Raw genomic sequence first — 144179 nt, 5'->3', positions numbered from 1 at the left:
AATATAAAAGGCCATAATCACAGGTACCATTTATGTATTTGATTATTCGCTTAGCACCCAACAAGTGACTGGCTTTTGGATTTGCTTGATATCTAGTACACACTCACGCAAAAGATATATCAGGTCTACTTATTGTGAGATATAACAAACTTCTTATGATGCTTTGATATATACTTCCATCCATAGAAGTGCCATCAAAATCTTTGTTCAATTTAGCATGAGTGAGGGTAAGAGTACTCTTTACCTTGGAATTTTCAAGATTGAACTTCTTGACAAGAGACTTTGTGAAAAAAAAAATACCATTATTCAACTGTTAATCTAGAACCCCAAGAAATTAGTCAATTCACCAACCATACTTGTCTCAAATTTTGTCTGCATTTGTTTTATCAAGGGATTAACAAATTTCTGTGACATTTCTCTAAACACAATATAACTCACATAGACTTGCGCAATAATAAGGTTTCCTTCATCTTTCTTAACAAACAAGGTTTTGTCTACTCCACCTTGACAAGAGACTTTGCATATTTGCTTTCCGAAAAAAAGATACCATTATTCAGCTATTTCATATGGAACCCCAAGAAGTAAGTCAGTTCATCAACCATACTCGTCTCAAATTCTGTTTGTTGTTTTACCAAGAGATTAACCAATTTCTGTGACATTCCTCTAAACACAATATCATCCACATACACTTGAGCAATAATAAGGTTTCCTTCCTCTTTCTTGACAAACAAGGGTTTGTCTACTCCACCTCTCATATATCCATGCTTGAGAAGAAATTCAGTTAAGCGTTCATACCATATACGAGGAGTTTATTTCAACCCATACAAGGCCTTTTGAAGTTTATAAACATTGGCTGGACATATAGGGTCAACAAACCCCTTAGGTTGTTCAACATAAACCTCTTCATTTAAGTACACATTGAGAAAAGCACTTTTCACATTCATTTGGTAGAGTTTGAATTTCAAAAGACATGCAATACTTAGAAGGAGTCTTATAGCTTTTATGCAAGCAACTAGAGAAAACGTTTCATCAAAGTCTACACCTTCTATTTAGGAGTACCCTTGAGCAACCAATCTAGCTTCATTCCTTATAATAACACCAACTGCATCTGGTTTTCTCATAAAGATCCATTTGCTTCCAATAACATTTGCATATTCAGGCCGAGGAAGGAGAGCCCAAACCTTGTTTCAATTCTTCTTGCATTACATTCACCCAACATTCATCTTCCAAAGCTTTATTGACATCCTTTGGTTCTAATGGAGAGGTATAACAGATATTTACAATCATATAGAGATAGTCCACTTTGTTCTTCTTTCTAGTGGAAACACCTAGATCACCAATGATGTTACTGGACGGGTGATTCTTGAGGATTTTTCTCGAAGCTTGATAACTAATATTTAGTTCATCTTCATATTCTGAGAGAATATTGTGTTCAAAATTAGTACCAATGTCATGAGAATTGTCATTGTCATTGTCATTTGAAACAACTTTCTGACTTGCCTTGCCACCCCCTAAAGACCTCAACTCAAGTTCATCTTCTTTGAGTTGGTAACCGATTCCCCACCATTAGTATCGTCCTTGACAACATTGGACTCTATGACACACTTTATGCACTTGTTGTAAACTCTATAAGCACGACTATTTCTAGAATACCGCAAAAAGATTCCTTCATCACTATTTGGGTCCCATTTTTTCTTAGGATACTGACGTGCCAATATGTAGCGTGGACTACCAAAAACATGAAATTATTTGACATTGGGCCTTTTCCTCCTCCAAATTTCATAGTTGGTGTGGTCAATGCCAGGACCAAGAGAAATACGATTCTGAATATGACAAGCAGTACTTAGAGCTTCAACCCAAAACTGGTAAGGAACATTATGAGCATCAAGAATGGCACGAGCTATTTCCTGGAGTGTGTGATTCTTCCGTTCAACAACATTGTTTTGTTAAGGAGTAATAGAAGGAGATAACTCATGATGAATACCTTAAGTATAGCAAAAATCAGCAAGTTAACTATTTTCAAATTCCTTTCTGTGATAGCTTTGAAGACGAACAATGTTAAGTCTTTTTTCTCTTTACAACTGAAGACAAAGAGTTTTGAGTACCTGAGCTGTCTCAGACTTCTCTCTTATAAACCTGGGTTGTCATCAACACAAACCATGACATATTTCTTCCCACCGAGACTTTCAACTTGCATAGGTCCCATAAAAAAGCTTCCTTGACCATCAACATTTGGAATATCGATCACAACCTTTTTTATAGCAGCCTTGTGAATAGTCTTAATGTTAACATGACCCAACCGTTTATGCCATAAAGTAGATTCATCATGCTTTGAAACAAAACATTAATGTTGAGAATCAGTTGGAGACCATAAATAACAATTTTTAGAAGATCTCTTACCTTTCATAACAAGAGATTTAATATTATCCGTGACAACACAACCTTCTTTCATAAAGTTCACATTCAGCTCCTGATCATACAACTGGCTAATACTAATCAAATTTGCAGTCAGGCTTTCTACCAGCATTACATCATCAAGCACAAGTAAGCCTAGATAGTTGAGTTTTCCTTTTCCAATTATTTTCCCTATTGCTCCATCATCAAAAGTAACCTATCTTGACCCAACTTTCTTGATATCCGATACATAGCTCATTTTTCCTGTCATATGTCGAAAGCAACCACTATCAAATAACCAATCCCCTTTGGTTGAAGATCGTAGAGATGTAAGCACTGCTACAACGATTTGGATTGTTCCTTTACTCTTCAAACTTGTTTCTTTATAGGAGAACCAAATCCTCTGCCATTTGAATAATTTGGCGACCATGAGCTGTACTCGAGTCTCTGGTAGACATACAACTTGTAGCAATAGGGTCTAATGTGACCCATTTTTCCACAAAAGTGACAGATCCATTACTTTCTTTTTGATTGATTCTTGCTTTGAAATTGACTGGAAATTGTATATTCTAGTCAATCATTAATAAAGTGTTATTAATATTTATTGCAACAAATAATTATTGTTTATCTTGTATTTGTATTGCCTAAATAACCCTAACTCAATAAACTAACATCCTAGACTGTTGTATGAATCTTGAACTGTATGTGGAGACATATGGGGTTCAGTGTTCAAGATACAGCCTAAAGGATCTATAGTATATGGATAAAGTTGGGTACCTTATCCTGATGACACTATAGATACGACCTACTTTGTATTTGATACAAATGCAATGATCCAACACATTTTTGTAGGGGACATGTGAGTAGGGGTATCCTATGCAATGAGTTTGTATAAGACCGGGCCACGAAATAGTAACCACTGGATGTAACTCCGTTGACTAGTTAGATTTCTATTTCACTAGGATGACCTAGGCAACTTAGTCTTAATCCTAATTGAGTGACAGAATCCTATTCATTAGGTATTTCCCTTTGATTTGTATGAGTGAGAGTGACCAGTTCGTCGGCTTAATAAGCCTACCATTTTGGGGACAAGATCGAGTGGGGAGCTGGGAACATAATTTCACGAGATGGAATTCACTTCTTCTCGACTTTAGGGTAAGTAGATGAGTGTTCTCTTAAGTAGTATCTCCGAGACTTGAACAAAGGGCCCTACCCTCTCACTGACTCGAGAAGGATATGTATTTAGTGGTTGGACTATAAATAGGTTGTTCACTAGAGGAGCACTAGTACTTAAGTATACAGAGGTAGCCTAGGGGTAAAACGGTAGTTTGATTCAGCTGGTGCTACGAACACTTGTGAAGGATTAACTTGTTATCATTGGTCTATATCCGTGGACACAGAAATATAACTGTAGTGAAAAAAGTGCAACTACGGGTTTTTAGTGGATTGTACCCACAATTAACGAATATTGTTTAATTTGTTAATGAGTTTAGCCAATTAATATCATATCGTTGAAGCTTCTAATCTGTCGTTCCATGTTTCTCTCCATTTCTAGCTTGTTGATAAAAAAAATGGTTTTGATCACAGATGAAAAAAGAGAAAAATATTGCACATAACAGTTCTGGCCTTTTTACTTCTCTCAAAGAAAAATCCTCCTTTTTCCATTCTTTTTCCCAATTCAATTGACTTCCCAAACCAAAAATTACCAAAGGTTTCTCAAAGCACAGGAAGTTGCTCTTTTGGTGGTATTCTAAAATCCCAATTGGAAAATTGGATTCTCACTTGGTTCTACAAAGATAAAGGTTTTCTAATTTTTGTTTTTCTTTGGTCTTTGTATTATTTCTGAATTGCCCAACGTATGGGTAATTCAGAAATCTCAAATTAGTAATGAGTGTTGGTTTTGTGCTTTCCGCTGTGATAAGGCTTTCATCCCTATAATTGGTATTAGAGTCTTCTCATATATTAATTAGGATTCTGAAATTTGCACTGGTTTTTTGTGGGATTAATTACATTATGAGCGTTATTGCATATTTTAATATATTATAAACATTATAATGTATGGTATTAATGTATGATATATATTTAATTTCATAAGTAACTTAATGTAATTTTTATCTTAAATTAATGAAATTAATAAAGCATGAAGCATGACATTACTTAGTTTAAATATAAAAGTTATATTTAATTGAATGTCTTGAGCATGCTTGTTTGTTTTTCATGGTTGGCTTTAATATAAAGTGTTATGTTAATAAAATTATGAAAACCAAAGATGCATTGAGCATGAAATATCCATAGTATAAATATAAATATTATATTTTTCATGCAATGCATATAGTATGGATTATTTAATTAATTAGAATATGATTGTTAATTATACTAAACCATATAGAGCATGATTATAAGGCTAATCATTAAAATTTGATTTTTTTAAAAAAATTTAATTATTAGAAAATGTCAATTTATAACCTAGAATTGCATGCAAACATAGGATCATAGGATAATTAATTAATTTTAAATTGTTTAAAATTAATTAGACCTAAGATTATTTTAATTCTAATAGGATTAGAATTATTTCTTACTTAGTTTTAAAATAGTTTTAATGAACTAAGTAGGAAAAACATTACTATGATTATAAGGGAACTCTACCGGTTAGGCTTTGTCTAGATTGGAGGTATTTAAGTTGACAGTTTACGAAACATCTTCTATATGGGAACTGACTTGGATCTGAGTTGAATTAATCATTGTTTAATGTTAGTATGCAATGTCACTAGGTTAATTTAAAGGGTTTAATTCACCTAGAAAATAGTGTGAAGACCATTTTATAAGAGTTATAATAGACATAAACTTAGATAGATTGAATTAGTCGGATTTATCTAAGTTAAATAACCCTAAAATACGATAGGACACTTAAGTGGAGGAAAAGTACAAAACGAGATATTTATATTAAATTTTTCTCCTATGTCCTTGTATGTTCAGAACGTGAGATCCATGCTCGACTTCGTGTCTCCTTGGGCGTGGCCTCCCTTTAAAAACTTTTTACATGGGCCAATAACAAGGTGAATGGGGAAAGTGTCTATAGTAAGTGGGAGCATGATACATGTCAATGTATCCTTCAGTCTCCACCCCTAAGTTACCCCGTAAGATTCCCATGATCCACCTACGTGTTGTCCTGGAGCAACCATCCCTTCGGAGAAAAATTATTCCAGTATTAGAATTAGCTGAGAGCTGTCTCATTTCAGAGGAGGAGTGGTTGATCACCCTTCCATGGTTGTTGCTCTAAACCCCTAAAGCATCGTTGTGAAAACTAAAACAATAGTTTATTAAGGTTCTATGATTGATTGTTTTTGCTAAATTGATTATATAGTTTGCAATTGTTTGCTTGTGTTCGGATTGATATCCTAAATCTCTCCTATATTCTCAAAGTTTGTAAACTCTGTATAAACAAATTTTTATTAATAAAGTAATTGTTATTTTATAAGCAAAGACTCAATCCAATAAACTAAAATCCTAGGTTATTTTATGTAATTTAAACATGTATATAGAGACATACTGGTGGATCATGTTTAAATGGCAACCTAAACGGTCTGTAATAGATGGATAAGGTTGGGTACCTTATCCTGGTGACACTACGGATACGACCCTCTCTGTAGATTACAATTTTGTAAAGTGCTACAAATGAACTGATCCTGATCATTCATATGGAGACATGTGAACGGGGTATCCTATACAAAGAGTTTAAGACTAGACCACCAAATGGTTAGTCTCTTTATATAACACCGTTAATAGTAGAGACTTACATTTCACCAGGATGACCATAGGTATGACCTAAATCCTGAGTGATTATAAACTCCTGTCTACTAAGGCGGTCTTTTGATTTGCATGGATGAGAGTGGCCAAATCGCCGACTCAATATGCCTACCATTTTGGGGATTCGTTTGACTAGAGAGCTGAGAACAAAACTACACAAGACAGAATTCACTCATTCCCTAATATCAGGGTAAGTAGATAAATTGCTCTCTTAAGGGCTAATTTCGGGGCTTGAACAATGTGGCCACATCCTCCCTTGACCCGAGAGGGATTTGGTCATAGTTGGACTATGACTTATTGTTCATTATAGGGATTAATGGTGCTTAAGCAGTTAGAGGTAACTACATGGGAAAAACGATAGTTGTACTTATGAGCAATTTATGAAGAGTCATCGCATTGTTGACCCGTTATATCCAATAGATACAGAAATATATTTGTAGTACGAAGAGTGCAATTGTTGGTCTTTAGTAGAGTGACCAACAGTTAATGGATGTTGGGTAATTTATTAAAGAGTTTAATTAATTATCCAAGTACCATTGAAGCTTCAACCTACAGATCCATAAGGTCTCTTTTGTAGCTCAATAGAGATTATTGAGAATCAATTTTGGATTAATTTGAATTGTTTAAATTAATTGAGGGAATTAGTATATTGTATTTGATACATTATAATATAAGTTTATTGGAGAGGAATTAAATATTTGAATATGATTTAAATATTAATTATATGGATGAGATTCATATAATTGAATTTAGTATAAATGTGATTTATATTAAATACCATGCATTGTTGAGAGAAATTAAAACTATAGGTTATATGTTATATTTGATATAACACATAGTATATATATATATATACTAAATTAAATTAATTTTAATTTTAATTTAATTAAAGGTGGGAGTTACAACTCCCTCCCCTTCTTTCTTTCTCAACCAAACGTGCAACAGGGGTGTTAAGTTTTAACGATTCATCTTCTTCCTTTTCTCTCTGAGGGTCAGAAAGATCTCTCTAAAAAATCCCAAGAATTCATAAAGAAGAAAGAAAAAAGTTTTTCTTCTTCTCCCTCTCAAGTTCTCTCCCTCTTTCCAAAATATTTAAAACCCACAACTCTTGAATTTTCAATCCCTAAGGTAAATATAGAAGGTTCATTTGTGGTGGTGGCCATTTGGGATTTTGGAGATTGAGATCTAGATCGAGGAGTTCGTGATTCGGATTGAGGGAATTCGTGAAGACCTTTTGGCTTCAAGGGTAAGATATTCTTTTCCCTAATTCCTCATCAATCAACATGCTGTAATTTTTTCTTTATAATGCATAAATATTTGTTATTCTGTAAAATTTTGATTTTGTGAAAAATAAAATTGGGAACGATCCTGCTTTTACTCGGAACTTCACCGTTCCTTCAGCTTGTGTGATGGGTCAAGGCAAAGATAAATAATACAGTCAATGTTTGTTTTTTTTTTCTTTTTAATTTTCAGCAACGTCTTCCTTAATAATTGCACTTCTTAAAAATGAAAAACTTACTAGTGAAAATTACTCTACGTGGAAGTCCAACTTGAATATGATTATTGTTGTTGATGATCTGCGGTTTATCTTATCAGAGGATTGTCCTCCGAACCCTACTCGTAATGCATCACAGGCTAAGAATGATGCTTATGACTGGTGGATAAAGACCAACGAAAATTTCCACGCCTACATCTTGGCGAGCTTATCTGAAGTTTTGTCCAAGAAACATGAGGTCATGGTAACTATCAGATAGTCAGGAGATGTTTGGACAATCGTCCTATTAGCTCCACCATGATGTACTCAAATACATTTACAACTGCTGCATGAAAGAGGGCACATCTGTTCAAGAACATGTCCTATACATAATGGTCCAATTTAACGTGGCAGAGGAAAATGGAGCGGTCATAGACGAGAGCAGTCAGGTTACATTCATAATGAAATCTCTTCCGAAGAGTTTCCTACAATTTTGCAGCAATGCGTTGATGAACAAAATTCAATATCACCTGACCAGTCTCTTTAATGAGCTACAGACTTACCAATTTCTTATGAAAAATAAGGGACCGGTTGAAAGAGAGGGAAATTTTTCCCATTCTAAATGGAAGTTCCAAAAGGATTCATCCTCTGGAACTAAGTCTGTTCTTTAATCTTCTTCTTCGAAGAAAATTAAAAAAGAAGAAAGGAGATAAGGGAAGGCCTCCCGCCGCTGTTGTAAAAGGTAAGGGAAAGACCAAGATGGCCCACAAGGACAGGTGTTTCCACTGCAATGTGGACGGAGACTGGAAGAGGAACTGTCCTAAGTACCTCGCTGAGAAAAATAAGGAAAATTAAGGTAAATATGATTTACTTCTTTTAGAAACGTATCTTGTGGAACATGATGTTTTAGCAACTAATCATGTTGTTCTTCTTTATAGAAAAATAGATCTTTTCAGCAGCTGAAGGAGGGTGAAATGACATTCATGGTCAGAATGGGAGACGTGGTTTCAGCTAGTGTAGTGGGATCTGCAAAGTTATTTTTTAGAGATAGATTTGTTTTCCTTAAGAATTTGTACATTGTACCAAGAATTAAGAGAAATTTAGTTTCTATCTCTTATCTATTTGAACAATCTTACACTCTAAATTTTCTAAGTAATGAAGTGTTCATTCTTATATGTTTAGCTAGATTAGAAAATAACTTGTATGTATTAAGATCAACCGATGCAAAAGCAATTTTAAATCATGAGATGTTCAAAACTTCTCAAACTCAAAATAAAAGGCAATGATATGTTCAAAACTATAGTTCTTTTTCTCCTTTATAGCATTTAATAATGATTCTTCCAATTAATGTATCTAATGCATTGAGTCAAGTACATTTCATATAATTGATGCAATCTAATTATATATTATATAATCAAATTTCTTCTTGTTAATTTGAATATTTCAAACTAACCCAAAAACTAATTCTCAACATGAATCCATTGAGCTACCAAGGGGATCTTATGGACCTGTAGCTTGAAGCTCCAACAGTACGTGAATAACTGACTAAACTCTTTAATCACGATATCCACCATCCGTTAACTACCAGACATTCTACTAAAGACTGACAGTTGCACTCTTCGCACTACAGATATATTTATGTGTCCATTGGATATAACCAATCAACAGTACGATGACCCTTCACAAAGCGCTCATAAGTACAGTCGGGCCAATTCATCGTTTTGCCCCTGTAATTACATCTAACTCCTTCAGTACTATTGATTCCTCTAATGAGCAATACATCATAGTCCTACTATAATTAAATCATTCTCGGGCCAAGAGAAGGTGTGGCGCCATATTGTTCAAGTCCTGGAATTAGCCCTTAAGGGGAAAATTTATCTACTTACCCATGAATCGGGGAAGAAGTGAATTCCGTCTTGTGTAGTTGAGTTCCCAGCTCCCCAATCAGACGAATCCCTAAAGTGGTAGGTTTGAGTCAGCGATCTGGCCACTCGCACCCATATAAATCAAAGGACCGCCCTCATAGGCAGGAGTTCCCAACTCACTCAGGATTAAGGTCATGTTACCTATGGTCATCCTAGTGAAATGAAAGTCTTTGTCATGAACAGCGTTATATAACGAGACTAAAAATTTCGTGGTTTGGTCTTATACAAACTCTTTTGTATAGAGCATTCTCACTCGCATGTCTAATACTTGAATGGTCAGGATCATACCATTTTTAGCACTTTACAATACTTGTAACATCTACAAAACGGGCCACACTCGTAGTGTCAACAGGACAAGGTTTCCCTCCATTATCCATCTACTACATACCATTTAGATTATCACTTAAAGCACGATCCACTTGTATGTCATCACATACATGCTTAAGTTACAACGATAACCAGGGATCTTAGTTTATTGGTTTGTGATTAATGCAACTAAAATATCTCATATTTCAAAGATTGTAGTGAAGAAAATATCTCATATTATTACATCACAAATGTTTATTCATATACATGTTTACAAACTACTGGACCCTATGAGATTTAGGGCATCAACTCTAACAACCACCCACTTGTTTTAAAACTAGTGGGGTGTACAAGAAAAATACAAGTACAAATCAATAAACTAGGGCACAAAAGCCCAGTATAACAAATTCTCCCACTTGCCCAAGTCCAGTCGTGAATGGTCCCATAGACCTATGCTTTGAAGGTGACCTTCAAAGACTGTAGCCATGAGAGCCTTCATAAACAGATCAATAATAGTGTGCTTCGAAGCTATCTTCGTGGCAATCACGTCTCCTCGATGCACAATCTCTCTGATAAGATGGTATTTCCGCTCGATATGTTTGTCGCGCTTGTGACTCCTAGGCTCTCTGGAATTCACCACAACATCACTATTATCACAATAAAGAGTGATGGGCCTAGACATGTTTGGAACAACTTCCAGATCAGTCAGGAACTTCCTGAGCCAAGTGGCCTCCTTAGCAGCTTCACAAGCTGCTACATATTCGACCTCCATAGTGGAGTCAGCGATGCACCCCTGCTTAGTGCTTTACCATATTACAGCTCCTCCGTTAAGAGTGAACACTGATCTTGAAGTGGATTTTTTAGAATCCTTATAAGTCTGAAAATTAGAGTCTGAGTATCCAGTAAGGACCAAAACCTTAGATCTATACACAAGCATGTAGTCCCTCGTTCTCTGAAGATACTTGAGAATATTCTTGACGGCAATCCAGCGACCCTGTCCTAGATTAGACTGATATCTACTAACTATCCCCACAGCGTAGCATATGTCAGGTCTAGTACATAACATCACGTACATCAAACTTCCAACGGCAGATGCATAGAAGACCCATCTCATTTCCTCAACCCCTTGAGGTGTCTTAGGACATTGCTCCTTAGACAATGTAACTACATTACGAAAAGGCAAAAGGCCCCTCTTAGAGTTCTGCATCGAGTACTTGATCAACATCTTGTCAATGTATGATGCCTGAGACAGCATTAGCAATTTGTTCTTTCGATCCTAAAAGATCTGAATCCCAAAAACAAACTGAGCCTCTCCTAAATCTTTCATTTGGAATTGGGTCGCTAGCCAGTTCTTAATTGAATTCAGTAAACCTACATCATTCTCAATGAGTAGGATATCATCTATATATAACACTAGGAATACTACTGAACTTTTGATGATTTTCTTGTAGACACAAGGCTCATTAACGTTTTGGTCAAAGACATAAGATTTGATCACAGTATCAAACCTTATGTTCTAAGATCGAGATGCCTATTTCAGTCCATAAAGGGACCGATTTAGTTTACAAACCCTTTGCTTCTGACCTTGGGCTATGAATCCCTTGAGTTATGCCATATAAATGGTCTCCTTAAGATTACCATTCAGAAAGGTAGTCTTGACACCTATTTGCCATATAAATAGTCATAATATGAGGCAATGGACAAGAGGATGTTAATAGACTTAAGCATGGAAACCGGTGAGAAAGTCTCCTCATAGTCAATCCCTCCACCTAGGTATAACCCTTTGCCACAAGTCTAGCCTTGAAGATTTGCACCTTCCCATCAGCACCCTGTTTCCTCTTGTAGACCCATTTACAACCTATAGGTTTAACCCCATCAGGTTGATCTACAAGATCCCACACTAAGTTGAAGAACATAGACTCCATCTCGAGATCCATGGCTTTGACCCATTCATCTCTATTAACATCCTCCATTGCCTTCTTATAAGACAATGGATCCTCAACCTTGCCATCAGCTACCATAGCCAGGATTTCAGTTAAACCCATATAGAGAACAGGTGGGTTCCCAACCCTCCCACTACGTCGAGGTTCCCTCAACTCTTGGGGTAGATTTGACCTACTAGATGAACTTCCATCAACAACTCTTGTTGAAGTGGCAAGCCCTTCAACAAATCTTGTTGAAGTTTCAGTAGTGTCTTTGGAAAGTTCACTCAATACTATTTTACTTCACGGACTATGCTCCCTTATATGATCCTCCTCAAGGAAGGTAGCGTTTGTCAACACAAACACCCTGTTTTCCTTAGGATCATAAAAGTAACCTCTTTGTGTCCCTTTAGAGTAGCCTAAAAAATAGGCACATCCTCGATCATGGTTCGAATTTCTTAGGATTAGCCTCAAGTATATGTGCTGGGCAACCCCAGATGTAGAAGTGATGCAAACTAGCTTTACACCCGTTCCACAACTCCAAAGGTGTTCTGACAACGCTTTTGGGAGGAACACAGTTGAGGATATAGGTTGTAGTCTCTACTACAAAACCCCAAAACGAGTATAGTAAAGAAGCATAACTCATCATTGACCAAACCATGTCCAACAGGGTTCTGTTTCTCCTCTCCGATACACCATGCTGCTGATGTACCAGATGCTGAGAGTTGGGAAACGATTCCATTTCTATCAAATAGTTCTAGAACTCAGAATCCAAAAACTCTCCACCCCGATCTGATCGAAGTGTCTTAATCCGTTTATCTAATGCGTTTTCAACCTCAGCCTTGAACTCTTTAAACTTCTCAAAGGATTCTGACTTATGTTGCATCAAATAAACATTGCCATACCTCGAGTTATCATCAGTAAAAGTGATGAAATACTCGTAACCTCCCTTGGCTCGCTCATTCATCGGACCACAAAGGACTGAATGTACTAACTCTAAAGGCACTTTGGCTCGATAACCTTTTCTAGTAAAAAAAATCTTTTAGTCATCTTGCCTTCAAGGCATGTCTCATACACAGGTAAAGAATTTTCCTCTAACTTGTTTAGAAGTCCATTCTTCACCTATCTCTCAATCGAAGATGGAGGGAATTTGTTGAGCATTTTCTTTAGGAGAAAGTTTAAGTCGTTTATTTTGAGTTATGACAGATTTAAACATCTCTATGTTATGGAGGGAATTTGTTGCTAATGGTCTTAGCACATACAAATTATTTTCCAGTAATGTTGAACATATCTCAACACCATCTTTTAAAATGAATACTTTATTCATCGAAAAATTGAGGGAATATTTGCATTCAAGCAGACACTTTACAGAAATTAAGTTCCTATTTAACTCGGGAACAACATTTACATTATATAAAATGATAAGCTTATTCTGTAAAGTTAACTGGAGGCCTCTCACTACCACAATTGAGACGACGTGCCCGATGCCTACTCGCATCGTCATCTCACTAGCCTCAAGCTACTGCCAGGATCTAATCCTCTGAAAAGAAGAACAAACATGATTAGTGGGCCCAGAGTCTATGATCCAGGCAGAATCATCATTCTCCATTAAATAAGTTTCCTAAACTAGTAAATCACATTTACCTTGTCTGCTCTTGGCCTTAGCGGTTTTCCTCTTCTTGAGCCAACGTGGGCAGTTCCACTTCCAGTGCTCGTCCTGGTTGCAATGGAAACATTTTTCTTTTTCAATCGGCACTGGTTGCCTACCCTGCTGTGCGACAGGTTGTGGGTTAGTCGGTGTCTTCCCCTTCCCCTTACTACCCTTCTTCTTTTTCCACTTGTTAGTGTTAGAAGAAGAAGGTGCAGACTTAGTTTCTGAGGTTGAACCTTTGTAGAACTTTTTAGATGATGAAGCAATATTTTCCCCACCAACTATCTTCTCCTTGCTTTTTAGCAAGGATTGGAACGTCTGCAACTCGTTGAGGAGAGTTGTAAGGGTGTAATCAACCCTGTTCAGAACAGCGTTGCTTACGAAGTGCAGTAAGCTTTCTGGCAACATTTGTAGAATAATGCTAACCTGGCTGCCATCATCGATGCGGGCCCCATTCATCTCCGCCACATTAAAGTGGACTATCATGTTTAGAACATGTTCTGGGACAGATGTACCCTTCTTCATTTTGGAGTTGAAGATGCTTTTGAGAGCTTCATGGTTGAGCTGCTTGGACGGTTGTCCGAACATTCTCTTTAGGGACTCCATGATATCACATGCAGTGACCATGGGCTCATGCTTCTTGGCCAAGACATCGCTTATGCTGGCCAAGATGTTCGCTCGAGCCTTCTCGTTAGCTCGTGTCCATCGTTCATGCGTGTCTCGAAAGTTTCGAGCAACTGTAGAAGCTGAAATAGAAGGACACTTCTCCGTAAGGACGAACCGAAGATCATCAATGATTAAAATAGTAAGTATTAAAATGGTAATTATCACCAGTTAATTTTTCGGTGGCTAATAACGCTAATGTCGCGGTTGCCATAATTAAAGCTAATGTCACGACTGCCATAATTAAAGCTAATGTCGTGGTTTCCATAATTAAAAGTTTCTGAAACAAACATGAACAAACTTAATAAGTTTTTGCATTACCACTTTTAACACCACTTTTAGGTTTTAGCAAAATAGTTTTATTGTACCCTAAGTGAAAGACATCTATTTTGCAATGATGTCCCAGCGAGGCAGGACAAAAGTGTTGGGGTGATCAAGTGCCCCTTCACTTAGATGAGACATTTTTAACCATCAGACAGAAACAACTCTTGTAACTGACTCTAACAGTCACCATTTTTTTTGGTCTAGAATACGTTAACCTTTAACAATTTCAGTAAGTGTAACCCCTCATTTTAGGCCTTAGAGTTTGGCCCTAATGTACCGCCCTCATAGGCAAGAGATCCCAACTCACTCAGAATTAGGGTCATGTTACCTATGGTCATCCTAGTGAAATGAAAGTCTCTATCATGAATGGCGTTATATAACGAGACTAAACATTTCGTGGTCCAGTCTTATACAAACTCTTTTGTATAGAGCATCCCTGCTCACATGTATAATACATGAATGGTCAGGATCAGACCATTTGTAGTACTTTAAAACACTTGTAACATCTATAAAGCGGGCCACACTCGTAGTGTCAACAGGATAAAGTTTTCCTCCTTTATCAACTACTACAGATCATTTAGGTTATCACTTAAAGCACGATCCACTTGTATGTCATCACATACATGCTTAAATTACAGCGATAACCAGATATCTTAGTTTATTGGTTTGTGGTTAATGCAACTAAAATATCTCATATTTCAAAGACTGTAGTGAAGAAAATATCTCATATTATTACATCACAAATGTTTCTTTATATGCATGTTTATAAACTACTGAACCCTACGAGAGTTAGGGCATCAACCCTAACTAGTACATGGAATCCAGTCCCAACTCTCAGCTCCTAGTACACCTTAGACAACGATGTATAAAAAAGGAGAAATAGAACCTTGTTAAACATGGTTCGTTCAATGATGAGCTAGGCTCAGTTGCCCAGCTCGTTTTGGGGGTATAAAGTAGGGACTGCAGTTCACATCCTGAACAACGTTCCCTTCAAGAGTGTTTCTGAAACACCTTTCGAGTTATGGATGGGGCGTAAACCTAGTTTGCACTACTTCAAGTTCTGAGTTTTCCAGTAAACGTGCTTCTGACAGATCTTAAGAAACTGGAACCTTGTTCAAGGTTGTGCCAATTTCTTGGCTACCCAAATGAAACGAGAGGTGGTCTTTTCTACGACCCACAAGAAAATAAGGTGTTTGTATCGAAAAATTCTACTTTCTTGGAGGAAAACCACATGAGGGATCACAAACCACATAGTAAGATAGTGTTAGGAGAAGCAACTAAAGAGCCAACAAGAGTTGTTGATAAAATTGGTCCTTCAACAAGAGTTGATGAAGAACCTAGTTCTTCAAGCCCGTCTCGTCCTTTTCAATCGTTGAGAATGCCTCAATGTAATGGGAGGGGTGTATCATGACCTGACTACTACTTGGGTTTAACTAAAACTCAGGTCGTCATACCTGATGATGGCGTTAAGGATCCATTGTCTTATTGATAGGCAATGATATAAATAAGGACCAATGGGTCAAAGCCATGGACCTTGAAATGAAGTCAATGTACTTCAATTTAGTACAGGAGCTTGTAGATCTACTTGAAGGGGTAAAACCCATAGGGTGCAAATGGATCTATAAGAGAAAAAGAGATGCAGTTGGGAAGGTACAAACCTTCAAAGCTAGACTTGTAGCAAAGGATTATACCCAGAGAGAAGGAATTGACTATGATGAAACCTTTTGTCTTGTTGCTATGTTAAAGTTTGTAAGAATTCTCTTGTCCATAGCCACATATTATGACTATGAAATATGGCAAATGGACGTCAAGACTGCCTTTTTGAATGGTAATCTTGAAGAGAATATCTTTATGTCTCAGCCTGAAGGGTTCATAGTCCAAGGTCGGGAGTAAAAGGTTTGTAAGCTGAATTGATCCATTGATGGGTTGAAACAAGCATCCAGATCTTGGTGAAGGAAATTGAACACAGGATTTCCATGAGCAGCGGAAGGATCTTTCCAAATTTCAATCATATATGAACTTTACAATTACAATCACAAACGGAAACATACGGTTATGCATAAAATAGAAATTACAAATGTTTTACTACAGATCAAGGGAAGAATCAACACACCTTTGCAGACTCATCTACAAGTTCCTTGATCACGAACGCTCGATCATAGCAACATAGCAACACATAAACGTTCGTCCAACACGATCGCTACACAGCACGATCACCGCGCACTCGAACTAAGCGATCGCCAAGGTCACGAACACCCCGAACACTATGAACAGACTCCACAGAACCTCGACTGTGTCGAGTTGAGTATGACACCACCAAAAAGGTTACCTGGTATTCTCGATGTGAGAATCAAGAGGGTGGGCTCTGTGTGGACTTGGTTTGAGGCAGACAACTAGAGAAACCACAATCGTGTAAACGATTAAGCAAGTAGGAGATGGAACAACCTATCGTATAAGTCGATGCCCAATCGTTTAGAAAAAGCTATGCAATCATCTAGCAAAAGCTATGCGATCGTTTAGCTCATCGTCTAGCTGAGTGTCTATCGTGTAAGAACATTCCACGATCGCTTAGCTAAGTCCAAGCTGTCGCTTAATAAATCTAATTTACTTGACAACTTCTCCGTGAATATTTTCCAAGATTGGAAATCTCAAATCAATCTTACTAAAATTAGGAAAACATTTTTCCTTTTATCTCACGGTTACCATGAAACTACCAATAACCTCCCACTCAATTGGTTATTAGAGAAAACGAGATAATTATCCAATAATTTAATATTATTATAAATATAAATGATAACTAGCTTACCATAATATATTTATAACCTATAGTTTTAATATTTCGTCTCATGAAACATATAAACCATAGCTCTTTTTCTTTTCCATGGTACTTAATGTAAATCTTATTTACATTAACCCTCCACTTGATGTATCTCATACACCATACCGATCATATCATATATAATTGAATTATCTCTTGTCAATTTGAACATTTCAAATCAACACCAAGAACTGATCCTCGACTTGAATCCATTGAGCTACCAAGTAGGGGTGATCATTCAAACTGCAAAAACTGAATCGTTTCTAAAAACCGAATCGAACCAAACCAAAAACTCAGTGAAACCAAAAAATTTGGTTCAATCCGGCTTGAATAAATTTTGAAACTGAATTACTTCAGTTCGATTCGGTTTCACTTTTGAAAACTGAATTTGAAACCAAATCGAACCGTTTTTAACTAATATATATATATATTTATTTATTTATATATTAAAAAAAAAGTAAAACCGAACCGAACCGCTTTTTAATTAAAAAAGAATATAACATGAATTTTTTTAAAATTCCAAAATCAAATTTGAAACCGAACTAAACCGCATATATACGGTTCGGTTCGATTTCACATTTTAAAAAATTCGGTTCGGTTCGGTTTGACCACCGAACCGAACCGTTTCCACCCCTACTACCAAGGGGACCTTATGGACCTGTAGCTCAAAGTTTCAATGGTACGCGAATAACTGACTAAAATCTTTAGTCACGGGATCCACCATCCGTTAACTGCCAGGCACTTCACTAAAGACCAACAGCTGAACTCTCCTTTCTTCAGATATATTATGTGTCCAGCTTAACCAATCAACAGTGCGACAACCCTTCATAAATCACTCGTAAGTACAGCTCAGCCAATAACGGTTATGCCCCTATAGTTACATCTAACTCCTTAAGTATCACTGAATCCCCTAATGAATATAAGTCATAGTCCTACTATGACTGAGTCCTCTCTTCCAAAGAGAAGTTGTGGCCAATATGTTCAAGCCCCGAAATCAGCTCTTTAGGGAGCAATCTATCTACTTACCCTTAGTTCGGGAAAAGAATGGATTCCATCTTGTGTAAGTGAGTTCCCAGCTCCCAGATCAAACAAGTCTCCAAGAAGGTAGACATGTTGAGTTGGCAATTTGTCCACTCCCATCCATACTAATGAAAGGATCGCCCTCCAAGGCAGGAGTTCTCAAAACACTCAGGATTGAGGTCGTGTCACCTATGGTCGTTTAGGTGAGATGTAAGTCTCCAATATCAACAACGTTATATACAGAGTCTAGCCATCTCGTGGTCCGATTTTATACAAACTCTTTGTATAAGACACCCCTGCTCGCATGTCTTCACATGAATGGTCAGGATCTACCATCTGTAGTAGTTTACAATACTTGCAAACCTCTACAAAGCGGTTCATATCCGTAGTGTCACCAGGATCAGGTATCCCACTTTAATCCTTATACGACAGACCTATATAGGTTATCACTCAAGGCATGATCCACTTGTATATCTCATATACATGCTTAAGTTTACACAAGATAATAATGAAGCTTTGTTTATCGGATATGAGTAAACGCCAGAATGAAATAACAATTATTTTATTCATAAAATAATGTGTATAATTACAAACAATGAGATACTGAGAGAATTAGGACACCAATGCCAACACTCTGAACATTAAACTTAATACTGCAATCAAATTTTTTGGTTTTGACCAAAATGTTGATGAGTCTTGTTGATGCATTTTAAATATGCAATGGAGTGAGTGCTATATGATGTCTTATTAACACATTGTTTTACCAAGTTAAACCCAAGTATAAATCCAACTAGAGTCTTGGTGAGCCTATGGTCGAACTCAGGGATTGCGTTCTATATATGTGTTGGCAAATATTATTGCGATATTGGTGTGATTTGTGTACTATATATATGATGATTTTGATTTTGTTCTATTGCTAGAATAAAGAGTGATGAATGTGATGGAAATCACAATAAAAAAATGAAACAATCCATGTGAGAAGTAAAAGATTCGAATGAATAAAGGTAGGGTTAAAAAAAATATTCACTATCATTTCTAAGTAAATGCATAAATCATGCGTTCAAGCAAACTACTCAGAAACTACAACCTACACTTCTTAGTGTATTTAACCACCATATCCTATCTCTAAGATGCATGCGATGAGTATTTGATGCAAAAGATGTTTCTTTATTTCTAAAAATGCTCCTTTCATGTTTTATGAGGTCTAAATCTTTGGCCTTTTCGAACGTATATTTAATCTACTCAGAATAATTTTTTGACTTATTCAAATAGTTTATAAAGCATACATAAAACAACTTGAATGCATGATTAAGCCTTACTTAGTTCATGTTAGCTGCAATGTTTCTCAATCCATAAAGAAATTAGTTGCTCGTGGTAAAAGTTGAGGAGATGGATAAAAGGTAAATTGTAGATGCATTCTTATTGATAAACAGGAGTCTTTCAACATTTTACACAATATAAATAACAACTGTGGAAGAAAAGAGAGAGATAGAGAATCAAGTCGTGGTATTAAATTCCTTGCTCTCTTCGGCTTTGTAGATACCTGCTTCACAAAGAGTGTGTTGAAGGTGAGGTTGTCTTCTTGCTTCCAGAGAGAAATAGTAAGCTTTCATTTAAGATTACACCAGGGCTCGAAGGAGAAGTGTTTTTAAAGTAGAATTTGGGCAGAGTTCTTCTCCAATGTCTTACAATTTGGCTATTAGCTATCCTTTATTATTTTATTTTTTTTGCATGGAAATATTTTTAGGTATTTATAGGCAACAATAAGCAACTTTTTCTTCTCTCACTAATGATTATGCTGATAAGGTGCATTAATTTTCATACCCTGATGCATCGCCTGCTCCACGTCAGAAGTTCATTGGCTTTTCCGTGAAGCTTTCTTGTCAACTACCAACTTGGTCTCTGATTTGATTTCCACCGCCCATACGTCATGTCATCCTCTATCGCATAAGGCTACCAACTTGTTCAACTATGTGATTCTAATGTTGGAGTTAAGAATTCCTTGCGATCGCATAAGTAGATTTCCTACACCCAAAAAGCACGATTTTTATATATTTCATAGATAGTGAGACTTGGTGTATGTGTGATCGCATGATATGATTATTTTTATGAATTCCTTATCAACCTGTCGCATTTTCAAAGCTTTTTCCTAATTTTTTTTAGATAAAAGAGGTAAATAACTTGTATTTCTACAAGTTATCACACCCCCAAACTTAGAACAATGCTTGTCCTCAAGCATATATTTAGAGTCTTAATATATCTTGAACATTTTGATGCATCGCCTAGACCTCTCAAAGTGCCTCTAACTCTAGATTTGCTAGACTAGTGGTTTCTTTTGTTTTATTCTTCTACCTATGGAATTATTTTTAGCCTTTAGATGCGGCAAGCTTATTCTTCAAAATTCCCTTGCTTATTTCTAAATCGGTTTTATATTCCGTTTTCAGGAATGGGCTTTTGGTTTAAAATTAAAAATCTTCTCCTTGGTGCACTTATTTAGGTTTGATCATGCGCTAATCCGAGCATCTTACTTTCATTTTAGGTTGCCCCCATGGGTTTCATGTAGACATCCAACTACGAGCAAGGTGCTCTTTTCAGACTTAACTCATGCCTTCGAAGTTTTAAACATGGCAGCAGAGTTGCGATCAATTAATTCATGCGTTGATCAAAATTCCCACCTTCGTTTTGGCTTATCCCCATGGGTGTCATGTAGACATCCAACTACGAGTAGGTTTCGATCTCAACGCCATTTTTTTAATGATAAGAATATTTCAAGAGATTTTAGGAGATTTTTTCTAAGAAAAAAAACTTGATTTTTAACGCATTTAGCTCAAACCTCCCACCCCCAAATTTAGAGGGCAACAAGGTTCTCATTGTTGAAAATCGGATTACGCGATGGCTTCAAAAGGATATCGCAAAAGAGGTTTGAGATAAAGCTTGAACGCATACTAATTTCAAGAAATATTTTCTAAGGCAAAGTCTTAAAGCTTAGTACTAACACTAGTCATACTAATCATTGTGTTGGTAACACAGTGTCATCATTGAGGTGATTTGTGCAATGTAACAAAACACAAAATATTATTAAGCGATCAAGAAAGATATGCAGAAGACAAGCTAAAAGAAAAGGCAAAGAAAAGTTGGCACTTAAAATGGAATTCATAGTCATTAATTATAAAAGTATGAGATGATAAATATAAAGATAAAAAAAATAAAAAGAAAACACCCCCAAATTTAATTTTCACCCGTATCATTGTTATTTTGCTCCTGCGGTGGGGCGTTTTCTTCTGGGAATCGTAAAGAAGCTTAGAGATGCAAGGGAATAGCTGGTTCAACCACGAGGCGAGCCACGACATCTTGGAAAACTGAATCATGAAGTGAAATTGCTCGTGTTGCCTTTTGTTTGTTGCCGATTGAAGCTTCTAGTAATGGTATGTTGGTGTTGAACTTCTTGTACTTGCCGTTGGGAAAATTCTCTTAACTCATTGTGTTGCGTAACAAATTCTTGTTTTTGTCGCATCAAGTCATTCATTTAAGTTGCGATCATGTTCTGTTGTCGCAAAAATTCATCAAGACCTCCTAAGATAGGCTCACAAAAGTCATTATGAAGGAATTTGTACCATTCATCAACTTTTGGGTCAACTTATTCAGACGCGTTAGAGTTCTGGTGTTGGCTTCTTTCTTCAGCTTGGTGTCCGCTGTCCTTACTAACGCATGATCCTCCGCCTACTTCTTGTGTTGAGTAGGTTTTGGAGGGGCTTGGACTTGTTGGGTTCACTGCTTTACTGGCTGCTTCGGCTGACTCTCGGCCTGCGCCGTGGGTAATCTCATAAGGTGGTGGAGAGACTGGCTTGGGAGTATGCCTCTCACTTCCACTTGCGCACAGTCTTGTAATCAGCGGCGGGAAGAACAATTGCCCCCTTGGTTTTGAGAACAAGGTCCATATATGCCCTACGATAATGAAGCCAACGTTGATCGGAATCATCCACATTATGTGGTAAATTGCCATTACGCGTTCTCTTGAAACGGAGTGGTCATGCATCGTGGGGAACAACTTCATGTTTATGAAGTATAGCCACATATTTGCCTCAGGCGTCAAGCTGTGTGGCTATAGAGTCTTCATTCCCTTAGCTGACGTGGTTCATTTAATCCCTAGTTGGGCGACCATTTTTAGCGCATCTTTCTATTCTTCAGCAATTGGCTCAGTCTTCCAATTTATATATATCATTGATTTTCCTAACGTCGAATCCTATTAACGCATCCCCAACATGTGCACTGTATCTATCCAAATGCAGCGTCCCATTATAGAATACACAAACCATTGTTGGTTTGATCGTTCTAGCCTTTTCACAGAAATCTCTCCACTTCATCGTATCAACAATTTCTGTGATGAAGGTGACAATGGTGCGTTCTCTAGGAAAAATCTCATTTCCATCAAGATCTGCAGCCTCTTCTTTGGTGTTCTCTCTTCCTCGATTATAGGGCATTTTGCCCTTTTCTTCCCTTTTCGACATCACTTTTCTCGACGCCGCTTCCTTCTTCGTGGTCGTTGCCTCCATCTTCTCTAACTGCTTCTTCTTGGTCGCTAACTTTTTCTTCTATTCTTCCTCCTTCAAGATCCTCTTTTTTTCTTGAATCTTCTTCAAATTACGTTTGATGCATTGGGACTTCTCCCTACAGGCTCTTTTTCCTTATCATTTTCTTCCTCCTATTCTTTTTTAAACTCTAGTGTGACACATTTTGCACTATCCATCGACTCATCCGACCTTGCTTGCAATGAGGCCTCAACTCTCATGATATAGTTCTGTCGCGATGATGAGGATTTTGGCTTCGTTTCTCAGCTCTTGAAAGCCATCGTTAACCTCCGTGGCCTTAGTGGCCAATTTTTCAGCCAAACAAGGAGGCGATCATAATGATTACTTCTTCTTTACTTCTCCTTTTTCCTTCCTTCGCATTCTTCCACTAAAGGTACCCTTCATTTTCATCTACAAGATCGATGCATTGAACCTCCATCTTATTGCCTTGTTTCTTCGCCTTTTTCTTTTCAAATGCGGCGAACATCTTTTCAAGGGGCTCTTCCTTGACGCTTATAAGGCTTGGTGCATTAGATGCTAGCGCCTCAAGGCTACTTACCACATGGTCAAATCTAGCTCCCACCTTTCTTGGCTAGTCGACAAAGCCTTCATCTTCGAAGGAATCGAACGACTTTAAATTTTAAAGAATATCTCCTTATACCTCTCGCTCATCCCTTCGCCTTACTTTTGTTAAATTAGAAGTCCATGGTTGAATGTATTCTTGTGGGGATGACGAGCATGACAACGCGGATTCAAGTTGGATCATAAAGGCAGTCTTGATGAGGTTAAAGCTGAATGGTGGAAGAGCCACCATATTTGGTGGCGAAGCATATACCGGTACGAGGGCGATCAGGAAATTTATAAGTTAGAGGTTGGCCGATGGTGCTATCACCTCATAGAAAGAGGAAGAGGTGGCAGTGTGGGTGGAAGAGGTGACATTTTGGTGAGCCATTGGTGTAGAAAGGAAATGTCGATGATTGGAAGGCTTGGTGAAGAGAAAAGAAGGTGATGATCGTTCGGACAAGCTACTCGCAAAATTATAATAGTTTAGGGTTCTTCGAAAAGCGTAGGAAGGAAACGGGAAAGAAATGGGGTTGAAATAAACGCACGAGGGGAGAATAAACGATTGGTCGCTTGTCTCGAGGATTGATGTCGTCATGATGCACGTGCAATGAATGAGTGATGTGAAAGAATGTCAGGTGGTGCTTCTGATAACATCTTTTCATTATCTTAATGGTCAGGTTTTATCGTTCGAGGTTCCCTCACCTACGATGAGTTTGACTGAGATGCGTTGAGTTACGATTCAAACGCATTCCAAAACTGATCGCAACACTGACGCTTCTAAACCCTATTCTTAGCCCACACCGATCCGATCTTATGAAGCAATCATTGTTCACAAAAAGTTCAAGAAAGCAATTAATTTAGGAAATAAGCAAAATAAAAGAAAAACATAAAAGGATAAAATATATATATATATATATATATATATATATATATATATATATATATATGATGCGTCCCTGAAAAAAATGACAGCTTTTTCAATGTTGGGACTTTAAAATAATCATTATTCGGGCTTTCCCAAATCGATGAAGGTTTTTTCATGATCAAAATCACCTCCAAAATATGGCTTGATCCTTTGGCCATTAACTTTAGATGCGTTTGACCCATCTCCTTAATAATAAAGGGTGTCGACCAGTGCAACTTCAATTTTCCTAGAAACAAACATAGACGTGAGTTGAATAACATGACTTTTTGGCCAACTTTAAAAGTTTTCTTTCTAAGGCGTTGGTCATGGCAACGCTTGATGTGGTCTTTGAAGATCCTGGCGTTTTGTATGCTTCATCTAGCTCTGGTAACTGCAACTTCGTTGCTTCTTCCGATGTGAGTTGAGCTTCTTGGTGGCCCAGAATACCTTATGTTCAAGTTCCAAAGGCAAATGGCATGCTTTACCAAAAACAAGCGCATATGGGGACATTCCGATAGGCATTTTATACGATGTGCGATAGGCCCATAGTGTCTCATCCAGCTTTTGTGCCCAATCTCTTTGCGTTAAATTAACAAAATTTTAAGTATTGATTTGATTTCCCAATTGGACACCTCAACTTGATCATTTGTTTAAGGATGGTAAGTTGTTATGATTTTGTGATGAACGTTATATTTAACCAGAAACTTGCTTACAGTGCGATTGATGAAATGAGTTCTTTCGTCGCTTATGATGGTACATGGGGTGCCAAAGCGAGTGAAAATATTTTTCTGTAGAAATTTCGAGACTGTTGTCGCGTCATTTGTAGCACATGAAATTGTTTCACCCCATTTTGAAACATAATCAACGACTACCAGAATGTAGTTGTGGCCATTGGAGACGGGAATGGGCCCATGAAGTCAATTCCCCATCCATCAAACAATTCAATTTCTAGGACAACGTTCAACGACATCTCATTTCTTCCAAAAACGTTCCCAGTCCGTTGACAGTTGTCACACTTTATAACATAGTCTTTGGCATCTTTAAACAATGTGGCCCAATAGTACCCAGCCTGAAGTACTTTTGCTGGTGTGCGCTGACTTCCAAAATGGCCATCGAATGGTGACTCATGACATTGATATAAGATGTGATTAAAGGAAGTTTCTACAATGCATTGCCTTAGGATATGATTTGGGTCTCTTTTATAAAGATGTGGCTCGTCCCAGTAGTAAAACTTACATTCATGCATAGGTTTACTCTTTGGTTGCGAAGTATATTCCTTTGGGAATTACTTGAAGACCGTACAATTAACAGTGTTTTCATACCAAGGCAAGAATTCATCAATTTTTAATATTGCTTCATTAGGAAAACAAGCGTTCACTTCTAGCTGGTGGTGATCACATCCAACATTCTCAAGTCGCCACAGAATCTACAATTTTATTTTATGATCCTTTGTGGCCAATGATTTCAGTATCAAATTCTTACAAGAGTAATACCCATCTAATTGATCGCAGCTTCGGGTCCTTCTTGGTCATAAGATATTTGATGGTCGAATGATCCGTATGAATGATTCTCCTATGCACAGTCTGAATTTTTGCACAGTGAAAACTACTACAAGCAATTCCTTCTCGGTTGTTGTATAATTCTCCTGTGCACTGTTGATGATTTTTTTTCTCATACGCGATTGTATGGAGAACTTCATCCTTGCGTTGGGCTAAGGATGCACCCATCGCATAATCGTTCGCATCGCTCAATTTGAATGGTTTTGACCAGTCTGGTGTGATCGAAGTAGGTGTTGTGATTAATGCTTCTTTTAATGTTTCAAATGCTCTTGCGTAGTTTGGATCAAATTCGAAAGGTCTATTTACTTCCAACAATAAATTCAATGGTCTTGCGATTTTAGAGAAATCCTTCATAAATTTGTGGTAGAATCCAGCATATCCGAGGAAGCTTCGAAGTTTTTTCACGTTGGTAGGCGGTGAAAATTTTTCTATGGCATCAATTTTGGCTTTGTCAACTTCCAGTTCGGATTTAGACACCTTGTGCCCAACCACAATTCTTTCGATCACCATGAAATGACATTTCTCCCAATTTAGAACCAGGTTGGTGTCTTAGCATCTCTTCAAAATCTTCTCAAGATTCGCTAGGCATATTTCATATGTCTTGCCATATACTTAAAAATCATCCATAAAAATTCCAACCGACTCTTCAAGGATATAAACTGCAGTCTCCACTACAAACCCCAAAACGAGTCCGGTAAGGAAGCGTAACTCATCATCTATTGAACCATGTCCGACAAGGTCCTGTTTCTCCTCTCCGCTACACCATTCTATTGAGGTGTACCTGGCGTTGAGAGTTGGGAAACGATTCCATGTTCTATCATATAGTTCTGGAACTCAGAATCCAAAAACTCTCCACCCCGATCCGATCGAAGTGTTTTAATCCGTCTATCCAATGCGTTTTCAACTTCAGCCTTGAACTCTCTAAACTTTTCAAAGGATTCAGACTTCTGTTGTATCAAATAAGCATACCTATACCTAGAGTAATCAGCAGTAAAGTGATGAAATACCCATAGCCTTCTTTGGCTAGCACATTCATCAGACCACAAAAGTCAGAATGCACTAACTCTAAAGGCTTTTTGGCTCAATAACCTTTTCCAGTAAAAGGTCTTTTAGTCATCTTGCCTTCGAGGCAAGATTCGCACACTGGTAAAGAATTTTCTTCTAACTCGTTTAGAAGTCCATTCTTCACCAACCTCTCAATCCTATTGAGATTGATGTGCCCTAATCGAAGGTGCCAAAGTTGGGCATTTTCTTTCGGAGAAACCTTTAGTCGTTTATTTTGAGTTATGATAGTTTTAAACATCCCTATGTTATAGAGGTAACTTGTTGCTAACAGCCTTAACACATACAAGTTGTTTTCCAGTTTTGCTGAACAAATCTCAACATCATCTTTATGAATAAACACTTTATTCAAATCAAAATGAAGAGTATATTTACATTGTATCAGACACTTTACAAAAATTAAATTCCGCTTTAACTCGGGAACTACATAAACATCATTCAAATTGATTAACTTCTTATGTAAAGTCAACTGGAGTCCTCTCATTGCCACAACTGAGACAACGTGCCCGGCGCCTACTCGCATCGTCATCTCTCTAGCCTCAAGCTGCCGCCAGGATCTAATTCCCTGAAAAGAAGAACAAACATGATTAGTGCCCCAGAGTCAATAATCCAGGTAAAATCATCCACTAAACAGGTTTCCAAAAATAGTCAATCGTATTTACCTTGTTTTGCCTTGGCCTTAGCCTTCTTCTCCTTCTTTATCCAGCGAGGACAATTCCGCTTCCAGTGTCCATCATGGTTGAAATGGAAACACTTTCCCTTGTCAACCGGCATTGGATGCCTACCCCGCTGGACAACGGGTTGTGGGTTAGCAGGTACCTTCCCCTTCCCCTTACAACCCTTCTTCTTCTTCTACTTGGAAGTGTTAGAAGTAGAAGGTGCAGACTTAGTTCCTGAGGTCAAACCTTTATGGAACTTCTTTGATGACGAAGCAACATTTTCCTCACCAACCTTCTTCTTCTTACTTTTCAGCAAGGATTGGAATATCTGCAACTCGTTGAGGAGAGTTGTAAGGGTATAGTCGACTTTGTTCAGTATCGCAATACTAACAAAGTGCAGGAAGCTATCTGGCAACGACTGCAGAATTATGCTAACCTAGTTGCCCTCATCGACGCGTGACCCATTCATCTCCGCCACATCGAAGTGGACCATCATGTTCAGCACATGTTAACGAACAAAGGTGCCTTCCTCCATTTTGGAGTTAAAGATGTATTTGAGAGCTTCATGTTTGTGTTGTCCAGACGGTTGTCCGAACATTCCCTGCAGGGACTCATGATCTCACGTGTTGAGACCATAGGCTCATGCTTCTTGGCCAAAACATCATTCAGACTGGCCAAGATGTAAGCTTGGGCCTTCTCGCTCGCCCATGTCCAACACTCATAAGCCTTCCGAACATTTCAAGTGGCGTTCTGAGGTGGAATAGGAGGACACTCCTCCATAAGGACGAACCTCAGATCATCGATGATTAAAATAGTAGTGATCGTATGTTTCCAACTAGCATAGTTCTCGCCAGTCAATTTGTCGACGCTTAATAAAGCTAATGTGGCTGTAGCCATTCTAATGTTGCTGAAAATAGAACAAACTTAATGAGTCTATGCAATACCACTTTTAACACCAATTTTAGTTTCAGCAAAATAGATTTCATGTATCCTAAGTGAAAAGACATCTATTTCGGTCCAGATTTATTAACCTTTAACAATTTCGCGTAAGTGTAACCCCTCATTTTCGACCCTAGAGTCCCACCCTAATGCGCCCACCGTAGGAAAAAAGTAGATTAGGACAAGAGACTAAAACGACCTTATCCTATACAGGAGATCAGATAAAGAGTCGTACAAAACTGCCATCCTATAGGGGGATACTCCCAGGGTGCCTCGAGGCGATGCACAGAAACATTATCCAACCTAATGAAAGAGACCGTGAGATATGTTGTCACACGTCCCGCTCCCACTTACTATAAACATTCTCTCCATTCACCTTGGTATTGACCTACTCAAACACCATCATTTAGGGGGACACTCCCAGGGTGCCACGAGGCCGAGGATAGATCTCACGGTGTTAACATAAAGGGAGAAACGTGAAGAGGTTTAAGTGAAGTATCATATACCCCAAGTACCTCCCACTGAATGTTCTACCTACAGGTTCATTAACTTAGGCCATCCGGCTACTATTTTATTTAAGTCAGTTTAATTTGCTAAAAAATAACCCTTGTCTTTGAAATTAAACAAGTTCAAGTCAAGTCTCATTAAACTTTTTAACGAACTATCCTCAAATTTTCATGCATGCATCAAATCTATCAAATTCACCTTTCCAAGTAGGTTCCCATGTAGGGGTGTTCTGTTTCCGTCAGCTTAAGTACCTCAGCCTAGACAGAACCCGCCTTAGACAAAAGATCCGTTATAGATAGATTTTCTATATATTTAATCTTTTATTAGTCAATTTAATCCTATTAAATCGATTAAAATATTAAACCGTAGGTTGCTAATGTCATTAGAACCATGATCTTATGTCTATCTCCACCAAGTTTTAAAACTCTTTTAAAACCATGATTCAAGCCTAAGCTCGCGTGCATGTCTTTCTTATTGATTTTAGTTCTAATTTTCCTTATAACACTTATTAAAGAAACAACCAAAACCATTCCCATTTCCATGCATAACTAGGTATTTATAACTCTTATAAATTTAACTTATGTGTCATGCTTCATGCAATGTCCATTCATTACTATATATAACTCTTATATATTTGGTAATGAACTAAGCAAATATGCTTCCATACACCCTTATACTATAACACTTATAATATAAAGATGATGCATGTCAATGTTTAATGCATGCATAAATATAACTCTTATATTATTTGATGCATGAGCACACTCTTATGTAATTTAAGTCATACAAACTACTATATCATAACACTGACAATATAGAGATGATGCATGACCAATGCATAACCTAAGATGAGATTTCAACTATATGACATACCATATGACATATAATAAAATAGACATCTCATGTACATTCACCAAAAACTAATGGACCAGGATGATGAGCCTCAAAAATCGAAAATTAAATTCTATCTATTACATAAATCCATTGAGCAAACCGGTTCACAAGCGAACCGGGTTTTGAACCGCCGAGGTGAAGCCTCCCTGATCGTTTAGTAAACTGGCCGAGTAACCACGATCCCTTATCTATGATCGAGTACCAATTACAATGTGATGATACATGAGGCACTCAATCGTTTAGCGCACTAACATTAAACGTGCAACTCTAAACGATCGCTTAGACAACGACGTTGTTGTGAAGCACGATCGTCTAGAAGATCATAGGGCAAGCGCTTAAGTGACTTTTACTACGAGATCGTGTAGTCGGTGACTAAACAATAAAGCTTGCTGAGCTACACGATCGTTTAGTGCACACACATCATCTTTGCTACCGAGTATCCCATACTCAACGATCGGTTACCCCCATCGTTTACACGATCTAACCAACGATTGGTCTTCTTCTTCCTCGAAGTAATATGCAACTTCTTGCCTTGAAACTTCATCACGAAAGACTCATACTAACTCAAATACTTTGAATTACATACTTGATAGCAAGTTAATATGCCCAAAAACAAAGGGGCCCATACAATTAACTTTTAATGTCAAAGAATTAAATAACCAGAGGCAATCATCCCAGAAAACTCCATTAATCCACATCCACAAACTTATTTAACACTTCTTCACCCACCAAGAATGTAAATGTTATTCTATACATCAATGTATTTGGAATATCAGAACCTGACTCGGATACCAATTGAAGGAACTCTTATCAAAGAGAATCTGTGAGCGGAAGCAAGATCATTTCAAATTCATTATGACAGAATTACAAGTATTCACATTCAAACAAACTAGTTATGCATTTTCTAATAAATTATAGCATGCTTTCATAAATTAAATACTAAGGAACGAGAGACTTTCCTTTGAAGAACTTTTCTTCTGTTTTTCTCTCGCTCTCGTGAATAATTGGGACCAGCAACCTCTTGCTGTTACTGCAATCGTCTACCCAAATCTCTGACTGTCGCTTAGCACACGAACAATCTTCTCCACGAACAAGTAGCCTCTCGGAGTGAGAATCTAGGAGGTGTGGGCTCTGTTGGATTTGGTAGAAGGAAGGAGGAAACAACGATCACACTCAACGACCAAATAAGTGGGAAAGTGTAGTGTCTATCGTATAGACTTGTGCTTGATCGTTTAGTAAAGGTACACTATCATTTAGTAAAACTGGCGATGGTCTCCACGATCGTTTAGTGAAGCTCGCTTAGGCATGTGATCTCTTAGTAAAAGATTACATGATCGTTTAGACAAATGTGCGTATACACGATCATTTAGACAAACACTTAAAGCTTTCGTGTAGGCTCTTGTGAGCTAAACGATAGGCAGTGTACTCTAATGAAGCAATACAACCATTCTTTTCCAAAATAAAAATATTTTTTATTTTATCCTTCAGTTATGAAAACTGAATAAAACCTCCCACTTTCACGCACGGTTAAGGAGAAACCACCAACAATTATCTCATAATTGTTTTAATTATAAATAAATATAATAACTAACTTATCATATTATATTTACAACCTATAGTTTTAACATCACATCATATGCAACATTTAAACCATATTTTTTTCTCCTTTACTTGATATAAATCATATTTACATCATTTTCCTTCGATTAGTGTATCTCATACATCATGTCAACTATATCATATATAATTGAACCAGTTTAATCATATCATATATAATCAAACTCCCTCTTTTAAATTTGAACACTTCAAACTGACCCAAAAACTGGTTCTCAACTTGAATTCATTGAGCTACCAAGGGCACCTTATGGACCTGTAGCTTGAAGCTCCAACGGTACGTGAATATCTTACTAAACTTTTTAGTCACGAGATCCATCATCCGTTAACTGTCGGGCACTCCACTAAAGATCGATAGTTGCACTCTTCTCACCACAAATATATTTCTGTATCCATTGGATATAATCAGTGAACAGTACGATAACCCTTCACAGATGCTCGTAAGTACAGCTGGGCCAATTTACCGTTTTGCCCCTGTAGTTACATCTAACTCCTTAAGTACCACTGATCCCTCTAATGAACAATACATCATAGTCCTACTATGAGTAGACACCTCTCGAGCCATGAGAAGATGTGTGGCGCCACATCGTTCAAGCCCCAAAATCAGCCCTTAAGGAAGCAATCTATCTACTTACCCCTACTTCGGGGAAGAAGTGAATTTCATTTTGTGTAGCTGAGTTCCTAACTACTTAGGCTTAAGGTCATGTTACTTATGGTCATTTTAGTGAAGTGAAGTCTCTATCATGAACAACGTTATATAACGAGACTATACACTTCATGGTCCGGTCTTAAACAAACTCTTTTGTATAGGACACCCTCACTCGCATGTCTCCACATGAATGATTAAGATCAGACCATCTGTAGTACGTCACAACACTTATAACTATCTACAAAGCGGGCCGCATCCGTAATGTCATCAAGATCAGGTTTCCCTCCTATATCCATATACTACAGACCATTTTGGTTATCACTTAAGGCATGATCCACCTATATGTCTCCACATACATGCTTAAGTTACAACGAAAACCAGGGATCTTAGTTTATTGGTTTGTGGTAAAGTAAATAAAACATCTCATGTTTCATAGACGATAGTGAAAAAAATATCTCATATTATTATATCACAAGCGTTTATTCAATACAAATGTTTACAAACTACAGGACCACTAGAAAAAATTCGGGCTTTAATGTCGGTTGACAACCGACATTAAAGATAGTGTTATTAAAGCCCTTTAATGTCGGTTGCCTTTAATGTCGGTTTTAAATCGACATTAAAGGGCTTCAATAACACAGCCTTCAATGTCGGTTGCAACCGACATTAAAGAACTTCAGTGAAATTTCCAACCGACATTAAAGCCTCTGGTTTTTTTTAATTATTAATCGACATTGAAGCCAGAATCTGTCCCTTGTTTTTAAATTCTGTTGCCGAATCCATTTTTTTGGTCAAAAAGTATAACATGACACATCATCATTGAACGTTGTGGCTATGACATATTATTCATGTATGGATTGTAAATCTATTACATTTAATCCACAAATTCTGCTATAAAATTATAATTTAAAAGGCTGTACAATAATTTAGGCCTTGAAAACACAAATTATAAGTAATACAAAAATTATGATTTTACAAACATTATGAGATTACTGTCTCTCTCCACTTGGTAAGTATGGATCCCTTCATAATTCTTCTTGAACCAACCCCCTAGCTTCAGCAGTGTCTGGTTATAGGCATCTTTGTCTGACCACTGTTGTTCAAAGGATTACAAACAAAAAAGGTTTAAGACAAAGGATTGAAAGTGAAAATGTGATAAGAATTCATATTCAACTAACCGCGTATATTGGGAATGGGCATAAATGGTACATTAGAGGCAAAATTCTTGTAGTGAATGTGTTGGATCTAAAGTTCCCTAAGAAAAAGCATAAAGAGATTGCGATACCAAATCTTTACTCCTTTGTTGCAACTGCAAAACAAGAAAACACAATAGTTGAATAAATGAGAGAATCTTCTTTTTCAAGATCTTGAAGAAGAGAAGCTTGGTTACAAGATATGAGATACGAAGACGATGGAAAATTTTTGGCAGCATAACGATGCTACCACAACAAAACCAAAAATTTACCTTGACCCCGTTCAAAGAAACACACTCCCAAAAATATTTCACAACCACTTGTTCTCAACAGAACTATCAGAATTCTCAAAAAATAAATATTCAAGAACACATACATCAATAAGCAAATTTAGCTCACAATGTACTTCAAATCTCAAAAGTTGTCACAAAAACTACCATAGAGCATGAATAACCCACAAACTACCATAGTGTAACCCACAAACTCAAGCACCTTAAATCAAATCTAAACTACAAATAAATAGTATCCATGAGTCATAAACGGGTGTTACATTCTAATCCAATATGGTCCAAAGAACAAAATCTTCCTTGAGTTGAAGTTAGAGAAAGTTGATTTACACAATATGTCCAATGCCAAAGAGTAAAGTCACCTTTTTCTGAAATGCGTTCCCTTCACCCTGCATTCCATCCAAAGATGAGGAGATTAACCACATGATATAAACATTTTCTTTCATTTCCATTTGTAGGGAGAAAAGTTTTTTTTCACATATGACAACTCAAATAAATCCTTCCATTGACATCATTTTATGAATTCTCTGCACATGCCAAATTTTCATTTTGCACCTAAAAGATAAAGGGTGTATTAGATGCTTCTACTCTTTGAAATTTATTTGTTCTGACCGGAGATTGCCTAATTTTTCTTCTCTATCTCTCCATTTTTCGCCCCCTTTTATATAATTCATATATCAATGTATTCTTTTAAATATGAAGTATCTTAATGTGCTCATTTCCGGTGATTATAAGGCCTCTAGCTTTCACATAACCATGTATGGAGTGTGTAATTACATGTGAATGGAAGTGATCATTTTATCAAAATTTCATGGCCAACACTAAAGTATTCAAACTACTATTTTTTCTGAAAAACTTACATGAGCATAAAATTTATTAAAGTTTGTAAGATTTATAGGATTAGGCAATAAAAGAGTAATCATGGTTTGAGCACATACAATAAAAAAGTAATCATACACCTTTGGAACGTACTTGGGGCATTGCAGAGGCCGAACGGCATGCGGCGAAAAGCAATGGTCCCATATGGGCAGGTGAATGTGGTCTTGTCTTGGTCTTCTGGAGCTATCATAATCTGGTTGTACCCGGCATTTCCATCCAGAAAGCAATAAAAGTCATTTCCAGCTAGATGGTCTAGCATTTGATCAATGAACGGCAGAAGGAAATGATCTTTCTTTGTGGCCGCATTCAGCTTGCGGTAGTCCATGCAAATGCGCCACCCAATGACGGTCCTTTGCGGTATTAATTTATTGTTTTCATTCGGGACTACCGTCATGCCGTTCTTTTTCGGCACACACTGCACGGGGCTGACCGACGTGCTATCTGCTATAGGATAGATGATGCCCGCATCTAACCATTTAATGATCTCCTTTTTAACGACCTCTTTCATCGCAGGGTTGAGTCTGCGTTGATGATCGATCGTTGCTTTGTGGTCCTCTTTAAGACGAATGCGGTGCATACAGTACGCTGGGCTAATTCCTCTTATGTCGACGAGCGTCCAGCTAATTGCTCGCATATGTTTCCTTAGAATGCTCATCAATGCATTCTCCTAGTCTTCGTTCAACTCAGAGGAAATAATAACAGGCAGCTTCTCATTCTGCCCCAAGAATGCGTACTTTAAATGATTCCGCAGGGTCTTTAATTCTAGTGTTGGTGGTTCTACTAGGGATGGTTGCGTTGTTTTTCTTTCTTCTTTTTTTGTTGGCTCTTCTTCTTGATTTGCGATCACCTCCTCTTCCTTGCTTGTTTTTGTCATGATCGCATTACAGGCTGCAACTGATGCACTAGCATCCTTCTCTTCATTCTCTTCATCAAACTATTCTTCTTCAATCGAATTTTGCTCATTATCTGAGTCATGCAGGTCTTCTTCATCCAGAAACTTCATGGCACGAATTATGTTAAACTTGAGCTTCTGTCTGTTGATGCTCAAAGTGATTTCCCCTATATGCACATCAATATGAGCACAACCTATTGATAAAAATGGTCGCCTCAAAATGATGGGCACATCTTTGTCGGCCTCGTAGTCCAAAATGATAAAGTCGGCTGGTAGGATAAATTTGTCAATGGTTATTAGCACGTCCTTCACCTTTCCCTCTGGATGCACCAGAGATCTATTGGCTAGTTAGAGAGTCACCGTTATGGGCACCAGTTGCCCCACATTCAGCTGCCTAAAGATTGACAGAGGCATCAAATTTATGCTGGCTCCCAGGTCACACAAGGCTTGCCCGATGTACAATCCTCCTATGGAGCAAGGAATAGTAAAGCTCCCAGGATCGCTCATCTTTGGTGGAATGATTGATTTTGAACTCTGAGTTAGAGCCACTGTGGCAAAATTACCAGCTTCCCTCTTTTTAGTTATCATATCCTTCAGAAACTTTGCGTAGGCAAGCATTTCATCAATCGCTTCACTGAATGGAATATTAATATGTAATCGTTTAAACATAGACAGAAAGCATTGGTACTGTACCTCTTCATTATTTTTCTTCCTTAGTCTCTGCGGGAAAGTGGGTAACTACACTTTCACGGTCCCTGTCTCAGTTGGCTTTGAAGTCGACGCAACCTCTGGTTCTACTGATTTTTTTTCTTTTTCTTCTTCTTCGGCCACCGCAACTTCAGATTCTTCTGCAATGGGAGCTGCCCGACTAAGCTCCTTCTTTTCTCCCTCCACAGTCTTCCCACTTCGCAATGTCACAACCTAACATTTCTCATCACCTGATCCCCCCCAGGTTGCGTGGGAGTTTTATTGAACTCGGCAGAACCCCTTGCGGTCTACTCTTCAGCTCACTCGCAATCTGGTCCATCTGTAATTCTAGATTGCGAATGGAAGTAGCCTGACTTTGAAGCACAGTTTCGTTTTCTCTATGTATTGCTTCAATAGGCTTTCCAAGGACGAGGATTGCGGTGGTTGTGAGCGACTTTCTTGATTGCTCGTTTGACTATTGTTGCATGGGAAGAATCCTAGTGGCCCTTCTTTCTGTGCCACGAGTTGGAAATTATGTTGTTGATTCTTCCAAGCAAAATTGGGGTGGTTTCTTCACCCAGGGTTGTAGGTATTCGAAAAGGGATTATTTTTTACAAAGTAAACGGATTGTGGATTTTGCGGGCAAGCTTCCATCGTCGTGCCCATCACCGCAAGTCACTCACCTTGCGGTGTTTTGACTGATTGCGTTGATTTGCCCATTTTGCGGTGTTGGGCTGCTAATCGCAATTCCCTGGATTAAGTTCATCATTGCGGTCATCTGATATTGTAGTGAAACAATAGCACCATTACTTGCATCATTGTCTTTGATTCTTAATCTTTTGCCACTCTCTCTCTAATCTTCGTGGTTCTTAGAAATGCGATCCAAGATATTCTTCGCCTCATCATGCGTTTTATCAAGCAGACCACCAGCAGCTACCGCATTGGCAGCGGTCTGCGAAGCGAGATTCATACCATGAAAAAAATTTCCATCTGAAGGCAGTCTGGAAAACCATTGTGTGGACAATCCTTGACCAACCTTTTAAACCTCACCCAGGCATCGCTGAGCGATTCGTCCATGTCTTGTTCAAAATTTGTAATTAGTTTCCTTCGTCTGGCATTCTCAGTAGGTGGAAAGTATTTCTTCATAAACTTCTCCACGACCTATTCCCATAAAGTGATCTCTCCCGGTTCGAGAGAATATGCCCATTTCCTAGCCTGATCAAAAAAAGAAAACGGGAACAAAGTTATTCGAACTTCTTCAGCAGAGATGTTCGGGAACACAAAAGTATTGCAGATTTCAATAAAGCTTAGGAGGTGGGCGTGCGGGTACTCGCCATGCCTTCCTCTGAATTGTCCTACAGTCTGGATCATCTGCAACATCACCGGCTTCATTTCGAATCGGCTTGCGTCGAGGGCAGGTCTCATAAATCCTGGAGAGAAATCATAGAGGTTTGGCGATGCATAGTCCCTAATGAGTCTATTGCAATCGTTTCCCAGCAGGATTGGATTCGCCATGACATTGTCATCATTTGGTGTTCCATTTCCAGGCTGCTCTTCTTTATCTGATTGTGGTTGTTGTTGGCGATTTCTTAGTCTCCGTCTAAACGTTCTCTCAATCTCTAGGTCGTACTTCGCCAGAGATTGAGAGTCTGCAAAGAAATCAGAAAAATTACCGTTAACACACTATTTTACCGAAGTCCCCGGCAACGGCGCCAAAAACTTGGTGCTTGATTTTATGAAGTAAAATTATGGATGATATGCGATGGTGAAATTGCGTTGAGCACTCAAGTTTTCTCAGCGGAATCCAAGTGTCAACTCTACTGAGTTTCCTGGTAAGTCCAAGGTCGGACTCAAGGACTTGGGAAAATAGATTGCGATGGTAATTTTTATGAAAACTTTGCGGTAACCAGTAACTCAATTAATTGTGGGTTTGTTGTTGATTACGTTAATGAAAAATAAACAAATGCGGCAGATTTGATAAAAGTCAGTTGTGTGATAGATGCACTGAGTATGCAGATGAACGGGTTGAGAAGGTCTTTAGCTAGCGTTACGTGGAAATGCATCAGACTATGCGATCATGCTACAACCACGCACAGCAAGTCATTTTCCAATGCAAATGTTGTGCTTCTAAATCTAGGATGCATGTGTTGAATGCAAAAGTGTCCATAGAGCTTATTCCTAAGTCTTTACTCTTTTCCTATGCGATAATACAAAATGCATAAAGGCAAGGTGACCGCATACAATCATATCCTATCTCTAGGATGCATGCGATACGTTAATAGCAAATAGTGCTTATTCCTAAGCTTCTATCTCTTGATTATGCGTTCTAATCTGACTCTCCCGAGCCTAGATTCTAACCTAAACTTCCTAAGCCTAGATCCTGTCCTTAGACTACCCTCTCGAGTATCTCTAATGGACGAATGAAGCATACATAATACAAGATAATCGCATAGAATGAAGATTCCCTAGTTGTGCTAGCTAAATGCTTCTCAACCCATTCAACTGATTTAGCTACTCATGCGTAAATAAGAGAGAGTGAAAAGATATAGAGAAGTAGATTCCATTTCAATAAATGAGCGGAGTACAAAATAACAATGGAAGTTAAAGGTAGAGAGTCTGGTAGCAATTCCTTGTTGATCGAGGCTTTTACACTGTAAATCTCTATTTGGTTCCAAAGATGTTCCTGCTTCCGCAAGCGTCGGCCCTCTCTCTGTCCTTGAAGCTTTCGGCGTTCTCTCAAGCATACCAGAATGATCTGTCAGCACAACCTCCTCTCTCGCGTCCGCCTTAAAATAAAGAGAAACTATGAATAAGGACGTACGAACCGAACATATGAAATTTCAAAGTCGTGAACCCTTTTATGAAGGATGTCTTTGGTATTTATAGAACATCTAGGGTGAACGGCGGCTTCTCTCTCATGATTGCACAGATGGGACGACTTTAATTCCCCTAACTGATGGGCCGAATATTTGTCACCGAAAAGCTGAATTTACTTGTATCGTTAGCGGCTGTCAACTTAATTCGGATTCGATTATCATCAGCGTTCTGTCCCATCGCGAATAATATTTGCGGCAATCCTTCTCGGACGAATATTTGCGAACACGATCATCGCAAAGCCTTGCGGTAATGCTGTGCTCGACCAATGATTTCCTATGATCGCAATTTCCGCCTTGTGTCATCACATATTCTGCGCAAAAATACAAAAATCAACTGTTCTAATGCGATGAACGCATGCAACCGCAATATTATGAATCTGATGCTTTTTGGACGTAATTTAATATGTTTTATCAACGCAATCCATCATTGTTTAAGAACTTAGCACTATGATAACATGCATTTCTGCCTGTTATCACACCCCCAAATTTAAACAATGCTTGTCCTCAAGCATAAGCTAAAGATTTCTTTTAGCAAATCGATCGAAATGTTCTTTTCCTAGATTTCTCAAGGATATTTCGTTCAAATCCTATATACCAAAATTTCCTTAAGTCTTATTCAAATCTCTTCTTAAAATATTTCTAAGATCTAGGGACTACAAGCTTAACCTTCAAAAGGACTTTACTAATTTTCGGAACATCGCATGATTTATTTCAAAAAGAAAACTTTCGACCAGGGTGTCAAATGATTTTTTCCTTGCATATTTCTTAACATTATTATTTTTCTCTAACCTTGCGTTGATCCAAGTGTCTTGCCTTCGTTTTGGCTTGCCCCCACGTGTGTCATGCGGACATCCAACTATGAGCAATGCGCTCTTTCTTAGACTAAACTCATACCTTTTTGGCAGCGGAGTTGCGGTCATTTATTTATGCGTTAATCCCGGTGACTTACTTTCATTTTGGCTTGCCCCCACGTGTGTCATGCGGACATCCAACTACGGGTAAGTTCCTTTCACAACTTAACTCTTATCAACATAGGTTTTCCCATTGCGTTGACAGTGGAGTTGTTATTCTCAAAACTTTCCATTTTTTTGTTTTTTTTTTAAAATAGCACGGTCGAAAATAAATACCTCACCCCTAAATTTAAAATGCGGCAATATCCTCATTGTCAAAAGATTGAAATAAGTCATGCGATGTTCTTAGAAAGTTTCGTAAAGAGAGTTGGAAAGAAAGCTAGCAAACCCCTAACTTCTAGAAATATCTCATGAGATGACTATCTTAAAGTTAAGATGACTCTAGTATATACGAAAGAAATAGAAGTATGTTTTTCATCATTAAAATCATAATTGGCAAAGAGACAGCATGCGGTAACTTTACTAAATTTATCCATGTCAAATGATTGTGGTAATCAAAGAGGATGCGGTGATAAGACTTTTAAAACTAAAATGTGATGCGATAGCGCGAAATTTGAAAAAAGAATAACAAAGAATACACCCCCAAATTTGCATTGTCACCCGCATTGTGTATTAACGCATCCATCTTTACGGCGATCTCTCTTCTTTGGATTGCGGTGATGGAGTGAGATAAGTTGCTTCTACGAAAAAAAAAATAGAAGTATGTTCTGGTGAACAGAGGCTGAGAAATTGAAAAAAAAAAAAAAAGGGAAACCACGCTGACGTCATCAGAAAGGTTGACATCGACAGAGACATGGTTTAAGATGTTGGGTCCGACTCTATGTTGTTTTGGCTTGGTTCGCATTTTTGGTGTCTAGTTTGAGGCGATTCGAGTTAGTCTAGTCCAGTTTTAGAGCAACAGAAGCTTATTTTAGGATAAGTTAGCATGATTATTGTAATTTAATTTCTTTATTTATCCTAGGGGCCAAAATTACCAGTTCATTTGCTATTTAATTGTTTTATGGATGTCATTTAGATAAATCCCACTATAAGTTAAGCATGTTCATGCATTTTAATATACTATAAGCGTTATAATGTATGGTATTAATTTATGATATATATTTAATTTCATGAGTAATTTAATGTAATTGTTATCTTAAATTAATGAAATTAATAAAGCATGAAGCATGTGATTACTCAGTTTAAATATAAAAGTTATATTTAATTGAATATCTTGAGCATGCTTGTTTGATCTTCATGATTGGCTATAATATAAAGTATTATGTTAATAAATTATGAAAGTCAAAGATGCATTGAGCATGAAACATCCATAGTATAAATATAAATATTATATTTTTCATGCAATGCATATAGTATGAATTATTTAATTAATTAGAATATGAATGTTAATTAAATTAAACCATAGAGAACATGATTATAGGGCTACTCATTAAAATTTGAAAAGGCTTTTAAATTTAGTGATTATAAATTGTCAATCTATAATCAAGAACTGCATGCAAACATAGAATCATAGGATAATTGATTCATTTTAAATTGTTTAAAATTAATTAAACCTAAGATCATTTTAATTCTAATAGGATTAGAATTATTTCTTACTTAGTTTTAATGAACTAAGTAGGAAAAACATTACTATGATTATAAGGAAACTCTACCGATTAGGTTCTGTCTAGGCTAGAGATATTTATGTTGACAGTTTACGGAACACCTTCTACCTAGGAACTGACTGGAACTTGAGTTGAATTAATCATAGTTTATTGTTAGCATACAATGTCACTAGGTTAATTAAAAGGGTTTATTCACCTAGAAAATAGTGTAAAGATCTTTTTTTAAGAGTTATAATAGACAGACTTAGATAGATTGACTTAGCCGAATTTATCTAAGTTAAATAACCCTAAAATACGATAAGACACTTTAATGGGAGGAAAAGTACAAAATAAGATAAATATCAAGTTTTTCTCCTATGTTTCTGTGTGTTCACAACGTGAGATCCATGCTCAATTTCGTGTCTCCTTGGGTATGACATCCCTTCAGAAAGTGTTTGCATGGATCAATAACAAGGTGAATGGGGAAAGTATCTATAGTAAGTGAGAGCGGGACGCGTGTCAACGTACCCTTCGGTCGCCACCTCTAGGTCACACTGTGAGATTTCCATGATCTGCCTGCATGTTGTTATGGAGCAACCATCCCTTCGGAGGGCCTCATCATAGGATTTGGCACACGGTGAACTCCTGAAAAGGATAGGGTCACCTAGGTTAATTACCAACAGTGGTATTTCATAATGGTATCCTGTTGATGCGTACCTCTAGGATCTGATGGTGAGAATATTACATTTACGGGGATAGTTAAGAGTTAACAAATCCTTTACCGAACAACGGTGGCTAGTGTCTATAGGAATATGAGTTATTATATTATTATCATTAACTGAGAGCTGCCTCATTTTAGAGGAGAAGTGCCTGATCATCCTTTGGTGGCTGCTGCACTAAACCCCTAAAGCATCGTTGCAAAAACTAAACCAATAGTTTATTAGGGTTCTATGGTTGTTTGTTTTTGCTAAATTGATTGGATGGTTTGCAATTGTTTGCTTGTATGATGGGTTAAGACAAATATAACTAATACAGTCAATGTTTGTTTTTTATTTTCAGCAATGTCTTCCTCAATAATTGTACTTCTTAAAAATGAAAAACTTACTGGTGAAAATTACTCTACGTGGAATCCCATATGAATATGATTTGTTGTTTGTCTTATCAGAGGATTGTCCTCTGACCCCTGCTCGTAGTGCATCCCAGGCTACGAAGGATGCTTATGACCAAGGGATAAAAGCCAACAAAAAGGTCCGCGCCTACATCTTGGCGAGCTTATCTGAAGTTCTGTCCAAGAAGCATGAGGTTATGGTAACTGCCAGAGAGATTATGGAATCTCTCCAGGAGATGTTTAGACAATAGTCCTATTAGCTCCACCATGATACATTCAAATACATTTACAACTGCCGCATGAAAGAGGGCACATCTGTTCAGGAAAATTTCCTAGACATGATGGTCCAATTTAATGTGGCAGAGGCAAATGAAGTAGTCATAGACGAGAGCATTCAGGTTGCGTTCATAATGGAATTTCTTCTAAAGAGTTTTCTACAATTTCACAACAATCCGTTGATAACCTGACTAGTCTCCTTAATGAGCTACAGACTTATCAATCTCTTATGAAAAATAAGGGACTGGTTGAAGGAGAGGCAAATGTTTTTCATTCCAAACGGAAGTTCTAGAAAGGTTGATCTTCTGGAACTAGGAACTAAAGAGAAGGCTTCTACCGCTGTTGTAAAAGAAAAGGGAAAGACCAAGATGGCCGATAAGGATTGGTGTTTCCACTACAATGTGGATGGACATAGGAAGAAGAACTGCCCTAAGTACCTCATTGAGAAAAAGAATGAAAAACAAGGTAAATACGATTTACTTGTTTTAGAAACGTGTCTTGTGGAACATGATGAGTGTGCTTGGATATTGATTCGAGAGCAACTAATCATGTTTTTTCTTACTTTACAGGGAAATAGTTCCTTTTAGCAACTGGAAGAAGGTGAAATGACACTCAGGGTCGGAACGGGAGACATCATTTTAGCCAATGCAATGGGAGCTGCAAAATTATTTTTTAGAGATAGATTTATTTTTCTTAAGGATTTATACATTGTACCAAGAATTAAGAGAAATTTAGTTTCTATCTCTTGTCTGCTTGAACAATCTTACATTGTAAATTTTCAAAGTAATGAAGCGTTGATTCTTAAGAATGGTGTACTTATATGTTTAGCTAGATTAGAAAAAAAACTTGTATGTATTAAGACCAAGCAAAGCAAAACAAATTTTAAATCATGAGATGTTTAAAACTGTCAAAACTCAAAGTAAAAGGCAACGTATTTCTCCTAAAAGTAACAACACCTATCTTTGGCACTTAAGACTAGGTCACATAAACCTCGATAGAATTGGGTGTTTGGTAAAGAATGGACTTCTAAATGAGTTAGAAGATGGTCCATTACCACCATGTGAATTGTGTCTTAAGGGAAAAATGACCAAAAGATCGTTTAGTGGAAAAGGTTATAGGGCCAAAGAATGCTTAGAATTAATACATTCAGATTTTTGTGGTCCAATTAATGTAAAATCTCGAGAAGGATACAAATATTTCATCAATTTTATAGATGATTATTCGAGGTATGGTTACTTATATCCAGTAAGGTATGAGTCTAAAGCTCTTGAAAAGTTCAAGAAGTTTAAGGCTGAGGTTGAAAACTTATTAGGTAAAACAATTAAAACACTTTGATTTGATCGAGGTGGAGAGTATATGGATAAAAAAATTATAGGGCTATATGATAGAATATGGAATCCTATCCCAACTTTCAGCTCCTAGAACATCTCAGCAAAATGGTATATCAAAAAGGAGAAATAGAATCTTGTTAGACATGGTTCATTCGATGATGAGCTATGCTCAGTTGCCTAGCTCTTTTTGGGGTATACAGTAAAGACTGCAGCTCACATCCTGAACAATGTTCCCTCGAAAAGTGTTTCTAAAACACCTTTCGAGTTATATAAAGGGTGTAAACCTAGTTTGTGCTACTTTAGAATCTGGGGTTGTTCGTACTTGTGACAAATACTAAGAAACTGGAACCCCGTTTAAGGTTGTGCCAATTTGTTGGTTACCCAAAAGAAACAAGGTGGTCTTTTCTATGACCCATAATAAAATAAGGTGTTTGTATTGACAAACGCTACTTCCTTGGAGGAAGACCACATGAAGGATCACAAACCACGTAGTAAGTTAGTATTAGAAGCTATTGAAGAATCAACAAGAGTTGTTGATGAAGTTGGTCCTTTAACAAGAGTTGATGAAGGAGTTAGTTCTTCAAGTCTATCTCATATTTCTCAATTGTTGAGAGTGCCTCGACGTAGTGGGAAAGTTGTATCACAACCTAAACGCTACTTGGGTTTAACTAAAACTCAGGTCATCAAACCCGATGATGGCGTTGAGGATCCATTGTCATATAGACAGGCAATGAATGACGTAAACAAGAACCAATTGGTCAAAGCCATAGACCTTGAAATGAAGTCAATGTACTTCAACTCAGTATGGGAGCTTGTAGATTACCTGAAAAGAAAAAAACCATAGGGTGCAAATGGATCTATAAGAGAAAGAAAGATGCAGTTTAAAAGGTATAGACCTTCAAAGCTAGACTCATAGCAAAGGGTTATACCCAAAGAGAAGGGGTTAACTATGAGGAAACCTTTTCTCCTGTTGTTATGTTAAAATCTATAAAAATTCTCTTGTCCATAGCCATATATTATGTCTATGAAATATGGAAAATGGACGTCAAAACTGCCTTTTTTAATGGTAATCTTGAAGAGAATATCTTTATGTCTCAACCCAAAGGATTCATAGTCCAAGGTCAAAAGCATAAGGTTTGCAAGCTGAATAAATCCATATATAGGTTGAAACAAGTGTCCAGATCTTGGAACATTAGATTTGATACTGCGATCAAATCTTTTGGTTTTGACCAAAATATTGATGAGCATTGTGTATACCAGAAGATCAATAAGAATAAAGTAGTTTTTCTAGTACTTTATGTAGACGATATTCTACTCATTTTGAATGATGTAGGATACCTTACTGAAGTGAAAAACTAGCTAGCGACCCAATTCCAAATGAAAGATTTGAGAAAGGGACAGTATGTTCTTGGGATCAAAATCATTAGGAATCGTAAGAACAAAACATCAGCATTGTCTCAAGCAACGTATATCAACAAAATGTTGGCTCGATAATTTATGGAAAACTCCAAGAAGGGTTTATTGCCTTTCAAGCATGGAGTTCACTTGTAGCAGTAGGGTCTAATGGGACCCTTTTTTCCACAGAAGTGACAGATTCACTACTTTCTTCTTGACTAATTCTTGCTTTGAAATTGACTGGAACATAATTTCATTTTGGGAGCAAGACCGAGTGGGGAGCTGGGAACATAATTTCACGATATGGAATTCACTACTTCCCGACTTTAGGGTAAGTAGATGAGTGTTCCCTTAAGTAGTGTCTCTAGAACTTGGACAAAGGGACTTGCCCTCTAACTGGCCCGAGAGGGGTTTCTGTTTAATGGTTGGATCTTAAACAGGTTGTTCATTAGAGGACAAATGGTACTTAAGGATACAGAGTTAGTTCAGGGGTAAATCGGTAATTTGACCTAACTGATATTACGAACACTCGTGAAGGACTAACTTGCTGTCATTGGTTTATACCCATGGATACAGAAATATATATGCAATGAGAATAGTACAATTATAGGTCTTTAGTGGAGTGTACCTACAGTTAACGAATATTAATTAATTGGTTAATGAGTTTAGGTAATTAATCTCATATCGTTGGAGCTTCTGATTTGTAGGTCCATGAGTTTCCCTTCCTAGCTCATAAAGGGAATTGAGGTAACTATGCTTTGAATAGAATTTGAAATGTTCAAATTCACTTAGGAAAATAATATAATGTATAATGATACATTGTAATATAAAATTTATATTTTGATTAAACTTTAAAATATAAATTTATTTTTGGATATAATTCAAAATTAATTTATGTGATAAATAAATATTTGAAGGAGTTCAATATTAATGAATTAGATTCATAATGAAACTATAGGTTAAAATTAATGTGTATTTAATGCACAATAAAACTATAGGTTATGAGAGAAATACAATTGAATATGATTCAAATGTAAGCCAAATTAAATATTTGATATTTAATTTGGAGATAATTTAATTAGAGAATTAAATACCTATTTAATTTATTTTAATTTAGTTTAATTTAATTATTGAATGAAAACTACAGATTATGTGAGAGATGTTCCATTTAATATGATTTAAATGAAATTATTAATTAATTAATTAATTTAATTAACTAATTAAATAAGATAAATCCCACGTAGGGTAGTTATATAAAAACATGAGTGGTTCCACATTTCTCTCCATCTCTATCTCGGTTGATTAAAAAAATTGGTTTTGATCACAGAGGAAAAACAATGGCCTTTTTACTTCTCTCAAAGAAAAATTCTCCTTCTTCCTTTCTTTTTCCCAATTCAATTGGTTCCCACAAATAAGAAATTACCAAAGGTTTCTCAGAGGATAGGAAGATTGCTCTTTTGGTGGTATTCTAAAATTCCAATTGAAGAAACTGATTCTCACTTGGCTCTACAAAGGTAAAGGTTTTCTATCCTTTTCTGTGATTTTTAAGCATGCTTAACCTATGTTCTAATTTTATAGTAGGCCAATTTTTGTTTTTCTTTGGTTTTTGTATTATTTCTGAATTTTTCAGTGTATGGGTATTTCAGAAATCCCAAATTAATAATGAGTTTTGAATATGTGCTTTCTACTGTGAAGTGATAGTGCTTTCATCCCTACACAGACAAGGTGAACATAACTCTTATTTTTCCTCTTCAGAAACGTTAGGCATTCCGATTGATAGTTATCAAGTCCTTCACACTCATGGCATTGAAACTGTTTATCTTTGTTCATGTCGTTGCTGTTCAGTTTGTCAGATTCCCTTTTTGTTTGTTGAGTTTGTTGGGCATTTAATCTAGAACTTCTAGGTTTGGCCATTCTTAGGAGTATGAACCAAATTTTCTTTTAAACTTCTTTAGCACTCGAGAGAATTGTTTTGACAACAAAAAGATAGCATCAGCAAGATTTTTTCGAACTCCTCTTTTGGTTCAGATGAGTGCGTCTCAACCGAGGATTGTAAAGTTGTTCCCTTGTTTCTCTTATCGAGCTTATCATCGAGGGACATTTCAAAAGTAAGTAAAGATCCAAACAAATCATCGACCTTCATTTGTGAAACCCGGATTTCAATTTTTCCTACTTAAGCAGGTGGTTAAGGAAATTAACTAGGAGAAAGTCAAATCCTAGGTTGAAGTTAAGGAAATTTCTAAGTGTTGAATAGATTTTCCTTGAGTTAAGCTTTAGTAGATGAAAATTGACTAAGTGTTGGACTAGGCATTGCTATGCATTGGTCATAAGATCTTGGAGAGATTACTTGGGCAAAGGGATAATTGGAAGTAAGAGTAACACATGCCTTGGAGGTTAGACCAACACATTAGACTCAATAGATGCGTTGGAAGAGTTGTGATGGATGTGTTAGTGGAGGTATGTGTTGGTGAAGGAAGGAAAATGGAAGTGATGTGTTGGAAGGTTGGATGGCACAAGGGTAGGCGAGAACACGGGCAAGGCATGCGGCATGCGTCGAGCGCCCATGTACAGCGCACAACCCATGCATCGAGCAGGCCAAGCGTTGCCAAATGCCCAGCCATGCGTCGAGCAGCCTCGGCCAAACGCACAACCATGCATCGAAGCGCCTCGGCCAAACTGCCAAGCGATGCGTCGATGCTAAACGGCCATGCCCATGCGCTGAGCAGCCATGCCAAGCGCATAGCCCATGCGTCGAAGCGCCCTGCTGAGTGGCCGTGCATCGAACACCCCTGCCATACGGCCAAGCATGCCCATGCGTCGAGTGGCCAGCGCCTATGCAGCACACCCATACTTTGAGCAACCAGCGCCTATGCAGCACGTCCATGCATCGAGCGGTTAGCGCCTATGCTAAGCACCATGCGCCCGTGCCAAGCGCACCTACCTAGTGAGCCATGCATCGAGGATGAGCGGCCACCCTATGCATTGGTGATGGTTGGCTCTTGCGATGGCTAAGTTGGATTGCGAGGGTAGTGAGTTGGCTCGCTATGCATGGATTATAGACTATGCGTTGATGGCCTAATATGTGTTGAACATCCAAAGGGTTTGTGGACACATAAGAAGGATGAACTCATGGACGATATCATCCGGACATATGGCTTGTTAGGAAGAATTATTAAGCCTTAAGTAAAAGAGGTGGAAGCATAAGAAGACATACAAAGTTAAGGGCTATGCATTGGTGAAAGGAGAAGAAGACACCTTGGGTTGTGCTGACGCAAGATTGCGTTAATGGTGTAAGGAAGAGACACTTGGTCATGCGGCCAAGTAGGAGGTGTCGGTCGTGGAACAATCTTGGACGCCTATAAATAGGGCCAAGGACTTCAGATGAGAACTCAAATTCTCTTAAAAGAACATAAATAAGAGTGTGTGAGGACTAAGTGGGAGAAGACCATGCGTTGGTAGCAAGGCCATGCGTTGGTCAAGAAGTTCCAAGAGGGGAGATACTGTCGGGCAGAAAAGACGGCAAGTAACATTAATTTGGAACGAGGAGTTCTCCCAGAATACTCTTGAGTTTGGAGTGATTTCAAAGCTATCTGAAAGCTAAAAGAGTCTAGTTTCCATGGTGGGGCTTCCAGAGAAGAAGCTCCAAGGAATCAAGCTGAAAGCTTAGAAAAAGACAGAAGGGTCAGGTTGTCGGGTAAGCTGGGCCAATATTGATGTTTTGAAGATTCCGACTAAACCACGAGGAGTTATGAGCTAAGATTCCTGAGACATTTTAGAGCATATTTTTATAAGGAAGTATCTCTAGATAAAGCCTACAACTATGAGTAATCTGAGCTTTAAATTGAATCTGGATTTTAGGGTTCAAAAGGGAGCCCGAGGTGACAAAGGAACTTCTAGAAAGAAAGGTTCCTAAACGATTAAGGTGAGTGACTAAAATATTTAAAATGTCTTAAGAAACCGTGTGCTAAAGAAATATCTTTCAGATAAAGACAAGTTTTCTAAGTTTTATTAAAGAAAGTCATTGAAGACTAGTTTTACTTAAAATGCGATACCGAAGGACATTTGAGAAGGTATCCTAGTAGCTCGATACTGAAAGACATTTGAGAAGGTATCTGAGCAGAAGTACCCAAGTATAGGGTACTGCTATTTCATAAGAATCAATTTTCTGGTCACTCACTAGGCTTTATAGCTCATGCTTTCCAAATGTTTTTCTTTTTCTTCCCAGGTAGCGGAAGGTGAGGAGTTCCAGGGTGCTTCTAAGGTCAAGGTCTGCCACATGCCACAGTTACACTTCCGGAGGGTTTTACGGTTGTTGTTGTAAACTTTGTTGTTAAGTCTTTAAGTTGTATAAATGTTACATCGTTGTAATAAAATGGGCCTACTTAGATCGTTGTAGTTTGCCTCCTTGACTTAATCAGTTGGTTGTTGAATTTGTTCATTGGTATCAAAGTTGTTTTCGCAAGAGTTATTAGGCAGTAAGTGTCAACCAAAGGGTTGATAACTGCTGCAGTCACGCCATTTCCTAGGCTAAGAGGGTGGTCTGGGGCGGGGTGTGACAACTTGGTATCTGAGCATAAGTTTCTGAGACAATTGAGGAATTAGTTTATACCAGCTTAGTATCAAAGTATAAGTTTTTGGGAAAGTTAAAGGGTGAGTTGATACTAGTTTGGTATCAAAGTATATGTTCTTGAAAACCTGAGGGTTGAGTTTAGTAAAACCAGCGGGAAGTGTGATAGAGTAAAGGTTTAAAGAGAAACCTAAGAGTTAGCCAAAGTGAGATTAAGAGGAATGGTAGAAGTGGCATGACCTAGCAAGCAACCGGATCTGGAACTCACAATGCTAACTGAAGACTTACCAAGGAAGGTAAGTGTGAATTTAAGTTATTCTCAATTAGTATTTGAGATAGAAATGTTTATGTTATAGATAGTTTGGTTCAACATTTAGCTTAGAGATGGCTAGGTAAGGTATCGTTAGACAAACTAAGAAAGTTGATATCAGAGTAGTGCAGTGGAAGCGTGGTAATAGACGAGGTTATAAAAGGTTACGACAGTGGTTGTTGTGAAACCTCAAATCAGAGTTAGTTCGAGTAAATTTCGAGGACGAAATTTTCTTAAGGGGGAAGTAAATGTGAAACCCAGATTTTCATTTTCCCTACTTAAGCAAGTGGTTAAGGAAATTAACTAGGAGAAAGTCAAATCCTATGTTGAAGTGAAGGAAATTTCTAAGTGTTGAATAGATTTTCCTTGAGTTAAGCTTTAGTTGATGAAAATTGACTAAGTGTTGGACTAGGCATTGCTATGCATTAGTCATAAGATCTTGGAGAGATTACTTGGGCAAAGGGAGAATTGGAAGTAAGAGTAACATATGCCTTGGAGGTTAGACTAACACATTAGACTTAATAGATGCGTTGGAAGAGTTGTGATGGATGTGTTGGTGGTGGTATGTGTTGGTGAAGGAAGGAAAATGGAAGTGATGCATTGGAAGGTTGGATGGCACAAGGGTAGGCAAGGACACGAGCAAGGCATGCGGCATGCGTCGAGCGCCCATGCGTCGAGCAGGCCAAGCATTGCCAAATGCCCAGCCATGCATCGAGAAGCCTCGGCCAGATGCCCAGCCATGCGTCGAAGCGCCTTGGCCAAACTGCCAAGCGATGTGTCGATGCCAAGTGGCCATGCCCATGCATCGAGTGGCCATGCCAAGCGCACAGCCCATGCGTCGAAGCGCCCCGCCGAGTGGTCGTACATCAAACACCTATGCCATGTGACCGAGCATGCCCATGTCTCAAGTGGCCAGCGCCTATGCAGCACGCCCATGCGTCGAGTGGCTAGCGCCTATGCAGCACGCCCATGCGTCAAGCGGCTAGCGCCTATGCCAAGCACCATGTGCCCGTGCCAAGCGCGCCTACCTAGTGAGCCATGCGTCGAGGATAAGCGGCCACCCTATGCGTTGGTGATGGTTGGCTCTTTCGTTGGCTAAGTTGGATTGCGATGGTAGTGAGTTGGCTTGTTATGCGTGGATTATAGACTATGCGTTGATGGCCTAATATGCGTGAACATCCAAAGGGTTTGTGGATGCATAAGAATGATGAACTCATGGAGGATGTCATCTGGACATGTGGCTTATTAGGAAGACATACAAAGTTAAGGGTTATGCGTTAGTGAAAGGAGAAGAAGACACCTTGGGTTGTGCTAATGCAAGATTGCGTTGATGGTGTAAGGAAGAGACACTTGGTCATGCGGCCAAGTAGGAGGTGTCAGTCGTGGAGCAATTTTGGACGCCTATAAATAGGACCAAGGACTTCAGATGAGAACTCAAATTCTCTTCAAAGGACATAAAGAAGAGTGTGTGAGGACTAAGTGGGAGAAAACCATGCATTGGTAGCAAGGCCATGAGTTGGTCAAGAAGTTCCAAGAGGGGAGATGTTGTCGGGCAGAAAAGATTAAAAGTAACATCAACTAGGAACGAGGAGTTATCCTAGAATACTCGTGAGTTTGGAGTGATTTTAAAGCCATCTGAAAGTTAAAAGAGTCTAGTTTTCATGGTGGGGCTTTCGAAGAATAAGCTCCAAGGAATCGGGCTGGAAGCTGAGAAAAAGACAGAAGGGTCAGGCTGTCGGGTAAGCTGGGCCAGTATTGATGTTTTGAATATTTCAGCTAAACCACGAGGAGTTATGAGCTAATATTTTGATGTAAGATTCCTGAGATATAAAAACATGTTTACAGAAGGAAGTATCTTAAAATAAGGTCTAGAACTATGAGTAATCTAAGCTGATATTTGAATCTGAAATTTAGGATTCAAAAGGGAAACCAAGGAAACCTAAGGAACTTCGGAAAGGAAAGTTCCTAACCAACCAAGGTGAGTGGTTATTGTGTTGTTGTATTGTTGATGTAATTTCTATCTATAGGTAAAGATATATAGGGGATAGTGTTAAATTTCCATGATCAGAGATATATGTTTGTCTTGTTATTATACTTGTTAAGATATTGTTTGTATATTTGTTTTGGAAACTGAAATTGTACCTGAGATATATAGTTAGCATGCTTGAAAAGATACTTGGCGGAAAGTATAGTCGGCTTCGATCGGCGGGAAATGATAGTCGGTGACGACCGGCGGGAAATATAGTCAAGTTACCTAAGCATAGCTAGCGAGAAAATAGTCGATGTGCACATTGGCGGGATAATAGGGTACAGGGAAAGTTTCCACATGAATTATTGATACATTGCTTGAGTATACGTGTGAAAATACTAGGGAAAATATAGGATCATGCCAGGGATAACAAATGGTAAAGCTGGGGATATTTTATTATGTGATAACCAGCGGTCAAGCTGGGGTTGTTTGTTTTAACCAGCAGTTGAGCTGGGGATAATCCAGCGGTCTGGCTGGAAGAATAATATTGAACTTGAGGTAATGTACTCATTGATTATGTATTGATTTCCCAAAAGTATATTTATGTAATCAAAGTTATTGTTTATTTAAAGATACCACTCACTGGGCTTTATAGCTCACGTTTTCCATGTTTATGTTTTACTCCCCCCCCCCCCCACCGCGGAAAGTGAAGAGTTCCAGGGTACTGCTAAGGTCAAAGTCTGCCACATGCCATAGTTACACTTCTGGAGGGTTTTACGGTTGTTGTTGTAAACTTTGTTGTTAAGTCTTTGAGTTGTATAAACGTTATATTGTTGTAATATAAGATGGGCCTACTTAATCAGTTGGTTGTTGAATTTGTACATTGGTATCAGAGTTATTTCCGCAAGAGTTATTAGGTAGTAAATATCAACAAAAGGGTTGATAACTGCTGCAGTCACACTGTAGTTTGCCTCCTTGACTTAATCAATTGGTTGTTGAATTTGTACATTGGTATCAGAGTTGTTTCCGCAAGAGTTATTAGGCAGTAAGTGTCAACAAAAGGGTTGATAACTGCTGCAGTCACGCCCTTTCCTAGGCTAAGAGGGTGGTCTGGGTTGGGGTGTGATATCATTGTAGCAATATCTTGGGCTTCTACTAATGTAGTGACTTACATATCAAGCCTTCTAGATAATGATCTGAGAACTTTCTTGACCAGTTTCTCTTTAGAGATCTTTTCTCCCAAGGAAAAATACTTTTTTTGCAATATCTAGTAATCTGACATTGAATTCTGAGATAGTTTCCTCTTCTTGAATTTTCAGGGTTTCAAATTTTGAAGCCAACATCTGCAATCTTGACATTTTAACTTTTGATGTTCCTTCGTGAGCAATAACAAAAATATTCTAGGCTTCTTTGGCAGACACATATGTATTGATCAACCGAAAGATATTTTTTCAACACCATTGAATATGGCACTCTGGGCTCATGAATTTTCAAGGGAGGCTTCATGCTCCTCTTCAATCCATTCGACTACAGGCTTGAGTTTCAATTCACCATTCTCATTTGCCACATAAGGATGTGACCAGCCAACAATGATGGACTTCCAGGACTTGTTGTCTAAGGATTTTAGAAAGGTTAGACATCTTCGCTTTCTAGTAAGCATAATTAGCATCATCCAATATAGGGGTATGTGTAGTAGATCCTTGATACATGCCATCAAATGCATGTTTTTTGACTTTTTTTTTCACATTTTTACTTAGAAAAATGGACTTTTGCATGTGTTTTCCCCTAAATTTGGTCTTAATTAGTTAAAATAAATTTATGAGCATTTGATTGAGCTTAAAAGATATTATTTATTGATTTAGAAGTGATTTGGTGGGTGTTGACAGGTGATTTTGGCCATATTATAGATTTTTGTCTAATGCAGCCGCATCAAAAAGCCCAAAATTTTTAGATTCACGCCCAGTCAATTCGGGTTGCTATTTTCTCAGTTAAAGTTGTTATTCAATGCCTAAAATGATGGATAAACGTCCAGAGCATGATTTTAGGTCATTCCTCAACCACCTTAGCCTATATAAAAGAAGAAAAGCCTCTCATTTCAAGCAACAACTCTTCATCACTTAAATCATCACCATTCTTCACCATTTCTATCATTCAATTAGCCCTTGGGCATTTTCTTAGCTTCTTAAGTCAGTAGCCTTAAGAGTAGAAGTTCTTCTGAAACGTAGCGGCTCTAGGTCATCTCATCCCGTGAAAGTGTGTGGTGAGGAACAATTTTTCCTTGAAAAGGGGGAATCAACCCAAGGAAAGACTAAAGAATTGTGAACTTGTCCCAAGATCTTTATTTTCTTGTAATTTTCTCTTCTTTTTTCACCCGTTGAACATCATCTTGTAGCTATGATTTATGATTTAATGAAGGTCATTTTTTATCATTAGTCATGAGTTGGTTCAGTTATGTGGATACCCTGGAGTTTTATGGCTTGAGCAATGCCTATGGCATACCTCTTTGACTTATGCATTTCCTTTGTTGAGTTTATGGAAAAGTATTGTTATGTTAAACTGATCACTTAATTTAGCAATCAAGTGGAGAATTAATGTTGAGAAAGTTAGGCTAATAAAATGATGTCACGAAGGAATACAGGACTAGAAGCCTAGAAATAGGAGGGTTAATAGCCTTAGAAATAAGGAACACCGTAGGATAAATAATCTAAGCTTGAACTAATCTAAGATCTAGCTAACCATGGAAACATTAGGCATTAGTTGCTTAGATCTCCTAAAGGAACTTGACACAGGACCACATAGGTGTAGTTTTATGTTCATGTATATTTCATTGTCTTGGTATGACGCAACCACATCACTTACAACATAAAACCCGAAAGGTTAGAACATAATTGTATCCTTGTTCAACACTTTTGATTACCGCTTTTATCATCATTCAACCTCGAAGTCACTTATTTACTAGTTACCTCTTGGTTGCATAGAAAAACTCTTTCTTAGCAAAATTGAATTGCATAAATAGTCTTGTAGGATTCGACTCTTGGAATACTTCAAGATTTAGTACTTCATCGGCAGTGTATGCTTGCACTTAGACCATATCTATTCTCATTCTTATCTCTCATACACGTTTGGTCAATCAGTCCTCCTTCCTTTACTCCTTCCATTAAGGAGTGACGGGATTACAACACCAAAGATAATGATGACCCGCTCTGATACCAAATGAAAATAAGAAGAAGTTGTCTACTGCATGATAACTATGTTGCCTACAATGTTACAACGTTCCACACAATAGTTATTAGAAATTATAAAGCGATAAATGACCACAGAAGATGGGTAACCCAGATCGGTGTAAATTACCTACGTCTAAGGGACAGTGTGTCCAGGAAAGATAACTTCACTAATATTAATAAAAGCAATTACAACGTAACACTTTCTGTAAAGATAACACAATTATAGTGACTCCCGAATAACTCTATCACTCAACTAATCACCTAGGCTCCCACTATGTGTGAGACTCCCTCTCACGATAACTTAGACTCTCCATAAATTGTAGTACTAGTGAATAATGTCTTAGGCCCCCCTTAAGACAGACGTTCAATCTTTGTAAGGCTCGAGCTCTCATAGAGTCGTTAGACTTCTTCTCACTTGAATCATATCTTTCCTCCTAAGAATAAAGTCTCCTTTGCTCGATCAGCTTAGGCTCCCTCTAAGCTTGAGAAATCCTTCTCGAATAATGATGTCTTAGGTTCCCCAAGGATAGAGAATCCTTTCTCAAGTAATGATGTCTTAGGCTCTCCCTAAAATCGAGACAATTTTCTTTTGAAGAAAGTTCAAAAATGATTTAAAGCAATAACTTCAAGATCAATGATAATTCAGAATCGAAGTTGCAACGTTCAGCCACCACAAAAAACAAAAGGCTTCAATAAAGATTATTCAAAAGTGACCAACCCAAACTGGAGGACTAAGTGTCCTTTGAAAATGCACAGTGGAAATACTACGAGCAACCCTAACTTCCATAGTAGTCCCACATTGAATAAAGAAAAAATATTGACAAAATAAGACAACAAAGGAAACCATCGATAAAGAAAGTATTTTGCAGGATTAACATTTCTATAGACATTCCTTTGTTAGAAACCACCAAAGCAATGACATTTCTGATAACATCTAAAGATGGAGAAAAACAAATATTGTCAATCTCATAATTTCTAGTAGTTAGGTATCTTTTAGTATTTTGATTTTTATGGTGCATATATATTTATTGTTTAGAAAAAAAATACAAATTAATATGGAGTGTATATGTTTTTTTATTATTATTATTTAGAAAGTGTAAAGAAAAAAGTCCAATTTCGGTCTATAAAAAAAATGGACCCAATTTAAATTTAAAATTAACAAAAATGACCAATTCAAAACAAATTTGGAAATAAAAATTAAAAAGTGAAAAAAATGTAAAAAAATTGACAACCAAACCGATAATAAAACCAAACCAAATAGAAACCATTCCACTGGTTTTGTTCTTTTGGACATCGATTTGGATCTCTTCTTTATAGAACTGATTGGTTTGGTTTAATTTTTGGTTGACCTCAAAACCGATAAAAATGAACCGACTATCTCCTCTAATATAAATAAGGAGTTTTTTTATAACTCATTTGAAAGTGTAAGAAGATATATTAATGAAATTATTATAGTAATTATTGAATGAGAAATTTTAGCCAATCTTCTACGTCATTTCCAAAATTAATGAGAAAATAAAAAATTATTAAATTTAGGACTAATTAAGAGTTGACATGTATCTCAAATTAAAATTGAAGACAATAAAGTTTGTGGGAAATGATAATGCAATGTATCTTCGTCGTGGTCATCGAATTGAATAAACGCTAATTAGGTCCACTGAGTAATACTAAATAGATTGTTGGGCTAACAACAGAAATAGCATTTTTCAAACTTTATTTTGAAAAATAGCCAGATGTATTTAGGTAAGAAAAAATAGCAAAACGAATTTGAATTTAATTGATCAGATTACAAAAATACACCAAATAGTATCTACAATTAATTTATTCCAAAAATACATATTTTTTAAAATCATAACAACATAGATTTTATTGTTATTTAAAATGTATTTTATTTAAAGAACACAAGATTTGATTCAACCTTCTAAAAACTAAGATACGATCCAACCTCCTTAAAAACTAAAATATGATCTAAATATTTAAAATAAATAGTTGACCTATTCTTCAAGATTAAAACACAAAAACCTCATTCGAACTCCAAAACTGAAGAAACTCTCCATTCAAATTAAGCTTGATTGGTAAAAAAAATTGATTACAATGTAAACCTTGGGGATCTTGTTTTTCCCGCCATGCCTGAGATTGAGCTATGTAACACAAGAAATTGAAATTCTTTTTATCAATTCACATTACATTGTAATTGATATGATTGTTTGAAAATTGTGTGATGTTCATTCATTAATTACATTGTAATTTTAATATGTTGTTGAATAAAAGTTGGTCAACAACAAAACAAAGAAGCATATAATGACTACTTATTAGATAATTAATAATTTGGTAAATTAAGGTACTAAAATTGCTGAGAATAAAAAAATAATTATTCGTTAATTATTTCTCTTCTTCTCATTTTTCGATTTCGAATTTATAATCTCTATTTCAAATTCATTTTGAATTTTGAAAAATCACATATTTTTTATTGGTAACAAAATTAGATTTGATTTTTTTAACACATAGATTTTATCCATTTTTAAAAGAAAAATTTTCACAAATAGAAAAAATGTCAGATTATTTACAAAAATAGCAAAAAGAAAATACTGATAGATAAGGATAGATTTTTATAGCATCTATCGCGGATAGGCTTCTATCAATTTCTATCACTGATAGACACTAATAGACTTCTATCCGCCTCTGTCAAAGAAAATGAAAATTTTATTACTTTGTGTAAATAATTTTCCTTATTTTTCTAGTTTTAAAAATATCCCTTTCTAAAATACATCTTAACTAACAAAATTTTTAATGTCAAAAAACATATATTAAGTGAAAACATTGTTTATAATATTAAATTTTAATTACACAAATATCAGTGAGGGTATTCTAGAATATTAAAAAATCAGGAGTACGTACATCCTAGTAGTTTTGCTATAATTCAAAATTCAACTTGATTTTGCCAAAATCCCAAATGAAACTTCAATGGAAGCTATATATCACAATTTCCCTAGATTTTTTGGCATCGATTTAGTCATTTTTACATAAGTTTTTTTTTTACCCTTCACATTTAATGATTTTTTTTTTTTTTTTATATATAAAGCAGGTGGAAGATTCGAACTACAAACCTCTTGATTATCAATTGTAAACCGGTTGAACTACGCTATTTAGGACAATAATGTACATCTTTATAGTATATAGATGATATACTACTTTTATTATTTATTGTATACCATGATGGACTAGTAGATATAAGTAAGTAATAGTTGTAAAAATATTAAATAGCTAGCAAACCATCTTGATAGAAATTGAAAATTAAATACCATCTACTTACCATTTTCATAAACCCTTGAGATAGACTTATATGATAAATGAATGAAAGGTTTAATATATCAATGATAAATGAATGAAAGGTTTAATATATCAATGATAAATGTCATCAACCTTCCAGACGTAAAATATTAATAAGCGATTATTAGAAAATGTTTTAAAATAAAAAAACATTTCCCAATTTATTAAATGATCTAAAATCTTATAATTTATATTATATTCAAACTAGTAAAATGTTATTGACATTTTTATATATGTTGTATATATAAGTTATAAGGTAGAAATCTTAACTTTTGATGCTTGAGAAGTTGAAAGTGATGTTATAACTATTTTTGTAATGAATCTGAGATGAGAAATCTTTCATCTTAAGGAGAAAGACCATATAAATTATCATTGACCAATTTAACTTGATTTACTTTATATCAATATTTCATTATTTTTTATGATATAACAAAATCAGTTTAGCTTTTAGGTGAATAACAATTTTATTATTATTTTTTTAAATAAATTATTATTATTATATTGAGTTTTAGGTTGAGATATTCAAATCTCTAATTTTTTTATTTTTTTTTTTTTTATCGACTCCAACTCAGATATATCAAAATGTAAAAAAAAAAACCCATCAAATTGAATTTGTTGGACCAATTAAACATCCGAAGTCCAATGGCAAAAAAGCCCTCGATTTAAAGAGACGATCCGAACAAAAATTGCCGCGAATTTTAAAGCTTCAACTCTCACAAGAATGCGCCTGCAATGTTTCGCGCGGCCGACCGATCGCTCTCGATCAAAATCGCCCCGAAAATCGTTTCCATTACGCCATCGATCTCGTTTCTCTTCACCAGAACCGCCAATTTCCTTCGGTATCAGCCGGAAAAGGGATCGGACGGCCGAGAATGGGCACCAGAGGAGAGTGTCGCCGACGTCTCTTACTGGACGAAGAAGATTCACGGCCTCTGTACCAAAGATCGAAATGTCGATGAAGCGCTTAGGCTACTCGATGCTCTTCGCCTTCACGGCTACCAATTGCACCCTCTTAATCTCGGTAGCATAATCCATGGTCTCTGTGATGCCCGCCGGTTCCATGAAGCGCACTGCCGTTTTATGCTCTCTGTTGCTTCTCGGTGTGTGCCCGATGAACGGACTTGTAATGTTCTTCTTGCTCGTTTGCTTGATTCTCGATCTCCCTATTGCACCTTGCGTTTGCTTGTTTGTTTGTTTGATGCTAAGCCTGAGTTTGTTCCTTCTATAGTGAATTATAATCGCTTGATTGATCAGTTCTGTTCGTTTTCACTACCGAATGTAGCTCATAGGGTTTTATTTGATATGAAGAGTAGAGGGCATCGCCCAAATGTTGTTTCCTATACTGCCTTGATTGATGGATACTGCCGTGTTGGTAATGTATCTGCTGCCGAGAAACTGTTTGAGGAAATGCCTGAGAATGATGTGGAACCTAATTCGCTTGCATACAGTGTTCTAATTCATGGGATTCTTTACAAGCGGGATTTTGAGACTGGGAAGGCGTTGATGTGCAAGCTTTGGGAGAGGATGAAGGGAGAAATGGACTCCTCTGTAAACAGTGCAGCTTTTGCCCATCTTGTTGATTCTTTGTGTCTAGTGGGTTCTTTCCACGAGGTGTTTTTAATTGCAGAAGATATGCCTCAGGGGCAGAGTGTGCCCGAGGAATTTGCCTATGGGCAGATGATAGATTCACTTTGTAAAGCTAAAAGACATCATGGGGCCTCAAGAATTGTGTATATAATGAGGAAGAAAGGAATTAATCCTGGTTTGCTATCGTATAATTCTATTATTCATGGGCTTAGCAAGGAGGGAAGTTGTATGCGGGCTTATCAGTTGTTAGTAGAAGGAGTTGAATTTGGGTACTCGCCATCTGAATATACATATAAGGTTCTTTTAGAAGGTCTTTGCAATGTGCTAGACGTTCAAAAGGCTAAGGAAGTTCTTCAAATAATGATAGACAAGGAAGGCGTGGATAGAACTAGAATTTACAACATATACCTGAGAGCTGTCTGCCTTACGAATAACTCAACTGAGCTTTTAAACACGCTTGTTGAAATGCTTCGAACTAATTGTCACCCTGATGTCATTACCCTCAATACAGTCATCAAGGGATTCTGCAAGGTTGGAAGCATTGAAGAAGCTCTAAAGGTATTAAACGATATGATGATTGGTAAATTCTGTACCCCTGATTCAGTAACCTTCACAACTATGATATGTGGCTTACTGATTGTTGGGAGGATCCGGGAATCTCTTGATATATTGTATAAAGTAATGCCAGAAAAAGGCATTGTGCCAGGTGTTATTACGTATAATGCCACTATTCGAGGTTTGTTTAAACTTCAACAGGCAAACCAAGCAATGGATGTCTTTGACAGAATGGTTAGAAATGGCATCCAAGCTGACAGTACTACTTACGCTGCGATAATTGATGGGTTATGTGATTCCAATCAAATTGAGGAAGTTAAAAGATTCTGGAAAGATATAGTCTGGCCATCAAAGATTCATGATAGTTTTGTTTATTCTGCTATTCTTAAAGGACTTTGCCACTCCAGCAAATTTAACGAAGCTTGTCATTTCCTATATGAACTAGCAGATTCTGGGGTTTCTCCAAGTATCTTTTGCTACAATATTGTGATCAATACTGCGTGTAAGTTGGGGTTAAAAGGAGAAGCATATCGTCTGGTCACAGAGATGAGAAAGAATGGGTTAGCACCTGATGCCGTTACCTGGAGGATTCTTCACAAATTACATAGAAATGAGATGACACAATCTCTTCCCAAGGATTTAACCAACCAACCTCAAGATGGCTTGGACCAGACATACTTGGACAGATATTTGCAAGTATAATTAAATTGATGTTTAGATTGGTGTAAAAGCTCAGTCTTTCTGCACAGAGATCGGCTGATGTCCAACACATCCAATCCTGTGACTCTACTCTAGAGCCATCATGCTTTTCCTCTTGGTAAAAGAATCATGTGTCTAGAACTTGGTTTCAAAACCATGAAATCTGACAGGAATAGACCTTCCAAAACATGGTTGAATGCATTTCCATCTCTGTTGAGGTTTGTTGCATTCTATATAAACTTATCTAATTCCTGCCATAACATTCATGTTCCAGTTGTAAGGCTTAATTAACTGTCAGATTGGACTTATAAAATATCCAGAAGCACTTCTGAGGAACATTGTTCACTGTTCTAATTTTTCACATTTCTGATTTATATTACTAACGTTCTCTGTGGTTTTAGGAGAAAGAGAGGACACAGGATCTGGTAAAAGCTAGTTTATACGAAATCTTGTGGAGGATATTTTTCTAATGGAGAACGTTAACCTGCAAATTCATTCCTGGCATTTGTTCATTATTTCTTTTTACTTTTCTGATTTGTAGGTAACTATTTGTCATAAAGGTGGTGAAACGCAATGAAAGCTCAGAGACATCTTACTTTGGCCTAGTGGTTACAAGTGATCAGGTAAAGCTTTCTATCACTTTGTACTATCATTTCCACACTGAGGATCTACACCATATCTTGGGTTTGTTAAATTATACACATTCTTGCTAAAAGGAAAAAGATAGAAAAGTTGCAATCACAGTCACATCGACCTCTTTTTCCATATAATCTGACGAGGTAGTGATTGTTTATTATCAATTCCTTAGCTTTTTTGTTCTTTGGCCTGAATTTTATGTTTACTTTTGATAATTTTTGCCTAGCATTTTCTTTGGTGATGCTAAAACTAGAAGAAATATCCTTTTCCCTTTATATTTTCATTTTCATATATGAATTATAATGTTGATATTTAGGGGATGTTACTTCTTTATCGAGTCTATGTGTAATGGTAGAATAAAGATCAAATTATAAAATTAGTCTCTAAACTTTTAGTGTAGTGTTTAGCATGTTCCTAAATTGTAAAAATCTTTATCTTTGGTATCTAATAAATTTTTTACTACAATTTTTTTTATTAAAAAAAAAAATCTATTAGAAATGAAAGTCAACTATGTCTAGTAGGACCACGAGCTTTCAATTTTGTATTAAATAGGTTTGTTAAGTATGCTATAAGTCGGAAAACTTGTTAGACACAAATTGAAAGTTTAGAAACTTATAAGACATTTTTAAGTTCATGAACATATTAGACATAATTGAAAGTTTATGGACGAATTATCTACTTTTTACCATTTAGAGATGTGTGATGTTATGGTATGGTACTTTTTCTTTTCTTTTTCTTTTTTTAACAATATGTGGGGTGGAACATTTGGAAAGGTTGAATCTCTAATTTTGAGATTAATTGTACAAGTTTTATGTTAGTTAAACTATGTTGAGTCACGATATACTTAAAAATTAGAAATTAGAAATAATTGTTCTTTATAATTTATTTCAAGAGGGGAAAATGCAAAAGTTATCCTTGGCAACCATTTTCTTTCATTATTGTCGTTTTCTCTCTTAAAACAAGGTAGTTTCTTTTGTTTCCACTTTTAGAAAATATTTTGACAAAAACAAGAAAAAAAATTTAAAAGTTTCTTATTTGTTTGATAATGTTTTTTCTTTGTTTAATTTTATTTCAGATATGGTCTTGATGTGATATGATATCATAATCATAGCCGAAATTTGAAAACTAAGTAGAATGAGTTTTTGAGAGGGAAAAAAAACAATGTTTCTTACTTTTGACCAAGTATTTAAAATTATTTTGTAGAAGTGAAAAACTAAAACTAAGATAAATAAATAAATAACAAACAGATGTAAATACTTTTTATTAATATGGTTTTTTTTAAAAAAAGGAAATTCATGATATGAAGATTTTTTCCGAAAAAAATACACACTAAAAACATTTGTATAGTAAGGGAAATGGTTGGTCAGAATTAACGTTAAATGTAATAAAGGTTTAATGGTAAATTAAAAATATGGTTTAGGAAAGTTTTAGGAACAAAAATATCCGTAACTTACCGACAAGAATGAAAAGTGTGACGGCTGAGAAATCTCACACGCTTTGCACACGTGGTAAGAAAAGAATAAATAACAAAACATTTTTGGTTCAGTTATCAGTCTAGTCAATATTTGTGTCTATTTATTTTTTATCTTTTAAACGTCTAATAAATTTTGTGAAAATTATTAATTTTCTGAGTTATACCTACGAATCCGACAAGGATACTTCACTGAAAATTATTCGAAGCGTTTTGTTTTTTTTTTTGAATGTTTTTAAAAATAGAGGAATATCCCTGTTAACTTGGGTATCGTTGCCAATTTGCGACTAGAATGCTTGTGGGAATAATTTTCTTTTTAAAAAAGAATGCCACTTGTTTAAAATCAAGAGATTGGTTTCTTTTTTCTTTCTTCTTTTGAAAGGTCTTCTCCTCTCTTGATCCCTGTTACAAAGTCACGAAAAAAAAAATCTCAACATGAATATTTGGTAAAAATATCTCTAGTTAAAAAGTGTATATACATATAAATGCAAAATAATGGTATAAGTACATCTCTTTAGAAGACTACCAATAAATAATAAATGTTTTGCCCCATTTTGTAACTATTTTGTTTTGAAAATCAAGCGTATGGATATTATTTTCACTTCCAAATTTTTCTATCAACTCTCTATGTTAGTATTCGTATTGATATAATTGTAAAATTAAATTTAATCAAATGTTATTTCATTGAATATATATATAACTCACGGACAATAGCAAATACAAAAACTTAACAAATTACAAAGGCTTGATTACAATAATTAACTAACAATGGAGGGGTTAATTGATCAAATTAATAGTTTAGGGTATAATTGTAACAAATCAATTAAATTAAAAAAAATTATGGTGTAATTGTATTAAATTTATAGTTCAGGAGTAGTTTGTGCAATTTTTTTATTTTAATTTTATTGAAAGTACATGAGTCCTAAACTAAATGACCATCAAAATAAAAAAAAATTAAAAAAAAAAAAAACTAAAATGAATATTTTAGGCTCGATTTCGGTAATCATTTAATTATTTACTTTTTGTTTTTGAAAACTAAGCTTATAAGCATTCTTTTCCACCTCAAAATTTCTTAATTTACTATCTACTTTTTATCAATGTTTTACAAAACTAAACCAAAATTTTTAAATAAAAAAAAAAGTTTTTAAAAACTTATTTTGTTCTTGAAATTTAACTTAGAATTCAACTTTAAATTTAAGAAAAAATACAAATCGTGGTAAGAAATTGAAAGAAAATGAATTAATTTTTATAAACCTAAAAATAAAAAATGAAATAGTTCTCGAACGGAGCAAAATCGGGAGTGAGAATAAGTCTCCACAAAGTCCCAAACGCATTTGGTTTATAGTAAGTGAGATTGGAGTACAAATACTTCATGTGAGTCAAAGAATCTGTATCAGACATGTATTGGATACTGATACTTTCATATACTTCCCAGATACGTATGACACGCGATTTGACGTATCTATTTCTACGAGTATTTTTTTTTAAAGAAAAAAGACAAATAACTCATCAATCTTTCTCAATCTAAAACTATGGAACCTATTTAAAAAGCTTATTACTCGAGTCCAAAATTAAAAAGAAAATAAAATAATAGACCAAACCCTAGAATAGAATCATCTAATCTCTATCATCACATTTGAGTCTCCACAAAGTCTACCAAACTATAAACCATTTGGATATCTTCAACAATTCAATGAAAAAGTTCTTCGTTCATCTTCATATTTTTTCCTCTAATCTTCTTATTCGTCTTCTTTGCAATATGAGTCACTTTTCTATTGTATTTTATTAACTATTTTACTTCAACATCTTAGATGTTGATTTTTTTTGTATTGTATTTCAGTGTTTATATTCTATTATGTGCTATTGTTATTAACGTATGCTAAATTTATCTATATCCTAAATTTTTTGAAAGAAAAATAAAATATATTTTAAACGTATCTGTATCTTAATCTTTTAAAAATTAATGAAATCGTATCCAATCGTATCCATATAGTCGTTGTGGTTGATAGGATATCATGAAGGGAATGTGAGGGAAGTAAAAGCGAGGAGTAAGGATGAGATGTAAGAAAGGGATTGCGTAGTTGTGTTGAAATTTAAAAACGCGTCCTTCAAGACGCGTACTATCCCCACGCGGCCCTCTATTTATTTTTTATTTTTTATTTATTTTTTATTTTTTATTTTTCATTTTTCATTTTATTTTATTTTATTTGGATTCGGCTACGTCCATTCTCCAGATTCTTTCTTCTTTACGTTCTTTCATCAATTTGTTTTATTTTTATTATAAGAAAAAGAATCCCTCCATGCATATTTCATAACCTAAGTATATGTTGCTTTAAATATTATTTTACTCATTATACTTTTTGATTTTGTCTTTAAAGATTTATTTGGATCTTCGTTTTAGTTCATTTTAACTCTTATACTTTAAAAATGTTCATTTTAATTCTTATACTTTTATCCTCGATTTATTTTTTTTTCTTATATTTTTAAAAAACCGACCATTTTAGTCCATTCAATTTCATTTTTAAAAGATAAAATGAGTCACATTTTGAAAATTCTACAAATATGATTGGTGAAGAGTGAATTTTGGCCTAAGAGAATAAAAGCGAGGATCAAGATAATGTAAGATAATACGAGATTTATTCCTAACTTGTTAAGGATTAGAAAACTCATAAGCTGACCCTAGTATGGTTAAGATAAAACCCTAGATTAGATCTCCTGTAAATAAACCATCACGACTCCATATGGGGTAATTAAAATTTCTGTTTTCTTCTTCATTATATAATTATCATACATTTTTAATTAGAAATTTACCATTGTTGTCACGTGAGGTCAAATTTGTTTTTTCTTGGCCAAAATTTTTCTTCAATAATAGTGTCAAACACATTTTAAACAATTGTTTAAATTAAAATTCAATTTATGAATATGCTACTAAACACAAAATCATAAAATATAATTTTGTTTTCATCAAATTCTTTATTTTTGAATTTCTATTTTCAAAACTTTCTACTAAATGAACTTTTAGAACTCCATTAAAAAATCGATTTTATATTTAATAGAGTAGTTAATTCTTAAAAAATTCAAATACATTAGAAACCTATTAATACAAAATTAAAAACTCAATCATCTAATATACATTTTTTTTAGTTTGTGTGCTTATTAAACAAAAACACAAAATTTAAATTTCCGAAACCAAATTACAAAACTTAAAAATCTAGAACTGAATTTATAATTTGAATAAAATAATTTATTATTAAAAGAAAAAAGGAAAAAAAAGAAAACATTGCTTGCTCTCTAAATATTCTCTCTTTATAGATAGGGGCATTTTTGTAATTCCAACTCTAGAACACTCGCTTGCAGCTTGTATTTTGTAATTGTACACATTCACTCCTTTTAGTCAACGCTTCCATTTTTCTACTAAATAAAGAAAATAAAATTAATTTAAATTCAAATTGCCAAATTTGTAGTGTATGATATATGTTGGGAAATTACATATATTTTGACTATAAGATTATATGGTATCAACAAATTTGACTAAGCCACAAAATTATGTTTATATGCTTGTTTTCTTGCCCTTTGTTATTGCAGTTGAATCCTTTTAAAAACAAAACTAATATTTAAATTCATAGTCAAATTTTATAAACAATAAGTTCTTTAAAACTTTTTTTTCTTTATTTTTTAAAACAATAGATGATGGTATTATTTATAAGTCTAATTTTAAAAAACCTAGATACTTATCATACGAGGTCTTAACATTTTTGTACTAATAAGTCTTTGGATTATTAAAATTATTTAATACGTTCTTAAAATTTCATTTTATTTTTTTTTTTTTTGTCTCTAATAAGTCTTTTAACATTTTCGACACTTTGATTTCATTCATAAACTAATTAGACATATAATAGAAACTTGTAAGGTCCTATGTACATAAAATTCATTTTTATGTTTAATAACTTCAATCATTTTAAATTGTATCAAACATGTTGTATCGGAAGTTTGTGAATTTATAAACACTTTGTTCAAAGATCTAATGAGCACTTTTAAACTTGAAAGGGCTATTATATTAGACATAAAATTGAGCACAAAATTGAGAATTTATGGGTCATTTTAAAATTTCGAAACCTATTAGATACAAACTTATTGTTAGTATAATATATGTAGGGTATCGAGATTTGAAGCTTCGATCTTAAAGAATGAGTGCATGTTTTGCATAGATATTAGAAGGCTTACTTAATTTCATTTGCATAATAATCCATTTAAATTGTCATGAGAAAAATGTGTACAAGTTATTATGCAAGTAATTTTAACGATATCTTTTGAAATGAAATAAATAGTAACAACAAACTTAATTATGTTCTATATGTGGTAAATGATATCACGTACATCTTCTACCATCGATTGCCATGCCAATTTCAATATTTTATTTTAACAAAAAAACAATATTGTTTGAAACCTTTTCAAAATTCAAACGTAAAAATAAAGCTTTTCAAAGATAGGAGCATAATTGAAGCATACCCCAAAATTCAAAGATATTTTTGTGTTATGGGTGACTTTGGACCGAAGAATATAAACTCAAAGATAGAAGCAATGTTTCCCCAAAAAAAAGAAAAAGAAAAGAAAGGTTCGAGCAAAAAATCAATGTGCTCAGTTCGTCCAAGCCCAAGGTCAAGTCTAGCGAAATAGTAAATAGGGCATGTCCCGCGCATGCCTCGACCCAAAGCATCATCCTAGAACCAAAATGGGCTTAAAGGAAGGTGCTTGTCTTTGGTCAAGATCGAAGCTGACCCTAGCCAAGCTCCAAATAAGGCAAATCCCTCGATGAGTCGAAGATTTATCCTAAGACTCCAAAACTCGAACAACGTAGATCAATTACTCTAATAAATACATCATATTAATGTCTAAACAAACTGTTAACTTATTGTATTTATTATCCATTACTAAAGCATCGAAAAGTATGTGACAACCGTATACAAATACATAAATCTTTCTATTTTGCAAGTCTTGTTCTTTCTCTATCAAATAAATTTATTGTCATGTGAAGATTAATCGGAGTCTTCGACCAATTGAGGCATTAGGTCGGCTTCCTCTACCAAGTTGGTCAGTTTACAAACTAGACTAAAAAGCTTTTAAAAATATTTATTAAAAATGAATATTTAAAAAAGGTGTAAGATCCAATTGCAGTAATAATAATAATAAACAATAATTCTTAAAAAGTGAATAAAAATATTTTTTTTTTATGGCTGATTTTCCTTGACCGTTAAAGAACAAGAAAAAGGAGAAAAATTAGGAGACACCGTGTGCCGTCGGATTTCCTCCTCTCATCTTCTTCAAATTTTCCCCTTATAAATACCCAATTTCCCTTCCCAATTTTCTTCATTACAAAATCAAAACTACCCTTTCTGTCTATTTCTCTCAATTTTGACCTTAAAATAATGGCCACCGACCCCAACCAGATTCCGGCCTCGAACTCCGATGCCGACCAAGTCTCCAAGCCCAAGCCCTCCGTCTTCCTCCAGGACAACGAGGAACTCCGCAAGGTTTTCGAACGCTTCGATGCAAATGGCGACGGCAAGATTTCCATCTCCGAGCTCGATTCCGTCCTCAAATCCTTAGGCTCCTCCATCCCTTACGAGGAGCTCCGCTCCGTCATGGAGGATCTCGACTCCGATAAGGACGGTTACATCAACATCGACGAGTTCGCCGCCTTCTGCAAGGAACCGATGGCCTCCGACGAGGCTGGAGCGTCGGAGCTTCGTGACGCCTTCGACCTCTACGATCAGGACCATAACGGCCTAATCTCCCACTCCGAGCTCCATCTCGTCCTCAATCGCCTCGGGATCAGTTGCTCCAAGGAGGACTGTCAACGAATGATCCACTCCGTCGATTCCGATGGAGACGGAAATGTGAATTTCGAAGAGTTTAGGAAGATGATGACCGCTAATTCGAACTCCAAGGCGGCGAATCAGAATGGAACTGCCGCGGCGGCGCCCTAGCCCTAGCTCTAGGTTTTGGTAAGTTCTTAGTAATTAACCGGGTGAGAGAGGTAACGAACTACGAAGTCGATTTCTATCCTTCGTTCCTTTTCCATTTCTCCTTTCTTTCTTTCTTTTTTTTTTGGTTTCTGTGTTCTATCCCTTAATCTGAATCCGTGTATTCATGTATGAATCCAAACTGTTCTTGTTTTCTTTTTATTCGAAAATGTAACATGAAATTCCGGATCTGCTTCTGTTGATCTCCCGCCATTAATGCCGATCTTTAATTTCAACTCTTCTTCGTTTCGGTTCTTCTTTCTTCCCGGCTTCCGGTTGAGGATTCAGAAGGAATTTTCCCGGAAAATTGATTGATTTTCCCGGAATCATAACGTGCATTGCTGTTGAGTACATTTCAATTTTCGTTGGGCCTATTTCATTGGGCCTTGCAATAAAAAATAAAAATAATAAAAAAAAATCTAATGGAACTAAGTCGAATCTGTGTTAAAAAAACTCGATGATCTGAAAAAATCGATCAACCCAACCCAATTCATGCGGTTTTTATTAGTTCATGGGTTCATCTAAAATAATTCAAACCAACCCGAACTTATTATTAACTTTACAATGTATATTTTTTTTTTTACTTATTACAATCATATATACATATATTTATTTAAGTTTTATCATTCTTTTTGGATAATTTATTCTCTAATAACTCCTAAAAACAGTTTTTTAGCTCTTTGAAAAAAAATATTCATTATATAAATTGAAATTGAGTTGTTGATCTTAATTCAATATATGTAAATAATTAAATCAAATTTTTACATATTAATAACTTACAAAAATAACCTAATCAACCCGAACCAACCCAACTCAAATGTTTGGGTTGGGTTGAGTTCATCTTTTAAGAAGGGTTATTTGGGCTGAACAAATTAACAACCCGAACAATTAGGTTGGGTCCAAAAAGTCTTTCAATCCAACTCACGAACACCCCTAGTCGAATCATCGGTTTGGTTCTTTTAAATTAATTAATTTATTTATAAAATTGTACATATTGATTTATATTTAGATTGAAAAAAAAAAACACTAGAACTATTGGTTCAATTTGATTTAGACTGAAAAAGAAATAGTAAAAGAACTGAACCCCAAGTGTATGTATATATATACCCTTAAATTTGAATCAACAATAAATTATTTGAAATTTTTTGGAGGTGTTTGGAGTTTTAATTTTAAATGGATTGGATGGGTTATAATAGTCCACTCATTATTTGAGACGTGTGTTAAGAAAATAGAAGGTAAAGGTTATTTTAACCAACTTTGACAACTACTTCTCCAACTAACTTTAGTGGTCACTCTGATGGTCAATCCAACGAAAGCTACTTCTAACGCCTAATTTTAGTGATGATTACCTCCAACAACCAACTTTGATAGCCGATATCAACAATTACCTCCGACAACCACCTATAAATAACTCTAATAGTCACTCCAACTACTCGTTGATAGTGTTTTTAGTCTTTTTATGGTAATTTGACATTAATATAAATATTTTGAGTATAAAAACACTTTTAAGAAAATGTAATCTAACCTATGAGTGTCTTTATTTTAAATGTTTCTATATTTAAAAAATGTTTAATAAAAATGACTTTTTTTTAAAACAATTTTTCTTGGCCACTCCAAATATGTATTAACATATAACCTTTTTCATGGGTTCATCATGTAGGATCTAAAGGCAACACTAGAGGGGTGAATAGGGTTGACTATCAATTTTTTTTTAAATAATTTTATCTTCAAATAATACTCAATAAAGTTAACCCACTAATTTGATTAATGCAAGCTAGGATAACTTCAAATTTAAAGACAATTTAACCAGGGATAAATTTAAATAACACACTAAAAATTAAATCATGCAATTTGGAAAGATTAAAAAAATAATTAAGACAAGAAGCAAAAAATTTGAAAACAATAAATAAAAGAGAGAGGAAGAGAAAACACCCAGAATTATAGTGGTTCGACAAATTGCCTACTCCACTCTCCAAGACTTTTTCTTGGGTATTTCACTAAGTGATCCTCTTGCAGATGAGGACCAAACCGACACACGACCATCTTTTTCCTAGGCTAAAGAGAAACCCAAGATCCTTTTTACTGGTTCAGGATCAAACCAATTTCTTTTTCTCCCTAAGGTGTACCCACACCTTAATACAATTCCCAAAAAATAAAAGAAAACCTCACAATATTACCTCTTGAAGGCTAAATACACAAGTTGAGCACTAAAAAAAACTCACAAAAATAACTCTAGGCCAATTTAGGAGCCAGGAGGACAAGAATTTGAGAGTAGAGAGAATTGAAATATTAAGACTTGATAGCTTTTGGTGTGTGTATGAAGAGTAAAATCAAGTCGAATTTATAAGCGAGGGGGATAAATTTGGCCATTGGATATGATTGCAAATGAAGGGTGGAGATTGAATAAAAATAGAAAATGAGAGGATTTGAAAAGGAATTTTGAAAGATTGGAATTATTGAGATTTGGAGAATAAAAATGATTTGAAGGATGAAAATTTAGGAAGAAAATCAAATTTGAAAATGCTGAAATTTGGTGAGAATTTGAAGAAAATTGGATCAGGAAATTAAAGGAAAATAAGAAAATAAAAATAAAAATAAAAACTAGCCGGATGATATGAGCACCACGTGTACAGGGGAGAGGATTGAGCGTCACGCGCCGCACTCTGTGAAGAAACTGCAGGCACGTGTGCGCGTCCGCGCGTGAAGCTTGGTGACCGCCACTTGTCATTATCTCATTTGTCCACGGTCGCCACGACATTGCCACATCATGTGCCACGTCATCGCCACACCAGCAAAAAGTGACCAGTTGGAGCGCCACGCCAGCTGTCACGTCATCAATATTGACCGTTTGTGTGCCACGTCAGCCGCTATGTTAGATGCCATGTTAGCAAGGTGCCACGTGTCATTGTCACGTTGGATTTCCTCTCCAATCTTCTTTTGCTTATAACTTTCTCGTTTGAACTCCGATTTGAGCGATTCAAATTGCGTTGGAATCCTCTTTCCGAGATCTACAAGTTAGGACTCTGAAATACTGAAAATGTTAGTACAAAAAATCTGAGTTTGTTATTATCAAAATACTTGGTTTAATTGAAGCCCTAAAGCTAACACATCAAAGTTTAAAACAAGAAAACTGTGTATATATGGGGAAAAAAATCATTCACAAAATTGAGCTAAGGAATAAGATATAAGAAATCTTCTACAATGACATTTTAATTCAATTCATATAATATAATTTTAGTATTGTGAGCTATTTCTCAAAAAACATTATTGATGAACCTTTTTTTAAAAAAAATGCTTTTGAATGATAACCTATCATCATATTTTCTTTTGAATCATGTATCTAATAAGTTAGCGATATTTTTTATGTGTCATCGTGGTGGTTGCTTATATTTGGTAACTATTCCTCCTAGATTTACATTTTTGTGTAATATTATAGAGTTGGTTATTTTTATACACCTCAAAATATTGAGTTTTATTAATTAATCAATCATATAATGTTTAGACTAATGATTAAAACATGCCACTTGTGCCACATGTACAATTATTTTACCAATCATCGTCATGTTAATACATATATAAAGATATTTAATGTTTTGAAATGAATTTAAAATCTTAGAGTAAAAATAAGGTTGTCCAAGTCAAGATCCAAAGTCCATGGACCGGCCTAAAGCCTATGAGGTACTAGGAAAAGCTATAGAGAAGCGTGTGACGTGAGTCTCAAAAAGAAAAATCTTAGTACCTCGTAGTTTGGCCTGACCAGCTGACGATAAATACATACCAATTAAAAAGTAACCTAGCTGGGTCTAGACTAATACCATGCAACCTTGAGCACCATAAACGTCCTTGGCACTCTTAACGTCACACGTAACTGTAGATGTGTGTGAGAGGATAGGCTTATAAATAGCCCCACTCGACCACCCCAAAGGGTAAGAGTAAGTCATCTTCAAATGAGAGACATAACCTTACTTCTTTTTTTGCTTAATTGAACTAGCCATTCCTTGTACTAACTTAGCCATTTCTTTTTTTGCTTAGTTGAACTAATAATATTTTCGTATTCAGCTAAACCATTCAGTAATTTACCTTTTTTTTTAATGAAAATAAGGTAAAATTCTCCATCAATAAATTAATTTTAATAATGTCAAATTTTGGTCAAATTTAAATTTGACTAAGGTAACGAATTAACTATTGAATAATAATTTTACAAAAATTTACGAATTTTAGAAAAAAGTTAGTTCTAACATAGATATTTCTTTGAAATCATATCAATTATTATATATCATACCTATGTAATTTATTGAACGTATAGGAGAATAACATTCTAACGAATTTTCAAATGAGAATTTTGAATTAAAGGGTAAATTTGACGGGGTTTTTTCTGAAGTTATGATCTGGACACTCATCTAAATTTGTGGTACAAATTAGAAATATATATATTTTCCTAACTTTTATTAGTTTTAATTCGATGGCTTCGTTATTGAAAATAACCCACTATCTTTGAACTTTCTTTCAAATTACCTTATGGATTTTCAAATATTTCACTAAAAATACTCTAGCTGTTTTTTTTTTTTTTAAAAAAAAAAAAAAAAAAAAAAACTCTTATGGGATCAGTATATAAATGAAACCATTAATCTTACGTTATATTTCACTTTCATCTTCTATTCCCTTGTCTCTCTATTTCAATCTATAGTAAATCTTCCTCTATTTTTAACTCTCTTCTTCAATACCCTCTTAGGGCTTTCGGAGAAACGTGTTTCGTGGAGTTGAACTTGAGTTGGTGTTAAGGCTGAGGTTGATTTGATGCGATATGGTTCGATCTCTAGTACTTGATCATCTGATTCTCTCTCAGTTGGGTGAATGTGCTTGACTTGAAGGAGAAAAACACCAAACATTCTTGAAGTAGAAGTCTTAGACGAGTGGTTGTGTCTTCAAGGGTCTTTTGTCTTCTAGGAGTGCAACTACATGAGTCTCGAATTCTCTTTGGACTCTCTGAAGGTAGAATTGATGACCTTTGAAATGAGAAGAGTTCCTCTACTCTTTGATGGGCTTCATGGACTTGGGCTGGCTGACCCATAGGTTTGGCTGGCCCATGGTTTGGCCCTAGTTGATCCATGGGTTTAGTGGGCCCGTTGATTTGGGCCTAGCCCTCGAGCTCAGTTATTTGGGTCCGGACCCACTTCGGTATTTATGCCTCATTAAGCCCGATTTTGGGATCAACGGTACTTTTACCCAAATAATTATATCATACTGGGCTAAATTAATCTTTACTCGATTCAACGGTCATGATGACATCACGTGACGTCACTGAAATTTGTCTTCAACTTCAATTTGAGACATGTGTCAGTTCCTTATTGGTCCAAATTTATTGATTTGGAATTTCATCATTTAATTTAGTGAATGACGCGACAACTTGTGATTGGTCCAAAATTTCTCATTCAACAATAGTCATTAAGACTTTGTTGATATTCATATTCGAAAATCAAATTAGATTACTTAATAATGTTCCCCATAATCAAATATGATATTTCTTTGTCGATCCTTTTTGTATTTTACAATCTATTGTTTTGTTGAGTTTTAATTGGAGACTTTAATTTTGACACTTTGTGAGAATTTAAGAGATTTTATGTTTTAACTTAAAATTTTGGATTCTTTTTGGTTATCGAGAAAATTGATATAAGAATTGGACAAATGAGAACAAAAATAAATCTACCTATTTCTTATCTTTTGTTTTTTTAGAGGTTAAGAGCATTAATGCAGTCATTAAAAATTAAAGAATATTAAAAAGAAAATACTCACAGTTCTTGTCTATATACTAACAATAAGAGTATTTTTAAATTTTTTTTCTTAAAATGATTATTAAAACATTTGAATGTTTAAGAGAATTTTGAAATAAAGTACTAACGATTTCCATTTAATATTCATGATAAGAATATTTTTTAACATTTTTTAAAATTAAAATAAGCATTGAAAATTTTAAAAGCTCATGGATATTTATTAAACAAAGTACAAAATTCACATATATTTTATATAATTTAGTCTAATTTGATTGATCAATGGTTGTGAATAATGAATATGTCGAAAGTATTAGGTAGGCACCATAAGTGAAATGACAATGCAAGGGACAAAAGAAACAGCTTCCACGTCTCTACTTTATTTTGGTTCACCAATTTTCACTTTCCATGTCATTATTATTATTTTTTTCCCTTAAATATAACTTCCTCAAATTTTGGGATAAAAATTCAAACTTTTGATTGAACCGAAAAGTAAAATTATCGTTGTCGTTGACTAATTGAATTATGTTCAAGTTTACATGTCAGTATCGGTATTCATGGTATACTATAAGTCCCGTAGCCATTTAGTTTTTTTGTTTTATTTTTTATTTTTTAAATTAACTCTATAAACACTCATTCCAACTCTAAATTTCTTGCTCTTTTATCTATTTATTTTCAATATTTTCAAAAACCTAATCAAGTTTGGATTTTTTTAGTAGTTTTTAAAAATTTATTTTTGTTTTTAGAATTTTGCTGAGAATTTAATTATTTTATTTAAGAATGATACAAATCATTGTAATAAATTGAAATTGAAATATACAAATTATTAGAAGAAAATAGACTTGACATTAAAAAAACGAAAGACCAAAAATCAAATGACTTACCAGGACCCTAATTATCAACTTTTAAAATGTTTTACTTGCTCTTGAATTTTAATCATGCTTCTTTGATCTTTCTCCATTAACATCTTTAACGAAAATTTTGACATGACATGTTTTATAAAATAAATAATATTGATTGACTTGACATGATATAATTAAAGTATATATTATTGACCAAGGTGTTAGAATTTCAAATAACATTATGTTCTATAAATAACGTTAATATAAAAGTTATGAATGCCGATTGGATCATTCAAAGTTCTTGAACAAATAGTTGAAATTTTTGAAGCTAAATGGGCAATACTTTGATCAAATTTATAATTTAATAAACCGATTTTATTCTTCATTTGTAGTTTCTAATAGAGTTTTTTAAAATAATTGAAAAAAAGTTTGATTTGTACCTATATACTAAATCTATCAAATCCAACTCTAATTTTTGATAAATATATCGATAAATTTTGAACCAGTCACAAATTATTATGTCGTGTATCAAATCAATGATGAAATTAAAAATAATCAAATTGGGACTAATTAAAAATTGACATGTGTATAAATTGAAATTAAAGACAAAAACTAGTCGATCCCGATGATCACATGTGTTTTCGTCTTAACCGTTGAATCAAATTAATTGTTTTAGTTTAATTAAATATTATGATTTGGGCTAAAGTTCAATTGAACCAAAAAATAAATTTATTAATTTGGCCCAAAGGCCAATTAAGGCTCAAATCTAATTAGTTGGATCCAGGGACATGTCCATGGACCAATTAAACCCAAGCCCATAGGGTTCATATGAAAACACTATAGATTGAGGAGTCCTTAATACTCCAGCAAGCCTAGAGAGAATTCTCCCAATGAAGACTCCCTAATCCAAGTATTCTTCCAAAACTTCAATTTCAAGAACATCACGCACTCCGTTTTTTTCAAATCAAGCATATAAATTTAACTGAGAGAGAATTAGATGATCAATTAATAGAGATTGAATCACATCAGCATAAATCAACATAAACACAAATTCAACTCTATGAAACAGTTTTCTTCGTAAATCTCGTGGGACAATTACATTTAATGTCTACTGACCATTTAAATTTATCTAACTTTCCCGAAAATTTTAACACAAACAATGCAAAAATCTCAATCAAATAACTTTGCCAGACTATAAATTTTTAACAAAAATTTAATTCGAGTCTTGTTTTTCTTTGGGAATCTATCAAATTTGTATCCTATATATCTTTTAATTTATTGAACTTATATGATAATTTTTAACACTTCTTTAAACAAAAACTTATCAATGGAAACAAATTGTAACACTAGTTGAAGGTTTTAAATTGCAATACGTAAAGTTGAGGTGCAATTTGATTAGATATAAAGTTCGCAATGAAAATCGATATAACTCGATAAATTTAGACATAAGAGAATTAATCTTCTTTATGAAAAATTATCAGACATTTTTATATTTATACATGTGTGTGTGACAGTTTTGTCAACATCATAATCCAACAACATAATAGTGTCAATAGGGAAAAAAATTATTTTCAATTATAGATTTTTGCAATGAATAAAATGAGTTTATTGATCAAAATGAAGAAAAATACTGTTTATCAACAGTAGAAAATAAAAATTGTCAAAACATGAAAAATGCTATTTTAGAATATGCTTTTACTTACTCAAGTGGCACCAAACAAGTGTGGCAAAGTGGTCTTTGTCACCCCATCCATTATTATATGTTCCTATGCTCAAATTATTACATATTACTATTATACCTCATCATTCCTTTCACCAATGTATAGAATTTGTACCTTTTTTACAAATGCAAAATGTAAATGTTTTAATTTCTCAGAGATTTGGAGGAAAACTTTACTCTTTTAACTAGAGTATAAGGTATGGTTCAATTTCGCTCGGTTGAGTGTAAAACTAAAATTAAATCACTAAGAATATTATTGAATATAGAGAACCAAATCAGACCGTTCGATAAACTTGATCAAATCGATTAATTGATAATTCAATTAGTTCTAGCCGTTCACCAATTACTTAAATCTAAATGTCCAAATGAGATTTATTATTTGATTGGGTCGAGCGTGATTGTAGGTTTAGTTTTCGTGCATGCCATAAATGATCTACGAACAAGAAGAATCCTAGACCAAAATGAGAAGTAGTTAACTAACTTTGGAAAAAAAAAAGAAAGAAAGAAAAACTATGTTTTATAGCTTTCAAACACATGCAAAATGTAAATGTTTAATGATACACAATACGAATGATAACAGAATTAAATAGTTACGATTAGAATCTTTAGAATTGGTTTGTTTTTTAGAAAACTAAAAATCGATTCTAATTCGAACCGGTGACGGTCTTGGTCGGTTTAAGTTTTCTTTTTCCTTGGTTTTTCCCTTGCACCATACTCTTGACTTGATATAGTTGTCAAGGTCTTTTTTCTACATTTTTACTAACTTGCTAAAAAAATCATTCGAACGTAATATAATCTATCATTAACCAAATTTTAGTGTTGACTAACAAAATGGATATAATTGAAAATTGTTAAAATAAAATATATTAAATTCATAATTTTTTAGACAATATTAGGTATTAAATTGAAAAGCCACCCAACATTAACAAATATTTGAAATATACATTGAAAATTTTCATGCTAATTAAGACCCTTTGGGCAAATAATGCTCAGTTCAATACTAACAATGAGATGTTGTTATAGATATTGATTAATTTTTTGCTAGGCATATGAAATTTTGAAAAGTTTGTCCACAAGTTAGATGATAGAGAGGGACTAGAGAGGAGAGTATCTAGTACATTAATATTTTAGTTAACTATCAAGTAGTCTAAATTTAATGGTATACAATATACCGTTGAAATGTCAAATTTATATACATTGATATTTTAAAGAGATTTGAACGAATGAATAAGATAGGATCAACGTCATTTTAAAGGGATGCTATCAGTATCCTCACTAATATCAATCATCGGTGAAGGAAAAAAATATATATACTTTAAAAAAATTATTTGAGTTGAACCTAAAAATTATTTAAAGAGTAATTGTCGAAGGAATATTTTTTTTTTTAATTCTCTGTTTTTAAACTTTGCCGAAAAGAATTTAGGTGTAGTTGATAATTTTTTAAGCTTACTTATTTTATAAGAATCTTTTCTATTTTTCAAATCAATAATTTGATCTTCATCTCGATAATTGTTAAATTGAAGAGAAAAAAAACATATAATCCATCATTTTACAATAATTTCATCCCATTATTTCTCATAACAAGTCAAAGATAAAAGACATTTATAGGTTGCATAATTGGCTTTTTTTCTTTTGTCATCTTTTTAGAAAATGAAGACTAAATTTATTATTAGCTTTTTTAATTTAACTTTTACTTAAATTATTTCTCGTAAATAATGAGGATTTTCGTTGACTTTGTTGCCTTTCTAGCCTGTTTGTTTGGATAAATTTGAAGGCACCATAAGACAAATAAGGTGTCAAAGTAGGGAAATTACCAAACCAATTTTATGAGGGAAGTAGATGAAATCTTTAAAAATAGAAGGGTATATTTTAAAAATACCTTCCAGTGTATAATTTTTTTTTTTCTTTCTAAAAACGTTTTATTTCTTATTTTTGTTTTTAAAAAAAACATATACACGGGAATTTAATTATTGAAAATTACGTTAGGAAGCTTTTTTTTAAACACACTTTTTGAGTTTTTTCTTTTCAAATGTACTTTTATATATATAAGCTTTGTGGGGAATTTTAGGGGGAATTTTTGAAAATTTAAAAATACTATCTTTTGACTGAGGAATGTCTTTTTTTTATTGGATGAGAATGAAAGAAGAAATACTAAGTTGTTTCATATCAAATCTGGACCTTTGATTCCTTCCAAAATTTCTGAGACATTACTTTTGCTAATTCAAATTGAAGGGTGATATAAAAGCGGTTTATTTCCGATATCGTATTTATAATTAGCACATTCGTCATAGGTAGAAGTTCCAAGTCCATATTAAGTTCACGATCGATATCGTCAATCATCAATAAGAAAACATTAGGCTTGTTAAACATGAATTTGTTTTATATATACATAACGGCAATTACAAATATAGCAATCAAATTTAAAGTATTAGTCAATATAACATAATACAAAAAGATTTGTAAATATAACAAAATTTACATCCACTTCTCGAAGTCTATCAACTATAGATTATATCGCTGATAGGAGTTTATCAACGATAGAGTTACAATTATTTTAAAATATTGTTATATAGTTAATTATTAGCATAAAAGTACTATAAATTGTAATTACCATTTTAAAATACATATTTACCAATATTTTAGGGAAGTTGGAGGAAATAGCAAAATCGGGGGTTGTCAAAAAATTGAAATAATAAGATTTTTGGCAAAAGCTATGGTCGAATAGTTTTTTTCCAGTATTGTGTAATTGCTATACCATATATAAATTCTCAATAGAAATACAATATAAATAGAATCGTCTATTATGAGACTGTGTATCAATTCCCAATATAAATACAATATAAATGAAATAATCAGTTATGAGACCGTGTATCAATTCTCAATATAAATACAATGTGAAGGAAATTATCGGTTATAAGACTTCAACCTAACGGATTCAAGAGATAAAGGTGTCAAATTTTTTTTTTTTTTTTTGTGATTGATGGAGTTATAAATACAGTGTAATTGTTGAAGTTTAAATGAAAATGAAATTATAAATACAATGTAATTATAAATAAACAAACTCTCTTCCTGCTTTTTCTCCCCAAATTATATTTGAATTTATATTTTATTATCAAATTAGATTTTATTTAACTATTTATCGAGTTAATCACAATAAACAAAAACTTCCTGATTTTTCTTTCTAATTTATATTTGAATTTATCTTTTATTATTGAATTTGATTTTATCCAACTAACTTTCTATTTATTTAAATGTTTGCTAGAAATTCAATTGTATCTAAATACTTTTTCATTATTTTATACATATTGTTATCAAATTAGTTTGATTTTTATTTTTATTTTCAATGTTTTCAATTTTTCATATAGAAACACGTAAAAATGACTTAGGATTCTTAAAAAGAAACATATAAATAGGAATTAAACTTTAAATATTTGAAATATGAGCGTATATATATATGTGTGTGGTTTAGTTTATAATTATTATCATCGTCGTCATCATCATCATTATTATTATTAAAATAAGATTAAAAAAATCCTAAATTTCACCTTCTTCATCTTCTTTATTTAGTCGCCTCCATAATCTCTTTTTCTCATTATCAATCTCAACAACCTTTCTTGAATTTCATCGTTTTGACTAGCTTTTGATGACCACCCTTGCTAGGTCGCCGACCTTTTCCGCTCACAATTTCCTGCTTTTGTTTCTACTTTGAACATCGTTTTCAACAATGACGTTCTAGTATTCAAAAAGTTGGCTTTCAAGATCCTATGAGAAAAATAGTCACGTGGAATGAAGACGATGAAACTCCCTACAACTAGTTTGGTGTTTGGTATCAAACACAACCATATTTTCAATAGTCACATCGTCCTAAAGAAGTTGCAATTTCTTCAAGTGAAAGGAAGTCCATCGTTGTGGACATCCATAAGTTTCTAATAAAGCCCATCGCCTAGTCGTCATCTTCTCTCGCATACACGTATTTTATAAAACCGTCGGAAGGGTTAAATATCATACTGGGTGATTTTTAATTTTTGCTTCTGGAATATTTAGATACTATCATTTATGGTTCTAGAATGTTTAGGTAGAGTGTATTTGTGATATTTGGGTTGTTTTTTAAGCAGTATATATTTGTATCTACGTTTGTACTTAATTTTATTGTTTTAGGGTAGTTTTGTCATTTGTTAATTAGTATTTTCTATTATATAAAATCATTTTTCTAAAATTATAATTTTGAAACATTTTTTCCATTTTGTTAAAATGAAATTTTAGGATTTGCTATTTCTCTTTATCAGTCAAATATTTTATCAGCTTACAATTCAAAAAAGTTGCTTTAAGCCCGTAACATGTAGGTTGTAACATACTTAAGTGGGCCTAATCTAGTGGGCTGCTGAGCGGTTGAGGCCTACTTAGGAAAAGAAAACAGAAATTGGAAATTTTTCTATTTATATTTTAAGAAATCAGATTCAATAAATAAATCTGGACTAGATTTAAATTTTAATACTTTTCAGATGTTATATAGTATTTTATTACATGTTAAAAGAGTCGTTTTCAATTTAAAAAAGGTGTTAATAGTAATTAAAAGTGTTCTTTATATAAAGATAAATAAATAAATAATATTCTTCATTCTCTGCTCTTGTGATTTAAGGATTAAAAATAAAGACTTATGATTTAGGCAAGGGCATCCAAAGCTAAGTTATTATCACCCCCTAAACTGAGGGAGTTAATTAGTGAAGTGATTAGATTAGCATCATTAGCCACACCATGCTAATCATCTTTGTTAACCTCACTTGCCAGTGAGGATACAGAGAGGAACACCCAATCCAAAAACTCCACCTTACAAAATTTTTCATATGGTGAAAAACTATTCCATAATTCAAATTAACATACCTCAATTATATTTAAAGAAATAAAGAAATATACAAATCTTTCCCTCTTATATTTAATTGTAAAGTAGTCACCATATTGTATCAGGCATATTGAGTTTTTATATATATAGTGAAAAGAAAAAAAAAAATTATTAAGATAAAAATCAACATAGAATAAATATAAAGTTAAGAAAGGATAACTGAAGGGATCATAATTCAACGGTAATGATGTATTTGTTATGTTTAAATTTTTATATTTTTTTAAATTTTATTGTATTAAAAAAATAAAAAACATGGTGACTGAAAATTTGGATTGGGATGAAAGCAAAGAGATTGGGGGATTGGGCCACCTTCTTTGTTAATGACACGGAGAGGTCGGACACCCTTTTTATAATTTTTTTTTTCAAAATTAAATTAAAAATAAAAATTTCATCTCGATCCATTATGTTGTTTCATCATCAATGTTTGTTCACATGCGTTTACACTCGAATCAAACAACCAAAAGACAAACATATAAATATATAAATAAATAAATATTAAAAAAAATCTTGCCAAGTTAATCAAAATTAATTTTCGAGAAAAGAGTATCCTTTTTCTTTTCTTTTCATTTCGTCAAGTTCAACTTTTAGTTCAAATAAGTTTTGTAATTTGTATCATTTATTCAATCTCTATTCCACTTATCAATTATAATTTATTAGACTTAGAAGTTACTTTTCGATTTAAATTTTATTTTGGTTATTGAATTTTGAATCTTGTTCTATTTTATTCTTTAAATTTTAAAAAACGTCCGTTTTAGTCCATGAACTCGCTCATATGCATCATAGGATAATTTCGAAGAAGTCACCAAACATAAGATTGCCCAAGCTAAGTATATTTAATTTTGGAATTTCTATGATTGAGCCACGAAAAAAGAAGATGTATCTTCTTAGTATAGGTAACAACTTTCAACTTTTAAGCATTTATTAATCATACTTCCATGTCTTTAGAATCTCTCTCATTCGTATATGATATCTGTTCATTCAACAACCAATATGTCAAAATAGTGAATGACAAAAATCTTGGACACAAAATAACTTGAATAAGTATTTGAGGTTTTGATATTATATCCCATTAATTCATCAAAATGATAAGTTTGAAATTTTTAATTTGAGGACATTTTATTAGAAAAATAATTCACAACATAATGAGCCGAACATGTAATTTAATTTAAAAAAGAAAAAGAGAAAGAAAAATAGGAATAAAATATAATAAAATGGAAAATTATTAGAAAATTGGAGAAAAGGGATTAGTTTGTTATTGTTTAAAAGGTTTAAGAAGCGTCACTCTGTTTTTTTGGAGAGCAGAAAAAGAAACAGAGAAAATGGGGGATTTGTTGGACGAAGAGTGCGATTATCTGTTCAAGGCGGTTCTCACGGGCGATTCCGGCGTCGGAAAATCCAATCTCCTCTCTCGTTTCGCCAAGAACGAATTCCGATTCGACTCCAAACCGACGATCGGCGTCGAGTTCGCTTACCGGAATATAAAGCTCGCCGATAAACTCATCAAAACCCAAATCTGGGACACCGCCGGCCAAGAAAGGTCAATCTTCTTCCCCCTTCTTCTTCTCCTCGCTGTTGATTTTTTTTTTTTATGAAAAAAGTTATTATAGAAAATTCTTAATTTGCTTTCTCTGTTTTGATTAAATTCAAGCGTTCAACAATATAGCTACAGAATTTCCAGTTCGTGTGTTTCAATTTACCCAAACAAATAATAATAATAATAAATAACTATGGATATATAAAATTTGAAAAAACAATCTTTTCAATAAAAACAGAGTTTATTCTTTTGATTATAAATTATCGTTAATTAATTTATATTATTTTATTTTTTGTAATTTATAATACATAACCTAATATATGTTTGATTAGATTTTGTATCATTTATCACTTAGCTAAACTCACTCTCTACCTCGTATTCGGGTTAATCAGTGGAATATGAGTATTTATTTTTTTTAGTATTTTTTTTAATATATTATATTAATAAGGTATCATAATGGATACTCTTTATAAAGAGTTGGTGAATATTCTAACTTTTTTACATAGATATTTATTAAAAACAAAGTAGAAATCACTCTCAATAAAAAAAATATATGTCTGAAGTAATTGGATTATGCGGAATTCGATATTCTTAATTTTCTTTAACTCGATGAAGGAATTTTAAAAAATATGATTTAGAATGCAAATAAATCACAAATGAGTTATTAATTATTCCCTTAAAAGTAATTGGAGATTTTCTTCCATAGTTCAACAACAGAGCTTTAGAAGATTAAAATCATAAATATTCCTCTAGGGTTTTCAGCCCCAATAATGATGAAACCTATCAGGTCAAAGTTTGGGATTAAAAAGAGGGGAAATTTAGATCTTTTTGGAGGGACCCATAAACCTAAAAAAGAGAAATTAATTAGACTTGTCCTCTAGTGATTGATTGAAGGCTAATATGTCCTCAAGTTAAACAAGATATTCCCATTAAAGAAAAAGTTTTAAGGAATACTGCCTCTAAATTTATAGTAATTATTATATTTTGCTCGTGAGAATCAAATTTCTAACCTCGAATTTATGATATGTTTATAATACATTTTCAAGTGTTTATTTTAAAAAATAAGTCATTTTAGAAAGAAAAAAAAATGGAATGTTAGACAATCGCTCAAAATAACTTTTGAAGTGTATTTTAAATCGTTTTAGTCAAAAGTGTTTAAATATAAATGAATTTTTTTAAAATACTTTTTTCTTTAAGTCAATTCAAATGTATGTTAATAGTAAAAATATTATATCACTTGAGCTATAAGTATGTTAACATGATAATTATTAGATTAAAAATCACTTTTAGTGTCTAAATTTTAACTGAAATAACAATTTGATCCACAAACTTTGGTTTGTAATGATTTAGTCTATGTATCTTCAATTTTGTAACACTTTAGTTTCTAGACTTTACTATATAACAATTTAGTCCTTATACTTTAAAATTTGTATCAATTTAGTTCCTACTATAGAAATTAGTGTTAATATTTAATAAAATTTATTACGTAAACCGATAAAATAACTAGAGACTCAATATTTTTTATAAAATACAAAGTTTACATAATAAAATAATAAAAATCAACATCTAATTTTGATAATGTTTGTTTACGTTAAGAAATAAATTGTTAAATTGAAAGAACAATAACTAAGTTGTTACATATTAAAGTATAAGAACGATATATTACCAAATTGAAGTTACGAGGATTAAATCGTTACAAATCAAAATTTAGGAATTAGATTGTTACTTTCACGAAAGTTTAGAACCAAAAGTGTTTTTTTCTTCTTATAAATAGAAAAATCCAAAAAAAATATTTATACTATATAGCAAAAAGTGTAAAAAAATGTTGTATATTTTTGAAACTTTTTACTATAAAGTATAAATATTTTAAAATATTTTTTTATATTAAAAAAAAAACCCTTTTCATCTAATCATTATTTGGAATTATTAATTTATTATTTTCTTTGGATGAAATTTGGAACTATAATTTAAGGTATTGACTAATCCATCTTTTCATGGCAAAATTTATTCTCTCGACTCACGAGCCACACTCCAACATTAAATAAGCAAGTTTTTATGACGCTCTTTAAAAGTCATGATGTAAGGACAAAAAAAACTTCTCATAAATTTGAGCCTGTTCTTTTAGGTTTGTTTGGTTTAGAATAATTTTATATTCGAGCATAGAGTTAAAAGCTTGTCCCAATTAGCGTAGAATGTTTTCTTCTCTTTTTCCTTTTTTTTTTTTTTTTTTAATAATTTGTTTAAGGATGTGAAATTTGTACTAATTTGAGCTACAAAACAATGCATTAACATTTTATTAATTAAGTTATAATCCTTGGAGTTGTTCCATCAAATTTTACTTTCATCTCGTCTCATATTTTATTTTTCTAAATGCTAATTTGTATTTAATGAAAAGAATATTAAAAAACAACGCCCATATTTTTAAATAGTATTAGAATTTGTGCAGAAGATTTATTTATTTATTTATTTATTGTCTAGAGGATTTCTCCATTTATATTTTTTTCTAACTTTTTTAGGTGTAAGATTTAACTTTAAAAATTAAAGTGAACATAGTTTAATTGACATACAATATGTCGCTCTCACTTATTATATTTAAAATAAGTAACTTGTCCATTCAAGAAATGACAAATGTCAATTTATACTCCTTAATATCGGGTGTTGTATCAATATAAACCATAAACTAATAATTGTGTCAATTTCAACTCTAAACTTTAAGACTGTATCAATTTAAACCCCAAACTAATAATTATATCAATTTAAACCCTAAACTTTTATAAGTTTATCAATTTAAACCCCAAACTTTCATAACTGTATTAACTTAAACCCTTTATTATGTTTTATTTGGATACATTTACAAATTTTCCGATTTAAATTGATATATTTATAAAAGTTCAAGGCTTAAATTGATACACTAATAAAGTTCAAGGTTTAAATCGATATAATTATTAGTTTGAGGTTTAAATCGATACAGATCCCAAAGTTTAGAATTTAAATTGATACAATTCTTAATTTAGGTTTTAAATTAATATAATCTTAAAATTTAGAGATGTAAATTGATATTTGGCCATAAAAAAATTTATTATAATTAATATTGTTTCTTTACTGTGAATCTGTGACAAGAAATTAATTGATTCTGCACCTGTTTAACCCTTTTTCTTTTATTGGTCCAATGAGGATTTGCCACGTCAAAACTAAAGTGAAAAAATGTTCGGTAAAAAGGCATCCGCAAAGGACGTATATGGCGAAAAAGCGACAAGTTTCTAAAGGGACTTTATCATAATTTTTCTCCCTTAAAAAAGACTTTATCATTGTTATTTAGATATTTTTTGAACAACAAATTATCAAATCATAATTTGTCACATGAAAAAATTTTCTTATTCATTTTTTGAAATATTTTAATTCATTTTTCATGTGTGTGATGATAGTGAAACATATAGAGATGAGTACAATTTGTATTGTTTTAAATTAACTACTGTTTTTGTCCTTATATTTAAAGTTTTAGAACTTTAAAAAAAAATCTTAAATTTAGCTTGTTTGATGTTGATTTTTTTTTTCAAATTATTTATTTATTTATTTATTAAAAATCCACATATTATATTTTTGTACATGAAACTTATTAGTATTATTTAGTCAATTTTGATGAAGATTAATTCGAAAGGGCAAAGTGAGTTTGACTTAGTGGTATTGATATGTACTTCGTCTTTAGAGGTCAAAGATTCAATCTCCCACCCTGCAGTTGTCAGTACAAAAAAAGATCAGAAGACTAAATTCAAAGATTTGTTAAAAGTACATAGACTAACAATTAACAACAATGACCAAAATGTTATTTTAAAGGCGATTAGAAGACGTTTAAAACAAGAAGTAGGGTGATAATATGGTTTAGATATAGTGTTTGGGATTGGATAAAAATTGTGAATAGTTAGATTTGTTTGAAATGATAAATGTGAAGATTTTAAGAATGGTACATACAGATTTAGGGCAATTACAAGCTCATATTATCGAGGAGCATTGGGAGCATTGCTTGTGTACGACATAACACGAGTGGCTACATTTGATAACGTGAAGAAGTGGTTGGGAGAGTTGAGAGAGTTGGGGAATTCAGATATGGTGATCATTTTAGTAGGAAACAAGTGTGATTTGGATCAATATAGAGAAGTGGAAGAAGAAGAAGCACGAGGCTTGGCAGAGCTGGAAGACTTATTTTTCATGGAAACTTCTGCTAAGGATAATGTTAATGTGGAAGAAGCATTTCTTGAAATGGTTCGTAGGATCCATGGCATTGCTTCCCAAAAGACCTTGGATTTCCATACAAATTTTGAAAAGCTTCTTGCTTTTCCAAATGGAAAAGAGATTCTTAGTATTCATGAAGTAACTCCAACCAAACCCAATTCATATTGTTGCTCTTTTTGAACAATTTTGTTCTAAATTGTCAATAATCTAACTTATACTTTGGTTGTTTTGTTGGAGTTCTTTTATTTATGCTTTACGGAAAATATAAACTTATACTTTTAAGCCTTCGTTTAGTAATTATTTTGGTTATTTATTTTTTTTTCCCTTCTCGTTTCTTGTAACGATTTGCATCTTTCTTAAGCACAATGGTTAAATTCTTAGCCAAATTCTAAAAACAACTTTTTAATAGCTACTTTTTGTTACTTTTCATAATTTGGCTTGGTTTTTTAACCCATTAGTGAAAAGTGTAGATAATGAAGAAAGAAATTTGAGATGGAAGTAATGTGTGTAAATTTAATTTTTCAAAACAAAAACAAAAAATAAAATGGTTACCGACCTATGTTTTTTTTTTTTTTTTTGTACCAATTTAGATTATGAACTTTTGTAAATGTATCAATTTATACTATCCATTACGATCCGTTTGGAAAAATGTAACCTCGAGTGAAACTTAAAATCGTATTACTTTAGATTTTTAAATAAGTTTTTCTTTGAAAATTGTTAAATTTGAAGAAATCTACACATTGATAATTAATGTATCGATGATTTTTTAGGATAGCTGTAATGTAAATAGATTAAATAGATTAGTTTATGAAAATTTAAGAGTTTATATTATAAGTTTTGCATGATATTGGATGAGTGAAATTAGAAAAAAAAAAGGTGTAAATTGATACATTTACAAAAATTCAGAGTTTAAAACAATACAAATATTAGTTTATGGTTTTAATGGGTATGCTTCTAAAGTTTAGGAGTATAAATTGATATTTGTCAAATATTTTATTATTAATATATGGACATGGTATAAAAATATGTTTCGATAATCTCTTGATTTCATAGTAAAATTAGAATCCAATCCTCTAAACATTTGATACTTATTGCAACTAAATTATAAATATGGTAAATTACACAAATTGTTGTATTGTTCTAATCATAATCTCAAACGATACAATTAGACCCATATTTTGATCTCAATTCTTTTTTTTAGATATATTGGGTTGTATGTCTTAAAACTCGCAGTTTGTAAGATTAAACATATTCTATTTGCAATAAAGAAGTTATTAAAGTTTATTCAATATATAAAATTGCACTAAATCCAATAAACTAAGATCCATAGCTATTATATGAGTATTTGGACTTTATGTAGAGACATAAGAGTAGATCAAGTTCAAGTAGATAACCAAAACGGTCTATAGGTATACGAATAAGGTTGGATACCTTATTTTGGAAACACTATTGAATGCGGCTTACTTTATATTTAGTACAAACAATGTGATCCTGAATTATTCATGTGGAGACATGCGAGTGAAGGCGTCCTATGCAAAGAGTTTATATAAGATCGGACCAAGAAATAAGTCACTTTTACTTTATAACGTCGTGACTATTTCAAAACGGTAACCTAGGTAACTTAATTTTAATCCTGAGCTAACTATGAACTCCTATTTATTTAGGATTATCCTTAGATTTGCATAGGTGGGGGTTGGCTCAACAGTGCGGGCTCAATAAGCCTCCCATTTTATGGGGTAAGACCATGTAGATAGTTGGAGACATATGGTGCAAGAACGAATTCACTCCTACTCGCTTTTAGGGATAATAGAGAGGTTATTCCCCTAGGTGTTGATTCCAAGTCTTGAACAAGGGGTCCACCCTCTCATTGACCCGAGAGGGACTCGGTTGGGTGATTGGATCATAAACTAATTGTTCATTAGAGGACCAGTGGAACTTAAAGAACAAGATGTAATCTCGGGGATAAAACAGCTCTGGACCCAACCGTTATTACGAACAACCTCTGAATAGTTGACTTACTGATTATGGTTAAATCAAGTGGATAGAAATATATCTACAGCGAGGGGAGTGCAACTACTGGACTTTAGTGGGGTGACCTGGTAGTTAACAAATGTTGATTAATTCAGTTTAAAGAGTTTAGCCAATTAATCTCGGATTGTTGGAGTCCATAATCTGTAGGTCCATTAGGTCCCCTATTAGTTCATAAATGGATTAAATCTTAGAATAGTACGATGAGTAAATTTAAAATGTTCAAATTCAAATTGAGGGAATCAATAATTATATACGATATAATTACACATTTAATTATCGAATTAAACAAAATTAAATTGGAGAATTAGATAATATTTAAATGTGATTTAAATATTTAATTACACGAATAGGGATTCATGTTAGAAATTGGTGTTGGATTAATTTAATATTTGATATTAAATTAATATAATTAATTATTTATGAAGGATTAATTTCATTTGAAATTAATTATTGAATTAATTTTGTATAAAATTAATGAAGTTTTATATAATATTAATTATTGAATTAATATATAAAATTATAATTTCATATTTATTTTTGAAATTTTGTTTTCAAATTTAAAATTGATTTTTTTAATTCAATTAAAATTCAATTTGAAATTATGAAAATCTCACTAAGTAGATTATTTCACTTTGAACACCAAATATTCCATTTTGCCTAATTGTTTGAGGTGTCATTCCCATGTAAAATCAAATTGCATGAGTGGATTGAATAAAACCAACTTGTTTTGCTGGAAAAAGAAGGATTCTCCAACCTCCATGAAAAAAAATAGTCTTTCTCCATAAAATTCCCTCAAACTCCTACTCTTTTTGGAATCCACCTTCCAATCTAAGATTCTAGAGAATATTATGGAATATCAAGTGGTGGTCTACAAGTATCTGGAGTGAAGATTCAAGTTGGAATTCCTGAATTGAAGAGTTCAACAAAAGTAATCTCAAAACCTTATTTTTAGTTTATGAACATGCATGCTTCTATGCCAAAATCAATGGGTGCTTAAGATCCTAATTTTTTTCACTAATTGCATGCTAACTCCATTGATTAGTATCAGAGCATGATTTAAACACTTAATTCGTGTTAATTTTAGCTTGGTGGGTGATTTTCATAGGTTATATGAAAATGAGAGTTGATATGAATAATTTCAGTTTTGACATTTAAATTTTCTTCAATTAAGTGATAATTATTATAATTGGCTCTTTATTTATGGGCCTTAATGTATGATTAAGTATTTGTAAATTTATTAGAGTCAATAGAGTTGCAATTAGGATGTAATTGAAGAAAGAAGCAAGAAAGGTCAGTTGTAGAAAACCAAGTTTGAAGCTACTGTCATGCAGCGTTGCAACACTGCTCATCAGACAACCTAGAAACGAGGTAATTCCCTGTGGCGTTGCAACACTTGGATGAAGTGTCGCAACGCTATTCATCCCAGTCAAAAAGATGTGCGCACGACTCGACCTACGGTTTAAGTGAACCGGTTTTGCTAGTTTGGGACTTAGAGGTCCAGTTCAACCCGATTTTGGCCGGTTCAACTCTTTTTGGAGCTTTAGGTCATGTTTGGGTTGGTTCGTGAAGTCTAGTGGCAATTTGAAGATGTTTTTAATTATTATTGTAATAATTTAGGCTACTTGTTTGCTTAGAATGCCAAAACTGGTCCATATCAGTGTGTGTTTAATTATTTATGTATTATGAATGTATGTTATAATTAAATCAATCTTGTATGTGCATATGGTGTGCCATGTAGATTTAAAATCTCACCATAGGAAGCATGTAGTGTGCATTGAAAATATGTTATAAAAGGTTATAATATATAGTATGCATGTTTAGAGTTTCAAATATTTAATATAAAGTGGTATATTAAATCCTGAAATGATTGATGTATGTTATGGATGAAAAACATATCTAGAGCTTTATAAGTTGTTATAAAATGGATTAGACATTTAAAATCCATAACAAAGGTAAGATGCATGCTCACCTAAGATTAACAAATAACAACTTGTTTTAATAGTTAAAATAGGTCGTTATCTTGTAAAACTTTTGTTACAAACTTAATCGGTCTATAATTCTTTCTAAGGTTGGAGATACTTAAGTTGACGGTTTATGAAACACCTCCTACTTGAGGATTATAGCCGAATAATTGAGCGTTGCTAACCCGATTTTATGAGCATGCGTGAGCGATGTGAGATTTTAAAATTGGTTTATCGTCTAGACATCGTAGGTTAAATCCAAATATAAATGTTATACTTGGATAATCACCTAGACTTAGGTTGTTTTAGCCAGAATATACCTAAGTAAATATTTATCTAAAACAAATAGAACACTTCAGCAGTAGATTAATAACATATACAATAATTGTTCTTAACTATCACGTCCCTAAGAGTTCACACCGTGAGATTCATGCTCGGCTTCGTATCACCCTAGGAGTGACCTCCATTCAAAAAGTATTTTCATGGGTCAATAGCAAGGTGAATAGGCGAAGTAGTTCATAGTAAGTGGGTAAAGGATGTGTGTCAACTGTCCTGTAGTCTCTTCCATTAGTTTGGACTGTGAGATTCCTATGTTGCGCCTGCTTATTGTTTTTAGGCGACATAAGCCAATCATTTTTTGGCGGCTATCCTCTCGAAAGGTTGTAACATGGGATTCGAAATAACTCAAACTCCAGAAATGGATAGGATTTCTTAGGTCTATTCCCAACCCTTACTTTCCAATTCGGTAGCATCATTGGACCGACCTTTGAGGTCTGAAAATGACGGGTTACATTTCTTATAATGATTTGCATATTTTACAAGTATAATGGTTGAATTCTTAGCCAAATTTTAAAAACAAAAATAACATTTTGAAAGTTATTTTTCTTTTTAGTTTTCAAAATTTGACTTGACTTTTAGAGTAGATAACAAAAGAAGAAATTTAAAGTATTTATAAGCTTAATGTTTTAAAACAAAAACAAAGAAACAAAATGATTTACAAAGAAGACCAAAATAATTAACTAACGGAGCCTAATATTATTTGTTTCTCCTTTCAACTAAAAAAAAGTATATTAAATAAATAAAATAACGAGGTGCGTCGGTTACAGCATCGGTCTCACACTATCCGTGACAGACCACTGATCGTGCACCAATCTTTGTGACTTAAAACCTGGGACCCACACAGAAACGTCAGCAATAATCCACGTGTTACCTTCCACGTAACCTGCTTGTCACTGCAGCCTTCTTGGCTTCCCCTCTTCCATCTCTTCCCCTATCGTCCTCCTCGTTCCGATTCTTTGCAACTGCAAGTGCGACCTCTCAATCGAAATCCACAACTACGCTGCTTTGCAATAATAATTTTATGAATGTGAATCACAGTTGATAACGCTTTCTCCTCTGATTTCAATTCCTCAACGACGAAGCTGGATCGTGGATTTGAATCATGGCTAATTGGATCTCCTCCAAGCTTAAAGCGGCCGAGAGCATTCTCCAGCAGGTGAATTTCTCCCTTCCTCTTTTATTTTCGTTCTTATGGTTTGATTTGCGAGGATTTGGTGGGAGGCTGTGAGGATGTTCGATTTTCTTTTGTTTTTGCGTTCTATAGATCCGAAATTAGATGAGTGTTCTGATTTTTGGAGAATCGAGTTGCGGATTTTTGTGTTGATAGTGTATATTAACGTTTTGTGAATGTATGTTGTGATTTGCTTCATCTTGAGGTTGGTTTTGTTTTGTTTTTTTTCTCTGTGAAATGAACGATACAGATCGATCAGCAAGCGGCGGAGTCGCTTAAAAAGGGTGAAAGGCCTCCAGCTCTTGATAACTTGGAAACCGCTGGAAAAACTGGAGATATTTTGCCTTTGAAGGATCAACTCAAGAAGAAGAACCAAGTAGACAATGATTATCATGGAAAATTGCGAAGTGATCTTAGTTTGAATGTAAGCAGAAGCCAGGATAATGTGATTTCTGCCGCATCAAAACCCTCGCCGTCGTCAAAATCACCTACACTAACGGACAGTGACTGGACTGAACTGCTCGGTACACCTAATCAACCTTCAGCTTCGGCTGCATCCCGCAGTACTGGAGCATCTTCAATTCGTGGGGCGAAGAGAGAAAGTCGCAGACCAAGTAATGCAGGTTCAAATATGTCGGTGCTGGATTTCAAGAAAACCCGGAACAACGCTAATAGCAACAAGTCCGTGGGGGAAAGAAAGAAATTAAACAGGAAGGCAAGTGATGTGGATGAATCTAATATTTCAGTTTCGTTGGGGACAAGTTCAAGAGTTGATCTGAAAAATGACAAAAATGTTACGCATTCTGGAGGTCAAGAATTGGACAAGAAAGAGGCTGGAGGCAATATTTTAGTTGAAGCAAAAAGTGTGGAAAAAAGGGAAATCGGTGGGAATTTTGATTCCAAGGGTTTTTCTTCAGAGGATTCTGTGTTGGCAATAAAAAATGGTCAATCCTCAGAAACAGCGTCGGATACAGATCAAGCTAAAAGGATATCTGATAGGAATACCATTGTGAAAGATGCTCAAAGTCATCGAGAAAGTGGTGTTTCTGGAAAAGATAAATCGGATGAAGTTTCTCATAGTTCTATATCTGATGATGTGAGAAAAGAGTGGACAGGCTCTTCAACTAGTGATGGGAGCTCTGGTTCAGATTCAGACTCAGGTTCAGCTTCTGATTCTGAAATTGAACGTGAGAGGGAAGAAATAAGGAGGAGGAGGCAGAAAATTCTGGCTGAGAAAGCAGCAGCCAAAGCCATGGAGGCTATCAAAGAACAGGAAGACTTGGTGGCTAGACTGGAAGGTGAGAAGCAGAGCCTAGAAAAAATACTAGAGGATCGAGCAAGAAAGCAAGCAGAAGAGGTAAAGTGTATAGTTTTTTTTTGTCAATTTTAGTATGAGTTTGATCATCAACTTTGTACGCGCTCCTGCCAAATGTGAATTTTGAAATTGTGGTTCTATTATGCCACAAAGAAAAGAAAAATAAAGCCAGGATACTACATGAGTGTTTTTTGTCTAAATAAAAAAAAAATTATGACCAATTATCACTAGGAAGACCTCAGTCCACTTGTATTCTAAAAGAGATATACTTCAATACCCAATTTAAGATACCTTTTCAAAAATTTTAAACTATGATATATAATCATCAGCTCCTTTCCAAGCTTTGTGGAAATCAATTTGCTCTATTTTGGTCAATCAATCAGGGCATTTGGAGCTGGTTTAAGTTCTATTTCCTTTTTGATATCCCTTCTTTAATCAACCCTTCTATGCTTACTCATCTTACTGTGAAGATTCTCTGGAAACCAGTATTTGGATCTTTTGAAGGAAGGAAGATGAATTTCTGTTCCATTTTATGTATTAAAATCTGTTTTGTGTTCGTGATGATGGATGGACGTAGGACATCTTAAAAAAAAGATGGAATTAGGATATAGAAATGTGCTTAAGCAGACAGATTTAAATACTCAACAGTTATTGAGAAAGATAACCTTGGAGAAATAGAGAGAGAGAGAGAGATGAAATGTGAGCACTCTAGCTAGCTTAGATACATAATTTATCCAAAATAAATTTTAGGTTTACAGTGCAATCCTATATAGTGACAAAGGAACTCTGGATTCCCATGCCCCAATTAAAATATGATTAGTAATGTGCATAATTAATTCATCATATTTATAAATCCTATATTGGGATGAACTACACTTGCCATTTAGTCCGTCTGCCTACCTTCTTCCATGTAGGTGGTTAGTGGAAAAGGCTATCCATTTATGAGGCACCCTATTTATGATGCACCTTTCTGGAGGCTTTTAGTCTCTGTTACATACATTTTTCATATTTTGTACTGTCATGAATAGATTATGAACAATACCCATGTACTCGTGTGTGGAATATGGATTTTGTTTTATAATGCATATCCATATATTTTCAAAATCAGGCTTCAGAGCTGCAGACATCTATGATGGAAACGATGGAGGCTGTTGAGCTTGAGAAGCAGAAGCACAATGAAACCCGTAGAGAAGCCCTTGCAATAATGGCCAAGCTTGAGGTAAACCAATCCATATCAGATATCTGTTTCTGAAATTCTGTTTGTCCATGTGGTTCTCCAAGTGCTTTTGGCAACATTTCTTTAAATTGTCTGAAGAACATTCCATGAGCATTTTAATTTATTTTATTTATCATTACTGAAGTAAATATGTGTGGTTTGCAGACTGAAAATGCGTATCTTGCAAGAACCCTTGCTTCTGTTCAATGGAATCTTGAGTTAGAGGTATGATAAGGGATGGTAGGGGAATATTGGGTACTATGTTGATGTGCTGGAAGACATGTTTATTTTCATGCTGGGCTTATTAGCCATGAATCCCCTCTTTGAACTTAATAGCCATGTCTAGCTTTCTTGCTTGAACTTTGTAGCATTTCTGTTAGCTTATGGGCAAATTCCATATTTGCCTTGAGTTCGTACTCTATAAATAATTAGTGGATGAGAACAATGAAGCTTTATGTTTCATCTTCTTGGACCAGGGTAATCGGGTTGCTGGACTTCGACAGCAGATTGAATCGAAAGAAACGGCTCATGAAGGTACAAGTTTTCTTCCATACAAACTGGTCTTACTATTGATGTGAGAGAAAACCCTCTTCACGTCTCGAGAAGAAAGAGTTTGTTGCATGAGAATTATTAAGGTCCCCCTCAAAGATGGATTTTAATTTTGACTGCCTACTTGATTCAAATTGAGTATTCTATTTGGGATTTGGACTTTTCTAAAATTGCCGACTTTATAGCGCCAATTCATTGGATTCTGATTTTTCTGTGAAAGCTTCTTTTACAGAAAGACAAGGAAACGTTAACTATAATTAAAAATGGTAGAGTAAGAAGTCAAATTCTTTGAATGTTAAAACATATGGCATTGATATTTGAGAGTCTATGTAGCCTTGCCTGCAAATTGGTTGCAACAAATGTTAATTGGAAATGATAAGTTGCAGTATTAGTCACTGTCTGTGGTATGTTTAATCCTGACTGCTTGTCAGTACTTCTCAAAATGGTTCTCATCATGGATAACTAAAAAAAAAAATAACAAGATACTAGGGATGTGAAACCATCATGTGGTTAACAAGGGCAATGAGTTTAATAGAGAATCTATAGGGAATGAATCCATGGTAGTCATCTACTTAGGATTTATTATCCTACAAGTTTCTTTAACACTAAAATGTTGTAGGGTTACGCAAGTTGTCCCTGATATTAGTTGAGGTGTACGTAAGTTGGCCCATACATTCAAGGATATATATATATGTGTGTGTGTGTGTATGTATGTATACACACACGCACACGTACATACATTCATGTACATGTATACGTACATATCTATGTATACATATGTATACACATCTACATATGAACATACACACACAAACACACACATATATATAAGAAAAAAGGGGCATGGATTAATTAGTAAAAAAAATAACAACCTAAAGGGAATCCCTATGCCAAAGAGGAAGAATCAAACAAAAGTTCTTCCATCTAAATTGATGAGTGAAGTAGGAATATTTCAAGCGTGGAGCATTCTAACTTGGGACTGAATTGTACACATTCAGAACAAATTATTAGGAAAGGTTCTGTAATGCCTTCTTCCCAAAGAAGTCGAATGAGAGTTCTACTAGCATTTGGCTACAACTCATTGGTTGTATTTTTAAACCACTTACCCGAGAACAACTCTTGAAGCCCATCTTCACCCTTTGGGAGTGCACCAAACTATACCAAAGCTTTGGCAAATGAAGTCAAAATGCTTGGAACCAAATTTGCAGTTGGTTTTATCATGGTTGGATCGACCAAGATTCTCACTTCTCGAGAATGATTTTTAATTGGTATTTTCATTTATAGTCTGTATGCAACAAGAAATCAAAATTCTTTAATAATGGCAGAACTGTCTAACTTCATTTGGTGAAGTTCTATCTCATGGTCCTGACCATATTTGTAGAGCTAGGTCAAAGTGTACTTAAATCTACATCGATAATCTGATGACTTTTTTATGACAATATAACTGGTCATAAAATTTGCATAAGACGGCATTCTAGAGCATCCATGTGGATCATGGGCATGTTTGTTTAGAGTTTGAATTATCATATAAGATATGGTTTTGTCATCACAATATATTTGGTCATAAAATTGGCATATGACTTGAGCATCCATGTGGATCATGTACATGTTTGTTTATAGTTAGGATTATCATATAAGATATTCTATGATGATCGTGGATGTGTTCCCATGGAATTTGGGTTCTCATTTAAAATATTTATATGGTCATTATTGGAAGTGTTTTGTGTTAATAGTTCTTGAAAGCCCTTTCTTTGTTGTAGAACTGAGGAGGAGGATCGCAAGCTCTCATCAAGCTGGAACATCAACAAAACCAGTAAGAATTTATTGGCTTGTGATTGTCCGACTGGTCTATTAGCAGTTTCCTTATTCCTTTTCTCAAGTTGCACATTACAACCTCTCTCAGATAATTTGCCTTCTCTGATAGCTTCTACTGCAAAATGTTGTAGTTGGCTTTTAAAGGAATTGGATTTGAATTGGAGATTCTTGAGGCAGAGTACTCTCTCATCACTGATAAAGTCCTCCAATTGCAAGAGAAGGTTAGCTTTTCTAGTAATAGAATTGAAAATCCCATATTTTTATTTTCCTTCCCACAAACGATTCTAATCAATGTGTACTCATTCAGATGATCTTTTAATTTCTTTATCAACAAAACCTCCTCTCCTTTCTAATTTATTGGCATGAAATATTAGTTTTGATAGTTACACAAAATCAGGGTACGAGTTCCTTAGCATCATTTTGTTCTCTTTCTTTCCAGATTGATAATAATTTAACTGTGAATATCGTTTTAGTTTGGTAGATATCATTTTGTATTCATCCAATCTAATTTATTTGCACATTTTGGGGACAGGATTTTTTTCAGTCCAAAATTTAATGTCCATTGTGTTATACCTCTTAAATCTGTATTATCATGTTTACATTTTCTAATTATTCAATTGTATAAATGTGGATCTTGAGATGTTGATGAGAATTTTAATACTCATCTCGTCTTTATTGTTAATTACAGGGGAAAAAGTTGGAAGGAAACATAGAGTTGATGAGAAAAGAGATGGAGGAACCAACTGAAGTTGAGGTTGAACTCAAGAGAAGGCTTGGCCAGATGACTGACCATTTAATTCAGAAACAAGCTCAGGTTTGTCTTCCACTGTTTCTCCATTTAAACTGTAAATGCCAGTTCTCCAAATTGAGTTCCATTTCTCTACAGTAGAAATTCTACATGGTGTGAAAGATACTCTGCTTAAGTTATTAATTTCTATTTTCTAGGTTAAAATATATAGACATTAAGAACCACGAATAGAATACTGGCATGCTTCCTTAACTTGCAGCTCTAGATATCAAGAACACTGAACATCTAATGAATGCGTTAGGTGGCATGAATTAAAAAAAGATTGCAAAAGCTGATATCAACCCTTGCCCTTAATAAATTTAAGTTGAGCTTTTTTTAAAAAAAGATCTTGAGTTTAAATTATCACCATTTTTTCCCCATGATATGTCTAATTCTGCAACATTTCATTTCTTTATGAAGTATGTGTTGGAAGGGTGGACGATTCTCAGTGTGCCCGTAGATCATGCAGATGACCCATTACTTCAAGGAACCCTTTTCTGTCTCCCACTCTTAATTTCACAAAATTGTAATTTCTTTTCGAAGTTTGGCAAGTCTAACTTCCCCCGTACAGTATGTAGATGAATCATATTAAACAGTACCATATTTTCTCTATGTTTGAGGAATGGACAATTCCAACTGGTCCAAAGATTCTTCACCTGAACTGTATTTTTTCCCTTCTGACCTAACACCCCAAGATACTCAGCGTTTCGTATTGTGCAATCTTAGTTGCTAACAGATCGGGTGAGTAGTTGGAAGTGCTGAATATTTCCACTGTCAGTTCTAAAGGAATAGGGAATAGAAATGAGTTTTAAAGTGATTCTGTCCTTGAATTGAAGGATCATACAACTTTTAGGTTACTGGCATGGAGTTACAATATGTTCTCCAAATCCGCTCATTTGTGTAACATCTCACGTTACTAACTGCTTTTGATGTAAATAAAAAAATAATAATAATAACGTAAAATTTCGATGAAATGGGATAAAAGCATCCATGATGCAAATAATAATAACCTAGTTCCCTTCTCATTCCCTAAAGAAATTGGAGTCAGGAGTCGAATGGCTGATAAGTCCAGCTTTCTCGATAGACTGTCATCCTCGTAAATCCATCGAAGCCTATAGTTTGTCACCCTATTAAAGGCTAAAAGCTTCGATAAATTTGTTGACTGAGCTAAGTTTAGCTTCTCCAGGGAAAAATATTTAGATTTTATTCAGATTTATATCTGACCTCACATTATGGGTACATCTGTGGAATATTGCATATTGTGGTGACTCTTAGCATCATTTTGATATATCGTCTATTCTTTAATGTTCGTTAGAGGTTTCGTTATAAGGCTTTACTATGCTGTTGTAGGCAGTTTAAGAATGACGGTTAATCCTTATTTCTTGCGATCATATCTATATTCATTAGAGCTCTCTTGCATTATTATTCCCTTCTATTCTCCAATTGTTCCACATCAAAACCCTGTTAGATTGTTAAACAGGAAGGAGTCCCATGTGTTAATAGAATTCACTGTTGGAGTTTGATTTTTGAATTAGGTGGAGGCACTGTCTTCGGAGAAGGCAACTCTTCTCTTCAGAATTGAGGTACCAAAGCCATCCTAAAATCTGCTAAAACCAGGAATTAACTTCACGTGTACTGAGTATATCTTTTATTGCAGGCCGTAACGAGGCAGCTAGAAGAAAGCAAATCAATGGTGAACATGAATGACATTTCAAGCACCTCGTCGAGGGACTTGGAGTCCGGAAAATGGGAACTTTCAGGTTCAAAACTGAGACCGATGTTAGAGGGCAAGATCGATTCGGGCAAGAAACACCTAGGATCATTGATCCAGCAGCTGGATGCAATATATGTAGCAGGCATGGTGTTTATAAGGAGAAACCCTACAGCTAAATTGTGGTCAGTGGTTTATCTTGTATTCCTTCATTTATGGGTACTTTACATTCTCATGTCACATTCACAAGTAGACACAGAGACTAAGTCTGGTGCTGTTATTTCCTTGGAAAACATCAATGCCTCTTTAAACATGTGAGTGATTTTTCCTTTCCCCTTTTTGTTAGTCTTATTTTTGGGAACCACAAACAGATAGATACCTCTCTTTTCATTAGATTATACTATTATTTTACATCTCTTATTTTTTCAACTCTTAAGAGTTCGTTCTCTCGAATGCGAATTGCGGTTGACCATAGGGCATTTCAGAATTTGGTAGCATTTTAGTACGATTTTAGATTTCGGTTAAATTATAAGTGTAGTGTAAAATTTTCTTGTACTTTAAAAGGTGTGTAATTGGTTCTTGAATTTTTGTTTGTATCTATTTGACCCATAAAATTTAGTGTACTTTAAAAAGTGCATAATTGGTTCTTGGAACTTTTGTTTGTATCTATTTGACCCATGGAATTTAGTGTGTGAGGGCTTTTCTTTTGTGGTTTTTGGTATTCTTCCTTTCTTCTTCATTGTAGTTGATGAGCTGTTTCTACTACCTTTAGCAATCAATCGCTTCTCCATATACCATTTTCAAACTTTAGTCTTGCATTCCACTCAAAATTTGAAACTTGTTTTTTACTTCTATTTTAGAAAGGGGAGGATCAAGCAGTTTTATTATTATCAGGCCAAATCATATATAATACTCTTTGAAATTTATACTTTTATTTCAATAATATCTTTAAACTTTTTATTAAAAAAAATCTAAAATGCTCTCACAGTTAGCTTCTAAAATTGTTTCTGAAGTAACTTTGAACTTTAAAAAGTTTAAATGAAATTTCTTATGACTTTTTTAAAATTAAAAAAATATTACAACTGGTATATAGATAGAAATCATTAGAACTTCATTTGAAACTTGCTTTTTGAAAGGTTAAGAATGTTAATGTAACCTTTGGGAGTTTAGTGATATTTTTTTAAGTGGGGGTACTAATGATTTTTGTGGTAAGGGTATGTGTGATTTTGTTTTTTAATTTTTTTAAACTTTATAGTATTTTGGATCTTTTGAAAATTCAGAATTTGTTTAAAACAAAATACTAAAAAGTTTTCAACCAAAACTAATTGGAAGGGTATTTTTTTTTTTTTTTTAAAAAAAAATTATTTGTATTTTCGGGCCTTTTGAAAGATAAGGCGTGTCTTTGAAACAAAATGCAATACTTTGCCTTTTTGTTACAAAACCAAAGTAGTTAAAAATAAAAACTACCTCTCTTTTTCACGTTATTTACTTAGTTCACAAAAATGAGCTTTAAGTCTAGTATAATTAACATAAAATTTGTACTATTAACTTAGAAGTTAGAGGTTCAATTTTTTTCACATGTAAAAAAATATAATTTATTTATTATTAAAATAGACGACACGATTGACAGATCCAAAATGAGAGATGCTCCTTTAATCTTTCAACTCTCAATTATTAGTCCAAAATGATGTACTCTTATTGAATATCAAATTTGTCTTTCTTTGATCTTATTTTTCAACTCTCCATATTCCTAATAGAAAGGATCTAGTTATTTTGTTTTTCTAAATCTAATTAAATAGAAACATCATTGATTATGACTAATTAAATATGTGGGACATGTGAATTGTGATATATACTCTAATTAATAAATTATATTAGATCATGTGGAAAGGAGCTTGTCTGTACAGACAAAGTTTTGATAATGAGACATGACATATCATGTCGACACATTTAAGATGTTGATTAGATATTAATCTTATTACAATTAAAATATTGTGTAAAAGTCTTATAGCCTCCTATCAAGGTCAAATTGATCAATTAAGTAATTTTTTTATAGGATTCTTCCAACCCATCATTCTCATATTTAATATCCAAATCTTTGTTAAATAAACTGAATAAAAATCTGTTAAATTACGTTCTTTGTGGGAATCTCCCCTTAGAAATGTTTTGTCCAACTTATAAAACTATACAACAGGAAACTTGTGTTAATTAATGAAGGAGAACATTATTGGAGATGTCCACGGGACAGGGTCGAGATGTCATTTTCCATTCCAGTTCCCGCTCCCCATTTCATTTCCTATGGGGATCAGGGCGGGGATTCTCTGCGGTGATCGGGTTCTCTATGGAGAATTTTTCCCCATTACCTTTTTTTTTTTTTTTTTTTTTTTGTATAAAGCTATTAACTTAAATCACTAATGTTAGCACATTTTAATTAAATAATTAACTTTATCACTAAATTGTTTATTATGATTAGTTTTATATGATAATTTGAATTTAAAGATAAATTACTCAAATTTTGGCTTAAAAAAACTAATTAATTTTTTAGTAGAAAAAAATAAATATAAATAAAATTATTCACAAATATAATCTAAATTTAAACATCCAATTTACACACATTCATTATATTTTCCAAAAATAATCAAATTTGAAATTTAAATATAATATTTATATAATAATAATAATAACATAACATTAGATAACTGTACCAAATAAATATGTAAAAACTAATCGGGACGGGGAACGGGGCCGGGGATGGAGAATGCATTCCCCGTCCCCATTTAGCTCACGGGGAATTTTTTTCCCCACTCTCTCTTCCATTCCCCGCCTAATCGGGGAATCCCTATCCCCGTGGAAAAATTAGATATCTCTAAGTCGTACCTACATTATTACTCCTAATCTAATATTAGTGCCTCACTTAATGTATTTAATAAATTGGGGTTAAAAAATAAATTGAAATTAAAAATTAACATAATATCTTTTTTATTAGTAATATAATCTTTATCAGTTTATTTATTATTTAAAAAGAAAAAGCTAAGCTAAACCTAACCTTATAGACAGAGATATTGATTTCCTATCCTATAAGTCGATATTGGGTCTCCTACCCTATAAGACTGCAATTGTTAAACTAAAAAAAATGTAAGGTTAACCAATAACTTACTAAATATCCTACCAAATTTTAATTAAATTCTTCCATGACATTACATATAGTTAATAGCTGTTTTTAAATATACGAAAATGAATAAAAATATTTACAAATATAGTGAAATTACACTGTCTATATGTGACAGACCGTGATAGATTACTATATCGTGACACAATAGTAGACTATCACGGTATATTACAAGTAGATTGTGATATTTTACTATATTTGTAAATATTATCAACAATTTTGTCATTTAAAATAATTTCCTAACTATATATCTTGACCGATCAAATATTTATATAACGTTCAACATGTTTTCAAACTTCAACTAAGTGAGATTTTAGATTAATCCAACTCAAAACTTACAAAATTATTAACAAAAATTAGGTTTTTTTTCCCTTCAATAAAGTGTTAGAATTTGTATAACGTTTAGTATGGTTAAACTTTCAATAACTATATCTTTAAACATTTATTTCGTTTTTTTTAAATTCCACTCATATTTGATATGGTATTTATTAAATTTTTATTTCAAAGATAATTGTTTTAAATAGTAAAATTACTGAAAATATTTTCATGTATAGTAAAATGTCACTGTCTATCAGTGATATGAAATAAAATTTTTGCTATATTTTGCTATAATCTGTCTATCGCGGTCTATCACTGAATTTTGTTATATTTGTAAATAAATTGGTTCGTTTTCATTTATTTGAAAATATGCCTTATTTCAATATATTTTTTTTTTCTCGACATGATCACATTTCAATTTTATTACTTTGATCTCTCACCTCATTGTTGTCAGAATAAAAAAAAGTATTTGTCATTTTTTTCTTTAGTAATATCATGTTCATAAAAACTTATGTACTACAATAGTGCCATTGTTTTCTTTTTACCTATCATTATTATTTGTTGCTAGTTATATATTTTAAATGCAAAAACTATGTTTTGCGTTTAAACATTAATAGAATAGTACATCACGCAATTGGAACTTTTTCCCTAACATATCAAACTTTAAAATTTTCTTTTCTTTTCTCATTTTTAATGTCTTCTAGAAAGTATAAATAAAATAAGAAAAAACTAAACTAAAAGAATAATAATAAATGTAGTTTTCATGCTTTTTACCTTACCACATGGAATATTTTTTTATAATAATAAAAAGTTAAGAAAAATATTGGTACAACATGATTGAAAATTTCAAAGTCATAAAGATGTTTAGGAGTACTTTTTTTTTTTTTTCCTTTCACTTTTCTAAATATTTTATTTAAAAAAATTGTAACCAAAATTGATTCTAAGTATTACAACTAAATAGCATATGAAAAATTGAACGTACTTTAAATTTGAAGCTAATTTAAGAGGGAATGTTAGCTTTTATTATTTCAATAAACAATAGATTTACCAAATTAATAAACAAAAAAAATTTGCCGTCAACCTAACCGACCATCAACCAATAGGATAAATGTTCAAATCCACCTATTCTAAATGTTGTTGAACTTTTTTTTAAATATTTATAAAAAAAATTGTTAGAACGGTTTGAGTCGGAGATATTATTTTATGAGTATGGATATTACATATCTAAAATTTAAATACCTAGGTTTTAAATGATTGGAATGATTAATGTTCCTGTTTGAATTTATAGAATAATTAATGTATGGAAGTTAAATGATTGTGTTTGATTTACCAATTTTGTATATAAAAATTCAAACTAAATAATTATTTAATCAAAGGTAAGAACAAGTTATATATTCATAATTAAATTTAATTATTTAATATACTGTTATATTGACTCATTATTTAATCACTTAATATGCCAATAAATGAATGTTTTTTTAATTAAAAATTATTTAAATTACTTGATAAAAATAATTAAATAAATATTAATTTTATATTAAAAAATTAAGATAATATAAAATATCAATGGTAAATGTATTAGTTGAAATTTATTAAGTCTAAATAATATATTTGCATATAATAATTAATTAAAATTAATAGTAATAACTAATTGATATTCATATATTAATTAATTAGACATTATTCATCTCTCCAGTCTAAAAATCCCATAAGTATGGAGGATATTAAAAAATCAATGCAAACGAGATTTAAAATTCCTAAATAATAATATTTTGGATTTTAAAAATGAAATTAAGTGAAAAAAACATAGATATTAAATATCTATCTGCAATTCCATGACTGTGACGTCATGTGCCCTTATTGAGGTCTTAAAAAAGAGATTAGGGTACCTATTTGTACTGGTGATTAGGGTTTAGGTTTAACCTTAGTTGATCTACTTTAGTTAGATAAACCCTGAAAGTTAGTCCCACTCAAAAGCTCCCTATTTTATTTTGTTTTTAACTCAACAAACTTAACTATCAATACAATTACCTAAAATTAGATTGTTCAAAAAATCCAATGATCCGAAAAAATCGATCAATCCAATCTAATCCGTGCGGGTTATCAACTCATTTGGGTTGGATTGAGTTCAAATAAATGTAAATTTTATGGGTTGAGTTGGTTCATGGGTTCACTTAATATAATCTAAACCAATCCAAATCAACCCGAATTTATTATTAACTTTAAAATATATTTTTTATTACTTATAACGCAATTATTTATATGTATATATATTGATTTTAAATTTATTTAATTTCAATATTTTTTTAATAATGTATTCTTCAACAGCTTTTAAAAGTGGTTTCTTTACCCTTTAGAAATAAAATTTTCACTATACATATTGAAATCGAGTGATTAATCTTAATTCAATATATGAAAATAATTAAATTAGATTTTTACATATTTATATTTTGTTTCTTTTTATAATAAAATTTTAAATAAATTATCCGATTAACCCAAACTAACCCAACCCAAATTTTTCATGGTTGGGTTGGGTTCACTTTTTTAATAAGAGTTATTTTAGTTGAAAAAATTTAAAAGTTAAACAATTGAATTGGATCTAAAATGTCTTTCAATCAAATCAAATCCAACCCATGAACACCTCTACCTAAAACAATGGGCAAATATACAACATTACCTTACTATCACAATCAATGAAAAGTATATATTCAATGTAATAAAGACACGTAATAAGATAAAAATTCATGATCCAAAATATGAATAAAGACATCAATTACCATTTTAAAAGTTGATGATTTGATTTTTTAACTCTCAAATGTAGAACTCCGCAACAAAAGTAATAATGATTACCAGCATTGTATTTAGATATATACTTAGTATTGTAAAGATAAAAGATGAAAATTTGTTCCTTATTAAATTGAACCCAAGAAGGATGAATAAAATAATGAAAGGAAGCTTATGGATTGATGTAAAAGGCTTTTGGTAGAGTCAAGATTCGCAAGTTGTACAAAAATTTCCCCACAAGACTTTCGTAATTGAAGAAAAAAGGCAAAGAAGAGAGAGAGATAGGAGAGAGAGAGAAAGAACAGTGAATATTTGGAAATGGGAAATGCATAGATGGCAGAGCCAGCGAGATCTTAGAGATCAAACAATTTTTGTAGCGCAGAGCGTGGCATTGCAATGCTGGAGCTTCAATCGAGTGGTTGTAATTTCAATCAAACCCGAATTTTCTGACCCTTTTTTCTTCTCTTTCTTTTATGGGGAGTGGAACTCTCGTGGACGGTGTTCGTCGCTGGTTTCAACGTCGCACTTCTTCTTCTTCTTCTTCTTCTTCTTCTTCTTCTACTTCTAATTTTGATCCTAATTCTGATTCTTCTGATCCTAATCTCAATTACCCTAATCACCATAAGTTTGATTATGTTGATAAAGGTGGTGTCAATGGTGACCAATTGTTGAGTAGCGATTTACGCGCCCAATCGACCATTGCCCACAAACGCAAACCTCTAAGGAAACAAACCCATCTCGTAGGAGAAGGGATTCTTGAGGAATTACCTGAGGAGGAGGACGACGATCTTGATTACTCTGTCTTGAAGCTCATCAAAGTTCCCAAACGGGTCAATCACTTCAGACATCCTCCTCCTCTTGCTTTCATGGATTCCCACAAGAAGGTATTTGTTTCTTGTTGCTTCTTCTTTTTCTTTGATCTGGAGATCTGTGTTTGATTTCGTTTTGATTTTTTTATCCTATGGGATTTGAGATATTGTTTCTGTCTAGTTTTTCGTGTGTTTTTTTTCTTATTAAGTTGATTTTAAGTTACGGATGGAGGGGTGGATTTGGGATTTCTTGTTTGATCTTTGTGTTTTGTTGGTAAGTTTGTTTTTGATGATCTGGGGATTCTTGAGAAAATTGTTTTACACGCTGAAAGGATGGAGAGGTAGAGTTTTGGATTGGTAAGGCAATATCTAATGATTGTTGTCTGAAACTTTGTCGTTCATTTTCTTGACATGGGGTTTCCTATCCCATCGCCTTGATTGACTACAGGGCCACAGTTGAAATTGTGGAACTATTCAATTTAAGAAGATGATTCTTTACCATTTGAAAAATTAGGAACTTTGTCCAATAAAAAATTGCCCCACTTTTCACCACCGAAGGAAAATAAAAAGAGGTCCACTTCGACTTCTAATTTTATTTTTTTGAACAGCCAATTTATAAGCCTATTGTGGTTCTTGGAATTATTTGAAGTGTCCTCGTCACTATTGTCTTGTATCTTGCAATCTTCTCAACTGAGCTGTCCTTGACTCTTGTATCCTTCTGTTATCCTTCCATATTTTAAGGGATAAGACTCGTTCGAGTCCCACACTCCCTTTCCCTTGGCTTCTTCCTCAATCAATTAACATTATAATCAATGATTTTTCTATATTTTTCTGGTAAAATATATTATCTAAAGAACTTGGTTTCATGTTAGAAATATAATTTCTTGTGACTCTTGTTAGGAAATGGAGTTTCTTCTCCTCCCTTGGATGCATATATACATGAATGCAATTGATTCCTTTTGGACTACCCGTTGAATACTCTCGCTCCCTATTCTTAAATTTTAAAAAAGAAGAAGAAAAAAGCTCTTTGTTGAGTTGTATCATATTTCAGTAGATATATGCATTCAAATAAAATATGTGATCAACTGTTGCATGTTAAACTGGTAAGTAATTAGTCATAGGATTTTGCTAACTTAACCTGGAGCTTTTAATGTTTTAATTTCAAGAGAGTATTCAGCCTTAAAATGAGTTATTCAAAACTTCTCCTAAATTCATTCACAGTGAAGAAGAAATTAACCTCCTGCCGGGGCAACAACTATGGGATTCTTGATTCTTATATAAACTGTGGGATTGTTAATATATTTAGGCTCTTGGCGATTGTTGGACTTGTAGCATCATATCACCAAGTTCTTTCTTTGATATATAAGCATTTCATATGTGAAGCAATAACTTCCAGATCAAATTTCATGTAAAATCCTTTGTTCTCATGTTATATTTGTTATTCCACTCTTTGAATGTTGTATAGGGTGGGTTGGAAACAGAATTTTTCACAGAGTATGGAGAGGCCAGCAGATATCAGGTTCAAGAAATAATTGGTAAAGGCAGCTATGGGGTTGTTGGTTCCGCCATTGATACCCATACTGATGAGAAGGTCGCAATTAAGAAAATTAACGATGTGTTTGAGCATGTTTCTGATGCCACAAGGATTTTAAGAGAAATTAAACTCCTACGGCTGCTCCGTCATCCAGATATAGTAGAAATAAAGCACATTATGCTTCCTCCTTCACGGAGAGAATTCAGAGATATTTATGTTGTTTTTGAATTGATGGAATCTGACCTTCACCAAGTAATTAAGGCCAACGATGATCTCACTCCTGAGCATCATCAGTTTTTCTTGTACCAGCTTCTTCGTGGTCTGAAATATATTCATACAGGTTGGTGGTCTCCCAGTATTTGCTTTGAACTTAGTTTCTTTTTTAATTAACTGATCAACTTTCCTTTTCTTTTTCCAGCAAATGTATTTCATCGTGATTTAAAGCCCAAAAACATTTTAGCTAATGCCGACTGCAAACTGAAAATTTGTGATTTTGGACTTGCTCGTGTATCATTTAATGATGCACCATCTGCTATTTTCTGGACTGTAAGACTGATCATGAAACTTTTGCATTTTTAATTAATTTTTCTCTCTTGTTATTTTCCATTTTGATTGTGTTCCAAGAGTCGGGTTTGCCATGGTTTTGCTGATTAATATTCTCTTTTTGAAGGACTATGTTGCAACTCGGTGGTACCGTGCTCCTGAACTTTGTGGCTCTTTTTTCTCAAAAGTAAGTTGCTTTACACTTTGACTACTCTATTCTTGTGGTTAAACAGGCTTTGTAATGTGATTATCTGATGCTTTAAGCTCAGAAATTATCATGATGCGTGACATTTCTCTTCTCTCCCTCTTTCTTCTCTCTCTACAGAAAAAGATTATTTACTTTTTGGTTCTCCTCTTTGGTGGTAGGGGGCATCTGTTTTCTTATTTTCAGTTTCATGTTCTTTTTTCTATATGAATAAAAAATACTGATCTGCTTAACATGGTTGAGGTTTGAATTTGTATTTGTATATATGTATTTTTTTCTTCTTCTTACTTTTACACCATGAATGTGGGTAATATGTTTAGATGCACAGTTGGTATTTTTGCTTTCACTTAAGCTCAGCTGCTCAAGTGCAATCCATCTTGTCCTACCTTGGCCTTTATGTGGCTTGCTGCTATTGTAAGAACCTTATTTCTACAATTTAAGGATCCTGTAGACTGAGAACTGAAAATAGTTGAGAACGATTGGACAAAATATTTGGTAGCTGCTTAATATTGTCCCTTGGGTAATTTGGATAGGCTATTTGGATTTAACTGATGTAGCCAATTGGTGCATTAGCAAAGCCAAGTTTGCCAAGTGAGTATTGATTTGTCATGGGATGTTAATGTTGACCAATCTTTATTTTAAAATTTTTTTTTTCTCAGTACACTCCTGCAATTGATATTTGGAGCATTGGATGCATATTTGCGGAAATGCTCACTGGAAAGCCACTGTTTCCTGGGAAAAATGTGGTGCACCAGCTGGATCTGATGACTGATGTGCTTGGCACTCCTTCTGCTGAGTCCATTGCTAGGGTTTGTTATAAGATCTCAAACTTCACTTGTTTGATGACTGATGTTGCTTTTCTGCTTTCTTTGTTTTTTAATTTTTCAACTTGTTTATCTTGAATGTAATTCACTAATTCTGCAAACCTTGGACTCTAATGATAAAATTAATCAGCTTAGGAGTTCGCCAAACATTTGAGACATCAAGAATTCAAATGTTTTTGGGGATCCGTTTGACAATGTCTATTCACGGCAACCTTTCCATTATATTTACAGATTCGGAATGAGAAGGCAAGAAGATACCTTAGTAACATGAGGAGAAAGCAGCCTGTTCCTCTCACACAAAAGTTCCCCAATGCCGATCCCTTGGCTCTCCGCTTGCTTCAACGCCTGCTTGCATTTGATCCCAAAGATCGTCCCACTGCTGAAGAGGTGAATGAAGTTATGATTGCCAAGTATATTCTATAGATATTTGTATAAAGTGACTCATTTTTTTTATAATGTTCTATGGTGATGCATCCAGGCATTAGCTGATCCGTATTTTCATGGTTTGGCTAATGTGGATCGGGAACCTTCAACACAACCAATTTCAAAACTTGAGTTCGAATTTGAAAGAAGAAAGTTAGCAAAAGATGATGTTAGAGAATTAATTTATCGAGAGGTCTGCCCTAAATTCGAGTGCCCGATTCTTTAACTAGTTACCATTAGAACTTCATTGATCTTGTTGTTTGACGTAAACAGATCTTGGAGTATCATCCTCAGATGCTACAGGAATATCTCCGCAGTGGAGAACAAACTAGTTTCATGTACCCAAGGTAAAAATCCATTTTTATGATATACAATGAATTCTACATTAACCCCCGTTATCCTTTTGGAAAATTCAAAGGTTTTAAAGAAATATATTCATTTCTTCAAATAAAATATATATATATATATATTCATATTCATTGAGTCAAAGCTCTGATATGGATGTTGAAAATGTATTATTTTGGGGTCTTTTTATACATGCTCTGTGTATATATTTATATACAGAAGTCACTGTGAATTGGTTGAGAAGATTTGTCATTTTATTTGATGACCCCTTTTTCCTTTCATATATTCAGTGGTGTTGATCGCTTCAAACGCCAGTTTGCACATCTAGAGGAACATTATGGTAAGGGTGAAAGAAGTACTCCACTTCAAAGACAGCATGCTTCGTTGCCAAGGTAAGATTAAAAATTTTTATCTTCTTCTTTGCAAAAAGAAACGACGTAATTATGTTATGACCTACAAAAGGACTTCAAGAAGAAAGAAGAAATATCACACCTAGTCGGACTGTATATGCAAATATGAAGGGTATATTCGTAGTATATGCGAATATGAAGGGTATATTCGTAGAGGAGAGAAGTGTTGTTCCCGGATCCAGGGCAAACTGCAATGTGAAGGCTGAAGGAGGGAGACAATTGATCCCCTTACTTCTAAGATTTGAAAAAAAAGCTATATACAAAAATTAAGATTTAAAAATTTTTCCTTTAACATTGATCTTTTATTGATATATCTTTCATGCTCTGTATTTGTCCAGGGAGAGGGTTTGTGCACCAAAAGATGAAGCCGAACAACACAATGATTTAGAAGGAAGAAATGTTGCTACATCTCTTCAAAGTCCCCCAAAGTCGCAAGAGGGTGGTTCTGAAAACGCAAACGGTAACGAACAAAATGGACTAAATAAGCCAAATTACAGTGCTCGTAGCTTGTTGAAGAGTGCCAGCATTAGTGCCTCTAAATGTATAGGTGTTAAACCAAGAAAAGACCTAGAGGTATAAAGTTTGTTTTCTTTGAATTTTACTTCATAAGTTCTTGAACTAACATGACAGGTATTTGGGACACTCTAAGAAGAAAAGAAGTCGTGAAGTCACCTTGCATATCTCTAGTATTTTGACGTTTGTTCTCATTGAATGACAGGAGGAACCGATTACAGAGACAAACGACGAGGCAATTGACGGGTTGTCTCATAAGGTGTCGGCCTTGCATACTTGATATTTCATACTACTTTGTAAGATCCATTGAAAGAGTGAGACAAAGCAATGGGGCTGCTCGTTTTGCATATATTTTTTCCTAAAGGACATGTTGGCTACAAGGCAAAGTGTAGCGAAGTTTCTAAAGTCAGGTAGATGATGCTAACAGTAGGTTTCCTCCCATTATTTCATTGTACAATTTTTGTATTACTGTCGAGAAAAGAAAAACATGGTTCCATGTAATTTTGATTTATTTGTATTTTGAAGGGCCCTCTCAGGTTGTTGCCTCGTGTAGCATGACTACCACGTCGGAAGAACAACAAACAGGCATTGGATTTATTCATCACAAATCCTTGTTTTGGCTTATATACCTCTATTTCACAGGCTTGTAACTCTGATGAAAATGAATGTTGTACCTTGATTGAGATAAATTTTCTGGTTACCTTAAAATATTCTCAATGAGTGAATAGTTTACGATAGAAGAAAAATTACTATACTAAGTCATACCTTGCCATTTGCTTCAAGCTTCAACATGAAGTGAAATTTTAATCCCTGCAGACCATCAAATGTCATCCAAATCAGGAATTAACCATTTTCTTTCCATTTATCTTCATCTTCAAAATGCAGAGAGAGGTAATTTGAAGTCTTCTCATTATAAATGAACTCAACAAAGCATATGACAATATGCTCTTTCTAGGTTTAGAGAGAAACAACATTCATAACTCGGCCAAAATGAATAGCTCACCTGGCATAAGTTAATCTAATGAAGCCTTTCTTGAAAAGACTAGTTTGCAAACAGGCGTAAAACTACAAGTTCATCCACTATTCAAAGCAATCAAAGCAACGTTTTATATAATGGATACAGAGGTTCTGTTCATCAACAACAGCTTCTGCTCTCCTCTTTCTATCGGGTTCACTCACCAAGCTTTCATGGCCTCTCCCTTTAAGCCAGCTAGACAGGAAGAATCTTGAGGACTTAAGGGAAAACTAATAGAAGAGGGTGGTGCTGGGGTAGTTCCTTGGGGAAACATTACCTCAAGTTCCTATCGAGTGAATGAAAGACTAGTAACAAACAATTATTGAGACACCACCAAAAATATTCAGCTTTAATCAGTCATTCGTTCACGTTGAAATTATTGGGCTAGCCTCAACCTCCCATGGTTTCTGAGAAATGGAAGATCAATAAATAATGCAGTTCAGCAAGATTAGCAACCAAAAACCAAGATTAAGCTTGGTAATCCTTTATAAACATTCAATGAACTTACAGGAGACTTGGCACACCAAAGATTATTCCAAAATACAAAATTTAGCATTGGTAATTCCAAGTAATAAGCACTTCTTCAAGCGGCAATTCATTTTCAATTGCTTTTCCACTCAACCAAAGAATTGTAGGAAATGGAAATGAGATCAACCGCATCCCCTTGTCAAAATTTCTACTGAGTTTTGCTAACCTGATGAGGCCGACAAACAAAAGTTTCAGCATCCCTAACAACTCGTAGGTTTTGAGCAGTTCTCCAATTTAATTGCTGAAAATTTCGTCAACTTCCCAATAAAACGTTGGTTCGTCAAGTTGTTGTGCTGCTGCAGTAAGCCTAGGTGTAAGGCACCCAAGTTGTAGAGTACGTAAATATCTCAAATATCCTTTTTACTATCCCTAGCCAACGGACCCACACACCATAGTAGAGTCAACTGAAAGCAAATCATAAACCGAAGACTTCAATTTCCTAGCAATATGCTTGTGCCTTCCGAATCACCTATACAGCAGTAGCACAATCTAGTAGAAGTGGTATCTTCCAATATCAGCAGCATCAGGATGTGACTCCATTACAGCGGTTGTCCTTTTCTCAGTAACATTCACTAACCTTCTCGTTTTTTTTACCTCCAAATATGTGGTTCTTTGAAATTCTCATAGTCCTAATAGTAATCAAGGATCAGTATCTTTTGTGGCGCTAGCATTAAGAGATTGAATGTCTCATCCTGAGGTGTGTTCAGAAAATTCTGATCCCAGTTCATCTCACCCTTGAATCCCCTTTCGTATAGCCGTTCATGGTTTAATGATTTGTCAATTCTTCAAATTCTAATCATCTTAATTGAATGCCATATCTGCAAAAAGAAGATGATGCTGAGATTATTGGTATGAGAATTATCTTCTTGACTTCAGTGAGCTTGCGAAACCCTGTCTATTCTAATCATCTTAATTGAATGCCATATCTGCAAAAAGAAGATGATGCTGAGAAATGTCACCAATAATCTCCACAAGAACATGAACCTTCACTGAAGTGGTGAAAGCGATTAGAATCCCTCACGATTATCTGTCTTTGCGCAATCTTGGATATGCGTTTGATGGCATTGTGACAGTCTTCACACACCCGCAAGTTTTTAATCACTCGGATTGGTCTCCCAGGTGGTACAGACAGAATCCCAAATGCAACTGCTAATTTTTCACTATGATACTTGAGCATGTGTTCCTTCTCCTCCTCTTCCACATCATGTAACACCAATTTAGTAGAAGAAACAAACCCATCCTTCTTTAATTCTAGATCCAACTCTTCTAAATAAGCATATATCCTCTCTGCTTCTGGGTGTGAACAATCTCCAACAGTGAAGATGTGAGTCTTGTTTTGTACTTCAACCCAACTATATCCAGGAACTTTCTTCACTCCGTTGTCTCTCATTTTTAATCTCATCTCACGAACTTCACTCCATCTCCCTGAAGCTGCATATAAATTTGAGAGAAGAACATACATCCCTGAATTATCTGGCTCCATCTCAAATATCATCTCAGCAGCCTTCTCACCTAATTTAGTGTCACCATGAATTCGGCTTGCTCCAAGTAAAGCACCCCAAGTTGCTGCGTCTGGGTAAAATGGCATGTTCTTCATTAAATTCAGAGCCTCGTCTAGCCGACCCGCACGACCAAGTAGATCAATCATGCAAGTGTAATGTTTCGAATTTGCTGTTATACCGTAGTTCTGATACATTGAGTTAAAATATTCCATGCCTTTATCTACTAAGCCAGTATGGCTGCAAGCAGATAGAACACCGACCTAAAATGATTGATAAAATAGGTAGAAATTAGATAAAAATCAGAAAGTTACATGTCCAAAGATGAGGACAAAAGAATATCAACTATTTCCCAAAAAAAAAATTCGACCTAAACTGTTAAGACTACAATTCATTCGATGGTTGGTTTAGTGTTTTATTCAGCCATGGTAGAAAATTATCTGCAGGTCGTAGCTATGGTAGAGAATCAGCAATCTAAGGGAATCAAGTGGCTGCAAAAACAAATTTTTGGAACAGCATGCTTAACAGGTTGATGCACGCAGACTAAAAGTACTAATTAAATTGTACTGATAAAAATTAAGTTTCATCAATCTTTCAGGAACCTTCATAAGAGTACTAATTAAATTACTATATGCATGTCCATTATTTTCTTCCTTTTCTATCCTAGTGTTTTTCCCCTGATAACCAGAAATAAATTAATAATTTGATGCAAGTGCGGCTCTATCTGTTACAACATGAAGATCAAATTAAAAATATCTATATATCAAATTTAGAGAACTTCCATACCAGTGTGACATCATCAGGTTTGATTGTCATCTTCATTGACTCGAATACGGCTAAAGCCTCTTTACCAAATCCATACCTTGCATAACCTGCAATCATTGTGTTCCAGGAGACAATATCCTTCTCTGTTATATCTTCAAATACATCAAATGCTTCGTCTATACTTCCACATTTGCAGTACATGGCTAGAAGTGCATTCCCCACATAATACCCAGTTTGGAATCCTGCCTTAACTAGTCGTCCATGTATTTGCTTCCCTAACTCAAAAGCAGCAATGTCTGCACATGAGCTCAAAGCACATGTTAATGCAGACCTATTCAATATTCCCCCATCTCTTTTCATCTTAATAAAAAGTTGCAGAGCCTCTTCACTCTGGCCGCTTTGGGCATAGCCGGCAATCATAGCTGCCCATGATATACAATCACGTTGAGGCATCTCATCAAACAAAATCCTGGCTTGATCAATATTACCACTCTGAGCATACCCAGTAACCATTGTATTCCAAGAACCAACATTCCGGGAAGGCATTTGATCAAATAATTCCCTTGCCTTTTCTATCTGCTGGCTCTGCACATACCCTGCAATCATTGCATTCCATGAAACTTCATTCTTCTCGGGCATTTCTTCAAAAATTCTCTTTGCTTCATCCAACATCCCATTCTGCACATAACCAGAGACCATGGCAGTCCAAGCAAACACATCTCGAATTGGTGACTCTTCAAATAATCTCCAAGCTTCTGAAAGCAGCCCATTCTGAGCATAACCTGTAATCATTGTATTCCAAGAGATATTATCTCTAACTGGCATCCGGTCAAAAAGACTTCTGGCATCATCTAGCCTCTTTTTCTTCACATACCCACCCATCAAACAATTCCAAGAAACTATCTCCCAATCCATTTTCGAATCAAACAATCTTCTAGCATCCTCGATCCTCCCATTCTGAACATACGCCGCCAGCAACCCATTCCACGAAATTTCATTCCTATCCAACATTTTATCAAATATTTTCCTAGCCTCCTCCACAAACCCATTCTGAGCATACCCAGACAACATAGCATTCCAAGAAACAGTATCCTTCTCGGGCATCTGATTAAACAAAGCCCGCGCCGCACTAAGGTTCCCATTCTTCACATACCCACTTAGCATCACATTCCAAGATATCAAATCTCTATGGGGCATTTTCTCGAACACCTTCCGTGCAGGATCAAACTTATTGTTACTCAAATATCCAGATATCATGGCGTTGTAGGTGACAGTACTCCGACGGGGCATACCGTTGAAAAATCTTAGAGCGGCCTCGCATTGGCCATTCCGCATGTAGGCGGTGATTTTCCTGTTCCATTTGATTATATCGGAATCGGTAATTGTGGGGTTGGTGTTTTTGGATTCGCGTTTCTGGGTCAGTGTTTTCTTCGACGGAGAGGAATTTGAAGAAGCTCGAAGCTTGTTGGTGATGGATTCAGTTTGAATCGATCGTGAAGAGCTGCCGCGAAACAGGCTGAAACGGCAATTCCCGCGCGCTTGCATTACCACGACGCCCGATTGTGCTAATGATGATGATTCAGCTCAATATTTTCCACTATAATAACATTACACCAATTTACGGGGTTAATAAGATCAATTTACGTAAATCCCCCTTTTATATTGCTTCATTATTACTTGAATTACAAGTTTAAGTTTATAAACTTTTAGTTTTTTACTTTTTAATCCTTCAACTTTTAACATATTAAATTCAAATTTTTTATTCTCATTGCATTGATTTATTAGATAAATATTTAAGTTCATAATTTAAAAAAATTAAAATTAAAGGTTAAAGACCAAATTTGTAACTTTTAAAGCTAAATAACACATACAAAATTTTATCAATTAAATTATTATTTATCTATAGGTTATTTTATTATTATTTTTTGCTTTTTAAGATGAACATATAACTATTTTGTGGTAGTAATAAATCATGGGAATTGTTAAGTTGATTTGAATTTGTTTTTTATTTTCAAAAATATTTTAAAGAAATGTGATTGACCTTTTTTTAAAAAAAAAAAGGAAAAAAGAAAAAAAACTAGTGTTCATCAAGTAATATTAACTCAACTAACATGAAATGAACTTTCGACCAAGAGATTAGAATTTTGTATTGTTGACCTTGCAAATTGTTGAACATAGTGTTTATTGACGTTCATAAATTCAAAAAAGAGCAATACCTTTTTTTTTAGAAATAAAAAAGTAATAAACGAGACATATATATGAGATTGACACGAAAATAAATAGGGAAATCCCCCTTCCCTCCTTCTAGTTTTTTCTTTAAAAACAACATTCCCTAACATATTTTGAGAGTTTTATTTATTAAAAGTAACAACAAAAAGTTTGTTACATTGCAACCTTAAACCAAACTTTCCATGTATGTGTATCTATCACATATAGAATAATACTTTTCATTTTTTCTTTGAAAAATAACATTTTCATTTTAACTTTAAATCCACGATATAATATTCTTAAACCAACATTTGTTTCCTTTTAGATAAATAAAGATTAGTTTCATCAAATATTTTTTTTTCAAGTTCAATAATTATGAGATGAGAATCAAATCATTGACTTTCAAGATACTAATTTACGTTTAATAGTTCACTGAATTATGCACAAAATAATATTTCTACATCAATAATGATTCTTCATATTTTGTCTCTTTTAAGTTCTAGTCATTCTTAAATTATGATCATCAAGATCAATTATTTAAATTAGTTTTTGTAACTAAACCCTCTCAAGAAAGAATTATTCAAATACTTCACAAACACTAAAACCCTAACTAAACTGATCACATCACTGTGGTCACTAAGCTACCACACTATATGATTAACATATAATTTCTTGCAAAAACCCAACCACTACAAAAAGAAATACCATTATTAAATTTATGAAATATCTAATAGTGATAATTTTGCTTCTAGATTAGAAATACTTCATTAGAAAATCAATATCTTTTGAGCTAAGACAATTAACATGAAGAACCAAGTCTGTTAGGAGGTAGGCAGTGAAAAGCAAAACATACTTAAGACATCCTTAATATTTAATTGTTTTATTTAATGTTTGGTTTTACTTAATCTCCTCCTAACCTTAAACCATTTTTCCTGCTAATTTTCTTCATATATTTATTCCTCCCTCTACTTTATAAGCTCATCTCCCTCTGCCCTAATTTCTCTCAAATATATCTAAAAAAAAGTTATATTTTTTCTTTTGGGGGTTTTATTTTATTGTTTTTTAAAAGGTTTATGCAAATGGCTGGAGGTGATCAAGATATGGCAATTCACTCTCTTGGATCTAAACTTTCTGTAGTTTCAGAACATGAACCTGAAAAATGTGGCAGTAATGCCACCAATAATCACCAACAAAGACCTTGCTTTGACCCTTCTCTTGTTTCTCCCAAGGCCGTCCCGCCTATCTCGGTGGCGGTGGAGAGTGATCAAGCTCTCCGTCGACCTCGGGGGCGGCCAGCTGGGTCCAAAAACAAGCCAAAACCACCCATTATTGTTACCCGAGATAGCGCCAATGCGCTTCGAGCTCATGCCATTGAGGTTAGTTCTGGGTGTGATGTCAATGAGAGCCTCTCCAACTTCGCTCGGAGGAAGCAGCGTGGCGTTTGCATTCTTAGCGGTAGCGGATGTGTCACTAATGTCACGCTCCGCCAAGCTGCCTCCTCCGGTGCTATTGTCACTCTCCATGGCCGGTAAATTCAATCATTTATTCATATTCTTAACTAAAAGTAATAATGGAGAGTTTATTACGTTATATAATTGTTAGATAATATAATATTAAATTTACGTTAGCATTTATGAAGTCTTAATGTTCAAATCTTACAAAATTTACTTTCGCCCATGAATTTCCCGTTGAGTCAATCGGTAATTAATAATAACATATTTGATATTTCATTCATATTCTTATCAGTTTTGAGATTCTTTCGATGCTGGGATCGATCTTGCCACCACCAGCACCGTCGGGAATCACTGGCCTGACGATTTACTTGGCCGGCGCACAAGGGCAAGTGGTCGGCGGCGTTGTAGTGGGGGCGCTCATTGCTTCTGGTCCAGTCGTGATCATGGCGGCGACGTTTATGAATGCGACATTCGACCGCCTGCCATCGGACGACGAAGAAGTGGCGGCCGCCATGCAGAGTCAACATTATGGGCAAAATGGGCGGAGCCACCACCACCTGGATGTTTCGGATCTGTATGGAGTACCACAGAATTTGATCACCAATAGCAGTCTTCCGCCGGAACTATACTCGTGGGCGGCGGCTGGCAGAACCATGTCAAAGACTTGAAACTACGCCGTTTCGTTTCATGGACATGTTCAGTTGTACTTTGAGAAGAACTTCTACGTTTTGTTTCAAAGTTTTATACTGTTTCTCTGTAAGCTTATGTGTTTAATTCGTGAACTTGTATCGGTGTGTTCTTGTAGCCATTTCAGATGGGGGTGGCTGCAATTTTCAGTTCAGTTTCAAAAACTATCTATTTATATATATATATATATATAATAGAAAAATACTTAGGTGTATGGTGGCCGGCTGCCGGTGGGGTAGTAATAGCAACCTATCTTTTCTGCAAATCGAACGAACTATTTGTTTGGTCCAAACCAAATTGATGAATCGCAAATATTCAGTTTCATTTTCGAATTTGTATATAATATATATATTATATTTTTTCAAACAAAATAATATATATATATATATATATATATATATATATATATATATATATGATTTGGTTCTAATTGGTTTTGGTTTTATATCTCTACTATATTAAAAGGGCTCTTTGTCCTTTTGCCATTATATTTTTCATAAACTCCCCTATTATTCTTTTGTCAAGTGGTTGTGATTTTTCGAGTATAGGCGTCCATTTGAAAGATAGAGGAGGTGACTTTTTCAATTTTATTTTAAAATAAATTTATATATTTAAAATTAAAATGGGTTATGTAGGAGAATCTTTACCTGCCATTTTGTCATTACATTTTTCATAAATTTTCATTTTATCCTTTGTTGAGTGGTTGTGATTTTTCGACTATGTAGGTATCTGTTTGAAAGATAGTGGAGGTGGGTTTTATAATTCTTAGTTTACAAAAGAATAAGTCTTATGTCGAATAAGTGCAATTGAAGTTGACGGGATACGACTCTCCGAGATATGATGCAATAGATGTTAATTGGATGCATCTATTAGGAGTGGAGGCGATTATATACATCAAAGCATTGATTCTTCCGATGTAAATGTGAGATGCACATGTAAAAAATAAAAAAAATAAAAAAATAAATACTTGTATTTACATTCTTAAAAAAAAAAAAAAAAAAAAAAAAAAAAAAAAAAAAAAAAAAAAAAAAAAAAAAAAAAACTATTCCTTGAGATCCAAAGTTCAGAGAAAATATCAAAAAAAGAAGGGAAAAAAAAGATTTAATTGAATGAAAGTAGTAATTAATAAAGTGAAAAAAAAATGCATCATTTTGTTTGACTTCACAGAAGTTATATAATGACATTGTAATACAAATTAAGGTAATTGTTTTAAATGGCAAATCTGCTATATATTTTCAAATATAGCAAAATGTTACTGTCTATCAAACAACCCAAATATATTGATAAGGACAACGACTCTCAAACTATATTTACAATAGTATGATATTGTCCACTTTGGGCATAAACCTCGTGATTTTGCTTTTGGTTTTTTCTCAAAGGCTTCATACCAATGAAAATAATTTTTCTCAATATATCTATAATCCTCCCCTTATTTAAATAATGTGAGACTTTGGTTGCATTCCCGATCAACCTTCCTTATATGTTTTTTTCCCCTTTTGATTGAATTATTTGTGTGGGTTATTGCAAGGTGTGTACAATTTATGTGTGTGGTTGGTGCTCACAATTTTTTTTTTTCATCAAGCAAAACATGCTGATAACAACCAAACACGCCAAACACCCCTAATTAACAAAGAGGGGTATTATATAATTTGAAAAAACATATTTTCAGATCATTGAACAACAAGGAAGTCAAAGTTGTAATAGCAGGACCAAACTTTTTTCCTCTTAAAAGATGTGTTAAAAATGAACAATATTAACAATGTTCTTGAAATATTGTTTATGGCCTAGTAACGTAGCCAACAAAAATTGCAACATTTCATAAGCAAAAACGTGTAATTCTCGTTGAAATAGTTTTGTCAAATGATTGGAATTAGGTTTATATGTAATGGTGGATGTTTTTCTTATAAATTAAAGATGATTTGATCAGTCAACGACACTTAATTATGTACCATTCGAAGTTTTTGGTAAACTAAGATTCAAGAAATAGAATATAATGGCAAGTCAAAGTGAGCGCATCTCCCGAAAATGCATAGTTTAACATGAAATTTTGTAGTCCAAATCAAAGGTGCTACATACATATTGTAATAAATTGGAGTTAGGAGTTTTGGTAAGGACATGCATAACATGCATGTTTGGGTTCGAGCCAAAATATCTCAAGCTATATATGATTTGAAAATACGTATATGCTTTCAAGACTAATAATCTTTCTATTCTAGTAACGCAAATAACGTGAATATCACATGATAATCAAACAAATATTTTTTAAAAAGATAGTTTGAAGTCGTACAATATCATGTAACTATTTAATAGAAAATGAAATAGAGTCAAATAACAATATTATTATTAAATAAAGTTTGTACCCTATAATATACTTACAAATAGTGTAGGAATATGGTTTTTGAGGGTGGCATAATTGATTTATCATATGATCTAAAACTCAACAAATATTTTTTATAAATATTACCAAGTGGATCTGTGTTGGGTGCATATATACTTCATTAATTTAATTAAAAAGGGGAAAAAAAAAAAAAGCCAAACATAGTACTTCCTGAACATATTACAGAATAAAATATACATTAAAAAACAAAAAAAAAGTACCTTTTTCTTTTAATCAAGACATATAAAAGAGATGAGATTTCCAAGAGTCACATGCCCACAATTCACTAACAGTCAAATAAGCAAAGATTAAGTACTGATACTCATTAGATTCACCAAAATCTTGCCCTAAGTCATTACTTATCAAACAAAAAGAAAATATTTCTGCAACATAAGTCCAACTCATTAATATTAAAATATGATAAGCATCAAAGAAATATCATTGGAAATTAAAGGATGGAATCATAGGTTAAATGTAATAAGTAAGGAAATGTGTTTTTTTCTTTAAATAAAATGGATTAGAATACGTTGACGAATACCATTTTAGTTATTATACTTTTTAAAAGATAAAATTTGATCTCTATACTTTTAATTAAAGGTCTATTTGGATTGGCTAGAGAAAAAATATTTTTCAAAAAAATCATTTTTATTTAATCTCATTTGATAAAAAATGTCTAAAATATATTTTGAAAGTATTTCGGATTTATTCTGAATAGTTGTCAAACACTTCAATTTTTTTCTCAAAATGACTTATTTTTAAAATTAAACCAAACACACCTTAATTCTTCACATTAGTCTCGACTTTTTTAAATATTTTGTTTGATCTCTATTAGTCTTTTTTTTATAAATGAAAATTGGAAGATTATTGTTTTTATTTTACCGAGTTTGATAAAAATTAACCTAACAATAAGAACTACTTTTAAATTTTATTTGAACGACATGAACTAAAATTGCATCTTAATCAATAAAATTACTTTTTTTTTTTGCTTCCTTTAATTATAACCTTCATTTTAATTTGGTCAATACATTGATAATTTTTTTCATCATTGTTAAAGTAAACCTAGCTCAATTGATATAAAATATGTCTTAACGATCAAGAGGTTTGTGGTTCGAATTCTCTCACCCTAACAATGAGTGAGAATTGACAAAAATGCATGGTAAGAAGTTACTTCGTATTATTTAACTAATGTGTCGAGCATAGTTCAAGTGATACTCTATTCTTTTAAGGTGAGAACTTCAAATATTTATCTCCTCATTTTTTGGAATGGAAGATAGTTAGGCTCGAATTGCCTCATCTCCACATTTACTATATATATATTATTTCATCTAATGTTCAACCAATCATTCTCACATATCAATCAAAACGTCATATCATAAAATTCAGTCATCACATCTACAAATAATTTATCACGTCATCAAATACACTTTTAACTTTTCAACCGCCATATCAAGTAAGTTTTAACTAAAACAAAACGGTAGAAATCAAACTAAAACCATAGTATGGAAGCGTAGAGATTAAACTTGTTAGTTGGTTAAACTTCTTTACCTTTATTTATTTTTTTTTTTTTAAGGATTACTTTTCAATGATGTTTGGGTGTAAACAAGGAGAAATGGGTGGGAAGTGGGAGCAAACCAAAGTCCCCATAGCAATGATACATAATGACAATAATGGTGGACCAAATCCCATCTACCTTTTCTCTATTATAAACTTTTTTTTTCTCTCATTTTTACCATCATAGTCTTTTAATTTATTTAAAAAAAAATAAGAACCTTTTAAATTTTAATTTGTTTATGAAAACTAAAATAATAATAATAAAAAAAAAAGTGTATAGTGGAGAGGAAGAGGAGGGCAAAAAGGGTACTCTTTTGCCAATAAAGTGCAAGACTTTCTTCTATTTTCTGATGTGCAGTAAGACAACTTTTACTTTAACAGTGTAAATGCTAATTGCTTATCCTTATTTTTTTTGTTTATTCTCAAGAAAGAGAATTGAGAGAGAGACTATTTTCTGTGCCTTTTCTGCTCTTGTTTCTCTTGCTGGCAGCTTTTTTGTGGCAAGGCGTGCTTGGTAAATACAAACGGTAAAAAAAAAATTGTCAAACTTTTACCTTCCATTTTTTGTTTGACAAGCTAATTTTAATTTGGAAAAAATATATATATCTTTTTTTTTTCTTTTCTAAATTTTGGTTTTAATTTTTATTTAATGGAATGTTTCAAAATATTATATATTTAGTTTTTAATTTTTAAGTTTGATTTCAATTTAGTCCCTAAGTTTCAAAATGCTATAATTTTATCTTTGACATATGAGTTTTGTTTTAATTTGGTCCCTATGTTTCAAAATTTACATTTTTAACCTTAATTTTTCACTAATTAATCACTTTCGGTCTTTAAAATTAATTTTTATTAATAAATTAAAAATCGTTAAAAGAATTATAATTAATTAAGTTTCATTATTTTTTTATCACTTTTAAATTTAAATTTAAAATTTTACTTCATAATTATTTTTAGTCAATTAATATAAATTGAAGTCAATGATTAAAAGTGTGTATTTAATTAAAATTTGAGGTTGAAAATATAAAATCTCGAAACCCAAAGTCCACAATGAAACAAAACTCAAATCTCAAAGGTCAAATTGTAACATTTTGAAATTTATGGACTACTCAAAATTTAAGAACTAAACGTGTAAATCTTAAAACATAGAGACCAAAAAGTATGATTCTCTTTTAATTTTATTGGTTGTATTTTAAGAAATAAATTAATAAAATATCACAGTGTTTCAAAATTACCATAAAAGTAGAAATCATTAAGAATATTTAGTGATAATTTGAGACATGCAATGAAATTTTAGATTGTCACTCTGTTTTAGGTCATTATCAAATCGTTTTCGATTGTTAAATGATATAAAATTGAATTTTTCTTCACCAATCAACTTAAACTGTTTGGTCAATTGGCAATTTAATATGTTATCGGAGTAGATGATCCAAGAGGTCTTGCGTCAAACCCTTGCAATATTATTTCTTCTTCAATTAATATTGATTTTAAGCCTTTAGGTCAATTGTTGATTTAAGACAGTTTTTAATTTTCGTATCGGATTTTAAGGAATTTATACTTTAAGGACGTTTTGAAACCTTCATGTTTGATTGAGAATAATATTATAACTTAAACAATGGAAAAAGTTATAATTTTTTAAAATATATAATTTAACCTAAAAAGATTTTAGTGTTACAGATAATATTAAATAGAGGATTGGAATATCGAGTCTATAATCTATAATGGGGATTCTCATAATCTTAATTAATTGAGTTATTTATTTAATTAATCAAGTTATACTTAAGTTGGCTTCTACAATCAAATTGAAATTTTGTTAACTCAAATATAAAAATGGAATTAATAGACCACATAACATTCTACCAATAAATCAGTTAAAATTAAATTACATAAATACTCAAATTCAACCATAAAAGAAAAAAAAAAAAGAAAAAACTAATTGAGTGAAATTTGAAAATTTAGGTTTAAATTGATTTACTTCATAAAATAGATGGGTAAGAAAAAGTAATTTTTGTTGAGGTAATTTAAAAAAAAAATCCACCGAAAATTGTAAAATTATCCAAAAAGATAAAAGGAAAAGATGGGTATTATGATTATGATTTTTCAATCAAAGATTGGGATTATTTTAGGGTTTTGGCCAATCAATGTCCTTAACCCAAAACAAACAAAAAAAACATAACATAAAATGCATCTTTCAAAGTGGTTGGTAGTTTAAAGGGAATTTGAATTGAAATAATTAGATGTTGCTTTCATTTCTTTAATATTCAGCCGCAAATGATGTAAATGCAAATCCAATTCCAGACCTAATAACCTTTTTCCCTTTTTTTTTTCCATTTTACTTTATTTATTTTTTTAGAAAAAATCCATCTTTTTCTTTAATCCCAACCTCTTTTTCAACTTTTGGTTTTGCAATAAGAATAATTCATTAAACTAAAGTTCCGTAAAAAAAAAAAAAAAATAACGATGAAATAAGTAACTCGTATATCTTATTGTAATTACGAAATCTCAACAAGTAAAGAATATCGAAAACATAAAAAGGCAGAGAATCAACACACATTTACATGATTTACTAACAATGTGTTAGTTACGTCCACAGAGTTAGAAGAAGAACAATTTTATTAGAAATAATGTTACATAACACAAATTAATATGACGTCTCTCTAGGATTAAAAAGTTTATATAGTACATTTCTCTAAACCATATGGTCATAATCATAAATAATTAAATATGCTAAATACAAATTGAACTTAAGTTTTAATAGGAGATCCTCAACATATGTCTTAAGAGGATGACTATCTGGTTTCCTATTGGCTTTGATATTATATTAGATAAATATAGAATCTTATTTCTAAACTAATTGACAAAGAGAAGAGGTAACTCTTATATCTCATCTAGATTGTGAAGTCTCTCTACTTATCCAATGAGGGATCCTCTACTCGAAAAAAAGAATCGAACTTATTTAAATAACAAGTTTAGTTCATAAACTTTGAGGTATATATCTATCTGTACTCTAAGACTTTTAAAAGTGTCAAATAGGACCAAAACTTTTGGTTTTGTGTCTAATAAATTTATGAAAATTTGAAACTTTTAAAGCTCCATTGATATATTGATATCGATGTGAATTTTACATCTACTAGAATTCTAAACTTTTAATTTTATGTCCAATAGATATGTAAATAATTTAAAAGTTCAAAAACTAAATTTATAATTTTGAAAGTTCATGAATTTAATAGATACAACCTACTATATTTATAATGAATTAGTACTTACAAATTTTTTATTTTGAATGTGATGGTCAGAGATGTTTATGTGACGGGGATGACTTCCTGTCCCCTTCCTCGCTACTCCATTCCACTCATCCCCACAAAAATCTTCACGGGGATTGGGACGGAGATTTACCATGGGAAATTTTCCCCATTTGACTTTTTTTTTTCTTTTTTCAAATGACTTAATATAATTTTTTTTGATTAAATAGTTAAACTCCTCACTCATAATTAAAATGATTAATTTATATAAATTTTAAATACTACAATGACATATTCTAATTTCAATTTAATACATATATTGTACTATAAAGATATATACATATATACATACATACATATATATATATATAGTGAGTTTATATATAAAACTCTCACAATGAGTGTCTTTTTTTTTTTTTTTTAATTTAATTTTATTTAAAGGTGAGTTGTATAGTTTTAATATGTGCATTAGTGTATATATTTTACGGAGGTGGAACGGGAAAATGGGAGGGGATGGAGACAGGAGCGGGAGTGAGGAATGTAATCCCGTCCCTAAATGGAGAAAAATTCTCTATACTCCCTCCCTCATTCTCCATCTAATTGGAGATTTCCACCCCATTCGGGATGAGTCCTCACGAGGTCCGATCCACGAATTTAATGGACATCTCTAGTGACAAGTGATAAAAAAGACAACATTCTTATTGAAAAATAAGTACTGGAGACACAATTTTGTGTAATATTTTTTTTGAAAAAAAGAAAAATAAAATGTTTTGAAATAATTTTTTAAATACCTCTTCAAAGTTGAAATTAAGACGTTAGATATTAAATTTGATGCGTTATTAAATTTGTCTTACCCCAAGATTTACTGTTGGGCAAAGTGCAGTGTGTACGATCGAAGAAGAAATAACAAAACATGTGATAACATTAATTAAATAAATATATTATAAATGCAAGAATTTAGTCACCATTTGTGCATGACATCATTTACTACCACACGAGCAATGATAAATAAATTACATGATATTTTTTTAACTCAGAAAAAAAATAATTTTAATATCACCCAACAAATGTTTATGTTTCAGTTTCAGCCATTAAAAACAAAAGGACATTTTGTATCTATCTTCAACTTGTTTAGAAAATATTTCTTCATTGTCATTTGGTATTGAAAATGCAAAACAATGTCTCGTATCGATGATATAGTAATGATTTGAATCTCCGATTTTTTGTTTGAAGTCACGAATTTATTCACTTTGGATTGAAATATATCCTCTTATCATTTGAAATCTTTTATCAGGTCAAATTAGATTTGTTAATGAGGTTCAACCTTTGGTTGATTCTATCTTTGACCATTTTTGTAGCAGTATATCCAAAATTTCTTCTTTGACATTCACATATGTACACGTTTACTCAATGTTTAATTTTCCATCCTCAAGGATTTCATTTAACGATCTGACTCGAAGACTATCCGATCCTTCTTTTCTTATTTTTGTATTCTTTAAGATTTTGTTTTTTTAGCTTACTCAAAAAAAAAAAAAAAAAGAAAGAAAGAAATGAAAGGAAAAGAAAAGAGTTAAGTTCAAATTAGTAAAAAAAAAAAAAAAAAAAATTCTCATAGTATAAGTATTTTTAGTGAAATTGAAAGTATAAGTACTATCATAATTTTTTAGTCTTAGTTCAATGTGAACAACATCATACTATTATGGATAGATGAAGGAATTTGTTATTCAACCAACAGATGTCAAAATAATAAGATCATGAGAAATTGTCTGATGAAACCGTCATAACGTGACTAGATGCATGAAAAAGAAATGATAAAAATATCTTGAATTTTTATTGCATAATTATTCAAGACATATAAATTCATATAATCATAATGTAGCAGCTACATTGAATAATTTTTCCAACATTCATATTGAAAACCCAACCCTAGATGCTCTTTTTCTTTGGTTGTTTATTTATTTATTGAATTTCTTTCCTTTCTTTCTTGGATTGATGCATGACAGATACTTTTTTTTTTCCTTTTTGGGTGGTCAAAGAAGCACTTAATAATCCTCACTTTACTCCTATGGTTAATGGTTTGTTTAATTATCCCTAAAGAATTTAGCCACTCACTCACTCATTGAATCATCTCAAAGTATAAGAGAAGTAGGAGATTGCAATTGGCATCCAATTCCTTCATTCATTGCCTCTTAACTTTGTCAGCCCCATTTTGCCTTTTCCTTTGTTGTTGTTCTTCTTCCTCTTCCTTTGCTTCCTTTTTTGTTAACCCACAAACCCAAAAATCTCACTCCAATCTTCCCTTCCTTCAGCCATCACCAAACTTTACTCATTCTTCATCTTTCTCACTGCCCCACTTCTTCAATTTCTTCCCCTGAATCTCATTTTCTTCACCAATGTCTTCAATCCCACGAATCTTTCTTCTCTTCTCTCTCGTTTTCTCTCTTTTCCCCTCGTTTTTCTCACTTCCCCATCCAGACCCACTTACAATCCGCCCGTTTCAAGTGAACCAGTCGCCGCCGGCGACTATTCCGGCATTCCCAGAACAATCCGATGTTCAGGGCTGCCCATTAGACCTCCCCGACGAGCTTTTCCATGGGATTAAGACGGCTTGCGGTCCTTCAAAAGGGGGTGTCTCCGGGCAGCTCCACCGTAGCCGGTGTTGTCCGGTTTTGGCTGCTTGGCTTTACGCTGCTTACTCCGCCACCGCATTGCAGAGGGCCGGTCGAGGTGGGGTTGTCCCCGGTCATACAGCGCCGTCGTATGACCTACCCCTACTGCCCGATGACTCCGAAACTTGCGTCAGTAACTTGGATCAAGCTTTGAATCAAAGGGGTATTGAGTTAATGAAGCCTAATGAGACTTGTGATGTGGTTTACTGCTATTGTGGGATCAGATTACATCCTTTGAGCTGCCCTGAAGCGTTTTCACTGACCCAGAATGGGATTCTTGAAGGAGATAGAAATGTGAAGAGATTGGAGAGAAATTGCTTGAGTAGTGGCAATGTCAATGGATTTCCAGGCCTTGGTGGCTGTTCTAAATGCTTGAAAAGTCTATATCAGGTGAACTTTTTTTCTCATCTCTCTCTCTCTCTCTTTCCCTTCTTCACGCCATTGAATTAAATTGTTTTGCCTTTTCCTTTCTGTTTTCAGTGTCATTAAAAGATTAGGAATGTTCCACTTTCCTTTCTGTAGATTGGAGTTATCAGAACATTATAGGAAGCTATGCTAATCTGCTTAACTGCTAGAAATAATCTCGATGAGTATTTGCTTTTGGGGTTGTTTCAAATTGAGGGAATCATCTCAAAAGGAAAACAAAATTGTATTTGGAAAATAGGCCACTTGGTAGTGACTCTAGTGAAGAACCATGACAAGCTCACAAGTCTATATGAATATGACATGTTGCATTCTCTGTTTGGCTGATGAAAACTGCAGATCATATCATTTAACAGTATGTGAATTGCTTTGATGTTGATCAAACATGTATCATGTTTGTAGTTCAAATTTATTGCTGTCAATGGTAGAAGAAAATATCATAAGCCTTCAGACTTCTGCTGTAGAATCTCGTTGGGAATGCTTTCACTCTCTTGTGCAGAGATTTTTCTCTTTTGATTTGTTGGAGGAACTTGGAAAGTTCAGTGTCTAATCAACCTTATAGGTTTTATACTTTACATTGTTTAGAATTTAGATCATTGTTGTTTGATTAGATGTGGCTCCAACAAGTTGGAATACTATAAACTAATGTACCAAACTTATATGATTATGTATTTGGCAATTGAGACATTAACATAATGCAGCTCAACAACAAGGAAACTTTGAATTCAAGCAAACCAGAGAACAGGACCACCAAGATGCACCACAAGGAGTGTCAACTGATGGGTTTAACATGGCTTCTTGCCAAGAACCGAACAGCGTATATCCGCACTGTTACGTCAGTGCTTCGTGCTAAAATGATGAGTGAAGACGGGTCGGATCCTCGATCGTGTACTCTCAACAGCGATGGGATGCCTCTGGCTGTCGATTCCGCTGAGATCTCTGGCAGTTCTGTTTCAATCCCTATTCAGACACCATTGTATCTTGGCCTGGTTTGGCTTGCTTTGATGTACAATCTGATCATGTTGGTTTCTACACTATGAGGTTAGAACTTAGAAGTGATTCTGCTTAGAAATTTGTAACTGTGACATTTTTTTTCTTCTTTTCCTCCCCTTTTTTGTGTAGGTTTTTTGTGCATTGTGATTGTTGTTTTGTATTCATGAGGCTTCAGAAATGATATCTTTTCTCTGTGTTGATGTGAAAAATGCAAAATTCTTTTCTAGTCCTCTGGGTAAGCAACATTTCTGATTAGATCCTTGAAATTGGCTCTTTTGTGAAAATTTTTCAAAATTTGCATGTGCAAAGAGGGCCTATTGATTTGTCATTGATAGGCAATTGTTGTATTATTTTCTGGCCCTTGTTTGATGCCATTTTATAGATAAGATAAGATAGCATGCATATTTTCACGATTTTTTTTTTCTGTCTCTACATAATAGGAAACGAATATTTTATTAAATTATTAATTTAATTCCTATATATTTTTTTGATTTTTTTTTTTATTTATTAGTCAATTTTAAATCATTTCAATAACATTTCCAAATTTCAAATTATGCTTCTATCTTCTTTTTGTTCCCTAAATATTGAATAGTTTTGATAACATTAGATTATGCTTCTATTTAGTTAATGCAATAGTATTATTAACGAATTGCTAACATGATAGACATAAGTTATCTCATAAGCATGTCATGTAAACATTGTGTTAATGGTAGTAACACTCGAAACTTAAAAGAAGTATAATCCAAAGTTTAATTTCGTAAATGAAGGTTTTTAACGTTCATAGACTAAGCACAATGTTTAAAGGTAAACTCTAAATTATGATGGTTAAATCATAAATTCGGACACTATGATTTAGGCCTAGTTTCAATTATTACAAAATTTTTACGTTGTGTTTGTAATACATTTCAACTATTTAGTTTTAAAAATAGATCATTTTGAAAGAATTTGGAGTGTTTGACAACCATTCAAAATAATTTTTATAAAAAAATGTTTAAATAAAAATGAGTTTATTAAAAAACTACTTTTTCATAAGTTAATAAACAAACCCTTAATTTAGTCCTTCTGATTTAGTATTTTATTAATTGTATCTTCTAATCATATTGACATTTTTTTATAGATGTTTTTTCTTTTGGTAAATAAAATCATATTAAATTACAAATTTAATCTTTAAAATTTGAAGTTTGTGTCTATTTGGTCCATAAAATTTTAAAATTATTAATTTAGTCCTTAAACTTGGGTATTTTTTAAAAATCGCATAGCTACGAGACACAGAAATTGATTAATTTAGAGTTAAATTCCGCATACAATTCAAATTAAAATCTAATAAACCAATTACTTTTTTTTTTTTGTTTAAATTTTTCACAACTTATTAAATACAAAATTAGAAATTTAGAGATTTATTACACTTTTGAAAGTTTAAGGATTTAGTATACACAAATCTCAAAGTTTATAGACTAAATTTATAATTTAATCATAAAAAAAATTTAGGTGAATTTTTCAAGTGGACAAAAAACACAATTTAAGAAGAACTTGTGAGATTTAACCAAATTATAGAGGAAAAATGTATATATCACAATATATATCAAATATGTATATATATATATATAAATGAGGGTTTTGAGAGACAAATTGAATAATATGGTGTGGGTATTTAAAAATATTATGATTTAATATATATATTTTTTTTTTCTAAAAAAGCGTATTTCATTTAAAACTCTTTTTCTCTTTCATATTTTAAAAAATGTATAATTAATTTATTGTTGGGGATTAAATGGTAATTTAACCCTTAATTTTATTGAAATTTTTTAAGAAAGTCAAGACATTTTTATAAATAAGAAAAAACTATAACATTAATGAAATATATATCTCATTAGGCCTTCATGTGTTAGCCCTTAACTAAATTGAAGTTAAGCCCAACCCCCAGTGATTAGATTGAAACTGCTTGAAACTATCAACATACGGCTAAGTTTATAGTAGTAGTTGGGAAATTGGAGAAAATGCCAAAATATGGGAGGTCTTTGGATTTATGTAAAAAATCGAAAATAATGAGAATTTTGACAAAACGTATGTTCCTTAAGTGGCGTCCACTTTTATAGTACCGAATTTGTCTCTAGTATGGTCGACTAACAACATTGTTGAATACAGTCTAATTGCTATAGTGTGTATCAATTTTGAATAGAAATGGAAGTGTCGATTATGAGATTCCAACCAAACACATTCAAGAGAAAATGGTGGCACTTTTCTTTGGCATATTTGAATTTCAAATTGGGAGTTTAATATGATATTTGATTTGATATAACCAGTTATTCAAAAAATGAATCGATCTCTAATTTGTATATCTCTATTTTGATTGTAATTTATACTAGGTCTTCAAATCTTACATTATCTTATTAATTTTTTTTATTATTTTAAATTCATATTAGTATATTTGATTCCGACTAAGATTCATTATTTTATACATATTATCATCAAATTGACTGTATATTTCATTCAAATTTTCTCATTTTTCATTTTTATCACGTTTTACCACTTATCATCTTATTATATTATTATATCATTTTATAATTTTTTGATATACGCTTCGTTTTATCATTATCTAAGAAAAAGTCGGTCTTTTCTACAAACAAGTAAGTAGTTACTATTTCAATTTTTCTGTTTGTACTATGATTCTACAACTAATAAGAATTCTTTTCGATGATAGATGGGATGAAAGTCCACACTATCATGATTATTGTGCTGTTGAGGCTTATATTCCATCAAATTCGTCTTTCTAACAATTTGTCGATTATATTTAAGGTAAGTTTTTTTCGTCTTCCAGTCTCTCTATATCTCGTTTGACATTGTACTAGGATGGTTCCAACAATTCGAATATTATTCAGATTGTTGAAGATAAGGATGTTTTGTGGTTGATTTCAGTTTTATTGAACTTCACCTAGAATGATATATTTGTAGTTTTCGACATCGTATTGTCTGGTATTTTTAGAAATACAGTGTATTTTTTAATAGTGAGTTAGCAGGAACAGGCCATTCCATTTAACAGTCTCGCATGTCTAATATATGAATAATCAGGATCAGATCATTTATAACACTTTACAACAATTGTAACATCTACAAAGTGGGTCATACTCGTAGTGTCACTAGGATAAGGTACCCAACCTTATCCATATACTACAGACCATTTAGGTTATCACTTAAACATGATTCACCTGTATGTCTCCACATACATGTTTAAGTTACAAAGATAACCTCGGATGTTAGTTTATTGGTTTGTAGTTAATGGAACTAAAATATTACATATTTTATAGACAATGAATAAAATATCTTAAGGAAATCGGATTCGAGATTTCCATGAGCAGCGGAAACAAGATTATTCTAAATCACAATCATGAATGAATAATACATTTACAGTCGACTTCAAACAAGTGGTTATACAATTCATACAGAAATTACAGCATGAAAAACTCAAATGCACAAAGGGAAAAAACTATACGAACAATTGCAGATGCATCTCCACGCTCCTTTGCGCACGATCGCTAAAAAAACAGCAACTTCGAATGCTCGATCTACACGACTGCAACACCGCAACACGAACACCGCACTCGTCCTCAATGATCACCTCGATCACAAACTCCTCAACAACAGCACGAACGGCCTCTAGAAAACCTCGATGGTATCGAGTTGAGTCTGACACCACCAACAAGGCTACCTTAGTATTCTCGGTGTGAGAATCTAGAGGGTGGGCTCTGTTCATACTTGGTATGAGGCAGACGAAGGAGGAAACACCGATCGTGTACACGACTGGACAAGTGGGAGATGGCAGAGACCTATCGTATAGGTCGATGCCCAATCGTTTAGATAAAGCTATGTGATCGTCTAGCAAAAGCTATGTGATTGTTTAGCTCATCGTTTAGCTTAGTCTATAGCCTACAGACCCTACACGATCGTTTACTTTGCGTAAGCAATCATCTAGCAAAACTATGCGATTGTTTAGTAAATATTGTACGATCCTTTAGCTCGCCACTGCACGATCGTTTAGCTCACCCTAGCCGTCGTTTAGTAAATTTGTATTTACTTGACGACTACCGTGAGATCCTTTTTTTTTTGCGAGAGAGAAATCTAAAAAAACTTTTTACGAAAACTTTTCAGCGTTTGTAAATCTTAATCAAAATAGGAAAACCACTTTCCTTTTAAACTCACGGTTAATATGAATCCAATAACTACCCACTCATTTGGTTATTAAAGAAAAAGATTTAATTATCCAATAATTAATATTATTATAAATATACATGATAACCAACTTATCATACTATATTTATAACCTATAGTTTTAATATTTCATCTCATAAAACATATAAACCATAGTTCTTTTTCTATTCCATGGTACTTAATGTAAATCTCATTTACATCAATCCTCCACTAGATGTATCTCATACATCAAAGTGATTATATCATATATAATTAAAATACCTCTTGTCAATTTGAACATTTCAAATCAACACCAAGAACTGATCCTCAACTGAATCCATCGAGCTACCAAAGGGACCTTATGGACCTGTAGCTCGAAGCTCCAATGGTACGTGAATAACTGACTAAACTCTTTAGTCACGGGATCTACCATCTGTTAACTGCCAGACACTCCACTAAAGACCGATAGCTGAACTCTCATTACCAAAGATATATTATGTGTCCATCTTAACTAATTAGCAGTGCGACAATCCTTCACAGATCCCTTGTAAGTACAGCTAGGCCAATAACCGTTGTGCCTCTGTAGTTACATCTGTCTCCTTAAATACCAATGATCCCTTTAATGAACATAAGTCATAGTCCTACTATGACTGAGTCTTCTCTTCCAAAGAGAAGCTGTGGCCACTATGTTCAAGCCCTGAAATCAGCCCTTAAGGGAGTAATCTCTTTGCTTATCCCTGCTTCGAGAAATGAGTGAATTCCATCTTGTGGATTGAGTTCCCAGCTCCCAGTCAGACAAGTCCCCAAAAAGGTAGGCATGTTGAGTTGGCAATCTGGCCACTCTCACCCATACTAATCAAAGAACCGTCCTCAAAGGTAGGAGTTCCCAAAACACTCAGGATTGAGGTCGTGTCACCTATGGTCGTTTAGGTGAGATGTAAGTCTCTAGTATCAACGACATTATATACGGAGTCTAGTCATCTCGTGGTCCAGGTCTTATACAAACTCTTTGTATAGGACACCCCAGCTCGAACGTCTCCACGTGAATGGTTAGGATCAACCATCTGTAGTAGTTTACAATACTTGCAAACCTCTACAAAGTGAACCGTATTCGTAGTGTCACCAAGATCAGGTATCCCACCTTAATCTTTATACTACATACCTTTTTAGGTTATCACTTAAGGCATGACCTACTTGTATATCATATACACATGCTTAAGTTCACATAAGATAACCAAGGAGCTTTGTTTATTTGATATGAGTAAATGCCAGAATTAAATAACACTTATTTTATTCATTAAACGATGTGTATCTTTACAAAAGAACGAGACTCCGGGAGAATTAGGACACCAATCCCAAAAATATCATATATTTTATTAAAATAAAATGATTGTGTCATAAAATGTTTACAAACTATAGAACCCTACGAGAATTAAGACATCAACCTCAATATATGCACGACTCCCGGATCTACTCGATACTCAGCCTTTCGAAGGTTGACTTTGTCTGACGAAGGAGAAGAGGAGATTGTCTGTTAATCTATGAAAAGGAAAGGATTAGGTGCAGTTTCAAGAGAAAAGGAAAGGAAAACCCCGCACACCCATTTCAGATCAGTTCAAGTGCAAAGGTGTTGAGGATTACTTCAACATACATGTCTCCAGTGAGATAAAGGGCAAGGGAGAAACTCGCAGTGACATCCTCAATATAGCCATAAGAAAGAGGGAGCCAATACCTCGCGTGTCAATCTGGCGACACCTCGGCCATAAGGATATTGAAAGGGCATCAGACGAGAAATCGTCTTGTGAGGTAGGAAGTGACAGAGACATTTGTAGTACTGTGCCTTCACAAATGAAGAGAAAGACCTTCGTCACTCTAAACACAAGCGAAGGTTCGTTGAAGTTGAAGAGGCGCGACGTTGTCTTCACCAACTCTCAAAATGGAAGCCTGGAGCAAGAGAAAGGTAAAACTTCATATCACCACATTACCATCACTGAAGAATCCAAAAATAATACGACCGAAGAGGAAGTGGAAGATGCTCCACTAGGTTTGGAGGATGGTGGTTAGTCCATGGTAGACGAACTCAAAGAAGTGAATCTGGGCACAGTGGAGGAACCACGCCCGACTTTCATTAGTGCATCTCTTTCTGAAGAAGAATAAGGAAAATATATGAGTTTGCTCACCGAATACAGGGATGTGTTCGCTTGGTCACACAAAGAAATGTTGGGGCTTGATCTGAAGGTAGCAGTCCACCATCCCGCAGTCAAATAAGGGTGTCGACCTGTTAAGCAAGCTTAGCGACGCCTTTGACCAGAACTTATTCCTCAGATTGAAGCTAAAATCAATAAGTTGATTGAAGCAGGGTTTATCCGTGAAGTCAAATACCCAATGCGGATAGCTAACATTGTCCCGATTAGATAAAATAATGGACAACTTTGTGTCTGCGTGGACTTTCGTGATCTAAACATTACGTGTCCGAAAAACGATTTTGCGTTGCCCATCACGGAGATCATGGTTGATGTGACAATAGGACATGAGGCCCTATCCTTTATGGATGGGTCGTCGGGGTATAACCAAATACGAATGGCTTTTGCTTATGAGGAAATGACGACCTTTCGCACCCCAAAAAGGAATATATTACTACAAGGTAATGTTATTCGAATTGAAGAATGTTGGCGCTACTTACCAATGCACTATGCAAAAGTTGTTTGATGACATATTGCACAAACATGTAGAATGTTATGTGGATGATCTCGTGGTCAAGTCCAAGAAACGACAAGATCATTTGGAGGATCTGAAAGTTATGTTCGATTGCCTGCGAAAATACTAGTTGAGGATGAACCCTTTCAAGTGCACGTTCGGTGTAACCTCAGGGAAATTTCTTGGTTTCTTTGTAAGGCATCGAGGAATCAAGATAGATCAATCCAAGATCGATGTTATTCAGAAGATGCCAAGGTCAAAGAATTTACATGAGTCAAGAAGTCTTCAGGGGCGTCTGTCTTACATCCGAAGGTTTATTTCCAACTTGGCTGGTTTATGTCAAACTTTCCAAAGACGGATGGGAAAATGAGAAAAATTTGAATAGGAAGAGGCCTAACAGAATGCTTTCGATAGCATAAAGAGGTACTTGCTTAGTCTTTCTGTCCTAGGTGCTTGTAGGTAAGCCATTGATATTATACATTGCCGCGCAAGAAAGATTGTTGAGGGCTTTATTGGCACAAGAAGGAGAGAAGGGAAAAAAGTCGGCCCTCTACTACCTAAGTAAGACTTTAAATGGAGTTTAAATCAATTATTTTCTATTGAGAAAACGTACCTTGCACTCTTCTTCACTATCGACAAGTTGAGACACTAAATATAGACCTTTTCAATTCGTTTAATTGCGAAAGTCAACCCCATCAAGTACGTTCTATCTAGGCCAATCATCTCAAGACGTTTGGCTAAATGGGCAATCACACTTTAGCAATACGATATTGTCTATATGTCGCAAAAGGTGATTAAAGGACAAGCGTTGGCCGACTTCTTGGTGGATCACCCAATTCCATCAGTTGAAAGTTAAGTGAAGACTTTCCTGATGACTAAGTTCTCTTCACAGAAATCATGTGGCCTTTGATCATGTTCTTCGATGGTGCGGCCCGGAGAAGTGGTGCGGGGCAGACATCATCCTCATTTCACCAGAGAAACACATGTTGCCTTATAGTTTTCCGCTTATTGAATTGTGCTTGAACAATGTCATCGAATACCAAGCCTTGATAATCGACCTCCAAATGGGTTTGGAGATATGAGTGTCATACCTAGAGATTTTTGGTAACTCGAAGTTGATAATCAATTAGCTCTTATTCCAGTACGATGTGAAGCATGATGATTTAAAGCCTTATTTCATTTATGATAGACAATTGATGGATAAATTCGAAAGTGTGACACTAGAGTATGTCTTGAGGATAAAAAATAAGAAGATAGACGCTTTGGCAAACTTGGCTATTGCCTTGACGGTTTTAGACGATGTGTCACTTAGTATATTACTTTGTCAAAGGTGGTTATACCTTCGGTCAAGACCGTATGTGAAGAAATGAATGCGATATCAGTCTGCTTAATTAATGAGGAAGACTGGCGGCAACCCATCATAGATTACCTTGAGCATGGGAGGCTCCCAGACAATCCCTGCCATAAAACTGAGATTCGAAGGAGGGCTGCGCACTTCATTTATTACAAAGGGGTTTTATACCGTCGCTCCCTGGAAGGGCTCTTTCTTTGATGGCTTAAAAAAGAGTAATCAATGAAGGCCTTGGAAGAAGTGTGTTTAGGCATATGCGGCGCGCATTAATCTGGACCAAAACTACAGTTCCAGTTGGTTACTACTGGACAGGGATGATCCAAGATTCGCATGGAATACGCAAAGAAGTGTGAGGCTTGTCAATACCATACGAACTTCATTTATCAACCGCCTGAGCCTCCACATCCGACTATAGCTTCATGGCCTTTTGAAGCATAGGGACTTGATCTTGTTGGCCCTATAACACCTAAGTCATCAGTGGGTCATTCTTACATCCTCACAGCCACTGACTACTTTTCAAGGTGGATTGAGGCTATCGCTTTGAGGGAATCTAAGAAAGAAAACATGGTGGACTTATCCGCACTCATATCATCTATCAACATGGTATCCCTCATCGAATTGTGACAAATAATGGAAGGCAGTTCGTTGATAGCTTGATGGACAGGTTGTGTGAGAAGTTCAAGTTCAAGCAGTTCAAGTCATCTATGTACAACACTACTGCAAATGGGTTGGCAGAGGCATTCAACCAAATATTGTGCAACCTACTGAAGAAGATTGTCTCTAAGTCAAAGAAGGATTGGCAAGAGAAGATCGGTGAGGCATTGTGGCCTTACCGAACCACTCATCATACCCTTACAGAAGTCACTCCATACTCTCTTATTATGGGGTAGAGGATGTCCTTCCTTTGGAAAGAGAAATTTCGTCATAAGAATGGCGGTACAAGAGGGATTGACTACAAAAGACAATGCCAAGCTACGTCTTCAAGAACTAGAAGCACTTGATGAAAAATGACAGGAAGCTCAACAAGCATTGGAGTGTTACCAAGCGCGAATGTCTAAAACCTTTGATAAGCACGTAAAGCCTCGATCTTTTCAGGTCAGTGATCTAGTGCTTGATGTAAGAAGACACATTATCACGATGAGACTATGGGAAATAAGTTCACACAAGGGTAGACCCTACATCATCAAAGAGGTCTACATAAATGGAGCATACAAGATCGTTGATTTGATCAAGACGAATTAAGAATCGGCTCAATCAATAAAAAGTTTCTTAAGAAGTTTTATGCCTAACGAATGTAAAAAAAAAAAAAAAAGGGAACTTCTTATCTAAGAGTATAAACTACTGGTTGCTCCTGGCCTGTATGAGCTTAAAAGGTGAACGACCCAAAAAAAAAAGAAAATTGAAATATGTTTTGACTTGATCCCTATCATTATAAATGGTACGTAGGCAGCTTAAAAAAATTTAAGTTCAGTCATATGATAAAAAAAAAAAACATGAGTTCAGTCGCATAAAAAGTAAAAATTTAAAGGAAGCTTCAAGCGTTGGAATTTATCATAAAAAAAGAAAAAGAAAAAGAAAAAATGACTTCCATATAAGAAAGAGTTTGTGGGCACTATAGTAAATAAATTCAACAACTAAAGGGGCTCAGAGTTACAAAAGAATTTTCTTAAAGCCAATAATGACTGACGTAGTTGAAACTAAGTAAGAGGAACAACATTAAATCATGGTACCCAATTGTAATTCCTTAGTTCTTGTTGCATCGCTTCTAACAACTGGTGTAGTACATCTAAGGCCTTGACGTCTTTATCAAAAAGAACTGAAGTGGTCTCAATCTCGTTTATGGTCCCTCGCATTTCTAAGGCCTCAAGCTTATGTTGATTCAAAAGATTTTCCTTTTCGAAAATCAGCTTGGATATTTCGGCTCGTTCAGTTCTGATGGCTTCCAGCTTCGCTAACAATTCCTCCTCTTCTTGCAAGGCTAGAGAATCACACTCTAATAGTGCTTTCTTCTTAGCAAGGACACTACTCTCGTCATACAATATCTTCTCCATATTAAACTTGGCCTCCTTCAGATGTTGGCTCTTACTTGTCTGAGTCAATTGAAAAGAAAATGATGACTGAAACTTATTATACTTCTCTGCACTTCGAAAGTATTCATCTACAAGTTTTTTGAGAGGGGAAAGGTTGGCACCACAAATGTCGAAAATAGCTTCGAATATCTCGTGAGTCTCATTCTCTAGACAAAGGACCTTCTTAAAAGAGGTACGCATTGTAGGGGTTGATGCCCTAAATCTCGTAGGATCCTATAGTTTGTAAACATTGTATGAACAAACTCTTTATGTGATTAATAAAATATATGATATTTTATTCACTTTATCTATAAAATATGTGATATTTTATTTGCATTAACCACAAACCAATAAACTAACATCCAAGGTTATCTTTGTAACTAAAACATGTATGTGGAGATATGGAGGTGGATCATGTTTAAGTGATAAACTAAATGGTTTATAGTAGATGGATAAGGCTGGGTACCTTATCTTGGTGACACTATGAGTACGACTCGCTTTGTAGGTATTACAATTGTTGTAAAGTGCTACAAATGATCTGATCCTGATCATTCATGTATTAGACATGTGAGCGGGGATATTCTATACAAAGGAGTTTGTATAAGACCAGACCACGAAATGTTTAGTCTCATTATATAACATCGTTCATAATAGAGACTTACATTTCACCAGGATGACCATAGGTAACATG

At 34.0% G+C, this 144179-nt stretch overlaps 8 protein-coding genes and 1 non-coding gene across 13 annotated transcripts; 8 read left to right on the top strand and 1 right to left on the bottom strand.

Moving 5' to 3' along the window:
• The first annotated feature begins 37167 nt into the window (after positions 1-37167).
• Positions 37168-37274, top strand: LOC120072446 (small nucleolar RNA R71). The gene has a single exon (XR_005480502.1). It is a non-coding gene; the product is annotated as a small nucleolar RNA R71 (small nucleolar RNA).
• A 22380-nt stretch (positions 37275-59654) lies between these two features.
• LOC120070617 (Pentatricopeptide repeat (PPR) superfamily protein) lies at positions 59655-62838 on the top strand. Its single transcript, XM_039022431.2, has 2 exons — positions 59655-62100; positions 62424-62838. The coding sequence occupies exon 1, from the start codon at positions 59774-59776 to the stop codon at positions 61883-61885; it is 2112 nt and encodes a 703-aa protein (XP_038878359.1). The 5' UTR covers positions 59655-59773; the 3' UTR covers positions 61886-62100; positions 62424-62838.
• A 6353-nt stretch (positions 62839-69191) lies between these two features.
• LOC120070694 (putative calcium-binding protein CML27) lies at positions 69192-70250 on the top strand. Its single transcript, XM_039022539.2, has one exon. It carries the CDS (start codon positions 69416-69418, stop codon positions 69974-69976), a length of 561 nt encoding a protein of 186 aa, XP_038878467.1. The 5' UTR covers positions 69192-69415; the 3' UTR covers positions 69977-70250.
• Positions 70251-84375: 14125 nt separating this feature from the next.
• RABA6A (RAB GTPase homolog A6A) lies at positions 84376-89303 on the top strand. The gene is made up of 2 exons (XM_039024300.2): positions 84376-84779; positions 88748-89303. The coding sequence occupies exons 1-2, from the start codon at positions 84562-84564 to the stop codon at positions 89184-89186; spliced, it is 657 nt and encodes a 218-aa protein (XP_038880228.1). The 5' UTR covers positions 84376-84561; the 3' UTR covers positions 89187-89303.
• A 4878-nt stretch (positions 89304-94181) lies between these two features.
• On the top strand, positions 94182-102330 carry GC2 (golgin Putative 2). 2 transcript variants are annotated; one of them, XM_039023173.2, is made up of 10 exons: positions 94182-94493; positions 94759-95865; positions 96932-97042; positions 97205-97264; positions 97516-97573; positions 99349-99401; positions 99535-99624; positions 100092-100217; positions 101726-101773; positions 101848-102330. In XM_039023173.2, the coding sequence occupies exons 1-10, from the start codon at positions 94440-94442 to the stop codon at positions 102217-102219; spliced, it is 2079 nt and encodes a 692-aa protein (XP_038879101.1). In that variant the 5' UTR covers positions 94182-94439; the 3' UTR covers positions 102220-102330. The 2 variants fall into 2 exon arrangements, with proteins under 2 accessions (XP_038879101.1, XP_038879103.1); XM_039023175.2 differs by lacking the exons at positions 101726-101773; positions 101848-102330 and adding an exon at positions 100611-100845.
• A 5962-nt stretch (positions 102331-108292) lies between these two features.
• Positions 108293-114536, top strand: LOC120070978 (mitogen-activated protein kinase 9). 3 transcript variants are annotated; one of them, XR_005480097.2, is made up of 12 exons: positions 108293-109056; positions 110447-110855; positions 110934-111061; positions 111186-111245; positions 111923-112072; positions 112319-112474; positions 112566-112703; positions 112784-112857; positions 113146-113247; positions 113604-113838; positions 113984-114188; positions 114304-114536. XR_005480097.2 is itself a non-coding variant. In XM_039022948.2 (11 exons), exons 1-11 carry the CDS (start codon positions 108646-108648, stop codon positions 114056-114058), a joined length of 1938 nt encoding a protein of 645 aa, XP_038878876.2. In that variant the 5' UTR covers positions 108329-108645; the 3' UTR covers positions 114059-114536. The 3 variants fall into 3 exon arrangements, 1 of the variants encoding a protein (XP_038878876.2); XR_005480098.2 differs by having other exon boundaries at positions 108329-109056; positions 114315-114536; XM_039022948.2 differs by having other exon boundaries at positions 108329-109056; positions 113984-114536.
• Positions 114537-114658: 122 nt separating this feature from the next.
• On the bottom strand, positions 114659-119257 carry LOC120070977 (uncharacterized). 2 transcript variants are annotated; one of them, XR_005480095.2, is made up of 3 exons: positions 117607-119224; positions 115302-117083; positions 114659-115200 (listed from the first exon to the last, which is right to left on the bottom strand). XR_005480095.2 is itself a non-coding variant. In XM_039022947.2 (2 exons), exons 1-2 carry the CDS (start codon positions 119128-119130, stop codon positions 116277-116279), a joined length of 2331 nt encoding a protein of 776 aa, XP_038878875.1. In that variant the 5' UTR covers positions 119131-119257; the 3' UTR covers positions 115242-116276. The 2 variants fall into 2 exon arrangements, 1 of the variants encoding a protein (XP_038878875.1); XM_039022947.2 differs by lacking the exon at positions 114659-115200 and having other exon boundaries at positions 115242-117083; positions 117607-119257.
• A 1609-nt stretch (positions 119258-120866) lies between these two features.
• LOC120072212 (Putative AT-hook DNA-binding family protein) lies at positions 120867-122102 on the top strand. The gene is made up of 2 exons (XM_039024624.2): positions 120867-121321; positions 121540-122102. Exons 1-2 carry the CDS (start codon positions 120867-120869, stop codon positions 121913-121915), a joined length of 831 nt encoding a protein of 276 aa, XP_038880552.1. The 3' UTR covers positions 121916-122102.
• An 8878-nt stretch (positions 122103-130980) lies between these two features.
• On the top strand, positions 130981-133395 carry LOC120071798 (GPI-anchored protein). Its single transcript, XM_039024181.2, has 2 exons — positions 130981-132160; positions 132895-133395. Exons 1-2 carry the CDS (start codon positions 131495-131497, stop codon positions 133231-133233), a joined length of 1005 nt encoding a protein of 334 aa, XP_038880109.2. The 5' UTR covers positions 130981-131494; the 3' UTR covers positions 133234-133395.
• Positions 133396-144179: the final 10784 nt, after the last annotated feature.

This window comes from Benincasa hispida, chromosome 2, assembly GCF_027475165.1.
Source record: "Benincasa hispida cultivar pf3 chromosome 2, pf3_genome.v1.1, whole genome shotgun sequence".
Taxonomy (NCBI): Eukaryota; Viridiplantae; Streptophyta; class Magnoliopsida; order Cucurbitales; family Cucurbitaceae; genus Benincasa; species Benincasa hispida.
This window is presented reverse-complemented; position numbering and strand designations above follow the sequence as displayed.

Coding starts and splice junctions, on each gene's coding strand:
- LOC120070617 (XM_039022431.2), top strand. CDS start 59,774: ATGTTTCGCGCGGCCGACCGATCGCTCTCGATCAAAATCGCCCCGAAA.
- LOC120070694 (XM_039022539.2), top strand. CDS start 69,416: ATGGCCACCGACCCCAACCAGATTCCGGCCTCGAACTCCGATGCCGAC.
- RABA6A (XM_039024300.2), top strand. CDS start 84,562: ATGGGGGATTTGTTGGACGAAGAGTGCGATTATCTGTTCAAGGCGGTT. Junction 84,780..88,747: donor GACACCGCCGGCCAAGAAAG/GTCAATCTTCTT, acceptor TGGTACATACAG/ATTTAGGGCAATTACAAGCT.
- GC2 (XM_039023173.2), top strand. CDS start 94,440: ATGGCTAATTGGATCTCCTCCAAGCTTAAAGCGGCCGAGAGCATTCTC. Junction 97,043..97,204: donor CAATAATGGCCAAGCTTGAG/GTAAACCAATCC, acceptor TGTGGTTTGCAG/ACTGAAAATGCGTATCTTGC. Junction 100,218..101,725: donor TAATTCAGAAACAAGCTCAG/GTTTGTCTTCCA, acceptor TTTTTGAATTAG/GTGGAGGCACTGTCTTCGGA.
- LOC120070978 (XM_039022948.2), top strand. CDS start 108,646: ATGGGGAGTGGAACTCTCGTGGACGGTGTTCGTCGCTGGTTTCAACGT. Junction 112,704..112,783: donor GAGAATTAATTTATCGAGAG/GTCTGCCCTAAA, acceptor TGACGTAAACAG/ATCTTGGAGTATCATCCTCA. Junction 113,248..113,603: donor CAGCATGCTTCGTTGCCAAG/GTAAGATTAAAA, acceptor GTATTTGTCCAG/GGAGAGGGTTTGTGCACCAA.
- LOC120070977 (XM_039022947.2), bottom strand. CDS start 119,130: ATGCAAGCGCGCGGGAATTGCCGTTTCAGCCTGTTTCGCGGCAGCTCT. Junction 117,084..117,606: donor AACCTGATGATGTCACACTG/GTATGGAAGTTC, acceptor CAATCATTTTAG/GTCGGTGTTCTATCTGCTTG.
- LOC120072212 (XM_039024624.2), top strand. CDS start 120,867: ATGCAAATGGCTGGAGGTGATCAAGATATGGCAATTCACTCTCTTGGA. Junction 121,322..121,539: donor ATTGTCACTCTCCATGGCCG/GTAAATTCAATC, acceptor TATTCTTATCAG/TTTTGAGATTCTTTCGATGC.
- LOC120071798 (XM_039024181.2), top strand. CDS start 131,495: ATGTCTTCAATCCCACGAATCTTTCTTCTCTTCTCTCTCGTTTTCTCT. Junction 132,161..132,894: donor GCTTGAAAAGTCTATATCAG/GTGAACTTTTTT, acceptor AACATAATGCAG/CTCAACAACAAGGAAACTTT.